General features: G+C 42.5%; 3 protein-coding genes and 1 long non-coding RNA gene across 10 annotated transcripts in view; 3 read left to right on the top strand and 1 right to left on the bottom strand.

The window, feature by feature from the left end:
* jak1 (Janus kinase 1) overlaps nt 1–3,564 on the bottom strand; it is a 51,285-nt gene extending 47,721 nt beyond the window's left edge. Inside the window, exon 1 of the mRNA XM_056604113.1 lies at nt 3,490–3,564. Coding sequence (XP_056460088.1) covers nt 3,490–3,564 — 75 coding nt within the window. The remainder of the gene's footprint in view (nt 1–3,489) is intronic.
* A 25,057-nt stretch (nt 3,565–28,621) lies between these two features.
* LOC130393729 (uncharacterized) lies at nt 28,622–36,077 on the top strand. The gene is made up of 3 exons (XR_008897137.1): nt 28,622–32,045; nt 32,657–32,891; nt 34,447–36,077. It is a non-coding gene; the product is annotated as an uncharacterized LOC130393729 (long non-coding RNA).
* Nucleotides 36,078–42,318: 6,241 nt separating this feature from the next.
* ak4 (adenylate kinase 4) lies at nt 42,319–49,343 on the top strand. 7 transcript variants are annotated; one of them, XM_056604440.1, is made up of 7 exons: nt 42,324–42,571; nt 42,662–42,826; nt 43,648–43,767; nt 45,192–45,292; nt 46,982–47,100; nt 47,261–47,327; nt 47,523–49,342. In XM_056604440.1, exons 2-7 carry the CDS (start codon nt 42,685–42,687, stop codon nt 47,601–47,603), a joined length of 630 nt encoding a protein of 209 aa, XP_056460415.1. In that variant the 5' UTR covers nt 42,324–42,571; nt 42,662–42,684; the 3' UTR covers nt 47,604–49,342. The 7 variants fall into 7 exon arrangements, with proteins under 7 accessions (XP_056460417.1, XP_056460415.1, XP_056460416.1 ...); XM_056604438.1 differs by having other exon boundaries at nt 42,328–42,571; nt 45,192–45,364; nt 47,270–47,327; XM_056604437.1 differs by having other exon boundaries at nt 42,328–42,571; nt 45,192–45,364.
* Nucleotides 49,344–52,731: 3,388 nt separating this feature from the next.
* dnajc6 (DnaJ (Hsp40) homolog, subfamily C, member 6) lies at nt 52,732–110,314 on the top strand. Its single transcript, XM_056604358.1, has 20 exons — nt 52,732–52,933; nt 63,153–63,288; nt 75,634–75,683; nt 92,579–92,727; nt 93,650–93,772; nt 94,934–95,067; nt 99,587–99,781; nt 100,148–100,265; nt 100,858–100,937; nt 101,352–101,545; nt 102,864–103,262; nt 103,770–103,838; nt 104,277–104,372; nt 104,920–105,046; nt 105,172–105,179; nt 105,837–106,007; nt 106,080–106,247; nt 106,401–106,549; nt 108,641–108,817; nt 110,213–110,314. The coding sequence occupies exons 1-20, from the start codon at nt 52,732–52,734 to the stop codon at nt 110,312–110,314; spliced, it is 2,847 nt and encodes a 948-aa protein (XP_056460333.1).
* Nucleotides 110,315–114,666: the final 4,352 nt, after the last annotated feature.

The raw sequence follows: 114,666 nt of genomic DNA, 5'->3' as shown, positions 1-114,666 counted from the left end.
GCGCTAAAAAAAATTAAAACTGGTTTACGTTAACGCCGTTAATAACGCGTTAACTGACAGCACTAATATAAATTAGGGATGCACGATATATCGGCAGTGATATCGTTATCGGCCGATGTTAGTGATTTTTTACAGGCCTGAAAACGGGTCAGGGGTGAAAAAGGTGAGAAGGATATTATCCCTCTAGGGGGGTCCAATAGGGTCTAAATATCTTGCAAAACATGAATCTTATAGTGTGGCCAGTCTTCCGACAGTGTGACATGTTACATCGTGGTGGAATATCTGAGATTCGTGTTGTCTGAACGGTACGCACCGCTGGGTGACGAGTGGAAGACGGACTACGGAGAAGAGTGTCGCTAGCAATTGAAAACATCCGGGGCTGTAGCCCAGAAGAGTCCTTTTAAAACGGGGGTTTGGGGGTTTCTCCCCCGAGGAAATTTGAAAATCGGGCTGATGAACATGCAATTGTCACGTAGTTTGAGAAGTAAAGGAAAGACAAATCGTCATGTCTGACTCACGTCGGGGCAGGCCTACTGAATAGGTTAATGTTTACGTTATGGATAGGAAAGTGCACCACATAGGCCTACAGCAGCCAAAATGAGACATTAGAAAAGCCTGTAGCCAAATAAACACTCATGCGCCTAGATGTCCAGTGGACCGGGTTGAATTCACTGCGGGTCTCCTGAAGCAGTGCAAACTAGAGCAGCACTAAACAGCAATATCGACATGATGGGCTTTGCATAGAGAATCAAATTTGCAACATTTTGCAACTAATGATTCTAAATGTGCCCATTAATGTACAAGTCAGAATTTTGCGATTTTCACTGGCTACAATATTGCATCTGTCAGTTGTCAAATGTGCTGAACAAAATATTAAACTTCAATAATTGTTCCTAGTCAACTTATATAGTGCATTTATTTAAGCTCTCAACAGCATAACCATACAGCTTCGCCACATCGGCGGGAAAACACGGCACACGCAAAGTACATCCATGGAATCAGCCGTTCAAAACCAGTCTGCATGAATCCTATGACAACTGGATGGCAGGGGATGCGGAATAGGAATACACAGCAGGGGAGAACATGAGAGCCCCAGATCGCCGCATAGTAGTCTGGGTGCTTTAAGCGTGGAACAAGCTGGATACCGAGTGGGTGAAAAACTATGTGTGTGTCGTGTGTGTCACTCTGTTCGAGCCTGCATGAGAGTTCAATGTTGTCATTAGCTGTTACGTCTTTCTGACCAATCGCAGTTCAAGGCCGACCTGGGCTGTACCACTTCGGGAGGGGGCGCTCAGTTACTCCCCTCTAGACAAAATCGAATTGGTTGCGAGTCGCGACGTTGACCCGGCGCCCCCCGAAACGTTAACGGGCCACAGGGAATTCTCCCAACTCTCCCGATTACCACTCTGCGTGTGCGTGCGTGCGTGCCTGTGTGTGTGTGCAGGCGTTATTCAACTGCCTGGTAAACATGTAGGCCTACGGTAATATTCATACTGGTTTAAATAATGCATTTGATAGTAGGCTATTTCCCATCGTTGCTGAGCAAGAGTTTTGTTCGAAAGTTCAGTGATAGAAAACAAATAATAGCCCGGGCTATTGACGTTTTACGGTACCACGGCACCTACCCGATGTCAAGTGGACCGGGTTGAATTCACTGCGGGTCTCTCTTATATCCATCTTACCAAAGATATTTTGGTACTGTCCTTCTCAACACTCTCTGATCTCACTAAAAGGCTGGCAGCACGAAACAGCAATATCGACGAGATGCGCTATGCATAGAGAAGAAAGAATACCGACGTTGAAATTGCAACATTTTGCAACAAATTATTCTAAATCTGCCCTTACATGGACACGGCAGAATTTTGCGGTTTTCACTCGCAACATCTCTGGCTGCTGGTAATTCAATCACAAAGAAGTAAACTCTACGGGGCTATTTTCAGCATTATGTTTTTTTTACGGCACAGCGATCCGGGGCTATTCCCAAAAGATCCGGGGCTATAGCCTCGAATGCCCAGGTCTAACGACGCGCCGCATTCAAAGTTCTCCGTTGGGATGTCGGATGCGCATTGCAATTCTCCGCCCGATCGATCTTATATGTTGACAACAAAATATTTGTAAATAGTTTTGTAAATAAACTTCCAAACCTTTTAAAAATCCTATTTGGTATTTTATTGGTACTGTGCAAAGTAAACAACGTACAAAGTAAATAAGGTCCAAAGTCAAACCGAGTAGTGTTTCCGGAAATGATTTTGTTAGAGGACCAATCACAGCCATAGACATCATATAGGTAGACGCCCCCTTCGGCCTTGGACGGCATAAATCGTCGGCGCCATCTTGGTACGGGAGTAATTTCTTCTTCGGAGTGAAGATGCCTACTTCATGCGCCGCTTTGGGCTGCACCACCGTCAGGACGATTCAAACAAGATCGCAAGGAATTACCTTTCACAAGTAAGACTAAACAATTGTTTCTATTTGTAATTGTAAAATTCAGTCATGTCACGTAGATCATGTGTTATGTTGAGAGCTAAGAGCTGTTGAGACAGCTAAGTTGCCGCCAGAATCAGACTATAGCTAGTCTAACGTGAAATGGACATGGTTAGCAAAGCCTTATTCTATCGTTCGTTAACAGGAGATAATATTGTCAAGAAATATAGGATATACAGTATATATATATATATAATCTACCACTACTTGCTTGTGAGTAATTACAATGTATGTATAATGTAATTATATAGCATTTATGGTCGCGACGGAAAGCTGCGTTTCGGCTGAGCGACTGGCCTTAATTTCTCTGTGATGTATTTAAAAAAGAGACTAGATTAAAACAAAAAAATATGTAATGGTTCTACAATATATGAAGGTGTCACGTAATGAATGAAACTACGGAAAAAATGTCACGATACTCTACATGCACCTGTGAGATGCACCTGCAGTCAGTCGCCGGCCGAAATTGACGTTTTAAACGTTATTTCTATTTAAATGTTTTGTTTTTTTAAAGATACATCTGTATTATGAATCTGACTGACTGGCTAGCTAACCTTTCTCGCAATTTTAAGGTTTCCCAAAGAGAAGCAGTTGAGGAGACAGTGGGAAGTGGCTGTGAAAAGGGAATACTTTTCTGCCAATGAGAGGTCAATGCTCTGTAGCCAGCACTTTCAGCCGGAGGTTGATGGTCCGATGTGGTGTCACACCGAGCACTTCAGGGAATGTGGCACCACAGGATGAGACCGTGTCCCTGTCGTCTGTAGAGATGTCCTCTCCCTCTGAAACGGAAGAGCTTGAGGTGCCCTTCGTGAATGTCTCTGCGTTGATTGGGGACCACAGCTACTTGCCAACCCGCTTTGGTGGCCTAGTGGAAATCGCACTGGTCTACATTGCAGGGTTTGTGGTGCGGCAGGTTTTGAGAAAGCTGTCCTGTGGTGCGTGCCGTGCTAGCCTGGTGACAGATGCTTCACGCGCATCTTTCGACGAGAACTACCACCTGCTGACTCTGAAGAACAAAGGAGGGCTGATGATTCCTTCAGAGGGGACAGTGAAGGTGGTCAGGTCAGCAGAGCGGTTCATTCGCCAGCCTGCATCAGGGCAAGCTGGACAGATGATGTGTTTCTCCTCAAGGAGCACATTCAGGACACACAATTTGGCATTGAAAACCACCACTTTGCACTGTTGTCCTTGGTTGTGTCTGTATTTCACAAGATCAGGCTGCACCACATTGCAAAACTGAGCACACTGCAATTACAGTCTGGCAACAGTCGAAAAAAGCTCAGCAAGACAATACTTTTTAAAGGGTTCTAGCCTAGATTCAATTATTTTATTATATCATATATTGTGTGAAATTTTATATTGTGTCAATTGCACTGCATAGATGTGAAAATGTTATGAGCATGATTGTATATTATGTCAAATTGTACAAATGTACAAATATATATATATATATATATATATATATATATATACTTAAAATATATTATATTATATTGTTTCACATATTATATATATCATATATATGTTATTCAATTGCACATTATACTGAGTCATTATATTATATTGTATTATATATATGCTATGTTATTTATATTACAGTTCAACTATTGAGATGTGTATGTATATATTGAGATGTGTATATTTTTACTGCTATAGAAATATATAGCTTTTTTTGGTAATGTTGACTTGTGAAATAAATGTGTATTGCCAATTGCACAGTTCAAGGTTTCTTAATGCACATACTTGAAAAGGAACTATTAAACTATGAAAAACACACTGACTGCCAGTTTCTCACTATTTGATGTATGCTCTTTCTCTTAATGATGGTCAAGACGTAGTAACTAAAGAAGCACTATTTCGATAGTTTATAGATCTTCTCAGTATTTTCAAAGTGCACGGGCTGTGCAAGAAAAGTGAGCGTTTATCATAGACCCATGCACATGTATGACTGGCGATTTAACTAGCGAGATTCAAAGTAACGTAGAGGCAAATCTTTTTCACACACTTCACGTAGAGCATAAACCCTTGAATACTCCATGAAATTGGTTGCGAAATGTAAAAGGTTATCGTGATTTTTATCCAGATAAACCGCAGCTCCTGGCAACTTGCGCTTGTTTGACACGTCTGACAGACCTCTGGCTTCAGAGAGCTCCCGTACCAATATGGCGGCGACGAGTTTCGCCGAGGCAACGGGCTGAAGCAGTGTAGGCGGCGTCTACCTATATGATGTCTATGATCACAGCCCTTACCGTCTCTGTTGCGACGACTGATAGTTAAAAAATATTGGATGCGCACGTAAACTACGGAGAGGTTCTCCGACAGGCTCTCCGTGTCTAAGTACAGCACTTTACGGAGGACTATAAACTGGCCGGCCTCTGAACCTACCCCCCCCCCCCCTAAATATTTTTTCATCGAATCTACACGATTCATGGAGGTCACCTATTTTGGTTTCAAAACGGCGAATTTCGCCGAAAGGTGAGTGATTTTCATGCCTGTTAACATATCAGCATCGGCCCGATAAGTAAAACTGGTCCGATATTAACAGCCGATATTTATTTCCTAGTCTAGTTGCCGTTGTGTGTTTTTTGCCCATGCGCAGCTTGTTTGGTCATGTGACATTAGCTGTGTTCGAAATCGATCCCTTTACACTCGTTCCCTATTCCCTATATAGTGCACATGATATAGTGCACTATATAGGGAATAGGGAACGAGAATTCGGACACTACGCTGAACATTTCTAAACGTCATTTGCGTCGGTAAATGCGCCGGGTATTTGTGAGACGCAGACAGATGCGCCCACATCATGTAAACAAACCAGGCACTCACGAGGAAAGCTGGAGGTTGTATTGATGTTGAATGTTACATTTCCTTGTTCAAGTATTTTTTTTATTAATTTGGAATGTTAAATATTCTATGTTAAATCCCAAATAAATTGTTGACATTTCTAAACGAAAGCCGGAGACTCCATCATTAAATGTAGTTTTCGCGGTTATTCAGCTTCTTCTTTTCCTCCGGAAAAACACGACCGCATTGCATTGTGGTATACGGGAGTAACATGTAGGGAACATCGTATGTACTAGAGCCCGACCGATATAGAATCTTTAAGGCCGATACCGATACGAATATTTTGTGATTTAAAAATCCGATATGCCGATAAATCGGCCGATATATATATATATATTTTTTTTTTAAAAATCCAGAAACGCGCAACAAACAAACACATTTCCCTAACATTGGTTATTTGTAGTTATCCTTTAAATCCTTTTCACTCTCAGCTAACACGTAACAACAGGAAAACTGGACATGGTAGTCATGAATTAAGTCATGCTTATCGACTTTAGAGAATTGAGTCGATAAGCATGACTTATCGACTCAATTCTCAATTCTCGATTCTTTTAATTGTTATTCAAGCAATGTATGTCTCGTGACAGTTGCCAACTTGCCATGAACACACTTGCACACATGAACAACACCGATGATCTCCGTCGATCTCCGTCATTCACTATGCCTAACTGGCTGAATCAGCGGGTTTGGCCGTTAGAGCGCCCTCTGGTGGACAACCTTTTTTTTTTTTTTTTTTTTTCATTTATCGGCCATTATAAATGCCGATACCGAATAGTTTGAAAAATGCCTAATATCGGCCGATAATAACGGCCTGCCGATATATCGGTCGGGCTCTAGTATGTACCCTATTTTAAGTCCACTATATAGTGTCCTATATAGTGGACCACTGAGAATTCGAACACCCTACAAAATGGCGTGCACCCTATTTAGTTTAGTTAATTTATCCATGATAGGGAACGATTTCGAACACAGCTATTGTCAGTGACGCAGCCAGAGATGCACGGAGAGGCAGTACAGGAGTGTTTGTCACCTTAACTGAAAAGAATCAATGTCGGCGGTTTGGATGTTTTTTACGGTCTCAAATGAAGGTACTCGAATTGCAATATGCAGTACTTGCAAAGCCGAAGTAATGTGCGGAGGATGCCGTGTCAAATCATTATATACATTATCGTAGCGAAATACAGTTTCTGTTGCGTTTTATTTGGCGTTCCGTAATCCGGATCAACAGTAGGGCTAGAACCGAGTGAAAAGACTACAACTAACCTCTCTTGATATATTTGATTTAGCCTATTTCACAGATTTGAGTTGAAATTGACTTAAACTTGAAACACTTTTTGTAATTTATTAGACAAGTGTCTGGTTTCCATGAATATTGGCAAATTTGATTTAAGTTATAAAACCTTGTCAAGATATTTTGATTTGTGATCCAAACTTTTTCATAGATGCAAGTTGTAAAGGTAGCCTAAAACTAACACTGTTAGTAACGTGTGTTTGTTATGGATGCCCTGTAACTTGTTGAAGAAACAATGTATTTCGAAGTTTTGGTAAATAAAGAAAGAAATAACTTTTTCATATTTACAGTGTTTACATGTTCTTCAGTATACAAAATCATCATAGAAACTTGTTTTTATACCAATATCGATATCGGTAAATATCGGTTATCGGCCGTAACAGCAATTTTAATATCGGATATCGGTATCGGTCAGAATTTTCATATCGGTGCATCCCTAATATAAATATATATATATATATATATATATATATATATATATTTTTTTTTTTTTTTCAGTGGCGGCTAGTGGTTTTTAAAGTGAGGAAGGAAGGACGGCGCGCTTGGTTGCCTTTGGCCTGCTTGCACTGTTAGTTGTGTATGGTTGCATAACTATGCAAGACTCAAGTTGGTTCAGGGTCAGGGGTTGACACTAGGGCTGTCAACGAATATTCGAAGTTCGAATATTCGTTCGAAATGCATCCAAAAACGCGAATTCGAACGTGAAAATTAATATTCGAATGTGAAAAAACACTCCCGCGGTACAAGCGCCTCTATCTGCTTTGTGATGAGCCTCTGTCTGTTCGCGATGTCCCTCATAATATTCGAATGTGAAAAAACACTCCCGCGGTACAAGTGTAACAGACTAGTATTGTGAAGAGCGAATGTATTTTATCCCCTCGGGGTTTCCGTACTTGGATATAGGTATTCCAGCTCTCACGCTGTGACTGGGTGACTTCTGATAGGTACTAAGTAAACGAGACTATTTTCCCTTCCACGCTTGTGTCATTCTTGTCATATAAATATCTAAGTGCCAACGCTCGGTTACACAAGCGCCTATCTGCTTTGTGAGTGAGCCTCTGTCTGTTCGCGATGTCCCTCATAATATTCGAATGTGAAAAAACACTCCCGCGGTACAAGCGCCTAACTGCTTTGTGAATGAGCCTCCGTCTGTTCGCGATGTCCCTCGTTTTAAAGTAAGGAAATGCCCAGCAGGAAGCCGCCGCCCTATATATAGGATATATATATATCCCACTAATTTGAACCATGGTTTTGTCGCATTATTGACATATTGACGGCAACTGCGTAAAATAGGCAACCAGATATTCGAATAGTTCGAATTCGTGATTTTTTTCCAAACGAATATTCGAATGTCATTTTTGAGCAATTTTGACAGCCCTAGTTGACACTAAGGTTTCAAAAGCACTTGCCCATCGGGCAAGTACAGGTCAGGTTCAACTTGCCCGAATGTAATGTTCACTTGCCCAAATTATAATCAGAATCGTGAACGGGCCTCTTTTTGCCAGGCACCCGGCCTGGTTTTGGGGGGGGCTCAGAAAAATCATCCTAGCTCAGAGACTGAAGCTGAATGTTGGCTTCCACACATGTTGTGTTTAAAAAATAACAAACTTCTCTTTGTTTACTTATTTATCGAGCGGTCACATCGTGCCATGAAGTGATTTCAGTCCACCGTTGCAACCTATTAAAGCTATCGCCAAGTTATATGTAGACCTGCATGATTTGATGCAAATGTACTTAACTAAATGTCAGAGGTAGTAGCAAAGATATGTCTTTTTTAACTTTCAAGTTTCTTGTAGCTCCAACTATCACAATCGCGTTTCTAGTTGGGTTGTCAGTCACGATACTGGATTTTCTAACTTCAACACTATTCCTGGAAAATGATCGATATTCTATACCATTTTCGATATCGGGGGAAAAGTTTTTTTCAGGAAAGAACATACCCAAAGTAAATAGATTATATCTCCACAACTGCAAGGGCCATAATGTCATCTTTGGGCCAAAAGAAAGATTGTTGTGCATGTGAAATATTTAATGGGGATAATACTTGGTTAAAGTGAATAAAGCCATGGAACACAGCATAAGTGGAAGATAACATTTCCACCTGAAATAATTATCAGTATCAGTTGGTCGTTATCAGTTGGGAGCGCTGTCTTACTATGAGACACAAATAAAGGTAGATATCTTACAATTTTGACACTTGACACCTCTATTTAAAGTTCAGGGCAATCGAATGCACCAAGCCAAACACTCGCAAATAAATATATGGCCACTAGATTGCGCTGAAGAATATGTTTTATGATTGAAGGCAATTTACCTATTTCCTAAGAAACCTTCTCTTATTCATTGATTGAAAACACCATGTAAAGTTGCAAAATTTGGCCCAGATACTGGATAATCTGTTTATGGTGGTTTTATTCGATCAGAATCAACTTTGTGGACAACGATCACAAAGGTAATACTTCATTTTTGGTTGTTAAAAGAAAAGGGGACGTTTCTTCTTAAGTTGTTATTTGCGAGTTTTAGTCACAGAATGATATGGTTTGGACTGTTGGAATAAGTGGAGGCTCAGCTTTCATGTAATATATACAGTAGTTTGTGAGGGTCCAATTTCGTGAAAAAGATCGCTATTGCTGTGTGCATGTGCACAGTTATGAAACCCAAAACCGTGTTCTTGACTTTCCTTGATAATTTGCCTCAATCCAAAGTACTTCCAAACTGCACTCCTCCATCACTACTCCATTGAACTTCTACCTAAACCGTTCGCGGAGGTGCTGCACTTGAGATGCTAGCTGTGTTGGCTAACCTTTAGCGAATCACTGCCAGAGACCGCACTGCGAGTGAGTGACAGAAGGCGGGGCTATATTCGCACTGAAGCGATGCGTGTCTGTTAACTCGCTTTCCGAGAGAAGAGAAGACAGCGCGCTGATCAATTGCAAATACTTATATTTTGTGTGGTTTACCGGAACAAAAGGTTGTTCTGCAGTTTCTAAAAACATTTGAATAAATAGCTTTTATATTAACATCCACCTAAAATCCACTTGCCCGTTCGGGCAACCAGAAAAAATCTCAACCTGCCCAAACATTTTTTTTACTTGCCCCGGGCAAGCGGGCAACCGTTAGTGTCAACCCCTGAGGGTGTTTTGGTAAATTACAAAATAGCAAGGTGGGATAATAATGTGAATTGATACAAATCCAACAGTGGCAGCATTGTACTTTTTTTGTCAAATCAGGCCTACTCTTAATTTATAAAACTAAATTTAACTTTTTTTGCCCATCATTGGGCCTATTTTTGCCCTCAATGACTGAAGCTATTGGTGTTAATTTGGCTATGTTTATTATCATTCACTAACACTAACTCACAGTCAGAGTAACAAACAATTAAAAGAACAACAAGAACATGATTTCACAACTATTTACATGGGCTGTAAGCCTAACATTGTTTGAGGCAAATGTGGATGTTAATGGATGTTTCAGAATGTTGGTCAGTGTGTCAAGCCAATTAAGATTGAGGGACTTGATTTATAGATCTTCGCGGGCTTCGCAGCTCGGCCCGGGCAGCCCTGCCCGGCCGCGGGCTCCGCAGCCCGACCACGGGCTACGGAAACGTCAATATAAGCAAACAGAGCCACACTGTACCGCAACGAAAAGTAGCGCACCGTTCGGTGGAAACGAGGCAGACGACTGAGCGGGTTCGTTGATTCTCGTAGCATACACTGCTCCACAGCCAGGACTCCTATGGCAAGCCGTATTGTCATTTATTTTGCCAAGTCAAAACTCAAATTCAAGATACCTATAACCAGTGGTGTAGTCTACGTGATACGCAGGTATACGCCGTATACCCACTAGGAACGCACCAGGATTGTGACAGATCTTTCACTTCTGTGTTTATTTTTCGCAAATACCGGTTGGGTATAACGGCAATAAAATACTTTAAGCAGGGGAAATTATCTCCTACATTCACCATTCATAAAATTCCCCCTGCGCGCTCTGCCCTGTCTCTGTAACGAAGCGCGAAGCTGCCCATGCGTCTCTTCACGTTAGTTGGCGGGCCGAGCCCCTCCTTCTCGCGTGTGTGTGCGTCTGCATGCGCGCGTGTGTGTCTGTGTCTGTGTGTGTCTGTCTGTGTGTGTGTGTGTGTGTGTGAGTGTGTGTGTCCAGTCCTCCCATATTAATGTGTAAACCACATAATAAGTAGTCAACAGAAGACAATGTTTTAATCCCACTTTATATCTCCTTGTTACTTTTAGATGAGAACCCCTGGCCAGCCTTTCAGACTTGGTGTCAGGCTAGGGAATTTAAAAACAGGCATCCTTGGTTAGAGTGGAGGGGAAAAGAGTTAGGTAAATGTCAGCCAACATACAGTTGGTATACACAATTGAAATTCATAATGTTAATCACTATGCAAATGAGAGTATAGCTAATTCATGGTCATTTTTAAGGTGCAGTAATTTCACACTTTTACACAATTCAATTACTGTATGGTATGTTAGATAACAACAGTAAGAGCTCAAATTAGAGCAATTGAAAGAGTGAAACATTAGAGCAATTGAAAGAGTGAAACATTAGTCTCCTGTCATCTCCTTCTCATGCACTGGTTAGCCATGGTTGTAAAGAGTTCATTAAATTATTATTGAGTAGATTTTGTCCTTGTTTAGCATGTGCCACCTATTGCTACTATAGATATACAAAGGACAACTCGTCATTTTTGTGTTGTATTTGTTCATACTGTTATTAAAACGGATAAACCTACTCAGCTTTCCATGATTGCTCAAAATCGTTATACTCTTAAATCAGTGGGTTGTAGACCCCTGCGTTAGTGAGTGTGGTGCGACACCCCATAAGTCCCACGCGTACCGGTGGGACGGGATTGTACGAGGCTGGGAGGGAATCATCACAGTATACCCACTACAATAAAATAGACTACACCACTGTCTATAACGTCATTTACAACAAAAATTCAGGATATCTGTAATTTGATTTTGACTAGGCGGAATGAAAGTGACAGATATCTACAATTTTAGATATCTCTAAATAAAATTCCTTTCAAGATATCTACAACTTGATAATAGATATCTACAATTAAATTATGACTATCCGTAACTCCAGTTAGAGATATCTACAACGTGATTTTGACTAGTCGTAACTCCAGTTAGAGATGTCGTAACTCCAGTTAGAAATATCTACAACGTCATTTTGCCTAGTCAAAACTTAATTTAAGATATCTGAAAAGGGACATGTAGATATCTTGAATTTATGTGAATTAAAGATATCTTGCACTGGAATTATGACTAGTCAGAATCAAATTGTAGATATCTCAAACTGGAATTACAGATATCTACAATTCAGTTGCAGATATCCGTAATTCACAAAGTGGATATCCGCAACTGAATTGTAGATATCTGCAATGAGAAACCCCATAGACATGAATGGCGAAAATGACGTCATTTTTCCTAGGAGGAATGACTTTGTGGATATCTGAAATGACAATTGTGGATAGGAGGAATGTAGTTGCGGATATCCGAAATGTTAGTTTTGACTAGGCGAAACTGAATTGCTGATATCTGCAACACATATCCAGTCTAGCGAATTTATGTCAAATCGGCTTGCCATAGGACTCCTGCTTATTGGTTCATAGCGCAGCCAGTGCTCCAGCCTATTCATGAATAGACGTAGGTGGGATCCAGATCCCTTAGCTAGTCACACCCACTTCTCCTCTCTCCCATTGTACCCCATGTTATTCACCGGCCGCCAACACTTTCGGGGAAATAAATGGGAGTCAATGGAGGCTGAGGGAGGTACGTCCTCCCTGAAATTGTCAATAGGCGATAGGGGGTGTAAAAATGTCCTTTTACCCAGGGAAATGAACATTAGATATACAAAGGCATTAAAGTAGTCATATTTAAGGGCATTCATTCATTACAGTGGTCTGGACAATCTACTTTTTTTTTCTCAACAATGTTAAGGAGGATCTTCCTCCCTCTCCTCACTGGAGATGCCTCCACACAGACAGACAGAGACAGAGAGACTAAATAACCAAATTGTCAATCAAGTAACCTCATCACTACATGTAACTGAGCCGGAGTATACCAGAGAATGTCTCATAAGAAGAGAACTGGCACTCTGGTAACTTCCGGTTTCTGAAATGGTTGCGATAACTAGGGCTGCAACAACGAATCGATAAAATCGATAAAAATCTATTACTAAATGCGTTGGCAACGAATTTGGTCGTCGATTCGTTGTGTCGCGCGATTAATAAGTTACTCATAGGCGCAGCACTGTTTACAGCCAGCCGCCGACAGGTTGGTTCACGGTTCATGCACGCCCACAGCGAGCTTTAGTGTGAGCGACCACAGCTTGTATTTTGGTCATATCTTAAAACTGGACTGTAGGCCTGCATAAAAGTGTTGTACCTTCACTGTCTTTGGGTTAAAAAAACTCCTTCAACTCAGTATCTGTCTAGTCCAACCGAAAACTCTGTCAGCTGCTGCTGCTGCAGACGTTGTGCAGACGGGCTCGGAGTCGGCACCGCGTGCATCAACAGCAGGGGTTAATCTAAACCGGGAAAGAGGGGCGCTGCGCCTCCTTGTTTCAACCCAGCGCCTCCTTGTCGAAAATTTTAAATGACTTAAAATCTCCCGGAATGGAGAGCGAGCGAGCAAGACCGCGCACAGGAGACAGACGTGCTCCTAACCACGTTCGTAACTGTGTAGCGAGCGCGCAGCACAGCAGAGAGGGATCTAGACACTGTGCATGATGCAGTGTGCACGTGAGCCTCAGGCGCCTCCTGATTGGCCTGGATCGGTAAGTCAACCAATCAGTTTACAGTGTAGGCGGGCTTTTATCTCTTCTCCCGAACCAAATTTATCAGTTCAGTGAATCTGAGAGTGTCTGAGAAGAAAGAAAATATAGCGTTTGGTGACTTAGCTTAGTGTTTTTAAAATGTCGTGCCGCGGGGTGAAGAAAAGCAAGGATTGTCTTGCAAATTTTCAAAAGCTCCGCACCGCGGAAGGGGGGGGAACTCCCCCCCCCGTCAACAATCGCTCCATACCCCCCCCCCCCCCCCCGTCAACAATCGCTCCATACCCTCCCCCCCCCCCCGTCAACAATCCTCTGCCTAGGGCCCCCACACTCCCTAGAATCGCCCCTACCCTCGCCATTGATGTTTTCCCCCTTGTGAATTTTTTCTAGAAAAACCCCTGAACAGTCATTCAAAGCAGCGGTAGTAATCACACAACCGGACGGTGTAGAAAGTCCCGTCAGTAAAAAATAGTAATGCAGTTTTTAAATCCATGTTAAAATCGGCAGGATATAGAGCTAGTTAGCTTAAAAAAAACAACTAACCAATGGTCACAAACAGTGTCAAATGTGATGTGTTCAGGTCGGCTCAGTAATATGATTGATGTGTTCAAATGCAGCAGAAAAAAAAAAATAATAATTGAGATTTTGGTGAAAACTTGTTTTCCCAGTAGGGGTGTGACGAGATCTCGTGCCACGAGAACTCGCGAGATTAAACTCGACGATATTACCCGTCACGTTAAAAATCGGTCTTGCGAGATTTGTGATTTATCCAAACTTCTATTTGTCGAATGTGGGGGCAAAAAAAAACTGTTCGAAAATTGTTCCCCATCACGGATATGGTGTACTATTTAGGGTGCTCGCCATTTTGTAGTGGTGTTCGAATTCTCAGTGGTTAATTTCATGCACTATATAGTGCACTTAAAATACCCACAATTTGAGTGTACATACGATGTAGCCTACATTAGGGCTGAACGATTTCAGGAAAAGATTGCATTGCGATTTTTCTGGCAGATATTGCGATTTCGATTTACTTCACGATTTTCTTCAAATCAAGCTTCAGTGCAATATTCATTATGTACAGTAATATTTACAAACATGACATCATACCATTAAAACATTACATGCCATTACTCTAATGTAAGAATGAAAACTAAAGTTAAGAATTTATTTTAAATGTATTTATTAAGAAACATAAATGTAAACTAAAGTCCTTGACCAATTGCAGTTGTTACAAATGAACTAAAAGAGCCATCTTTGACTGTCTTAACTTAGAAAAGTACTACTACTTTTTAAGACAGTCAAAGATGGCTCTTTTAGTTAATTCGTGCATTAGAGTATAACAACAAAGAGAGAGACGTCAGAGAACCCAACGCAGTCTATTCATAATATTGTAATGACCACGGAAGAGGCAGTGAATGAAGTATTGAATAGACAGAGATTTATTAGATAGGCCTACCTAATAAACCGTTGGAACACACAAGACCGGAAATATAGCAACTCCGGTAAACAAACCCCGAGAAGCCCAATCCCTATGAGAGCTCCCCGCGCTACGGCCGTCCGGCGGTGCACAGAGCTTTTGCCCGTGATATTATATATACAAATATTATATTACGATACTATTATATAGAGCTCCGGGAGTCGCAAACGGCAACATTCACTTTCTCCTCCATGCTGCAGTTCACCCCGGACTGAACTGCACTGAGTTTGACGGTTGAACGCTGATTGGCTGTTACGTTACACATGTGACTCAGTGGCCACGCTGTTGAACGCATGTTAACCATTCCAACGCCGGTAAACAAACGCCGGTAAACAAACCCCTCGAAGAGAGCTCCCAGCCCTACAGCCATCCGGAGGCTCACTCAGCTTTTGGCCATGATATTATCTATAAAATTATATTATATTAATTCGCCCGATTCGCGTCTCTACGTTGACGCGTGAACGCACAGTAAAACCGAAAAAAACGTGTCTTTGGCGATCCCGAGATCGCGTTGTCTGAAATCGCAATTTCGATCAGAAAACGATAAATCGTTCAGCCCTAGCCTACATGTTACTCCCGTATACCACAATGCAATAGGGCTGTCAATCCTCCCCTCAAATCATATTCGAATTTCTAATGCTTCTTATGTTGAATATTCGAATAATATTCGAATATTTAAATGTTTTTTTTATTTTATTTTTTTATATCATTATGTACACCGATACCATCTTATTATTAGGCATACGTCCCGCGTCCACTAGAGGGTGCGTCAACCAAATCTGTTATGTAACATTTGCAACAAGTTTTACCAAATCAATACAAAACTTATATAAATAGGTAAGATATAACGCCAGAAATATTCAAGCAATGCTGTTTAATGAAGAAGCTCGGCAACATTCTCGGCAGTGTGGCTTTTTTTTAATTCTGTAGTTTGGAGAACGATATCCTTCATTTCCCAGTCCTTGTTTATGAAATGTGCCGTGACCGTCACATATGAGTCCGTGGCCACTGATGTCCATCCATCTGTGGTTAGGGCGATCGATTGTCCACTAATAATTTCACGGATGTTTTCTTTAGTGGTATCATACAGCTTTACAATTCTGTTGGTAATTGTCCCACGAGAGGGAACGTGTACCGTGGCTCAATCTCGCGGATGAACTCCTTAAACCCGTCCCCCTGCGAGATGTTAACTGGCCTCATATCTTTGCAGATAAACTCAGTCAGCTTTTTCGTTATTGTCTCTTGCCGCCCAGCTGGCAGACAACGAGATGAGGAGGGAGGCAAAAACGATGTTATTCTTGGCTGTTTTGACCGTGGCTCTTCCTCAGCCGCTAACTGTTCTGCGTACTCCGAGTAATGCACTGAATGGAGGTGTGCGCTCATGTTGCTCGTAGTCGAGTGGTACTTTAACGACTTACAGCATAATTTGCAAATGACGGTTTCTCTGGATGAAATCTTCCCGTTTCTCGATGGAAATCCAAAAATTTTAAAAATTGAATTTTTTTTTGGAATAATCAGATTCATCGATTCATCGAAAAAATAATCGACAGATTAATCGATTATTAAGATAATCGTTAGTTGCAGCCCTAGCGATAACACATCTGTCCATGCGAGGGTGCTCGCGGGCGAGTGCAGAATGAATGGGAGTCTATGGGGTTTCACCCTCAAATGTCATTTTTCTAAGGGTGTAATTTTTTTATCAAGTAATTTGTAAATTGGATTCAAAAGTTGGGGCCAAGATAATACTTAAGTTCACTATCTGTTCTAAAAATCTCTTTAAAAAGATAATGGCGTCACATATTTGCAAACTGCCAGAGGTCCTGCTTTACGGCAAGTTCTGAGTCACTTTGGTACTTCCGCACATATAATACATACATACTAGGGCTGGGTATTGCCAGGTACCTCACAATTCAATTTGATTCTTTAGGTCTTGATTCATTCGATATCGATTCGATTTGATATTGATCCAATTGCTTCGATATCGATTCAATAATACGTGCAGATGACCAAAATACCGAAATATCATTTAGAATAATGAACCGTTTCATTGTGCTTTAACTAGTAAAAAGGGAATACACCATTGTATAGTATTGTTCCTGAGCTAAACTTTTAGCATAAAAGTAATAATCATAACATGGACAAATGTAAAGGGGAATGTACATTTAAGGCAGATTTATGCTCAGTTACGTAAGCGTAAGCGCAAGAGGCCCTTGCGCACCCCTTGCGCGACTTCTCACGTCTTGCGTGCGTCGGGCGATTTTTCTAGACTTGCGTCATTTTTTACGTAAGCTTTTACGCGAACCGCCCAGCCTGCAAGGCTGTGATTGGTCTGCTGGTCTGGTTACTACTTCCTGTCTGGAGTATCACCCGGCAGGCTCATATACAAAAGCATTAACGTGAAGTGAAGTTAACTTTGCTGCCAACACATTATGTCGTTTTAAAATGTAGAGAGATATGCACATTTATACAACCCCAATGATCAACAACTTCATCACCCCTGTTCCTCTGTCTGTTGCCATCATTCACTGTGTATGGGGAGAACACGATCTGGCACATAAACAAACCAACGACTCCCACAGACAAAGACGTCATTCTCGAGGTCGTCTTCAACGAAAAACTTTCCTCCACATATTACTCCACCTACTGTTCTGGCGGTAAATTGCTTGGCAACACGCGCAACCTGAAAGGGAGCATGAATTGCTTTGAGTAAATTTTGCGCAACAACGCAACACCAACGCTGAAGCATGCAGCCGCCTTTAGGCATACTCGCTTCTAGATTAGAATGACTGAGTATGCTTCTTTTTTCTTTAATGGAAATAATCGATTTAAAAAAAATTCAGAATCGAAATTGAATGGTGAACAAATAAATTGCAGTGCATTGATGAATCGATATTTTTACCCAGCCCTAACACACACACACACACACACACACACACACACACACACACACACACACACACACACACACACACACACACACACACACACACACACACACACACACACACACACACACACACACACACACACACACACACACACACACACACACACACACACGAGATGGAAATTAACTTTTTTGCCCACCAGCCACTCATCTTTTTTAACAGCCACTTTTTATACGCTATATATTTTTTAATATATGCGTACATTTTAAACAATATAATAGTAACAATAGATAAGAAAAGTGTTTTTCATACACATCAGTTGGTGTTACGATGACAAGTTTGGGGATAATTCATCTATACAAAGTATTTTCATTAAAAAACGAATTGACATATTGATAATAAAACAACATGCATGGCTACACCATCATAAGTCAATAGGAACATTTGTTTTTTTGTATTTACATGTGACTGCATACAAATGTGTCCACACAGACATGGTAACTAACGTATGATAGTAAGCATTATATGCCCTTAACACTAATATTCAGAAGAAAATATGTGTGGCATTCAGTCCAATGCTGAAAATATATCTGTGGCATTCAGTAGGCCAATGCTGTGGTAAAGTGTGTAAAGTATGACCAAGTGTTTCTTTCTGTTCAATAGATAGAACTTTATCAATCCCCTGTAGGAGAAATTTGTTAATGTTTGTCCCTAAAGTCATAAAACAATAATGGTAAAATAATAAATACAAAACACGACGGTAACTGAGTAGGTCAAACCGTCCAATCTGAAGGCTCTACTTAACCACTCCCCCTACTCACTTCCACCAATGCGAAGCAAACAGAACTGAGTAGGGGAGGGCGTAGCCTAACTAGTTTGTGAACGACCCAGAGAAACGCAACTCAAATTCAATGTGAACATATATGAGGCTTAAATAAAATCCCGGACGATTTTGAAATTCCGACTAGAGGTCGACCGATATATCGGTCGGCCGATGTATCGGGCCGATATTTGTCATTTTTTAATCTATCGGCATCGGCCGATATCTGTGTTTAGTAGCGCCGATTTATAGTCAGGCATGTCCGCGGGCAGCCCCGTGTTATTGGTACCGGCAGAACGCATGTGAAGGACCCCAACCCAAAACTTGTAATCCTGGGAGATAAGGTAAGGCTTAAATTCTGCTATTTCAAAGTTGTATGGTGGTAACATATTTACTAGGTTATATATGTTACAAGTAAACTATGAAGTGCTGCTTCACTTAGTGAAAGGAAAAAAAAAAAAAAAAAAACGAAAAGCATTGAACCATCGAGAGCTGTAACCTAAGGCTACAGCTGATTGAGTTCACAGTTAACTTGTCCTTGCTGTTAGCTTGAAGGACTTTACTCGAAATCTAGTAGCAGCTTGCTTGCTTACAGTAATATGTTGGCCCAAATGTTATGAGTTCTGCTTAAATGTTCCTGTATTGGAGTCGAAAAATGTCCCTCTGTTCGTGGGGTGGAGGAGGCGGCATTATGTTGCGCTACGTTATGCTGCTCCGCCCCTCTCACAGACAGCTCCGTGCTTGGAGACACAGAGCAGCCATGGAGCAGCTCAGAACGGTGTATGACATTTGTTCAGAAGCGTGGTTTAGGTGACGCAGACAATAGCCGAGTTTCCAACTTATTTACTTCAAAGAAAATTCCCCTCAAGAACATGCGCAGCTGCGTGTGTTTCTATCAACGTGTTTGCGAATAAAAATGGATCGTTAGCCTGATGAAGTGACGTGTTCAGACCAATGTCTGTATTTAGCCTACGTCCACAGTAAAGTAGTATAACGTTAATAGTCAAGAATGTGAGAAATCACAAAGGCTTTAGCATTGCCCTTGCTAGTGTGTTTGCAGTACTACCGTTTATTTTTTATGTAACATATTATTTTATTTTTATATTTTCCAAGTTAATTTATTTTATTTATAAAATATTTAATTTTTCTTTAAATGAATATTTCAGTTAACACTTGCGCCCAAACAAAACTGGTATGTATAACTCAAGGTTCAAGTCAGAGTTCAATAAATGTTAAAAAATGTTAAAACAAATTGTGTGCATCTACTTATTATTAGTGTGACGCTTTAGCATGCAAACTAATGGGAAAACTTTTAGATATCGGCCCTAAAAATCGGCCCAAAAAAATCGGCAGCCCATATCGGCTATCGGTTAACCCTGACCTCTAAGTATCGGCATCGGTTATAGAAAAACCCATATCGGTCGACCTCTAATTCCGACACACATTTTTTAAAAGTGTGTCAAAAAGAGGGCATGTCCGGGCAAAAGAGGACGTCTGGTTACCCTACCGTGTGGCGTGTGAGCGCGTGCATGGGTTGAATTGTGTGTGTCTCACGCCGAACGCGTGAGACTTGAGAGCCCTGTTACCGATATTATCCCGGATATTGACAGTCGCAGTTCAGCAAAAGAGGCGTAGAGGAAGAAGGGGCCCGGATGTTGACAGTAATGGTTGTGGAACTGTGCAGCGCCGTATAACGAATGTATTAGATATGCAAATTTGATCGGACCTGACTGGAAAGTATTACCCGCCACAGTGGCGGGTGAAGTGACCCAATTCAATTTCAATTTCCATCCCTGACACACACACACACACACACACACACACACACACACACACACACACACACACACACTCGTAAAGTCCTCCTTAAGATAATGTTTTGGATTCTGCTTTTGCTTCAGATGCCATCAAGTGGGGTATTTGGTCGTAATCATTCGCAAGTCCGTCCCTGACCAATCAGCCATCATTAGCAGAATGCTAGCGTGTACGGCCAACCACGGCCCAACCTGTAAGTAATCGAAAGGACATAAGACCTCGGTCATTCGACTTTTGAATTATATTTTATATTGAACTTGCGGAATCTACAATAAAATCTGCGATATTTCAACGACAAGCAGGTGAAAGAGATACATTTAGCCTTCTAGCTTTAGTGGAATTCTAATGGAACTGCAACCAAGTTCGATACAATGGTGCTAAATAGAGAGTGCCAAGACTCTCCGTAGACGGGTTCTAGCTATACTGAAACTTCACTACTGAGCTGAGCAGTGGCGTCACTAGGCTGTTTTATTCGGGGCTAAAGCCCCGGGTCTAATTTGATTAGCCCCGAATCTTTTTTGTTAAAAAAAAAAATACATATATATACAATATATATATTTTTTTATATATATTTTGCTGCATGCAGAGCCTGTGCATTATCCGCACGTCGCACATGCTCCCATTAGGCCTAAAAAAAAAAATTGTTTGGTTCCGGTTTCCGACCGACCCTGTCAATTTTTTTTTTTAGGCCTTAGTTGGGAATCTTGCGTAGCTTACTGCTAGGAATTTCTGTACTACTGCTCAAGATTTTAAGCCATGAATTGATGAACTTCCATTGAAGAAAATATGTCCGTTTTCTGTGGGCTGTAAATAGGCCAATCCATGAGGCTAAATAGCATGCCAATATTGATGACCGATTGTGTCAAGTGTCTAAGGATGAATGCTTACATGATTTGTTTCCAACTTTTGCCTTAAGTTACAATTTAGCTAACTAGCTAGCTGCCGACCCTTTTCAATTCCAATGGTGGCTGTCATTTCATTACCAATGTTAAGTGTCATAAATAGTTAACACTGGTGCCGAGTCATGATTCCTAAAAAAGAAATACCGTATTTTCCGCACTATAAAGGCGCACCGGAGTATAAGCCGCAGCAGCTAAATTGAATGATGTGTACATATATAAGCCGCACTGGACTATAAACCGCAGGTGTTTTAATGTTTAATTACCATTAGGGCTGGCCCGAATGCCATTTTTCAGGCTGCGAATACTCGTTGGTTTTTCCGAGCGACTATTCGAATATTCGTTCCAAAAAAAAACACCATCAAAAACCACATTAATAATCCCTATATACTCCCTGGAACCGATTTTGACAGTATCTGCATATTTCGTTGAAGATTTAATAGCTTTTGAACGTTAATTAGTAGACCTAAGTAGGTTGAAGTTAGTTTTTCCCTGTGAAAGCGAACAGCTGTTGTTCCGTTCCAAATCAGCTGTCCTCTGCCATCTCAGCGCTTACGGTAGCTTTTCAACTCATCCTGGAACGAGCATCTTTTCAGGGAATTTGTACAATAAATCCATAAAAAATACCGAATATTGATTGCCCTATGTGTCCATATTATATCCATTATATTGACCGGGTATTCCCAAGACGCTCACGCTCTGCAACAAGCCAGTCACAGTTGATTGGCGCGGCACTGTACAGCGAACGTAAACAAACAACTAAGCTATAAAAATAAAAATCCACCAGAATGCAGGAAATTAAGTGTTTGACGCTCAAAATTTTCTGGGGGAGCACCCCCATACCCCCCACCTATAATTTGTCCCCCAAAATGTTGAAATGAAACCTAGCCTATAAGACCCTGTACGCAGGTTGTATACAATATATTCATAGATATGTTGTTTCTACTATTTGGATTAAAAAGAAGGCATGTCAGTAAACTTCATGTCGGCCCTTAGTGTGATTATCATTTCATCATAGAGTGGCCCTTTGTGAAAATGAGTTTGACACCCCTGATATAGGTAATGTAAGGTCTGTCTCACTTCATCTCACTTCATTATACTCTGAAATAACTTGAATGGAACTTTAAAAGTCTGGGGATAAGCAGCAGTCAGGTAGCTATTCAAAGTAGGGATGGGCATTCGATTAAGTTGTCTTAGTCGATCGTCGGGAGAATTAACGATCAATTAATCGTTAATATTTTACATTAACATTTAAAAAAAATATTATATTCAAAATGAAATGAAAATACAAATGCAGCGTGTTTTCCTCATTGGGATCTTTATTATTAGATGAACAACTCAGTTAAACCAGATCCGTTCAATAGTTATGCGCTAATCTGCTCTAAGCAACGGAGCATGCAGCTCGAAGCCGGTGCTCATAAACATAACTAAAAATAAACACAACCCTAGTTTCTTCCCCAAATAATAACAATGATAATATCAAAAAAACAATCATGTTACAACTTAACCAACCAGTCTACGGATTTTTGTTCAGAAAGATGAGCTGTTGACATGCTCTGGGGTCAGACGCGACCGCAGCCTGGTGACCGTCAGTCCAGCCGCCAAAAACACCCGCTCTGAGGGGACCGACGTTGCCGTGATGTAGGGCTGGGCGATAAACCGATTTTATCGATTAACTCGAGTGTGTAGCTCACGTCGACTTGTTTAAATGAAAATCGGCTTTCTCTTCAACATCCGCCAACGCTTCCCTCTCAGCTCCCGTAGTTCGGAATGGGCTCAGACCTCCCCCCGCACAGAGCACACATTTACCAAAGTGATGCACAAACATGGCAGCGAGTATGACAAGTTGTGTACAACAATTTATTCATACATGTATAATCTATTTTGAGGTAAACATAATTCATTTGAAATATATCTGTGTGGTTTAATAATTCTTCGATCTGTTGGTAATTCGTCGATCTGTAGGTAATGCCTCGGGGCTCCAGTAGGGGGATCGCGCTCCTCTTCCTCATTCAATACAGACGAGTGAAGGAAAGAGCTGCGTGTGTGTTTTTCTCATTCTTCTCCTGTTACTATTCCTTTTTTTAAGGTAATGACCGTTTGCAAAACACTGTATATTTATGAACACATGTTGAAAGTTTGAACGTTATGTTGGCACTTTATCAGAACTACCTCTTATCCTTAGTAATATTTTATGTTTACAGAAATATTTTACATTTTATATATTTTACATTTTATGTTATGTTACTGGTTACACTGATTACAATGGCAGGGCCTGCCATAATGCCTTATTATGTAAATCGATCTAAATCGGAAATTTTGTGAAAAAAATCTGGGATTTTTTTTTTGCCCATATCGCCCAGCCCTACCGTGATGCAGAAATACCTCCGTGCTAACTTGGCAAGGCGGGGGAACAACTTTCCACAATCCAGGGGCTCAGAAAGTTCTTTATTTCTGCTTCGATGCTAACCTCGCCTTGAGTGGTAGGCCTATAGTGCTCCCCAAGAAGTCATTTTTTAAATCATAATGGTCCCACACCAGACTTCGCCGTGGCCTCGTCCGCTTCATGATTACATCGCCGTGTTCCAATATCCATACTAGGGATGTCCCGATCCGATATTTGGATCGGATCGGCCGCCGATATTAGCAAAAAAATGCATATCAATATCGGATCGGCCTGCAGGGGAAAATCCCGATCCGGACTCCCGAACCAGTTTGTTTTCAAAACTCCGGTCCATGTTTTCGAGCGCACCAATGTAGGTAATCCATTCCAGTTTTTTTCAGCTTTTCCCCCCAAATCCGGTCCGCGTTGTTCAGCACACCTATAGCGCACACTGTGTGTGTGGTAATTTGACTATTTTCTACTCAGGTTTTGTGTGTGTTGCTTTTATATATAATGTTATATTGTTTACAATATTGTTTACACTCTTGTTGTTCAAGAACAGAGCACTGATGCCAATTCAGTGTGTGTGTGGTAATTTGACTATTTATAATTTTGTCTATTTTGTGTTTATCTAACCCTGAATAAACAGGTCAGCTTCTCATTACCAACTATTGTGGATTATTCAAACTAACCTAATTAAGTTGGCTAGTTGTTCTTAAGAGTAAAACCCTTTTCAACATGAGTAGCTACAATATCGGTATCGGATCGGAAGTGCAAAAAGCTGGATCGGGACATCCCTAATCCATACTATCCGTACTTACTAGACTAAGTTTGAGTACGTAGGGCGTTCCGATTCAGATCGGGCGAAAATAAGTGTAGCCTACTGAAAACGGTCAAATCGCGAAGGGCTGGCCCGAATTATTCGAATATTCGAATACTCGTTCGGAAAATTAGTATTCGAAGCGTAAATCAGTATTCGGAGCTTCGTTGTTTCACGTACGTGACGTTACCAGAGCGAGGGAGGCAAACTATAAGCGACACCAAGCAGAGAAGCGAGAGAGGTGGAGGAAGAATAGGTATCTTGTTTCCCTTTACTTTATAACAACATTAGCGGGATCTGGGGAGGATAAAGAAATGCTTAGTTAAATGCTAACCTTAGCTTAGTTGTTTGTTTAAGTTCGCTGTACAGCGCCGCGCCAATCAACTGTGACTGGCTTGCTGCAGAGCGTGAGCGTCTTGGGAATACCTGGTCAATATAATGGATATAATATGGACACATAAGACAATCAATATTCGGTATTTGTTATGGATTTATTGTACAAATTCCCTGAAAAGATGCACGTTCCAGAATGAATTGAAAAGCTCCCGCAAGGGCTGGGATGGCAGAGGACAGCTGATTTGGTGCGGAACAACAGCTGTTCGCTTCCACGGGGAAAAACTAAGAAACTCCAACTTACTTAGGGGCCTACTAATTAACGTTCAAAAGCTATTAAATCTTCAACAAAATATGCAAATACTGTCAAAATCGGTTCCAGGGAGTATATAGGGATTATTAGGGATAATGTTGTTTTTGATGGTGTATTTTTCTGGAACGAGTATTCGAATATTCGCTCGGAAAAACCAACGAGTATTCGAAGCCTGAAAAATGGCATTCGGGCCAGCCCTAGTGGCGATGTACACTTTTCATACTCAACGGCAGCCATCTTAGCTACGTAGCGGAAGAGGGCGGAGCCAGGCTGAGCCAAAGTCGGCGCATTTTCCACATAGCCTGTATTAATAGTCATTTTGTAGTTTTTATAGCTTTTTATAGCTGCTAGGCGTAAAGAGTTCACCGTTCAAAGCGGGATGTTTATTGCGGGGGAGGAGCCGCAAATTTAAATATTGCCCCTGTGTGGTAAAATGTTTTTTTGCACACTACATTAGTTTAATCGATGAAAAATTTACGTAATCGACGAAATTCTTAACAATCAATTAGTCGATCGTCGATTAATCATGCCCATCCCTAATTCAAAGCTATAATTACCTGCTTATTTTGTTTATTTAGGTAAAGCATCATGAAAAAAAATTTGCATGCGCAATAAAGTATACAACAAAATTTGCTATTCCCTCTTGGGCTAAGCCCCGGATGTTTCAGAAACCTAGAAACGCCCCTGGAGCCGAGTTGTGCTGGGCAGAACCGTACCCACCAGTGGAAATGCGCCTTAATGTCCATGCGTCGGCCCAGCACGCCTCAAATCAGTAGTGAAGGTCTAGGGCTGTACGGTACGGACTAAAATGTCTATGAGGAGGGTATGATTTGAGGAATAGACGGTAAGGGTATTATATCGCGGTATATTAATTACATCTTCTAATTTTTTTATATAAATCCTTCTGAAGGGGTAAAATACTAGTTAGGCAGAAAATCTTACTTCCATCTCTGAAAAACACTGATGATTAATAGTATGGATTTCTTTCTCAACTTGCGCGCGGACCTTGCCTTATGGCGCGTTTCCACTGCAGGGTGTGGAACAGATCGGATCGCAAAGGTGCGGGTCGGGTCGCGTTTCCACCGCCAAAAGTGGGCGTGACCCGGACTTTGCCGTACCCGTTCCGGCCCCTTTCTCGGGACTTCTCCGTTGGGGTACCGAAAACGAGACGAGACGCCTGAAAGGGTCCCGGGAAATTCTAGCTACACACCCCCATCGTTGATTGGTCGACAGAATCATCACTTCCGGGTGGTGCGGGGATAAAAACAAACAAACGGTAGCCTCGGGGTATTATTCTTTACAATTAACATGTCGCGTAAAACGCTTGCTTTGGCGAACAAGGAGGTGGAGACGTTCGTCTGCATTCTTGGGGAGGAAGACGTTGTTTACGATGTTTACCTAGCTGCTGCGGCGATCGACATCCGGCCTACCACAAAGGGTACTGTCGGCAGTGGAAACGCGACCTCGGAACTGAGCTGGGCTATACCGCCCCCTCCCTACCGCACCTTTGCGATCCGATCCGTTCCGCACCCTGCAGTGGAAACGCGGCATTATAGTTTTGGTATCTCAATTTGGCTGAAGTGTGTGCGCGGGGAGGTAACTCGTAACACTAGGATCGAGTGTTTTTGCCATCTCTTTAAAGTCCTATCAACATTTTGAAAGGGAACCATGTCCTTACACAGGTCAACAGTGACAGCGTTTGTTATCTCGTTCCCTCGCTGGCTTTATTGTCGTAAGGACTAGCTTTGGAAAATGCCTGCGGAAGCGTCTGAGATTCAGAGAGATTCACAGCGTCGGTCTCGTCCAGTGTGTGTGACAGCTTGTGAAGGGACAGTCACTGGGAAAAGCAACGTTGCGCCGAATTGAAAAAAGGAACTACATTTCGTCTTTACTTTTTACATGAAAAAGTAGTTACGTTACTGTATTAACCAGTTCATTTCTTTGTAACGTGTTACACACAACACTGTCTGCCGGTCAAACTGTAATGTCAAAATCCATACCATACGCCGGATTGTGATAGCCGCGGCAGTTACGTAAGCATCGTGACCTCATAGCAGCCAGACACAATGTAGCCTGCTATTAAATCCAAGGCAAAAGAAGAATGTGACACAATAAACAAAGAGCAACAATGTAGGGCTTCGAAGATGGTCGTCAAACCTTTCATAAATCCTGAAGTGTGACACGAAAAAAAAATCGACCAAACTCGATTGTTAATTTTGTGATCGTTTGACGCTAAAATCGAAATCGTGATCAAAATTCGATTAATCGCCCAGCCCTAATTTGGGTAGTATAAAAGCAAAGGAATATAATGTTAAATGAATAGGCCTACGTAACTGGAATTCAAGACTGAATTCGCATGTATTAAAAACGACGTGATGACCGCACACAGCAAAGGGACGTACGGGACGTTTGCTGTGGTCTACTATGGTCTATAATCCCAAGTAGACCATATTGAGGGACAGAGAAAGATGAAGACAGTCACACGTCGCCCCCCCACCCCAGCCCGGCTAATATGGTTTAACTTACAATGCTACTAAAATGGTCGTTAGTTTCGATTCAAGTTGTTTTTTTATCGTCTCAACCTCCTCCCCTCCGCTCGTTAAACGGGGGTTAATATGACTGGCTTACCGTGACATTTCAGCCTTTCAGGCCATTTACAGGTCTCACGCTTAATTTCCTGTTAAAAACTAGCCTCATTCCACTGCGTCCAACACATTCTGTTTAATTACATATTATGAGCAGTTCATGTAAAATAATAGGCTACACCTGATGAAACAAATGAACCTTGACTAACGTTACGTTACCATTATATGAAAGTTCATGCCGAAAATAATGCAAGAAAATCATGAAAGTCTCTAATGGCTATTGGCTTAGTTATAACAGACCGTTAATTGGCCGCTACACATCTAATGCCTTCGAGTGTCCCATCTTTGCCAGTGTTGTTTGGGTTGTAGGATAATTACAGCTCTATAGTCGGCGGGTGTAGTACACTGAATCTAACCTGATCGGATATTGAACACAGAGGACAACAGGACACCGTGTCAACCATCGAAAACTCTTCTCGGCCATAGCTCACAAAAGTGGCCACCATCACACTGCTTTATTCAAGTTTTTACCAGCATTGAGAAGCGTGAGCTGTAGGTTCGGGATACTCACCTAGCAGGCTAGCCACCAGACGGCAACTTATATGTCCGTTTCCTTTAAACATCTGCCATTGATGTCAGGCTTGCGGATGTTTTTAGCGCTTAACTCCTTTTGGATTGACTAGCTGTCGTGTAGTTGTCAATATTAACGCGTGCTAAGGAAATTCAAACGGAAACTAGTAGCTTTTCCCACAAACAATTGCTTTTCGTTGTAGTACTTCGGGGAGGACGCAGTCATCTGCCCTTCCTGGCAATGAACACCCCCCTCTTCCCGAAAGCAGCGCGTTTGCCTTCCTTGCAACAAGGCCGCTGATTGGTCTGATCGGCCGCCTGTCACTTGCCCGGGGTTAACCCTTTGGTTGCCTAGTCTAGAGCGCAGTGCTGTCAGGCATATTGCAGGTGCTTCCTATCTAGGCTGTAGTTCGATTTTTCTTGTGAGACGTGAATCATGAGATCACGATCAGGCCCACACTATCTTTCCAGGCTTCCAGTTATGTGCTCGTGACCCAACCGCCAGTGCTCCGGACCAATCAGCATCAGAAACTACGTGATCCACATGATAGACATATCGACCAATTATTTGGCAAGATTTTTGTGTTCCTACCATTTTCCAGAACGTTTCAACATCCACTGTCAAGTTATGACCGAGGTATGAGTTACAAAATTGCTTGCAAGCTTACAATAATTCAAATTATCATATCTCTTTGACACAGGAAGATCTACTGAAACTTGATACAAATAAGCGCCATACACATTTCAGTTTTGTTTCATTAGGTTTAGTCAATACAATTTCTATATTTTACAGATGTGCGCATCTATAATAATTCTAGTAAATAATTTAAACAGTAAAACGAAAAAAATGAAAACAAAATCATGATATTTACAACAATACAACTGGAGAAAGATGTTCGAAGATTTAATAGGACCTAACCCTAACTCTGACCCAGTAGCCTCCAAATTGATTCGTTCACCACTACAACAATCTCACAGGTGTATGTGTTTTGTCTCACTTTACTTACGTGCCAAGGTTATTGTAGCCCTTTTAGCAGTTTAGATATAATCTATTAACTCTTGGAATGTTATTTTCAGCAAAAACCTGAGCCAGAGACCAAGTGAGAGAGGTACATTTCTTCATTGATTATCCCCTTCAGGAATGTAACAGGGGAAAACGTATCTAATATACAATTATAATATAGGTAACGCCACCTAACAATCCAAAGAAAGAAATATATATATACACATATATATATACATATACATGTTATACATCTCATTATTAACTAGGCTTAGTTTAACCTCAGCTGTTTCAAATTGATATTGACTTCCTCATTCTAACTCATTAATAATATGCAAATCAGTCTAATTATATTAAATTTGTATTTCATAGCTTTCAAATTGACATCCTCACAAGATTTGATTTGTCCTATCCGAACCAGGATGGTACGTTTCTCCAGACTTCCGGTGTTCCCCAGCAGTCTGAGCTATACCTCCCCCCATAGACCAAATTGTGCAATATTCTTGGAGTCATGAGGGTGGCTGGAATGAAGGCTAGGAAATGTTATTTACAATGCTAAGAGTGTCTATGACTTATCTTAATATACATATGAAGATACATAGATACAGAGACAGACAAGTGTTGGATTCATTTATTGAAAACCTATGCAGAAAACCTATGCAATATGAAATCTGATACTTTCATGTGGCCATGATTTTATTTGTACATCAGCATGCATAACATCTCTCCATGAGACAGAATACGGTAGCAAGATAAATCTTTTTTTTTACCTCAACTGATTTCTTAACCATATGCTACGTTTTATGGTAAACAATACATTGCAATATGCTAAGGCCTTTCATCAAGACATCATCCTTACTAAATTGGAGTCTGGATGTCCTTTGCTTCCAATGATCCAGTGTCAAGGTGGCCACCATCATTCAGTTATCACAGTACTGTACCTTCCATGGGCACAGCATCAGCACTGTGATAACTGAACCAGGGCAGCCTGGCAAATCTGGCCGTCCACCGACTCTCCACCACACTCCACACTGTCAATCACCGGCAGAACTGTGTCACCCTATTCTGCGTCCAATATCTTTCCATCTTTCCTTTCCCCCTAATGAGTCACAATTGAAGTAGGCTTACATGACTATTTGGTATCTGCTACCAAAAATACCAGACTGATATGTTAATGTGAAATGACATCAAATATTAACAGGGTTCTATGTTTATAAATAATTCCCATATTTAGATATATAAACTTCCACCATGGCTGCGGAACAGACTGCACTATGAACAATGCTGGAATTGTAAATGTTAAGAAGTTATTGTTAGCTAATAATAAATAATATAAAAATAAATAAATAATAAACATTTTACTAATGGAAATTACTTCACCCTCAAGTATGCAGTTATTGGGAAAGCAGGGTGTGTCATAGAAGATAATCCCAATAATTGATCATGGGTTACATCATATCGGATCATGAGCTCATTCCATATACTAAATCTGCACACATTGTGCAATTGTACAATCAGAGATACTATGTTTAATGTTGAATAATATTGTCAAGTTATGTCGCAGCCATTTTTGTTTACTCAAGTTGTATCTGATGTAATGTGGGAGTAGCTCATTATAGCTTATTTTCCTTGTTTGTAGAAGGCAGATTATTCATACTAACCACAAGGACGAGTGACGTCAGACTTGTTGTGATACTTTTCAGGACTCCGCCCAACCAAGCAGTCCAGTCTCATCGCGCGTCGACTCCTCCCCGCCTTTTCATGTAAACAACTCCATTAGCTGTCTCAGACAAAACAGACGAGTCACTTGCAAAAAACGTTAAATGTAACCTATTATTACGAGCAAGACATATATGGTTAGATTCAAAATAACATAGCCTAATCTTCGCGGTCATTCCCGTAACAAAAATCCTACATTGCACGATTGCCAGTTTTTTAATTACCGAGAATGCCCTGTAGTGATAGCGAGACAAGACATTACCCTACAGCCCAATCGAGGGAGCATAATCATATAGTCTACATGCACAAAAGACTCATAAGAAAGAACCATATAATAAGCATGCGTGTCACTGCTAGTTACCTATTATTATCAACCAAAAGTTGGGAAAACAAAAACGTTGAATCCAAATTGTCGCTGCAATAGACGCTGAGGTTTTAAAGGACGTAGGCCTACGTTAAAACCAATTTAAACGCCTCATCCAATGCAATCTTATCGTATCAAATGTTATTGTGCAGCCATACGTTAACGCCCCGAGTTATACACACCCCCTTCTAGGTAAAAACAAACAAATGTCACGTTGTGCAATGGTCCCAAAAAATATCAATGCGTAGGCCTATTCAATTCCTTTGCGTAGCTAACAAGTGGGGAATAAAGATCGACTCTTCTTACCTCTAAATATCCTTCTTAATTCCCTTGTTTACATTAATATTTTTAATGACGCAGCAAGAACATACGGAGCAACGTGATTGTCGCCATTTTTTGTTGTTATTGAAATATCTTCAGCCATGTGACAAACCACATCTATTTTTTTTTCTCCAAGCTTCCGGGTCTGGATGCGATTATTATTATAATATATATAATTAGTTATCTAAAATGGTTTAATCCTCCAAGTTGTTCGGGTCGCTGGTGGACGCTGGTAGGTTTTGCCTGACCGGAGACAGCAGGCTGTGCGCAGTATTTGACAGCTTTGGGACACTGCCGACGCTGTACGGCTTTCAACAAGTAGGCTATGCATGGTCCGCAAATGTTACGTAGAGAACAAGGACTTGCTCTTGTGTTTTGCGAAATTTGGCCACTGTTTGCGATTTGGCGCCGCACATTATAAAAAAAACACGCAAAATCAATCACTGAGGTCCGTGTTTCCTACATATATTATATTAAACATTATTCATATAGGCTATTATTTGTCACGCTATTAAGAGCCACATACCCTTTAGGCAGCGCTCAATGGAGTTATGAAATTAAGTCTCTCTCGCTCTTTCTCTCGCTCTCTCTCTTTCTTCCCCTTTATCTCCATTCCTCTTTCCTTCTGTCTCTGCAGAGACTATATGTTGTTTGTTTGTTGTTGTGTTGACAGTAATGAAGTCAGTTAGATTTTGTCAGGTGTACCTATCCATCTTTGCTCATTACATCAGTTTTTTCTTAAATGCTGTTGTCCAGCATCCAGTATTTACCATTGTTGGATGTATCTATTTGCATCCACATTTCCATTTTTTGGAGTATCTGGTAATGTTCACACATGGATAGTGAAAGTGTTGGCAGCAGTCTGTGCACTTGATCATTTTGCCAAAGCTTGGCTTTTTGCAGTACAGACATTTGATCTCTTCTGCCAGGTCAGGGTCTTTGCAGCGGCCGACAAGTTCTGGGAGGAGGTGGTCCATGAAGAAAGATTCAGCCTTGGGAAGAGTTTCTTGTAGAAAGGGCTCATCTCTCCGTAGCCGGCAAATGATGCTGCTTGTCTTCGTCCACACCATGAAGTCACACATGTCCATTTGAGAAACATACATTTGTAACTGGATCTGTGAGTAATATGGGTGGGTGGGTCGCAGGTCATACCGTCAAAACCTGGTAAGTTGAGAGTGAAATTCATGGACATTTCAGTAAGTGTTTTTATGGTTTGTGATGCAATGAAAAACAAAGCGATTTTTCAGTAAAATGACATTTTATTGCAACTGTGTCAGGGAGAACTTAAAAGCAATACGGCATCTACATTGATATCAGTTCACTCCGAAGCAGGCTTTTGCCCCCTGGCTGCGCGCGCACCTAGTATTGTTTGTACACAAGAAACCCGTCTCCCAGGCTATATCTGTCTCTCAAGCTATCGATGTATAGGCCTATCTGTAGAAGGCCTATCCTAACCTATGCATGTCTACCTGGATGTCGGTCTGGCACTATTTTATAATCTTCTTAGCATTGTCTTCCTTCATATATTAATATTGTCTGGCGTCATATTCTCTTCTCTGACTTCCTGATCCGCCGACTTTCTTAAAGGCCTCCACACACCGGCGCCGCAGCGTCGCGTCAAAAAGTCTGCCCCCATTATTCCGGGTGTACCAGCACACACCAGCGCCGACTAGCCGCGCGGCAGCATTCCGCGCCGCGCCGCCCAACTACTCTTCGAGACAATGTTCTATTCCCGAGCGTCGCCGCCCCTGAAAAAGCGCTTTGTAAAAGCTGGTTTGTACATCCCGGGTCCCGTAGGCACCTCCATATCTACCCCTCACCACTGGATGTCGCCCTCTTTCGTTTGTGATAAACAATTACGAGAATGGACGATGAGAGACTGGTCGTCGAGGTGGAAAAATATGTCGAATTGTATGACCAAAGTTCCCGTCATTACAAAGACAACTCCAAAAAGGTCATTGCCTGGCGAGCCATAGCTCTGGAGATTGGATCTTCAGGTGAGAAATCAACAATGGTGGACTAAGTACCCAAACCATTAACCATAAAGGCCTCCACACACCGGCGCCGCAGCGCAGCGTCGCGTATTTTACGCGCGTCAAAAGCACGCCCCTAGCACCAACAGGAGGCGGCGCGACGGCCGCGCTGCAGTATAAAATCAGGAAGTCACCTGTCAATCAACCGCAGCAAAGACACGAAACGCAATGGTTGAGTAGCCTATTGTAGCCTAGTTTATTTATTTTCCATCTTTTTGGCTGAATAATTGGAAAAATGTAGGCTAATCTGCGCAGTGAAAGTATGTTTTCAAGCATCAGATCAACTTAGTTTGTTGGGCACTTTATCGTTTTATTTACTGTCATTTCTTATTTATTTTATATTTTGCAATTATTCATCTACTGCATCAACAATCTCAATAACTGCAGGACCTTCTATTAAGCCTTTTTAGTATATAGTGCAGTCACCTTTTAAGGCCAATTGTTATTGTGTGTATTTATTGTATTGAGCTCCTGGATGGCTTTATTGATCCCCATTGGGACCAATACAGTATCTATCTATCTATCTATCTATCTATCTATCTATCTATCTATCTATCTATCTATCTATCTATCCATCTATCTATCCTTAACATAGCCACACATTTATAAATGTATGCGGCCAGTAGTTATCCATTTTAATTGAGCAAGCTCTTTTACATTTTATTGAGTTTTTTTTATTTCAACAGAACAAATAACTGTTGCCAGACAGAGGGGGGCTGCCCTTCTTCTCCTGCAAGGAGCAAGGAGAAGACGAAGGGTTTGGGTGCACCCCATCAATGAACGGAGACAAGAACAGGGGGTATGCCACAATCTGGTCCAGGAGCTCCGTGCAGATCCTGAGAGGCACGCCAATATTTCAATTCGCTACTAAGTGTGCAATGGCAGAACCATATGGTGCAGCCTATATGATGACCTATAATCTAGTTATTATCCCTCTCTGGTATACTCTTTTGCATATATATACTTTTTTTTTATCCCTCGGGATTAATACAGTGATGTTATTGCTGTGCTGGATTCAGTAGCCAGTGTATTTTATTTGAGTGCTCGAGACACTTAATGTTATTTTTCCCTAAATCCAGAGAGACAGTTAATACATGATCTGATACCAGAGAGACAGTTAATACATGACAATGCATTTTTGAGCTTTGCCTGTGTTTCCTTTTACTTATCTATTTTATTGTATGAGAATGTTTCTATGTGAAGCACTTTGAGTCTGCTTCATGTATTAAAAGTGCTACATGAATGAAGTTGCCTTGCCTTAAATAAAAATATATATATTAGGCCTACAAGTAATCTGGTTTCTACCTACATGGTGTGATTATATGTGACTTGATTTCGTCTATTTCCCATTATGGTTAATGGTTTGGGTACTTACACACACCGGCGCCGCAGCGCAGCGTCGCGTATTTTACGCGCGTCAAAAGCACGCCTCTAGCACCAACAGGAGGCGGCGCGGCGACTTTCCGTCTCGTAAACGGTCGTTGCCATTTGAAACGGTCGATTTGAAACGGTCGATGCCATTTCCGAACATTTCCGATTGCGTCCGCTCTCCGATCTTGAATTGATTAGCCGCGTTGCCCAATCAGCGTTGAGCTTGACCCGACGTCACTGGCAGAGAGTAGTGAGCTTGGACAGAAGCATACGGCCGACATCTTTCTTTATTCTGTGTGGAAATAGTAACATAGTTACGCCATTAAATGCTTTTATGGAAACATTTGACAATATGAGAATGTTTCTATGTGAAGCACTTTGAGTCTGCTTCATGTATTAAAAGTGCTATATGAATGAAGTTGCCTTGCCTTAAATAAAAAAAAAAATATTACAAGTAATCTGGTTTCTACCTACATGGTGTGATTATATGTGACTTGATTTCGTCTATTTCCCATTATGGTTAATGGTTTGGGTACTTAGTCCACCATTGTTGATTTCTCACCTGAAGATCCAATCTCCAGAGCTATGGCTCGCCAGGCAATGACCTTTTTGGAGTTGTCTTTGTAATGACGGGAACTTTGGTCATACAATTCGACGTATTTTTCCACCTCGACGACCAGTCTCTCATCGTCCATTCTCGTAATTGTTTATCACAAACGAAAGAGGGCGACATCCAGTGGTGAGGGGTAGATATGGAGGTGCCTACGGGACCCGGGATGTACAAACCAGCTTTTACAAAGCGCTTTTTCAGGGCGGCGACGCTCGGGAATAGAACATCGTCTCGAAGAGTAGTTGGGCGGCGCGGCGCGGAACGCTGCCGCGCGGCTAGTCGGCGCCGGTGTGTGCTAGTACACCCGGAATAATGGGGGCAGACTTTTTGACGCGACGCTGCGGCGCCGGTGTGTGGAGGCCTTTAGCCGTTTCTCAATTCGCGTACTTGTGCGTGCTCGTGTGCTCGTGGACTCGTGAAACGTCATCAGTCGTTGCCCGAGCACTGTTCCAATTCGAAGCACGCATCAAGCGAGTACTGTCGTAAAACCCGGAAGTGTTCTGGATGCGTGCTCGATATCGCCGTTTCACCGAGCATGCATCGGAGGTGGCTCGTGTGTGCTTGCTCCCGCTATACATCCCAGGATGCATTTCGCACTCGCAGCAGTACGAGGGCGGACAATATGGAGAAGACGCACAAGTTACAACTGTAGCTTAAGTTACTCTTAACTTATATATATATTTATATAATATATAATATATAGGCCTAATATAATAATAATAATATATAAATATATATATGTAAGGTCGTGTGTGTGTATAGCTTATACACATGACAGGACACTCATATCTTTTCAATTGTTATTCATTCAGAATATTTACATACTATTTGAAAATGAAAGAGGCTGGGATTTTGTTTTATATCATTTGTTTATATTGTTCAGTAGTATATGCCTAAATGAGGCCGTAGCACAGTTAGCGGACGAGCAGAGGTGGTGACGTCATCGAGTCCGCTGCTGTTCCAATTGCAGGTACGTACTCGCGTGCTCGCAAGTATGTGCTTGAAGTACAGACTTGCCAAGTACGTGCTAGCAAGTCATCGAGTCCGTAGTACGCGTGCTACGAATTGAGAAACGGCCATTGTCTCGAAGAGTAGTTGGGCGGCGCGGAACGCTGCCGCGCGGCTAGTCGGCGCCGGTGTGTGCTAGTAGCCTACACCCGGAATAATGGGGGCAGACTTTTTGACGCGACGCTGCGGCGCCGGTGTGTGGAGGCCTTTATTTTCTTTGTATCTGTACCACATTGGTCATTTTAATGTCGAATAACGTTTAAATGCTCTTACACACTTGATTACATGGCTCATTTACTCCGGTCACCAATCTATGCATTGTACGGTCTTGCTGTGCGTGCAATGCCATGTAAAAGTTGTGTTGTTTGTTTTGGAAATAGCCAATTTCATGACACAATGGCCGTTTCTCAATTCGCGTACTTGTGCGTGCTCGTGTGCTCGTGGACTCGTGAAACGTCATCAGTCGTTGCCCGAGCACTGTTCCAATTCGAAGCACGCATCAAGCGAGTACTGTCGTAAAACCCGGAAGTGTTCTTGATGCGTGCTCGATCTCGCCGTTTCACCGAGCATGCATCGGAGGTGGCTCGTGGCTGTTTCCCAAAGTGAAGGCTGCAGCCTTGCTAGGACGCGTCCTTGCTAGTCGCGTCCTATGGAGATGAGACTAGAGTGCTAGCTCGAGTGCTTCCTAGCGTTTGTAACGTCTGACTTTGGGAACGACTTGGTAGTGTGGAAGCGCTTCCGCTTCCGCTTTTTAATACTGCGTGTCCGCTTGTAAACTCATGTGCGCTTATGAATAAAACATGGCAGCAATCAAGCTGATCGATATTTATTTGACTTTTGTCTGTTATGAATGCGGTCATGTCTCCTTCGCATGGAGCCTCTTTGGGGAAGTCACAAAAGCTTTGTGGTTGATCGAATTGTCTTTATTAAAAGGAAAATCCATTCAATTTTTATAAAACTAAGTGAAATTGTCTGAGAACTTATTTCATGCATCACATTTACAGTACGGTTGATTACTATTATGCAGGGGGAAAAAGACAAAGAAAGAGATGATAAACGTGTATTTATTTGGATATATGATCTGATTCATTCATTCATATATGCCTACAATCTACCAGTGCTTTGAACACATAAGTATATCATATAAAATACAATTATATACGTTCATTAAAAATTACAAACATTGCAAATGATCGGTTGTGCATTAATTTTACAACATTGGATAGTGGCACTATCCCTTCCACCGGCAAACAAATGGGCCTCCGTTTGCTGGGCTGACCCTAAAAAAAACGTAAAACATAAATAGGTATACATAAATAATGTAATCTTGTGAGCGAGTAAATTGACATTGGTGACAGTGGTGTTTAACACCAGCTACGTCCATGCAAAATATAGCAACGTATCATTAAGTTGCAAAAACGTTTGAAAAGTGGCACAGGTCTTTAGGCTTGATTATTTGCATTAACATGATGAATCTATAAAAAGCAATACGGCACAAAATATTTCTGAAAACTAATATAACTTAACACTTCGTTTGAACGTGTACTTCTCTGCCATTTTCAAGAACCCGCCCAGTGAACGCAGAGGATTGTGGGCAGTTTTGGCTCGTCTAAGATGCAGCGATGCATCCTTGAAAAATCTCGGAATTCTCAAAAACGAAGGACCCGAAAAGGGGGCGTATTTCGAGTGTCCTCAACATTGGAACAGTGCTTGTCGGCGTTCGATGACGTAGCGTCCTTAAAAGGGCGGCCGTTGAGCATGCTTCCTTGACATTGGGAAACAGCCCGTGTGTGCTTGCAGTCGCTATAAATCCCAGGATGCATTTCGCACTCGCAGCAGTACGATGGCGGACAATATGGAGAAGATGCACAACTGTAGCTTAAGTTACTCTTAACTTATATATATATTTATATAATATGATAATAATAATAATAATAATACAAGATAATATATAAATATATATATATAAAGTCGTGTGTGTATAGCCTCATACACAAGGGCGTAACCACGCATTCTTTGGGGGGGTCGTGTCCCCCCCAATGTTGAGAAAATACTAACCTGTCCCCCCCAATATACAGCAGGATAAAATGTAAAATATATGTTCTCTTTTTATGAACCCTGTCAATGGATCGATCTCTTGTTATGCAGTGATGTTGCTAGGTACGCGTCCTGCGTCCCTGAAGCATTAAAATCTGAAAGGACGCACTAAACTCACTATCCATGCGTCCCGGGGACGCATCTCATTTTCCCCATGAAAAACGATACATTGTGAACATTAAACAACTCGTGTTTAATCACAGTAACTGGCCAAAGAAACCTTCTTGTGAGCAGATCGGACAAGCGCTGTTTCAACCCTCTGCGCATCTACTCGGCGCAGACGTGATCCCCTGTACAAGGTATCGCGACATGCTAATTTAGCCGCTACCAAAACAACTAGCTCGTCACCGCTGATTTCATTTCAACAATTAAAAATACGAACTTCATAGTAAAAAAAAAACACGTTTCTACTGCTCGATGCTGTGCTCATTCGTGTCGAATGAGCAAATCAAACAGGATTTTTTTGCAATCCTTCTGATTATTTGCATTAACATGATGAATCTATAAAAAGCAATACGGCACAAAATATTTCTGAAAACTAATATAACTTAACACTTCGTTTGAACGTGTACTTCTCTGCCATTTTCAAGAACCCGCCCAGTGAACGCAGAGGATTGTGGGCAGTTTTGGCTCGTCTAAGATGCAGCGATGCATCCTTGAAAAATCTCGGAATTCTCAAAAACGAAGGACCCGAAAAGGGGGCGTATTTCGAGTGTCCTCAACATTGGAACAGTGCTTGTCGGCGTTCGATGACGTAGCGTCCTTAAAAGGGCGGCCGTTGAGCATGCTTCCTTGACATTGGGAAACAGCCCGTGTGTGCTTGCAGTCGCTATAAATCCCAGGATGCATTTCGCACTCGCAGCAGTACGATGGCGGACAATATGGAGAAGATGCACAACTGTAGCTTAAGTTACTCTTAACTTATATATATATTTATATAATATGATAATAATAATAATAATACAAGATAATATATAAATATATATATATAAAGTCGTGTGTGTATAGCCTCATACACAAGGGCGTAACCACGCATTCTTTGGGGGGGTCGTGTCCCCCCCAATGTTGAGAAAATACTAACCTGTCCCCCCCAATATACAGCAGGATAAAATGTAAAATATATGTTCTCTTTTTATGAACCCTGTCAATGGATCGATCTCTTGTTATGCAGTGATGTTGCTAGGTACGCGTCCTGCGTCCCTGAAGCATTAAAATCTGAAAGGACGCACTAAACTCACTATCCATGCGTCCCGGGGACGCATCTCATTTTCCCCATGAAAAACGATACATTGTGAACATTAAACAACTCGTGTTTAATCACAGTAACTGGCCAAAGAAACCTTCTTGTGAGCAGATCGGACAAGCGCTGTTTCAACCCTCTGCGCATCTACTCGGCGCAGACGTGATCCCCTGTACAAGGTATCGCGACATGCTAATTTAGCCGCTACCAAAACAACTAGCTCGTCACCGCTGATTTCATTTCAACAATTAAAAATACGAACTTCATAGTAAAAAAACCCCACGTTTCTACTGCTCGATGCTGTGCTCATTCGTGTCGAATGAGCAAATCAAACAGGATTTTTTTGCAATCCTTCTGATTGAATGTATGTACATTTATGACAAAATCGTGAGGACTAGGCTTGTGACACACACACACACACACACACACACACACACACACACACACACACACACACACACACACACACACACACACACACACACACACACACACACACACACACACACACACACAAATGTGGCGCTCGCGCGGTAATAGCTCTTGGCTTCACCTAGTGATCATTATGTGCAAATGCACAGCCTCTCATTAAAATGACTTAGGGGTCATTTGACCCCTCTTGCGGCGCTAGGAGTAAGTAAAAATGGCCCGGCGTTTCTAGTGTTAAACATGAACGGTTGAGTACTCCAGCTCTAACCATATCATACCACCATCAAGGAGTTTAACACTATTAATTTAATTTAAGAAATAGAATAATAATAAAAAAGAAACACATTTTTTAAACTGGGGAGTCGGGACCCATTGAATTTCTCAGGGACCCACCCAACTCGCCACCTGTGGGTCCCGGGGACTCACTACATTGAAAACCTATCAACATCACTGATGATCACTGAATAAATGTCTCATTTATTTTCAATTTATTTCCGTTTGTTGAGTGTGTGAATCCCCCCTCCTAATTGTACACTTGTGCGATTTAGTTTGAAACCACCTCGCGACTTTCTGCGTTGTCATGGTTACCCCACACTCTTTCTTCAGTGAGAGCCAAGAAAGTAAAGTTGAGTAATGGAGGATTTGAGGTTACCTAAAAAGCAGAAGAAACTGGACCAACAGCCAAGCATACGCAGTTTTTTTCAGACAGTAAGTAACTTGACAGGCATGTTGAAAGCAGTGGCCAGACAGGGACATGCTCTGGACATGCAGGTGATAAGGTGAGAATTTTGAATATGAGACTAGACAGCCTTACAACATTGTTTATAACCTGGGCCTACATGTCAGCAATACATAAAAGTAGCCTACTTCTAATACAAGCAGAATATATAGACCAAAATGATCACGAAGGTCAGCCACTGTTCTTCTGATAACATAATGACATGTGGTCATGGGTATGTGGTATTTTTCCATTGGAAGCTATCCTTTTTGCTACAGTACTACTGGAGGAGCATAATTGTAATTGGTAGGTGTGTTTAAGGTCAGTAAGCAGCTAACCAAAACAAAGTGTGTGTGTATGTGTGTGTGTGTGTGTGGGGGGGGGGGGGGGGGGGGGGGGCGGGGCAGACATTACATTATTACACTATTCCTTTAGTTGTGAATTCAAATGGTCAATGTAGTCCTCGAAACTATGTTCTAAATGTCCACATTTTCATATATAAATATAGAATTGTAGGCAATGCACTTAACAAATAATAATAAAAAATTGGACCCCCCCAATGTCTAAACCATGGTTACGCCCTTGCTCATACGCATGACAGGACACGCATATCTTTTCAATTTTTATTCATTCAGAATGTTTACATACTATTTGAAAATGAAAGAGGCTGGGATTTTGTTTTATATCATTTGTTTATATTGTTCAGTAGTATATGCCTAAATGAGGCCGTAGCACAGTTAACGGTCGAGCAGAGGTGGTGACGTCATCAAGTCCGCTGCTGTTCCAATTGCAGGTACGTACTCGCGTGCTCGCAAGTCTGTGCCCGAAGTACGGACTTGCCAAGTACGTGCTTGCAAGTCATCGAGTCCGTAGTACGCGTGCTAGGAATTGAGAAACGGCCAATCACGAAGTCGAACGGGAACTTATAAGTGCTCCGAGACCGGAAACGACGCCACAACTTGACGTTGCAACTCGGAAGGCTGGTGTCCGAGGCATCTGGATCACACATTACACTGGAGAACATTTGTTTACGTAAATGTGAGTCCAGTGGTAGAAAACTACAACAACCACATTACATTGCGCAGTTCTGCTCACAAGTCATTCGCAGTTTTTCAGAGATGTGTCGTATTGGGGCAGAGAAGTAGGGCGTTGTAGAAGCTCCCTCATGCATTCGCAGAGAAAGACGTAGACGATCTGGTTTTCTTTTGAGTGCGGAAAAACGACCAACAGAAGTTTTAGGCTTCATTTTATTCATAGAAACGTGGGATAGCCCACAATAAAAGCCTGTGAAAAAAAGAACTCAGAAAACTCCGATGTGATAGATCTCGATTTGAAAAGGCAATTTGTTTTGGTCCTCTTGTATGCTCTTTAAAGTTTAATGTCTTGTGGCTTAAACAAATCCAAGAATGATATGCTTTGTTCTCTTAGGAAACATCGGCTTTCGAGGGACCATGGCAAAATTATTTCGAACAGCTATCATGGGTCCTCCAGGATCTGGAAAAGGAACTATATCAAAAAGGATTGCGCAAAATTTTGGGCTCCAATACCTATCTAGTGGGCACTTTCTGCGCGAGGGAATAGCAGCTAACACAGGTAGGGAAAGGAGTCGCTGCTGTAATTGTATTGAATTTGCAAAGTGTTCGTCGTCATATCTAGCTTAACACATTTGCACATTTTGGCATTGACGTATTGAGGAAAACGTAGCCTACTTAGTATTAGGCGTTGACAAATAGGCCTACCTAAGTTCTGTTTTAATAGTTGTCTAGAAACCAAACTAGAAACGGTAGCCTATTTTAACTTGCGTGTGGCAAGCTATTTTCACCATGACTTGTTCATTCAAGTGCGTGTTTTCTTTAAGTAAAAACACATGTTACTCATTTCAGCTCCTTGTTGTAGGATAGGACAATTTGAAGAACTACAATAACCTTTACGGCTTTGTAGATAATAACATGGATGGAAAAATGTAGTGTTACATAAGTGTTAATGAAATACCTTGACAAGATGAATGATCCCCATGTTCATGATTGGCCAGATTTGGTGCAGAAAGAAAATCTCATGACTAACCATCTGAGAGGATAATTAACTTTCTAAAATGAGTTAACTTTCAGGGGAAATTCCTGCCAAATATTTAGACAGTTGGCTGGATTTTAATTATGGGATGCATTTTGGATTTGAAATCTGTTTCCATTCATAATATATTCCTAAATTCAGTAGCTTATAATAATGATCCCCCTATAGCTATTACAATTATTCTAATTGCTAAAATAATTTGTCAAACAGTGAAACAATTTATTAAAATGAATCATACAAAATCTCAGATACCACATTGCGAGGTCCTTTTGCAACAAATTATACAATGTAGTCATGAACAAGACAAGGAAACTTACGTGTGTGTGCGCGTGTGTGTCTCCCAGATGCCGGTGTGCTAGTGAAGGGCTATGTTGAGAGAAGCATGCTGGTGCCTGATCATCTCATGTCCAGGCTGATGCTCCCCAGACTGGAGCAGTTGACGGGTCACAGCTGGCTGCTCGACGGTATGAGCTACATGATAGGCTTTCCGCTGTCACATGGCTACATTACACAACAACGACTACAACAACATTGTATGCATTAAGTTGCACTTGTTGACCCCACATGAAATAGTGTGGGGGTGGAGTAGTGGATGAGGGGTGATACCCTGCCAGCACACACACACTGAAGTACTTTTAGTGCCTGGTAAAAAATGCTATCTAAATGCAATTCATAATACTAATTATTAATATCAAATGAATAACAATTTAATAAAAATATTATATTATATTCTACTGCTATTGGTACTTCTAGGAATAGTCGTAGTTCTTGTACCATTCTTCCAATGAAAATAGATACTTATAGTGGTCATGTAGATTGAGTGTGTACATAAACATGTATGACCTGAGGTGACCTGTTAGTACATAGCTTCGTACACTGGAGAACTCAGCATAGCTCTGTAAGCGCCCAGGCAGGCAGAACTAGTATGATGATACACCACCTCCATTTGGAGTCCCAGCTCCGTCCGGGGAGCAGTAAGCTGCGTTATTATTGCTCATTTTAACACTCATGCTCAATGAAAAGTCCAAGCTTGAAAAATAAGTATTACAAAGTTGGGTGGGTTGTTACAATGGGGATAACATCTCCATCCTCCTTCCTAGACCCCTTAGCCCAAAACATATATTTTTTTAATCTCAAAGTGTTCAAATTCAAGATGAAACAAAGTGTTCCCTTGAAGAATCTCAACGGCCAGGGCTCAACGCAAGGCTCTAATATTGCTTGAGACCAAGTTCAAGGTCAAGAGATCAAACCAGATAGAGAAACTGTAGTTACTGTATGGTTCCATTTTTGATTTAAGATTCAATGTTTTTACCATGGGCCAGGTGGGCTGGGCAATCAGACCCAGCTGTACATTAATTAGGCCATATCTGCATTGTTTCACCAAGTCTTCTCTTTAATGGCATCACTGGCTATTTACCCCAAATCTCTGAAAATTTGAAAAGATTGACACTCACCTATGTATGTAGAAATTGATTACTAACTTGTAACCTCTGAAAGTATTTCAAGTTACCTAGTGAAGGAGTCATTCTCGCTGCCAAATTGCAACCATGAAAATGAGAAAAATCAACCCTCACCATGTTAAAGTTAAATTACATGTTCCAAATCAAAGCAGTGACTGGCATAATCTTTCAAATCCTGTGAGTGGACAAGTGATTCAGCGTGTATTTTTGTTGTATGTCCCATGCGGCATAAGGATAATTTTTAATTGTCCATGTTTTTATTAGCCGGTCGTTTGAAACACTGTTTAGGGCCTGGTTGAATGTGTAATGCTACCGTAACACTTTAATTCTTAATGACATAGTCCAGAGATACCTATGTAATTCTTTTTTTGCTGAGCAATAATTGTGCCAACTAGTTTGCTGTCTCCTCTGCCCGGTTCCTTCTGCAGGGTTCCCCAGGACCATCGCCCAGGCCAAGGCTTTGAATGACATCTGCCAGATGGACCTGGTCATCAGCCTCAACATCCCCTTTGAGACGCTACGGGAGAGGGTGAGCGACCGATGGATCCATCCAGCCAGCGGCAGGGTATACAACATGGGCTTCAACCCTCCTCAAGTCCAGGTCTGAAGACAAGTGAACGATTTGACCATAATGAGGTTCCTTTTTGGATAGAGGGAAAGAGTTGATTAAGAATGTTGTGCAACTTTCCAGGAAGTCTGTGTAATTATATTTTGGTTATGATAGATGTTTTTGGTGGGCGGAAGGAGGAGTAGCTAATAAGACAAAATTTGCAAGCACCATTTACCAGGAGAAAAACATGGCAAATGCACCATGGACCCCCATGGATGTATTGGGAGACTCTTCTCTGGTTCAAACCTCGCCCTGTTGCTTCATTGGTTGAGGGTCTATGCAATGTGTTACATTCCTGGACTTCCCCTTTAAGGAGTAAATCCTTCTAATTACGAGTCTATATTGAAATCCAAGGCAAGTCATAGGGCTATGAGTCATGGAAGTTGGAAAATATGATTTTGTCCTCTGTTTTGACAGTTAAACTCTATTTTATTTCTCAAATCATCTGTAAATAACCTGCCAGTAAACCAGCAAATAACCCTCATAATAATATGATGCACTTGGTTAATTCTCATTCCCACAGCAACTGACCTGTAGTAATGCATTGTGCCAGAACGCCATTACAATATAAAAGGTCTAATGTGAACAAAACAGCCACTAGTAAGGTTTTCAGATCAAGTTTCAAGGCATCAAAGGCCACGTTCAAAGGGCTACTACACGGTTGTTTAAGATTCTTTCAAACTATCTAATACCTATGCACAAATATGTGTGACGTACGAGTTCAACAAAATGCCCAGTCTTACTGACATGTTCATGGCACATTATCATTAACATGGTCAGCATTCGAAGCTGGCTATTTAAATTAGGTTAGACTCAAATAATTTCATAATAAAAATAATGTATATCATTTTAAGTGTGTCAGAACAACCTAAATTGTGAGCTGAGCACTTGTTTTGTTCTGACATTGTCCTTGTACGGACTGATAACCCTGATAACAGGGTTATATAGACACCAACCAAGAGTTTAATGTTTTCATTCATTAGGTTCCACATACATTTGCCTGTTAAAGGTGCTGTTGGTAAGATTTAAGAGCTATTATGGATGTAATTAGTTAGAAAATAGCAATCAAGGAAATCTCTTCCCTGAGTGGTTCAGGAAATCGTTCTGGCCTCTCGATGAAATGTGCATGAAGGCAATACTTCTCTATTGTAGAACATAATGAGGGTGGCAGACGATGGAGATTCTTTTTTTTCTGTTTGGTTTCAAGGTCTTTTTGTTTACTCTTTTATAACCCTAAAATCGTATATAATGCTGCGTTAACCATTTGATTTTTGGGGTTTCTTAAACTTTTCTATTTTCAAAATCATGTTGTGCCGTGTCCAAATTCATTGTTTTGTGTTGTGTGATACTGTGTTGTGTTGTCTTGACTTGGATGTACTGTGTCATGGTGTGTGTTGTACTATTTTGTATTGGGTTGTGGTGTGTTGCACAATTTTTTTGTCAGATAGTGTTGTATTATACTGTGCTGTGTTGGATTGTAGTATTTTGTGTGGTTGGGTTGTATCATATTGTGTTGTGTGACGTTGTTCCATGTTCTGATGTGCCATTTTGTACTATGTTACGCTGTGTTACGTTGTGTGGCTCTGATGACTCCTCCACACTGCACAGGGCAGGGATGACGTCACTGGGGAGCCTTTGATCCAGCATGCGGACGACCGGCCTGAGGCCCTGCAGGCTCGTCTCAGGCACTACAAGGATGTGGCCAAGCCTGTCATGAACTTATATAAGTGAGTCAAGGTTGCAACCTCTCCCAGTAGCTACCCAATGATCACAGCTCTCTTGCATCAGTCACTATACAGGACTTCAGTGTCAGATTGTGCCGCCTACACCTATAATAAAAACCCTATTCAACCTGTAATGATGTCTGATATTCCCCAAAATGGTGAGGTGCTTAAGGCAGGAAAAGCGTATTACTCAGCAACGCAGAAGCAGCAAGCAAACCGCTTGGTTCCCTGTAAGTACAATTACAAATTAGCTGTTTGTACATGTTTAATACCATGCACTATCATCGCGCTTCACAGATATACATTAGACACATCACACGTAGGAAGAACCCCCCCTCCACAGTACATTTAATCACCTAAGTCGAGGGAAAATGTTATGCATTTGTTTTATGTGTTGGACTTCTGCTGTGTTTTTTGTCACAAAGGTCCCAAGGCATCCTGTACCAGTTCTCGGGTACAGACACAGACCGCATCTGGCCCTACATCAGCTCTCTTCTCAGCACTAAGATCCCCACCCAGCCCCTGGACACCTGCCAGCCTTCCGCTCAAGCCTGACGAAAAAGTGACGAGGAAGGAAGGGTTACAAAAAGTCCTGGGGTTGGTGCTAGAGGGCAGATAGTTAAGTTTTGCTTTTGCTTTATACTTTTGTTTTCTAAAATGCAGTATCTGAGTTCTCTTCAATCCAGTTCTTACAACAAGGCAGGGGCCATGTGTAAGCATTGCAGGCACCTACTGCGTTTTATGTCGTAATTTGATGCAAGTCATTTTTGTGGAAAAGGGAAAAGGGAAGCCTCTTGCTAATCCACAGACATGATGATGGCTTCTGATGATCAAGTAAAGGGATCAAAAGAATAGATGATCTCTGTTATCCAACGTGTGTTTCAACCGCATGTATTTTACACCAGAATGGAAAAACACGCGAGTTGAAATCCTAATTGAACAAACCAAGATTTATTTATAATTTTCTTTCTCAAAAAGCATGTCATTTATAAATAATGCTCCTTGTGCACAAATATTGAGTTTTCTTCAGTTGAATTGAATCAGAAAACTGATTTACATTACTTTTGATCATGACCAAAGAGAGGCATTACCAAAACTGTTTAATTGTTTATATATTATAGGATTTATCTTTCAATATGAGTAAAATTACTATTTCATTATAGTTAGATAAATAGAATAAAGTAAGTATCATACTGAATACAAACTGGATGTTAAATACAGAATATAGACAATAGCATAACAATATAGTATAGTGCTTTCGCTCTTTTGTTTTACCAAGTTAACTTCAACATTGCTGAGAATAACAATTCATCATGGTGTCATAGAATTACTGATTTTCTGTAACGTATCTTGACCCAAATACGTTTTTAAAGGACTTTAAGTCTTAAAAGGAAATGGCAGTTCTTGGATCGACATGTGATCAGCACATGTACATTTCAGTGATGGAATATTTCCAAATATTTTGCATTAGTCATTGCAGGTTTGCTTCAGTGATTTCTTAACGTACACATATGTGTATTTTAAAGTCTGCACAATGGTATTAGTTGCTAATTTGGATTATGAGGTTCTGAAACTTCTGTATCGCAGCTGTTTGCGAACGTCTCCTGTGTGGGCTGTTTGAATATGAATTTCAATACATTTGTCAAATAATACTAATATTGGTTACTACTACAGATGAGAAATTGTTCCATCATATTTTGAAAAATATGTGTGTTGCAATATAGCATTGCTACAATCATATGTTGACAGTTATCCAAACAAATTATTGGCTTGATTTCCCAGACACAAAATAGGCTATGTTATATAATCTGTCCTTTTTTCAAAGTCTTTCTGCACACTAATCCTTTCTATAATTTCTATATTTTTTTTTAGAAACATTGATATATATGTAGGCCTAATCATAAAATGGTTCGGAATAATGTTGCACTATTTAGTGACATTCAAGATTGATGTCTTTTTTTTACGCACTTTGAAATTGAACGGTTGCATTTCATCTTAATGCTTAAAATGAATGATATGTCTATTAAAGTGTTGCCTTTTTATGGATACAGGGTAAGGACTTTACTTTTCAGTGCTTACAACAGTCAGAGCCGTTGATTGATCTCCCGAGTGAATTGTATAAAGCCGATCAACAAAATTGTTTAATACTTTTGTCTTTCGCCTAGCTCTATCTCTATCTAAACATTTCCAATAAAAGCAAGTGTATGCTGACTCAGTTGGGTTGTGTGTTACCTTAACATTTAAGCTAACATGAAAACACGCACACGCTAACAGACACACACAGTCATACGTAAACAAGCCAAATCAATACACACCAAACAATAAATAAACGGCAGAACTGGTATTTAAGCCAATACATGGATATGGTAAGGAGTATGAAGGCTGGCACCCAAAGGCATAAAGAAGATACTACGCATGCACCTTCCGGATGAAAACTAGTTTCTCATCTGTGTCTGTGTTTGTGTGCATGTGTGTGTGCGTTCTCCTTAATCCTCTGACCCCCCGTGCTCTGCAAATAAACCCTTTGGGTCTTTTGCAATTGAGCCCCCGGGAATCACTCAGGGATTAAACGCAGTTTCCGCTGCTCTGAGTCATAATTACAATGGTGTTAAATCAGGTAAATTCCATTCCCTTCAATCACAATTACACAATTTCTCCCCCTATGATCTGAAACAAGAGCAAGGAAAAACTCAACGAAAAAACCTTTCAGAAAAAAAGGACACCTTGTGGACGTCGGTTGATGACCGGTGTGTGTGTTATAGGCCTATATATTGATGACAAATATAATATTAATTAAGAGTTTAATGATGTTTTGATATTGCAAGGAATTGACACACAACCTCGCTAACAGGTCAGAATATTTTTGTAAGACAAAGCATATTTGTAAAGATATTAAGACTAAATTCATGTAATGTATTCTTATCAGAAAGTTACTAATGCTAATCCCATGTTTCCCTTCCATTCAGTCGGCTCTTATTGAAGAATAAGAGCCTACAAATCCATCCTGTAGGACTCATTTACGAGCGCCTGGGGGCGCCGTTTCCCCTGAGCTTCCAGCAGCACCTAGACAGGTCCATGCACAGCCTCTCTGGCTCTCAGGACCGTCGCCTGACACGGAAGCCTCTGTCAAAATGTCATGAAGGAACGCCGCTGTAGCCCTGGCTTATTTTATTCCACTTTTCCAACATTTTGGAAATTTGCATTCAGTCAACACATCAGGCCAGGGGATCGGTGTACATTTTGACTGACTGCTGCGAATGACAACTCAAAGGTCGGTGTTTTTAAACGCAGCTGTGGTCCAGATAGCATCTCTACCGCGGAAGGAAGCTGGGCTTCGGGGATCATGGTAGAAAGCGCCGGTGAAGGTACGATCGGCGGAATTATGTTATCCCCGCTGTGGAGATCAGGACTTGGTGTTTTTTGTTGAATTCCGCGTTTTACTAAAGAAAAATTTAGTGAAAGCAGCAGTTAGATGATATTAAAACGTCGTAGACCAAAGGTTTGTTACATAATTATCCCCCCCCCCACCCCCCCCAGCGAAATCTGTGTGTGTCAGAGATGCTGAACGAATGAGATGGGTTTCAAACCGAGGTACAAGTCATTTCACCACGCAGGGACACATATTAGCCTACTTGGCGGCTGGCCCAACTTTACGCGAGCTGCGAAATGATTGAATGAAACAGAACGCCGGAGCATCATCCGAGACATCATTCTGTTTCGGTGGGTTCTGTTTATGTTTCTATGTGAGAGGCTGTGATGGGTCTTGGCCATGCGTCTCAAATCTCTATATCGGTCAACACAGCATATATGCGGCTCTATATCTGTTAGAGATTTTGCTGGATTAGGTCTATAGGCCTACTATATTTCTAGTAATTCCTGTTGATGGGTCAAGCGTATCCTACCCATGACCTGGGAAACTCGAATCAATGCTTCGTATTCAGGCCTATTGTAATGAAACACTGCCTCTGTTTAAATTATAACAAAACGATTATTGCCACGCGTTTAGATTTCTGTCTTCCGACAATAGGGATTTCTGTTAAAAGCTGTAACATCTGCCACAAATCTCCCTTGCCTGAGGAGATCTCCCTCATTCCGCTGCCTATCAGCTGGTGGCGATGTCGTGTCTCCTTTGGTCCAATACTGCGCGGCATAGATCCAAGGGTCCGAGGCAGTGCCTGTAGTTTGCAGCAGGCAGTTACCTCGAATTGTTGTGCGACGGAGGAAGGCTCCACCCACTGTACGTTGTTCTGGACAGTGATTGGCGGTAACGGCGAGAGACAACGCCCACCGTGCGTCTTGACCCCCACTTCTATAATATGTCCAATCTGGACTCATAGGCCGAGAGCAACTTGTCCGCACTGTCAACGTCATCACCGCAAGCGTAACGTCACATGATCCAACTAAAACAACACTTGACTTTTGGATCAATGTATTAGATCTTTTTGCACCCGTCTATCTTATTCGATACATTATACAACGGCGAATTTGACTGTTGTTAGTCGAAGAAAACACTGGATTATATCGTCCAGTGCACCCCAACGAAGCTAGTTAAGGTTTAACTATATAGGCCTGCAGTGCTAACGTCTTCTTATATTAACCCCTCGGTGACCAGGAGTTCCTCCTCATACGGGCAGTTAACGGTGATTGATCATTACCAACATCACGCGGCCATTGGACACATTGTCTTGTTGGTGGACAAGCTTCATGAGCTTTCCTTTGAAGTAACCTGGACATATTGACACAACACAGTATGATTATTTTTCTCATACACCAAAAAGGTTGACAGGGCTTTTTTTGGTCCCACGTTCCCGCAACGCAATGACCACGCAGACGCTTCGACGCAGTCGTGAACGTTTATGGTTCTGCGTCTGGTTTTAGTCAGCGGACTAATCTCACAGCCCTTGCTGCTAAGTCGCCTCGACGGAAGGTTAAGGGCTTTTTATGGTTACACGTTCCCCCAACGCAAGGGGGTTACGGACCCCTTACGTCCTTGCGTACCCTCATTGCATCCACCGCAAGGACCGGTCGTGCGCCTCCCAAAATATTGCCCTTAACTTTCCGTCGAGGCGAAGCAGCAGCAAGGGCTGTGAATGGTCTGCTTACTAAAACCCGACGCAGAACCATAAACATTCACGACTGCGTCGAAGCGTCTGCGTGGTCATTGCGTTGAGGGAACGTGGAACCATAAAAAGCGCATTACGATTTTTTGGGGGCGCTTCAGCCGTCAGGCCCTTGCGGTGAACGAAAGGAGGGTCCGCCAGGACAAGGGGTCCGTAACCCCCTTGCGTTGCGTGAACGTGGAACCATAAAGAGCCCTTTTACGCCTTTGCTAGAGTAAACGAGAGAGAGAGAGAGAGAGAGAGAGAGAGAGAGAGAGAGAGAGAGAGAGAGAGAGAGAGAGAGAGAGAGAGAGAGAGAGAGAGAGAGAGAGAGAGAGAGAGAGAGAGAGAGAGAGAGAGAGAGAGAGAGAGAGAGAGAGAGAGCGAGCGAGCGAGAGACTACGCCAGGACAGACACCCGGTAGAATTGTTCTCCCTTTAGAAAGAAGAGGGGGGTTTCTTTGGGATATGTGGTGCCTCCAGTCAATGCATTAACAGTCAGTCGATTTGTTTTTGTCTTCATTTCATCTTCGGTAATGAGCTTGTTGAGCGGCTATAAGAAAAAGACCAGTTATGATGGCTATGAATCTTTGCAGTTGGTCGATAGCGGCGGGGATAGCTTCAATTTCGGAGGGCGAGGTAGCAGCAGCCACACAATCGGCAGCTCGTTAGCAGCTAGCCTCGGACCGAAGGGGAGCCCGCTCCGGGAGCACGACTGCAGCACCATGGACAGCTCAGGTAAGACAAAACGACTGCTAGCGCATAACCTCGTAGCGTTCTCCTCTCACGAAGGAACGCCTGGAACGGGATGCTGCAAATTAGCGTTATTGAGGGGATAGAGGGCGGGACTTTCATTTGCATGGATTTAGATGCGAGACGCGAGGGAGAGGGAGGGACTTCTGATAGTGGGATAAGCTTTTCCGTTAGATGCGTCGGACATCGCTTCGTTAAATCTTCGTCCATAATCCGTATTTATCCTCCTTGTAATTGTTGTTGCTATGCTTGTCGTATTCTGTTCTTGCTCCGGGGACTGTTAACTGGCGCACACAGCGCTAAGAAAGTAAGAGAGCGGAAGTTGTCCTGCGGTAGACTGGAACAACGCTATTATTCCGGATCATCTCTCAGCCTAGCTAGCACGGCGCCACACGAAGCCGCTCACTGCGTCGTCATTGACTATGTATTTCGAATAAATGTGAAATGTCTGTTGCATTTGTTGCATAAGAAAATATCCACATTTCGGTCATCTTATAGATGAACTACAAGTGTATGGTCTTTCGTGTAGGCTATGCATGTGAATTCCGTTGGCCCATTCATGTCAACTTCAAAACATAGGTAGCTGACAGTCCAGACGTGAAACGTGATAGCGCCTTTATAAGACCCAACCATAGGCTACATAATATAATATATGCATTTGATGATTTTTGCAAGTTTGTACAGGCCTATCGAGTATAATTGCATCACAATTGGTTACCAACAGTTGAAATAGAGTCGGCATATCTATCTCCAAGGATTTCACGAAGTTGGTTCTGTTTAAGATGTCATTAAAACAAAGGCTCGTATAACTTGTTTAATAGCCTAAATCCTTTCCTCATTATTTATCCTAAAACACACTATAAATACGTAGCCTACCCTTACTTTCTTGTAAACTGCCCACTGATGATTCCGTTCTATGTTTTTACTAGAACAACAAAAAATATTAAATAAAATAACGTTACATGTTATTATGTACAGTAAAAATGTTTTTTGTAAAGATATTAAGACTCATGAATCGCACGTTTCTTTTCAGTGCGATATATACAGGGCACATACAAACTGGACATTGATTACCCAATACCCAGTTTGTTATGACCTCTACAGTGTTTCTGTGATTGACTACAGCTAGCTTATGGAGTGTTTGTGTAGTGTGTGTATCCGTGGCGCTCATTCACATTGAGACGGATGTCGCGGCACAAAGAGTGGGACTCTGAAGGGTAGAAGGCACACTCAAACACAAACCATTGATCTCTTTGGCAGAGGCTAGGGGTGTCCCTGTTGATGAGGTCATCCTGCCCCCACTTCTCTTTATCATCTTTCTCTCTCATCATCTGTCTCTCTCATCTCTCCCTCTCTTACTCATCACGCTCTCATCTCTCTTTCTCTTATCTACTTCTCTATATATTTTTTTACTTTCCTCCCCTTACGTTTGGTCTTTCTCTCTCTCATTTCTCTGTCTCAGGCTGTGTTGAATCTTACAGGCGTTATACTAGCAGGGCCTGCTTTCTGTAGCCGCCTTTCTTACTATTGTGCTAAATTCCACATCCAACTGGCCGCACACAGGCTATTTGCATCTAGAAAGCACACGCAAAGGCGGGTAGAGAAGAAATTGGATAAGGGGTCCTTATCATTTGAAACGCTCAGCAGGAGTTTTTCGTCAGGGCTATGCAGATAAATCAACAGAATATCTTCAGTAGTTATTTTATGCATGCAAGATATTCTTCAGCTGGGCTCACTGACCAGTCTCTATCACACTAGGCCTGGGGACCACTCAGTAAATTATGACATCATCATTCACTGCCCTCTCATCAATAGAATCAAATAACATCTACTACCAACCAATCATAATTCGCTCTTCTCTCATCAATACTCAATACTGGTGTCCATCAGGGCTTTTCCATCCTTCAATGATCTCTGTACTACATTGTGTTAGCCTTTTTTGATAAAGGGTGTATGTGTAGGGTAGACGGGAAGATCAGGGGGATGTGTGTGTCGTTGGAGGCTTTAGTATCGATAGCTTTTATAGCACCTGATACCTGTTCGCTGGTGTCAGACTGGCTGATTACGTTTTTCGCAACTCTCAATCTAAACACGTTTTTTTCCAGCATTCTACACCAAAGCAGGCCATGTGTACCGTAGTCATCAGAAACGTTAAAGTCCTAATGTTGGACTGAAGATCAGATGGAATTCATTGCTGCAACTTTGCAAACATTGATAACTTGGGTATAAGGATATATACAATTTATGGAGAGAGTTGTGACTGCTGCATGCATTGCCCATGAGGGGTGGCAGATATTGCTGTCTCAGATGTTAGATATGGTCCTTCTCAAGGGCACCTACGCACACACACATGCACACAAACCAGTGGCGGTGTCACGTTAAAATTGTACCGGGGGCGAAAATTGTACCGGCCTACGTCACCGTTTGTTTACATCCTGACAACCTGACAACCTGCCCGGCAACAGACGACGCGATGCAGAAAACATGTTTCCAAACGACGAAATAACATAATACAGATAGCGGATCGCTATCTGTATTATGATAGATAGCGATAACACTTGTTTTTACTTTATATTTGTATTGTATTTAATTGTTTAATCGAAACAATAAAAAAATTTGCCCGCAGAACGGGCGATCGCGTCAAATGACGCGTCAAATGACGCGTCAAATGACGCGTCAAATCACGTAGGAAGGTTCTTGAACATTCTAGACTATGAAACCTGCTTAAAACACTCAGTTTACTAGCTAAATTCGATTAAACAATTCAATACAATACAAATATTAAGTAAAAACAAGTGTTATCTAGCAATCCGTTATCTGTATTATGTTTCAAGAACTCTCCTACGTCATTTGACGCGATCGCCCGTTTCGCGGGCAAAACATTTGTCATTTGACGCGATCGCCCGTTTTGCGGGCAAATTTTTTTATTGTTACGATTAAACAATTCAATACAAGACAAATATAAAGTAAAAACAAGTGTTATCGCTATCTATCATAATACAGATAGCGATCCGCTGTCTGTATTATGTTATTTCGTCGTTTGGAAACATGTTTTCTGCATCGCGTCGTCTGTTGCCGGGCAGGTTGTCAGGATGTAAACAAACGATGACGTAGGCCGGTACAATTTTTGCCCCCGGTACAATTTTAACGTGACAGCGGCTGGTGGTCAAAATTATTGGTGAAGCAAACCGACGCACCGAAACGAGATCTGATTCCCAAAACAAGAGAACTGATTTTTTTTTTTAAACATCTAACAAAAATATGGTTACGTAAATAAAATATGCAAACGAACAGAGCTTCGTCTCCCCGCGACCTTATATTGATTGAGTCTAAAACGTTCTCATCTATTCAGCCAATGGGAGTGCAATCGTGTTGCAATGGCACATGGGTAAACAAATGATAAGGCACAACGATCGCTGTGGGCTTCAATATCATGCAAGCACTTTGTTTTCTTTTTATTTTGTTCTACGCCACAATTGCATGCTTTAAACATGACACGGGGCCAACAGTAAAGGCGTTTTTTCAGCAAACTCCCTGTTAGCCAGTTTACCTTGTCATACATGGAGCAATTTAAAATGCTCCTTACCGTAGCACCAACGAGCTGTGTTGTTTTCACAGGAGGTTTTGGTCTGCCCTCTGCTTTCACTCGTAATTTGTCCTCATATGAAAATGACTGAAAAGAATCCTGTAAAATGCAGTCATCGGTGTTCATCCCCCCATCATCACCGTTAGTCCAATCCATCTTGCACGTGAGCTAGCGACTACTAGCAAAAAAAACCTACCCCTAAACAACACTAACCCAACAAAATCCTCACCTACACAGAATTTTTTTTTGTATCTTATTAAATTAATGTTCAACAAATTACGTAGGCCTATGTGTTCGTCAGTCGTCACTTTCAAAGTCAGTTCACGATAGCTGCCCAATCAAGGCGGTGACTGGCCAGAGTGTTGTGTCAATCATGTTCAAGTGACGGAAGTGAAAAATTCTACCCTATCGTCACTGCTTTACGGGTGGGACTTATCTGCCATAAGGATCAATTGAAACGGAAAAAAAACACGAGCCGCCTGGGGTTCACTCGATTTACATTGAAGTCAATGGGAATAGTTAGCCTGGTTCTACCAGACTCTCGTACTTCACTTCATTTCATTTCATTTGTACAGAGAGTCTGGACCTAATCAATTGACAAACGTTAACTCACTTGAAGGCGGGTGTCTGTTGAAGTTTAACATGATTGGATCTGCCCAGTGCCACTCTGGATCTGCCATAACCAATCGCTAACGTTTGGTTGTGACGTATGTCATGCGCCGGGAATCACGCGCAGGTTGTACACAAACCAAACACCTTGCGCGTCTGCACGAAAATGTCCGTCAACGACAGCTGCAGGTTTTGTTCGTCGAATTTAATTTATCAGGGAAAAATTGCACATTGTAAATCAACTACCGACCTACAACAACAACTCAAACTGGCGTACGACTTCATCGTCATTGTTCTCAGACACGCCCTGTGTTCGCTGATTGGTGGCCGCTGTGGCGGCACCAGAAAACCAAATTATGTGTCCCAATTCCTAGGACGCATCCTTCGAAGGCTGCATTCGAAGGATGCGTCGACGCAGATTGCGACACAGCGACGCGCCAAGTGCTGTCCCAATTCCAAGGGTCCTTCAAATGCGGCCTACGAATGCAGCCTTCTTTTCCCGGATTTGAAGGATGCATCGGCTGTATCCTTCACGGCCCAACGTATCCCAAGATCCTTAACGGCCCAACGTATCCCTCCCAAGATTCATTGCGCACTCAATCAATGGAGATGGCGGAGAATGGCGATTTAAGTTCTGCATTTAAATGTAAGTATTTGGTTTCTAGTCACTCGAGTATTTAACGATACAAATGTTAATAAAAACAAGTGCCCTTAAAACTTTTTTCATTAAAGTAATAGGCAATATAAGTAAGGTAACGTTACAGTTAGTGACGCTGTAACGTTAACTAAGAACGACCGTTAAGCCCTATAGTTTCAAATTTAAGAGGTTAAAATGGTTATATTTACCGAAATTGTGTCGATTATATAGATAATTTGCTATTCTGTAACGTTAGATAAATGGACCAACGCGAACACAGGTTGTGGACCCTGGTTTTCAGACCGTAACGTTACAGACGTTGGGATTGATTACACAGTTAACTTGGTTATTTTGCTATTTAAGCTGCTTTTGTTTGGTAGTGTAAAGCAAAACTAATTCTAACATTTGGTTTTGGTTTAGGGAGCCAGCAGCATACTGCTCGATTTATTCTATTGAGGGGGGAGAAGGATGAGCTGTTCACCGGGGTGAAATACTCAGCAAGTGTGGCTTGGGGGTAAAGAAACAATCGTTTATTTATATCGTAAGTTAGTTTATAAAAATTATTATAGGCCATTTATATATCTTAATTTGACCATCTTTTAAAGGTTAGTTAAATTAGCCCTCATTAAACAGCAGGACGGATACAACATCCCCAGAAATCGTTTACTACGATGTCCTATTTTGGGTTATTAAAGAAAGAAAGACAAAAAAAGTCACAGCTCGCATCAGTACTAGACAGCACTAGAAAAACCCACAAAGAAAAAGGGTGTTTTGACTTCTACTGGTTGTCTTATTATTATTATTATGGGCTTCATATAGGATGAGGGCTAATTTAAATGTAACCTTTGCAAGATGGTCAAATATATATATTATAAATGGCCTATTGTTAACATGGGCTATTAACATGATTGATAAATGTGTCTCTTGTTTTCTCTGATTAACAATGTCTCTGTGTTTAGGACAATTCTGGAGGAAATAGGCCTGCAGGGGAAGGTGACTCCCCCGCAGGCAAAGAAAAACTTTTGCTGAAATTTGTCTTGATACTGCTCTTGTTAACTGCCATGATTGATTTCCTCTGCCTTAGGATTGCAAGTATCCTGGGTCAGGAGAGGGGGTAGGTGGGAAACCCACTGCTGCCACTTGGCCCTGGTTTGTCCCCATGGATAAGGTATTGGATTGGGACAGAGGCATTCCACCAACCCCCCTGTCCTAATTGCATCCATCCCTGAAAACACACCAGGGCCAAGTACAGCAAGTACAACAGTGGTGGATCAGGAGGTGGAGGACAAGGATCAGGAGGAGGAAAGACAGCGAGGGCCAAGGTCCAGAAAGAGGGACAGAGAAGAAGACATGTTCCAGAGTCGCTCACTATCTTCCGAAAAGGACTCAAGATTCACCTGTTCAGAGTCCACCTCGACTGCATAGCCACCCTCCCCCTTCTGGCCACCATTGTACACTGTGTTGTATTGTATTATAGTACTTAACTGTGTAGCAACTGCAGTAGCTGCTATCATGGCTGTAACACGGGGAATGGGTTAGCCTAGCGATTGTGGTACTTGGTTCTATGAACATCCTTTCTGTACCGACAGCGATATATTGATGCACTTCTTATGACAAATGTACTTATTGTAAGTCGCTTTGGATAAAAGCATCTGCTAAATGCCCTAAATGTAAATGTAAAATGTAAATGTTCCAGTTAATAAAAGAGGACATGAGGCTACAAAGGGAGGCAGAGGAGAGGAAAGCCCAGGAAAGCAGGGAAAGAATGGATAGGTTTTTCTCAATTTTGGAGCGTTTGGTGGACAAATAACTTATGTTCTGTTATATTTATCACATTGTTTATTATTATTTACATATTTATTGAAACTAACTTATTTAATTAACTATTTAACTAACTTCTTTGATTAACTATTTATTAAAACCCTATCTAACTTTTTTGTATTGAACTTGTAAAACATATATACAACAATAAAACTATTTACAACAAACATTCATGTGACTATTTGCAACAATTATTATAAAACTACTATATACAAAAACATAATGATCAATAATTGTTGTTGGTTTCTATTTTTCGCGCTGTCCGGTTTAACTTCTGTTTACTAACAGGTCAGTTCAGCTGTCAGGGTTGCTAGGTGACAGGAGCAGCGTGGTCACGCAAGTGAAAGGGCGGTAACGGTTTGTTACGTAAACCAGAAATGCTCCGTAGGCTGCTAGACCGTCCCATTTCTTAGGCCTTCGGAGTGTCCTTCGCGGTCTACGAAGGCCGCATCCTTCGAAGGACGCGGCCTACGAAGGATGCGTCCTATGAATTGGGACACAGGTCCAGACCTAGTACTGAAGGGAAATTCAAATTGAGCGGAAGTACTTAGGCGGGCGGAGCCAGGCTAGGGAATAGTGGTGAAGCAAAGGAAAGTCTGCTTCACTGAAATTATCTTTTCCACCGCGGGTGGCGCTGTTGTGACTCACAGAATTGATTTCAGGAAAACAGCTTCTCTTGTGACTGTATTTCTGTTTCAAAACACTGAAAATGGGATTGTTGTAAGATTTTTGGTTTATTTATTTTTTAACATCTTTTTGGTGAAGCACTGCTTCACCTGTAGTCGTATAGAAGCCTCCACTAACACAGACACAGGTACAAACACACACACACACACACACGCACACACACACACACACACACACACACACACACACACACACACACACACACACACACACACACACACACACACACACACACACACACACACACAGCCACACAATTTGCATTTTAGCATGGAGCTCATGAGTCCGGATGATACATTTACATATATCAGATGCATTTTTGTGGTAGAACATTTTGTGTTCTACCTAGCAATAGCATCATCATATATCAATGTGAACAACAACAACAACAACTTATACAACAGCAAAAACAACAACAATGTTTACTCGGAACTGTGTGTTGTGACACATAGAGCCGCTACTGGATTAATGGATTAATATGACGATATCCTGACTTTTTTTTGCATGCACTTTTATGATTTATACTTTGCATGTACTTTTATGATTTATAATGTATGTCTGGTTCAGATGAGCAAGTGAACAACAGAGTATTATTTTCATAGTTTCAAAGTTTTGTTAAGAATCAATGCTAAATGTAATGGTATTTTTTTTACATGCACAGCTTATCCGATTAAAGCCAGAGTATTCATGGCGTTGAGACAATCAAATCATTGGCTGAAGCATGTCATACCCCGGTACGATAGGTGGCGCTGTACCCATTTAAACTAGTGGTAGAGCCACCGGCTGACTACTTTACGTAACCAGCAACAACAAACTCAGGCGGCATTCAAGAAAGATGTTTTCAGTAAACAGCTGTCAGTTCGGGTCCAGGTCATTTCTCGGACGCTCCATTGTTCCGACCTCTCAATATCCCGAAAAAATGCCATTGGTCCTGAAGCCCACTAGTCCGACGTCCATTTATTTAGAAAAAATACACCCTCTGCTCCGACATCCCATTGTTCCAACCATATGGGCTTTTGTAGATTACCTCCAATAATTTAATTATCTTGTTATCAACAATAACAAGCGAAATTACTTTTCTCTAGCCTATTAAAACATTTCAATGTTGTCTGCCAAGCGTCTGCCTGACGGGGAGTCTGGCGGCGGAGCTCCTCTGGCGGCGGTGCCACACACGGCAACAATCCCTTCCTCCTCCATGTCGCAGTTCAATCTGGACTTCAGAAACTCAATCCAAAGTTCCTTTCCCCCCATTCCTTCTCAACCACGGCCAAGATATCCCCCACTACAAGTCTTTACTTGTTGTGGAAATACCAGAGAGTCTGAGAACCCGACGCAGTCTTTAAGATTCATAATATCAGAATAACAGTTCGGCCACGGCGCAATGAATGAATAAAGATCCTAAACACATCGGAAGAAAACAACATTTATTTTGACAGATGTGCCCGAAGTTACTACAACCTCGTTGATTAGCAACATTTAGAAAAACATGTACTTTTATTTCAGCCTTGGGTGAAATCGAAGCGTATTGTGTATTTAAACCTGCACTGAATGCATGCACGCTCCTGCGGGCATGGATACAATTATCATACGGGGTAACTACATTGGCACATCGCCGGCATTCTCCATCTTCGCCACCTTTTTAAATTAATCGCCGTTTCTCGTTTTCCGACGGCGACAACAACCCACTAGTCCTCGTCTTAATCCGACTGTGAGAAACCGGATTTTACACGATTTTAGTAAGACTAAGGTGTATAAATGCATCTTAATAATCCAATCATAGTCGGATTTACCCAATAATTTGAATTTCTTGAATGTCATGTAAACGAGTGAGTGCTGTCTTTCATTTGCATGTTATTGTTTCCATCTTCAGTGTTTGTTCTTTTGTATCTGTGTGTGTGTGTTTGCTAGGGACTGGCAAAATGATTCTTTTCCGGAAACTAGTTCTTTCAGTTCAGTTCACTATAACGATTTGTTTGTTCGTTTTGATTTGTTCGTTACGTCAGATTACGTCATTTGACAGGGAATCTCACAGGTGTCTGCCCCCCCCCCCCGCGAGACGGCCCTGAGCATAATTTAAGCGACTTCTAGTCTCTACCCCCAGTGAAAAACGACAAGATATACTATTTAGTACAACCAAATGTCCCACCAATATTTATACCACTTGCTTACTCTCTTTATGTCATTCATGGTTTTATATTTGTAATTTTAAACATTTTATTCTTCATTATTCAGGAATTACAGAACTTTCATGGTCATAAATAAAAAATAAGAACTGCAGTTTAATTTCTTTGTTTGTTCTTGAATTGACGTAGAATCGAGCAAAGACTCCTGGGATTGGGAAATGCGTTTATCCAATAAACAGATGGAGGTCAAGTCTATTTCAGAAATGTAGGGGGATATATGAGTGGCCCCACGTTGAATGGTATGACCCAAGATAAAATCAAATTCGACGGTACCGCCTTGTCATTCGTTTACCCAGGTGCCATGGCAACACCATTGCTACCTCTCATTGGCTGAATCTCTGAGAACGTTGTAGACTCAATCATTATAAGTCGTGGACAGACGAAGCTCTGTTCGTTTGTATATTTTATTTACGTGTCCATATTTTTGTTTTATGTTAAAAAAAAAGAATCAAAGAACCAGTTCTTCTTGTTTTGCGGAACCAGTTCTTGTCGTTTACGTTCGGGATTCGTTAGTTGTGAACGAATCGTCGCGACCGACTCATCCCTAGTGTTTGCATATGTTTGTGTATTTGTGTGTGTGTGATTGTCTGTGTGTGTGTGTGTGTGTGTTTGTGTCTGCATGTGTGTGTGTGTGCGTGTGTTTCCGCTCTGGACCCACTATAACAGGCCCTCCATCCCCAGATATGGAGGCCAACTATGGTGGCGGCCTGCTGGACATGGTGAAGGGCGGCGCCGGGAAGTTCTTTAGCAACTTCAAGGACAACCTGAAGGACACACTTAAGGACACCTCCACCAAGGTCATGCACCAGGTTGCCACGTGAGTCTAGCCGGTCATCTCCCACAGGGCACCAGAGAGGCATGATCAGGCTGCATTATACTTCTGCGTCGCAGAGCCGCCGTAGGTGTGGCCTGTTGAACCCCACACCGGTTCTCGAATGGTTCCACGTTACGATATGTAGCTACGTTTTTGGAGAGGTGCATGTGATGGTGGTCGCTTCTGGTGACCTGGAGACCCACGGCGTACCCTTGGTGGCTATTCTACAGAGAGGCATAACTTAAGGTGAACGGATACTCCATCAATGATACAGAGAACATGAAGGAAGCTTCATAGTGCTTTTCCCTCCCCTGGAAGTGGATTTCAAACTACATAAAGTCATTGCCCTTCATAATAATATGTGAGTCGCCCAGGTAGTCTATTTGGCCCTTGAGTTTTGTGATGATTATTATTAGAGCCCTAACGATAAAGGTTTTGTAAGGCCGATTTAAAAATCCGATATTCCGATATATCGGAATATATTTATATTTTTAATCAATAAATATTTTATTTATCACAATTATACATTATTTGAGACCCGCCCCCACCCGCACCCACAAAGTTCAGCACCAGATCCGTCCCGTCATCCGTGACAATATCGACATGAAATCTGCACCTGCCCGGACCCGCTAATATTTGGCCTGTTACCCGACCTGTGCCCGCGATAAATCACACACAAGCTAAAATCATACAAATGTATGTGCTTTATTTTTAACTCGCACTATTGGAGCCCACTCTTCATTTTGGCCGGCATAACCGATGGCCGCTGATGTAGTGGCCATCTATTCTTGACGGGTTGGGTACTTTATTCTTCTTTTCTTCTATTACCACACCCGGACTCGTTCATTACTTCACCCAACTGACACGCACAGTACCGCTCGCTCTCCTCGCTCGTCTACTCACTCGCTGACGTCACTCACACACACGCACACACACACACACACACACACACACACACACACACACACACACACACACACACACACACACACACACACACACACACACACACACACACACACACACACACTCACACACAAGTTCTGATAAATCAATTGTATAAAAATACAAACTTAAAATCCTTTGAACAAAAACACAATAACCCCCCCCCCCAAAAAAGAAAAAAGAAACATTAATCTGCCATTATAAATGCCGATAACGATAGTTTGGAAAATGCCTAATATCGGCCGATAATAACGGCCCGCCGATAAATCAGTCGGGCTCTATTTATTATCAGGTAATCAGGAGGAAAGAATGTTCTTGCTGAGGTTTAATCCCACGGCAACTTTTAATGCTATATCAGTTCAGTGTGAATCCATAAGGGCTTCGTCGTAGAAAATATTTTTTTTCAGGTCACCTTGGACCACAGATTTAGTTGTACCACATCCCTCTAAACCTCTCTTATTGGTTATTCACACGTCTCATTTTAAAAGTAGAATTTACATTGTATGAACTACTTTGATGAATTTGCAAATTCATCAAAAATATTGTAAAATGCAAATGTAAGTGTTGAGGGAGTTCACCGAGTCTGGCAGGGACAGTCTGATTTGTGCGCAGGCGTCTGCATGGGGTAGCATAAAGAGGTCCACTGTATTGTAAGAAACAAATAAACACAGACACAAACACACACATGCATGCTAGCCAACAAATATGCACAAACACACACACACACACACACACACACACACACACACACACACACACACACACACACACACACACACACACACACACACACACACACACACACGCACACACATACACACAAACACACACTTTGTCTCTCAGTGAGTCTGAAAATGATTATTCAGACATTCTGCCCACATTAGATGTTTACCCCAGTCAGCTTTCTGGTATCTGGCCTCTTGTGTTGTACTCTCCTCTCTTATTTTTGTTTCCCTATATCTCGTCTGCTCTCTCACCCTCTTTTCTGTCTTTCTTTCCTTTTCCTTGCTGAATTATTTAAGGGTGCTCATTGTGCCAAATAACCTGTGTGCTGGTGTGTATACAGGCGATTGATTTCACTGTGGCTGGTGGCCTTGGTACTGCTGTCTTTACATATGCATTCATGCCTGTGTTTCTATTCTATATCCATCCACGGCAGAGAAAGTGTGTGTGTTTGTGTGTGTGTGTGTGTGTTTGCACTTGTTTATATAACATATATAATAAATGATTATGCTGCTGAATAACGTTGGTCCTTCGTTTGGGTTTGAGTTTATATTGCTTCAGACTATTATAGTACATCACTATAGGGATAGCTTTAATGCACGTTAAGTTTGCATCATGGACACAGTTCTTTGTTTCAAATGTTCACATTTGCCATAAAGACGGACATAGAATTAGCTTTTGAGGTCCTACCATTAATAATGCTGAAATGATTTACCTTATGGTCACTTTCAGGCAAATCTTTTTGATTAACTCATTTACTCTAGAGGACCTATTCATGAGTGTTGTACCATGTCTCCACAGGCCTCTCTAGCTCTACTTAAGCTTAATTAAATTGGGCTGCAGGTTGGTATTGGGCCGATTCAGTCTCTGTTGTCAAAGAAAAGACTGCCACTAAATAATTGAGAGACAGGCCCACTAGTTTGTTTACCTGCCGATAAGGAGCGTTCTCAGAGAAAGCAGAGCTGGCATGGTAGTGTGTGGGGGACTGACACAAGGCCTGAGTCGGTGGGAGTCTGGGTGGATGGGGGACAGACAATCTGGGTGGCTGGGGGACAGACAGACTGGTTGGCTGGGGGACAGACAGACTGGGGGGTTGGGGGACATAGAGTTTGGGTGGCTGGGGGACAGACAGCCTGGGTGGCTTGGGACAGACTGGGGGGCTGGGGGAAAGACAGACTGGTTGGCTGGGGGGCCGACAGACAGGGTTGCTGGGAGCAGACAGACCGGGTGGCTTTGGGACGGACAGAATTTGTGACTGGGGGACAGACAGACTAGGGGGCTCCATCGTGTGAAAGGCTTAGTTTGCCTGCTCTCAGTGGCAAAAATTCGCCGTGCTAGCCACCCCTCCGCCCGCTTCCTTTCTCAATATGGCATACCCTCTCTCCCTCTGATTCTCTCTCTCTCTCTCTCTCTCTCTCTCTCTCTCTCTCTCTCTCTCTAAAGACAGAATGTGAAACTGACTGTGATTCTTAACGCTGTAGTACATATTCAAAGCGCTGATTCTCCACAAAGAAAGTGGAGCGCATCGAGCCTGCACGCATCCAGCCTGCGCGCTGTATACAAACATTCAGTCGAGGAGGAGATAGAAGTTGTTAAACCTTTGATTGAGCAGAAATACTTTGAATGTACAGTTAGTAATTCAATTTACCAAGGGGCTGTATTTAAAGCTACAAAAATAAAAAAAATGTAATAATAATTAAGGCTGGGCAAGTAAACGCGTTAATTACGCGTTAATGCAATCTTATTTTAACGCGATTAATACAAATTGAACGCACGATTTTGAAAGATTTTGCCCACAGAATGACAACATTCATATCAGAAATGATTTTTGTTTTAGTTCCACTTACTTTACATTAAATTACACTTGCAGTAAGGGACTGCCTGATTACAATTGCAGTTAGTGACAGCCTGTTTACAATTCCCAAATCTGTGGCGCTACTTATTTGAATTTATCTAGTAACTGTAACAATTGTACTAATTAACTGCCTTTTTACAATTTCCAAATATGTGGTGTTCCGTAAGTTTCATATTCAACCCACACTGAGTAAATCAATAAAACTCCAAGATCACTTGGTCTAGTTTTTGCTTATTATGTACATTTGCTATGAATGATAAAGTATCATTCCATTTGATAATCTCATTTAACTTCAATTGGAGTGGATTTAAAATATATTTTTAAAAGTGTGATTAATCACGAGTTAACTCACCAATACTAGGCAATTAATCGCGATTAAAACTTTTAGGGCCCTATCGTTGCTAGTTTGCACCCGGCGCAAAGCTGATTTCCCCCGCAGCAAACTCACGCCACTACACTTGCGCCCTGAGAGTCGTGTCAGCGAAAAGCAAAGGCGTGTTCAAGGCAGTATGTTTGTATGTTCATCGTTTAATTGCACTATAGGCTTTTTTTTTGTATCGTCCTGTTTTGATCAGTATATGCCAATGTTGTTATGAATAAAAAAACATTTGCACAAGACAAGCCGATGCACTTCACCGTGTTGATAAGAGCATTAAAATGAGAAAAATTAATGGGACAAAGAAATCAAGGGATATTTAGCATAGAAAGAAATCTGCGATTAATCGAGATTACTCACGATTAACGTGAGTTAACTATGACATTAATGCGATTAATCACGATTGAATATTTTAACCGCTTGGCAGCACTAAACGAAATAAATAAATATTTATAAATATGTATGTGAATTTATATATATATATATAGCCTACACATACATATTTACATAGGCCTATATATTTATTTATTTTGTTGCTTAATTGTACTAATTAAGAGGGGTTGAGGGGTTGCTGCTATATTTAAAAATGTATTTCAGGGGAAACAGATGTTATTTGGTGATTTTCCATCGTTCGAATACCTTGCTGTATTGAAATGCTCCCCCAGAGTTCTCCTATTAATTATTTACAGGCCACCCACATATTCTGCAAATTTTTCGATGACTTCACAGAATTATTGTCTAGCATCTCCACAGAATTTGACTGTCTAGTTATAACTGGTGACTTCAGTTTTCATACTGATGATTTGAATGACAAGTGTGCAAAAAACCTTTTTGCCATTTTGGACACATTTGAACTGTCTCAACATGTGAAAGAGGCTACTCATTGTAAGGGGCACACTCTAGACCTGGTTATCACAAAGGGCCTCAATGTTTCTGATCTCTCTGTGACTGATCCTTCCTTGTCTGACCACTTTTGTGTTTTCTTTATCATATCTTTTATTCCCGACATACAGACAAAATCAAACACTGTGAAAAAACGGTATATCAATGAAGATTCTAATGTACTTTTTAAAAAGGCCATCTCCTTGCTACCACCTCTAAACCCATGTTCTCCTGATGATCTTGTAGAGAAAACTTTAATTTGAAAATTTTGAAAGTCATAGATGTCATTGCACCTTATAAGGTTAAAACGATTTCTGGAAAGCAAAAGGCACCCTGGAGAAAAGCTGCTTCTGTAACAGCACAGAAAAAGGAATGCAGGAAGGTTGAACGCATCTGGCGTAAAACAAAACTTCATATTCACCATGATATCTATAAAGAGAGCCTCCGTGCCTACAATTTAGACTTAAAAATGCTAGAGAAACATTTTTCCTCCAATATCATTAAACCAACACTAATAATGCAAAAACCCTATTTGCAACTGTTGACAGACTGACCAACCCCCCAACAGAAATTCCACCTGATCTCCATTCCACGCTGAAAGGCAATGAGTTTGCAGCTTTTTTAGCTTTTTTCCAAAATTACGTGGCAAGGATGGCATGCTTTAATGTTATAGACTCTCAAAATCTTGTGGAAACTGTGACACAACTAAAGCCATCCACCTGTTGCCTTGATACTATACCTACCAACCTCTTTAAGAATGTTTTCGACTGCCTAGCAGTAGACATATTGCAGATAGTTAACAACTCTCTCCAGTCAGGCAATTTCTCAAAAGCTTTGAAAACTGCAGTTATTAAACCCCTTTTAAAAAAGCGGAGCCTAGATGCCTCTATTATTAACAACTACAGACCAATATCGAATCTACCCTTCATAAGTAAAATCATTGAGAAAGTTGTCCTCCAGCAACTAAATCACTTCCTGGCATCAACTGGTTGCTATGACACCTTCCAATCAGGATTTCGACCCCTGCACAGCACTGAGACCGCCCTTATTAAAGTTGTAAACGACATCCGTCTTAACACAGACTCTGGCAAAACCTCAATACTAATGCTACTTGACCTCAGTGCTGCATTCGACACTGTAGACCATAAATTACTTCTGGAAAGGTTAGAAAACTGGGTGGGGCTTTCAGGCACTGTCTTAAATTGGTTCAGGTCTTACCTACAAATAGGAACTACTTTGTTTCCATTGGCGACTTTGTATCAGAATCAACCAACGTGACATGTGGAGTCCCACAAGGTTCGATCTTAGGACCCTCTTTATTCAACATCTACATGCTCCCACTAGGGCCAATCATGCAATATAACAATATTGACAATCATTGCTATGCTGATGACATGCAAATCTATGTATCGCTATCACCAAATGACTATCGGCCCATAGATCTGCTGTGCCAGTGCATTGAGCAAGTGAAGGAATGGATGTGCCGAAATTTCCTTCAACTAAATGAGGACAAAACAGAGGTAATTGTATTTGGTTCTAAAACGGAAAGGCTTAAAGTAACCCAACACCTTCACTCTCTGTCCCTGAAAACCTCAATCAAAGCCAGAAATCTAGGGGTTATCATGGATTCAGATTTACATTTTGACAGTCACATCAAATCAGTTACAAAATCTGCATATTATCACCTTAAAAATGTAGCAAGACTTAGAGGGCTCATGTCCACCGAAGACTTACAAAAACTTGTACATGCCTTTATCACTAGTAAGCTTAATTACTGCAATGGTCTCCTTACAGGTCTCCCCAACTCTGAGGAAGCTTCAGCTTGTTCAGAATGCTGCTGCTAGAGTTCTAACTAAGACCAAAAAAATTGATCATATTACACCAATTCTGAAATCGTTACATTGGCCTTCCTGTAAGTCAGAGAATTGATTTTAAAATCATGTTGCCTTACCTATAATCCCTACATGGTTTAGGCCCAAAATATTTAACTGATATGCTTCCACTACATCAGCCTTTTAGACCACTAAGAAGCTCTGAGACCAATCTGTTAATTATCCCCAGAGTAAACACAAAACATGGGAAAGCAGGATTTAGTTACTACGCAACAAATAGCTGGAATAAACTCCCAGAGGATTTAAGACTTGCCCCAACTCTGAGCACCTTTAAAACAAGACTGAAGACTTTTATGTTTGCTATAGCTTTCTGCTAAATAACTTTGCCTTTATTTTCTATTTTAATTAATTATTATTATTGTTATTTTTAATTATCATTATTATTTTTATTATTTTTTATCTTATTGTACAGCACTTTGGTCAGTGTATGCTGTGTGTAAATGTGCTCTATAAATAAAACTTACTTACTTACTTACTAATACTAAAATGCCTTTTTAACTCTCTATTTGTTTTTTGCATATGTTTTTCTTTTACTTACCTATTATTTTTATAAGTTAATTATATATTTATATATTTTTATAAGTTAATTATATTTAAATAATTATAACCATGTAGGCCTAGCCTTTGTTTTCTTGGCGTTATCATTACATCCTTTCTCGTTACATCGATATCAATTATTGTTATAACGAGATCTGTATCTGACCATTGACCATCCTCTCGGAGATGAATGAAATTCATATTGACGGTATGGCACTATATCCCTTTTCTCGACGGCCCTTCGTGAATTTAATAGACCACTTTCGTTGCTTCGAGGAGATCTGGTGGTCTCCGTATATAATAAATAAATATCTATAAATAGGTATGAAGTCCTATGTAAATAGGTATATAGGCTACATGTAAGGAATAATCACCGAGAGGCCGGGCAATAAACAGTTTGATATGCCCAGCTCGTGGACGGCTTACCGCCCGAGACGAAGTCGAATATTTATTGATACCTTCAATAAATATTGAAGGTATCAATATTTATTGATACCTTCCACGAGCCGGGCATATCAAACTGTTTATTGCCCTGCCTTGAGGTGATTATTCAGTTTATTCTACTTCGCGCCGGCCAACATAATAAAACAATTCAAATACTTCAATAATTAGCCTTTTTATTCGTATTGCATGCTTATTGAATGTATACTCTGTTTAAGTTCATCTCCCTCGAAAAGTAGTTCCCTTTAGAACTACGGTGAATAATGTTAGCTCAGCTGTAGGTAACTCGTTTCTATAGCAACCACACAACGCTGGATCTGATCACTAGTTTAATAACGTAGTTTCTACATTCGTATCAAGTCAGCTTTAATGACTATCGATCAAACATGCACTCCTTGGTTTATTTTTACTATGGACCTAATGTTGGAAATGTATGTGATAGAAAATGATACAAGCGGCGTATTGATCTACTGTGCTCAGTCAGCAGCAAGTAGAACTGACAAGTCAGCGGGCAATATGCCGGATTAATGCACCCCTCCCAGTCAATCAGAATCGAGCATTCTTAAATGAAGTAGAATAAACCTATTTATTTATATTTATTCATTTATTTATATACGGAGACCACCAGACCTCCTCGAAGCAACAAAATAAATAAATATATAGGCCTATTTATAAATATGTATGTGTATGTATATATATATATATTTATGTATGTATATATATATAGCCTATATATATATATATATATATACATAAATACACATACATATTTATAGATATTTATTTATTTTGTTATATATAGATGTTTATTTATTTATTATATAGGGAGACCACCAGACCTCCTCGAAGCAACGAAAATTGTCTATTAAATTCAAGATGGGTGCATTGGCGAGAACAGGGATATAGTGCCATACCGTCAATATCAATTTCTTTCATATATAGGCTATGGTCATTTCATGGATCCCTGTGAGACCAGGTTGGCTCGGTCGTTGAGACGGGGATCTGTGTGTGTGTGTGTGCCACGGAATATGAGTGTCATTAACTTTTATTGGAGCAAATTACGTTGGCATATCACAGACAATTTAAGTGATTCCGTGAGGCCACCACGGATTATGAGTTAAGCGCCCGTGGTCGACTCGTTCATTGAACCGGGGATCTGTGTGTGTGCCACGGAATATGAGTCTCATCAACTTGCATTGGAGCAAAATATGTGGCCATATCACGGAAATTGGCGTGTTTCCGTGAGGATTCCACAGATTTTGAGCTAAGCGTCCATGGTCATTTCACGGATTCCTGTGAGACCAGGTTGCAACCAATCCTGGTTTAAGTGCCATAGCGGATAGCGCAGTTGGTGTTGCTATTTTGATGTGCCTAGGCAGGTCGGAACTGTAACATAAGCTTACGCACACCTAGGCTATACACAGCAAACAATCAACCTAATTTAAATATTATAATGTCAAAGATTGTTCATGTGTGTGAAACCGCATAGAAATAACATGGATTAAAAAAAAAAAAAAAGGCTATGCCATGCGTTAAAATAATAATAACTAGAACTGCAAGCAGTTATCCAGGGGTCCAAGCGATGTGCATTTCGCCGGCACAACGCAAAGCATGGATTCAAACGCTACCGGAACCTGTGGATAATAAAGGTTTTGACTGTGAGAGGTTCGGTGTGGGGAGTTTCGGCCCCAAACGCATTTCCACTACCGTTTAGTCGTCGACGGTTGGATCAAAATAGTTTTTACTGATTTGCAACGCGAAACATATATTCAAAACGCTACCGTTTCGCCAACGATGGTCGGATCAAAATAATAGCTGATTTCTTGTCGTGTGCGTCTGAAGATGTCGTGCGCAAAGTTTGGTGTTGATTGGGCAAGAAATGTGGGAGGAGAAGGGAAAAGGCAGTTTAGTAGTTTTCGCGATTTTGCGAAAAAAAAACTATAGACGCAAATGGGCGTGGCCTATGCCAAAAGATGCAGCAGACTCCAGTGAATCTGTGCGTATAACGTTTTGGACTGTGGGAGGTTCGGTGTGGGAGTTATAGCCCCAAACGCGTTTTCCCTGGTATAGCGCCACCTAGTGGCGCTATACCAGGCAGGTCTGGATTTTGTCGTCTGCGTAGTCCTCACGGATCTGGATCTAGTCATGCAATTGGCGTGTGTGCACCATTTACGGTATGGGCTGTGTTCCCACTTCTATGGTAGGAAGTATAATAATAAAAAACACTACAAAAACAATAGGGATCCAACCTGTTGGCTTGGACCCCTAATAACAATAATAAACTCGAGCAAAGTATATCCCATCCTTCCAAAACAAAATCTCGTTTTAGGGTAAATGATAAAGTTGGTTAAATTATTTGGGAAAGAACAGCTGATACAGCGGTAATAAGTTTAACTTTTAAATCAATACATCTGCAAACACCATACAGCAAGCACATATTTTCTTGACACAGACATCGTGTACAAGCCCATAACTTTTAGGATTGATGAGTATTTGATCGTGAGGAAACAGAGTTTTACCGCCAAGTGTTTAAAGAATGAAGGAATGCTTGTGATGCTTGGCGCGTGTGTCTGTTTAAACACACGCAAACTAAACACGTAACGCATAATACAGTCCATGGCAATGTATATTAACGGGGGGACACATGCATATTATGAACACAAGTTGATAACGATAATGTATACAATACTGGTAAGTAACGATGTTTGTTAATGTTTTGCCGCATATCATTAAATAGACCCACAGTTGCGTTTCAGCCCTAATAATAATGGGGGGGGGCGATGACATCTAGTTTGCGTTTCAGGCGTCCACACGAATCCTAGTTTTTAACTTATCCACCCCAGGACCTGGTTTAAGAAAATTTAAAAATCATTTTCTGGATCCGTCTGATTCCAGACACCGGGTCGGCTTAACTCAGGAGGTAGAGCAGTTGTCTTGTAACGAAAAGGTTGCTAGTTCGATCCCCAGCTCCTCCTCCGAGTGTTGATGTGTCCCTGAGCAAGACACTTAATCCTATCTGCTCCTGACGAGATGGCTCCTGACTAGATGTCGCCTTGCATGGTTGACTCTGCCGTCGGTTTGTCAATGTGTATTAACCGATGTAAGGTGCTTTGGATAAAAGTGTCTGCTAAATGCCCTAATTGTAATTGTCTGGATGGTCAGCCCAAACACACAAGACTTATGCGTTTTTGCCAAAAAATCGGTTCCGTGTGGACGGGGCCTCTGTGATGGGTATTGAAGCTCAACAACATTGGATGAATGAGACAGACTGTAGGCGGTCTTCAGTGTAGAATGATTACCTTTAATTAAAGCGCTTTTTTATAGAGAGAAGAAGATAAGATCACAGAAGATTAAGCTGAAGTCGCAGGTTTGCTTTAAGGACACGTGTGTGTGTGTGTGTGTGTGTGTGTGTGTGGTGTGTGTGTGTGTGTGTGTGTGTGTGTGTGTGTGTGTGTGTGTGTGTGTGTGTGTGTGTGTGGGTGTGTGTGTGTGTGTACATACATAGAAATGATAACTCCCTAGAAAGTGTTCTTAGAGACTCTCCAAATACTCTTTTAAAAACCATTGTGATTCTGGAAGTGGGTTGTTGCTTTGACATGTATATGGACCTGTGTTTCTCTGGATTCTGTTTTTAAATACCAGCCAATAATACATGCTTTGAAAGTAGGTGGTTATAGCACAAAACTAATTGGACTCATTTATGGTAGCCTTGGGCATATTCATAGACTCTGTGTTAGATGATTGCAAATTGCTGGACTCAATAAGAACTCTAAGCAAATAGTTTGTGTGTGTGTGTGCGCGCGCGCGCGCGCGCGTGGTGTGTGTGTGTGTGTGTGTGTGTGTGTGTGTGCTTGTTTTTGTGAGTTTGTGTAGAATAAGTGGTTCCTCTTATCAGTATAGGGGAAGCGTCTAAACATTTCTTAAATCAGCTTTAGTACAAGCTATTGATATACTTAAGGAGCAGCCTTCTATTCCAGGCTCAGTATTAAATATATATATTTTTTATGCTGGCAATGCGACATGTTTGGAATTTATTGCAATTATCAAGCAAACCTATTTACTATTGCAGGTTCAGAGATCAGGGCACATGGTTAGAATGAATCATAATTGCTTAAAAACTGTTACCTCTAGCGCATTTCCATCCTGTCGATTGTTGGTTACACACAAGTGGCTTCAGGCCATTCGTCACCGTTTTTTGAAGCTGACTGATGAACCCAGGTCTTTCCAGAAATAGCTCTAGCAGGACATCTACCAGGTATATAGGTTGATCATTGACTGCCTTCTGCGTTATCCATCAGTAAGATGTGAATGGGGCCATTTCCCAAATACCTCCTACACAAGACAGGGTTACCCACACATTTCCAATTACATGCAGGTGTTCAAAAGCCTTGTTATGTTCTTGTGTGTAACCCTGAGTCGTCGGCACCTCGCACACAGTAATGTAATGCAGCAACAGGGGATTTAAAAAGATCCCAGCCCCGCCCCCCTTTCAATTACTTAATTACCAGGGGTTTACCGCCCACTACTACTACTGTAGCTCTGCCATCTTCCTGTGATCCCCACACCTACTGTCCCGTAACGCGTGGCTCTCAGGGATTCCATTCACCATAAACTGCAAGGAAAACAAAGAAAGCCGTGCACCAAGTTACTATTTATCTGATGTCAATAATCTCAATCATTCTTCATGTGCTTCACAGGTACACAAAAGGGGAGCTGGATATTGCTTACATCACGTCACGAATTATAGGTAAATACATGTTCAGGAAACAAGCAATTACTTCTGTCTTGTTGTGGTGTGAGGTGTTAAGTTAAATTGATTGGCGCCTCTATTATATTATTTATGGTAGTCATTTACGTGTTATGGCCATTTCACACGCTAGGCGACATTCCGCTCGCGTTGTTGCGCTCCCCGTGTGATGTGGCGATGCTAGATTGTCATGCTGTGGAGAGCCTGAAATAAATATACTAAATAAGTTGACTAAAAACAATTATTACAGTTGAACATGGTAGCAGAATATGTCTTCTTCTAAAAAACTACATATGCCTCTGGGTTTCAACAAAGGGAAGTCCTACGAGAATTGGAAAAATTAAGTGGAAATGTGGAAACGTGTGACGGGATTGGACGAGATAAAACAACAGTTAGCAGTAGCTCTATCACTGAAAGGTAGAGCTGGGGATATCGCACATTGATTCAGGAACTCGACAAAGAGGAAGGGACCGGGCTTATGAGGTGTACTCTGAGTTTGATCGGATATCACGGAGAGACCACTTCCAGATGGGGGAATATGTTGTTGACTTTGAACAGAAATACAAGTAGCCAAGCTCGAGGACCACTAACATGCACATACCCACTTGATAAATTCGGAAGATGGACAAAGGAGTGGTATTTGTCAGAGCACATAGCCTTGGGTAATAGATTGTCTACACAAGAAAGAGTGTAAAGATGAAGTGAAAATCGGTTATATTCATGGTTGAAGCTCTAGGTTTGGCTTTAATTGACACAGCTTGCACAAGGACAGTCTGTTGTGAAAAGTGTCTGGATAACTTTGTGCAGGGACTGGATGAGAGCGAAATACAGAAAATGATAAACATGGAGAGCGGAAAGCTTTTCAAGTTTGGCGATTGAAAAGTTGTACACTTCACAAAAAAGGTCATGATTCCAGCCAAGGTAGGTATAACAAAATGCTGTATTGAAACAGAAGTAGTGCCATGTAAAATCCCTTTACTACTAGGTAAAGCTACGCTAAAGAGAGCCGGAGCTATTTCAGACTTTGAGAATGATACAGCAACCATTTTGAACAACTCTAGAGGTTACATCCTCAGGAAATAACTGTATAAACATATCAGATAAGGACTCCCCAAGTGATACATGTTAGAAAATACTGCTAGCTATTACAGAAAATATGACTGAGAAACAAAAGCACAAAGCTTTACTGAAACTTCACAAGCAATTTCGCCATGCGTCAGACTGAAGAAACTTCTGATGAATGCTGGAAATGCTGATGATGAGAACACTATTATCCTGGAAGCGATGGTTAGCAAATGTGAGGTATGTCTCAAGCACAGCAAGCCTAAGCCTATGGCTGGTGTTGGTCTGCCCATGGCTTCCCGATACAACGAGACTGTAGCAGTGGATTTACATGAACCAGGACCAAATGTGTGAGACCTTCACATTATTGATCATTTCACTCGCTTCAGCGCTGGTAGCATCGTCACCTCCAAGAAGCCAAGCGTGATAGTGAAACACTTCATTCATTCCTGGATTAGTGTCCACTGTCCACCGGAGCGTGATAATGGTGGGGAGTTTAATGGGGAGCTTAATAATGCAGTTTCCCACCAGCATAGGCCGCCCCAGGGTGCGTCGGAGGAGGTGTGACAGAAAACAGAAGCGCGGCTGTCGCGTTGGACTAGCAGCGAAGCTAAAGGCTAAACGGTTCAGATCGTCACTTCCATCCATCCTGCTCGCCAATGTACGCTCTCTAAAGAACAAGCTGGACTACCTGAAGCTGGATTTATCCACCAAACGGGAAAATAGAGACTGCTATGTTCTCATTTTCACCGAGACATGGCTAAACTCATCGGTCCCGGACTTCGCCAATAGCCTGGAGGGGCTTACTAAACTCAGAGCAGACAGAAGCTGCAATCTCACCGGTGAATCCCGAGGAGGGGCGTGTATATGTCTACATGAAAAACAGCTTGTATACCAACGCTGCTATGATTGTAAGTCACTGCTCCACGGACATTGAGTTTATGATTATTATATGCAGACTATTCTACCTCCCCCGGGGATTCTCAACATTAATCATCACAGCAGTGTACATCCCTCCCAGTGCAAATACCAAGGAAGCCCTGTGTATTCTCTACAATTCCATCAGCAACCTGCACACCAAACATCCAGAGGGCGTTTTCATTGTGACAGCGGACTTTAATCAGGCCAACATGGAGACCTTCCTCCCAAATTTTTACCAGTGTGTGGACTTTGATACCAGGGGGGAGAACACATTGGACCTGGTATACAGCAACATCAAAAATACATTCAGAGCAGCCCCCCGCCCCTACCTTGGCTCCTCAGACCACCTCTCTTATTGATTCCAATGCACAAGCCCCTGATCATCAGAGGTAAGCCCACACTGAAACAAGTGAAAGTGTGGCCTGAAGGAGCTATGTCGGCACTCCAGGATTGCTTTGAGAGTACCGACTAGGGATGGGGCTCGTTAATATTTATTGATATCGATACCATTTTCGATACTCCGTAACGATCCGAGTCTTTATCGATACCACTATCAATACTTTCATATTATTTGGTGGAAATACAACGCGTTTTAAGTGATTAGAAAAATATTTAGGAAATGAATAATTGGATTTTAAATTAAATATGTAATTCTTAATAAATGTTGGAATCAGTAGTTTTAATTATATATTCTAAAATAATTTGAGCACCAAACAACTTTATTAGTAATACAGAAACACAAGTAATACAGTATTACTCATGTATCTCGCCAAAAACTTGATTTCCCGTTTCTCTATGTTACATTTGAACGCATCATGATAACCTAGTCGTTTTACTGAGCCAAACTGAACACACAACGCAGCACGTCGGAAACTCTATTTACTTTATAAGATAACTAGCTTGTATGCTGCGGATTACAATATTGATTTCACAATTGGATTACTATTTTTAACGGACTAGCGTCAAAGTCTGTGGATGCGTTTACCGCTCGTACTTTAAGTGGATGATGAAGACGGGTCCATCTGTGGTGTGGCAGGAGGAGGCAATATCATCCCACTGCACAAATGGATGTTCCCACTACACAAATGGGTGTTCTCGTGTGGTGGGGTTTCTCGTTTACGCAGACTGGAACGCCCCCTTCTTCTTCGTCTTGCTGAACTGTATTAAAATGTCAAAGTATAGGCTACTACTCCGACTCCTTAATCCGTAATCTGACTCCGTAACTACGGGCACCCCTTGAGCATTCATAGTTCTCCTTCGGAATGTCGGATACGCAATGCATTCGCCGCCCGATCGATCTTATATGTTGACTACAAACCAGGCCTGCATGATCAATCGTTATAAAATCATGATCTCGATTCACCTCTGTGTGGATTTAAGTTTTAAATTACTTTGATACATGTATATTTTTTAAGCCTTCATTTACAGGTGTGTGGAGTTGGTTCAGTAGTTATAAAAGGCCAGCAATTAAAGACAATGTGCTGCTATATGTACAAAGTAAATCATTCCGTTTTTGATACTGCACTTTAATCAGTTATAAAGGAGCATATGAAATGCAACATGCTAGAGGTGCCAAAAAACTATGTTTGGTACTGCCGTTTTCTTTTTTGTCATTGTTCATGGTTGCAATAAAAATTACATTTTGTGAGAAAAAAATCGTGGCGGAGAACCGTGATATCAATTCTAAGCTAAAAAATCGTGATTCCTGTTTTTCCCCATACGTGCAGGCCTACTACAAACCATGTAAATAGTGTTGTTAATAAACGTCCAAATCTTATTTGGTACAAAGTAAATAAGGAGGACCATCCACAGCGCTTATCATCTCCGTTGCGTCAACGGATAGTTCAAAAATATTGGATGCGCACGTAAGCTACGGAGAGGGTCTCCGACAGGCTCTCCGGCAACGGAGAGGGCTATCTGTGTCTACGTACAGCACTTTACGGAGGACTATAAACCGGCCTAACTTTCACCATCAGCATTATGCCTTGCGAAACCCAGTATGCCTTTCGAAACACCTCGTGATTGGTAGATGAAACGTTACCAGGAAAGCCTAATGGGCGTTCTTGTGTCATGACGGAAACGCCCAAGCCTGCAGCTGGACCCTTCTCAGAGGAGGAGGAGTCTTTCCAACTCTGAGACAGTCGAAGGTATTGCATTTGGGTTTTATTTGATGCACAACACTACTGTGCTTGGCCATTGACGTTGTGTTCCCCCCTTTACAAGAAATTATTTTTGCCCTTTTGCCCGTTAAGCCATGGGCGTCAGTTTGGTTTGAAATGTGCTGGGGACAGAGACGCATTCGAAAGTGCATTTTCAGAAGTGCTGGGTACAATGAGGATGCACTCTTTTTTCTCTCTTTAGTGCCGGTAATGAAAGGTTCTGAAAGACGGCATACCCATGTAGCTAATTACTAAGGAATAAAATGTATACAAAATCTATCTGGCACGTTTTATGAAGAAAACGTTTCTAAATAGCATCTGACAAATTACACACTATGATCTGCTCAATGTAACCAATGTTGACAACGTGACATGTTATGGCTAAGCTAACAACATAAACAAGAGGTGCTAGGAAAGGAAATCAACTGCGTGTTTAAATAGGCTGGGACAACGCGTCGACATAATTGATGACGTTGACGCATAAATTACGTCGACGCGAAATATGCGTGTCGATTCGAAAAACCCAAAACAAAGATGGCGGCGCCGGAGTGTAGTATCAACACGAGTGGCTCCTCAGACTTTCATAAGTGCAAGACGCAACGCACTCGTTCCTCTAAAGTATGGGAATTCTTTAATGTAAAAGGAAACGATTCCGTGATATGTCGTCTTTGCAAAATGGAGATGGCTTTCCATTCTAGCACCACGGCAATGCACCAGCACCTGAAGAGGCGCCACCCGGGAGCAGCTGCAGATGACTGAGCACCGTAGAATTCTAAGAATTACTTTGCACTTTTACTTTGAAATTTAAAGGCAATAAACATGTATTGCAATGTTAAGGAATTCATTCTTTTTCATTCCGATATGTAAATCAACATGTATAAATTGCTATTAGTCAATTAATGGGGAGATAATCGATAATCGAATCGAATCAGACTGAAAAAATGAATCGTTAGTGTAACGGGTTCCAAGGAATGAGCGCAGTCAGAGTTGTCATCCCTCAGCGGGAGATTGTTTTATTGTCTTTAAATCACAACTTAAACTATAACAAACGTTATTTTCAGAGTAATCCCTTTGGTCCGTTCTGGATCACTCTGGTCCGTTCTCTCCTGGATTACCTTCCTCCTCACTACAACACAAAGCAGGCACATAAGTACAAACACTCCCTGATTGGCCTGAGTGCTGACACCTGCTCGCACTCAGGTCCAATCCCCCCAGCCAATCCGGTGCGCTCCCAACCTGCCCATACTCCCCCTGCAGGCCAGACGTCGCACGTCCCCCCACACACCCCCACCGCCCGACACAGGCCGGGGTCACATCCGGCCGCCAACTCACTCCCCCCCCCCAGAGCGGGAGAGGAAGTCCGCCACGGCCATCTGCGCCCCAGGCCTGTGCACGACCCGAAAATTAAAGGGTTGCAACGCGAGGTACCACCGGGTGATCCTCGCGTTGACGTCCTTCATGAGGTGGAGCCACTAGAGGGGGGCGTGGTCGGAGTAGAGGGTGAACGCGCGCCCCAGCAGGTAGTAGCGGAGGGCGCCGACCGCCCACCGGATTGCGAGACACTCCTTTTCCACCGTGCTGTACCGACCCTCCCGGTCTGATAATTTCCGGCTCAGGTACAGCACCGGGCGGTCGACCCCCTCCACCTGCTGGGTCAGGACCGCGCCCAACCCCCTATCCGACGCGTCCGTCTGCAGGGAGAAAGGGAGATCAAAGTTAGGAGCACACAGGACCGACTTTCCACAGAGGGCTGTTTTAATAGCCTAAAAACGACACCTGACATGGCTCCGACCACTGGACTGTATCTGGGGCTCTCTTACGGGTGAGGTCGGTCAAGGGGCTGGCCAGGTCAGGTCGGAGAAGTTCGGCACGAACTGCCGATAGTAGCCCGCCAGCCCCAGGAACCGCCTCACCTCCTTTTTGGTCCTGGGCCGAGGGCAGGCGGCGACCGCCGCAGTCTTACCGACCTGCGGCCGGACCTTCCCCCGCCCCAGGTGGAACCCCAGATATTGAATCTCCCTCCGCACGATCACGCACTTCTTCGGGTTGGCCGTGAGCCCCGCCCGTCTCAGCGACTGAAGGACAGCCGCCACCTGCCGCATATGCTGTTCCCACGTTCCGCTATAGATAACGACGTCATCAATGTAGGCAGCAGCATACGCGGCGTGGGGCCATAACACCCGGTCCATCAGCCGCTGAAACGTGGCCGGGGCCCCGAACAACCCGAACGGAAGCACCTTAAACTGGTAGAGACCGAGCGGAGTGGAGAAGGCTGTTTTTTCCCGGGCTGCTGGAGACAGCGAAATCTGCCAGTAGCCCTTTGTGCAGTCCAGAGTCGTGTAATAGGTGGCCATGCCAAGCCGATCCACGAGCTTGTCGATCCGAGGCATTGGGTAGGCGTCGAACTTCGACACCGCATTCACCCTATGATAGTCTACACAGAACCGGACAGACCCGTCCGGCTTCCCCACCAGCACGACGGGACTGCACCAGTCACTGTGAGACTCCTCGACCACGCCCAACTCCAACATGGTTGCCAATTCGCACCGCACCACATCTTGTTTGTGGACGGGCAGCCTGTAGGGGCGTGTCCGCACCGTTAAACCGGGCTGCGTCTCGATGTTGTGAGTAATTAGCGGGGTGCGACCGGGCAGGGGCGAAAACACGTCGGCGAACCGGAGTTGCAGACCGGCAACGTCCCGTGCCTGACTCTCTGAGAGACCCTCGCCCTGACCGACCGGGGGGGTGGGGCCTAGGCTAGGGACGTCCGGCCCGAGCTCTTCCTTCTCCGGTAACGTCGACGCAAACGCGACAGGGGCCGCATCGTTCCACCTCTTTAGGAGGTTGATGTGGTAGACCTGCTTGTTTTCGCCCCTGTCCGAACGCGCTACCTCGTAATCCACGTCCCCAACCCGCCGTGTGACCACAAGGGCCCTTGCCACTTCGCAAGTAATTTGGTGCTAGAGGTGGGCAATAGTACAAGGACCTTATCCCCCGGAGTGAGATCCCGTAATCTAGTCCCTCTGTCGTACAGGAGTCTCTGACTCTCCTGGGCTCGAAACTACCGGGGTGGCAAGGGGTGGCAGCTGCCACCCCCCAAAGAACGCTTGCCACCCCACTTGCCACCCAGGTTGTTAGAAGTGTCTCCAATATACATTTATTGAATGGTATTATATTTTTTGCTACTGAAGCTGTTGATTTCATTGGTAACTTGTTTAAGTTTAAGAACTAAAATCTTTATGTCCCCCCTCCCCTGTAAAATTGTTGAGTCCATGAATCCTATTTGCTCTCTTCTCACCGTGCGCATCTGCCGCTTCATTCAAATGAAGACAGAAACGGTTTGAAAGCCAAAGAACTGGAGACAAGCCAACTGTACGCTTGCGTTGATGAAAAAAGTTACAGTACAGCTGAAACTTGAATCAAGAAAATGTGATGGGTGGTCATGTGTGATGGACAGTTCCGTTGTAATTTCAATCGTTTATTTAATTGCTAGCTTGCAAAAGTCGATAGGACTAGTAGCTAGCTCGCTATACAGCTGCATTAAATGCATTAAAATGTGAGAGGACGACTCGGTTATATGCTATAGACCCTATTGTGTATGTGGTATAAAGGCTGGGACGAATTTCGAATTATAAATATGTTAAAATTAATGTTGAAATTACGGAGAGTCTCGATTCCCATTGAAACGGATGGCGCCGCGGTTAGCATTCACAACGAGTGCTGGTAAATCTTGAAAAATGCATTAAAATGTGAGAGGACGACTCGGTTATATGCTATAGACCCTATTGTGTATGTGGTATAAAGGCTGGGACGAATTTCGAATTATAAATATGTTAAAATTTATGTTGAAATTACGGAGTGTCGCGATTCCCATTGAAACGGATGTTGCGGCGGTTAGCATTCACAACGAGTGCTGGTAAATCGTGAAAAATGCATTAAAATGTGAGAGGATGACTCGGTTATATGCTATAGACCCTATTGTGTGTGTGGTGTAAAGGCTGGGACGAAATTCGAATTATAAATATGTTGAAAGTACGGAGCATCGCGCTTAATATAGGTTAATATAGGCTACATTAATTGTTTGTGAAATTAAATAAAACTGAATTGTTTTGCTGCTGGATATGTAAATATGTTAACTGTTTTCATTAGCGATTGGTATAAATAAATACATATAGACGCCAGGCATGTGTGTTTCCCACAATAAAAAGACTTGACTTGACTTGACTTGACTTGACTTTGTGTGTGTGATTTGCCACCCTTGAATTTAACTTGCCACCCTTCTGCCACCCCATGTAAAATTTTCTAGAATCGCCACTGTGGGTATCGGGTTGCGTAGTCGATCAGGACCAACACAAATCGATACCCTTGTGCGGAACGTTCTAATGGCCCGATAATGTCCATGCCAACGCGGTCGAAGGGGGCTTCCACCAGGGGAAGGGGCCGTAAAGGAGCCCTGGGGACGGCCGGGGGATTCACCAGCTGGCATTCGGGGCAGGATGCGCATCACCTGCGCACCTCCGCCCGAATCCCCGGCCAATAGAACCGGGCCATTATCCGGTTAAGTGTTTTATCGTACCCCAAATGGCCCGCCATTGGGTTAAAATGCGCCGCCTGGAAAACCATTTCCCAGCAGCTCCTGGGTACCAGCAACTGGGTAACAACCTCCTCACTCTGGGTGTCACGACTCACCCGATAAAGCCTATCCCTAACCACTATAAAGTGTGGGTAAGTCAGTGCTGGCGTCTGGCCGGACCTTACTCCCATCAATAACCATCACCTGGTCGTAGGCTGAGCTCAGTGTGGCGTCACGAGACTGCTCGAGGGGGAAATCCTCCACCGGTGGGAACCTCGGCGCTGGGACCTCGGGTTCGGGATCCCCCGCCTCCCCCGATCCCTGAGCAGCGTCGTCCACCCCCGCCTCGGCGCAGAACACAGCACATGACTCACATGTCTCTACCGTTCATGCCCGCACCCCCATAGTCCCCCTAACAGCCTGTGGAAACCCAATCCAACCCAAGAATCAAGGGATGCGTGAGGCTCGAACTAACCGCCGCCTTAACACTATGCTTTTTCCCCCCCGAACGAATTTCGATAGGGACCAAAGGATACTCGTGTACATCCCCGTGTATACAGCGCACCGAAACGCTCGACGCCTCCACCAATGCCTCGGACCGCACCAGGCGCTGGTGGATCATGGTCTGCATGCAGCCCGAGTCAAACAGCGCCTGGTGCGTACCCCTCTGTATCCTCACTGGGATACGGTACGCCTCACCGGGACCGTGGGGAGGAGACGGGGCACCGGTGACGCGGATGACCTGACCCACCTCCATCATAGGGCACTCCCGCCGGAAGTGGCCAGGCCGCCCGCACCGCCAACACCCCTCCCCTGCCGCCTGAGCGCCTGTCTGTGGAGTGGGGGGGGGAGACGACTCATGTGCCCGCTCTGGAACGCCCCCCCATCTCGCCCTCGGCGCCGGGGTTGGTCTATCCCGCCGTGGGGCAGCCGAACCGGTACGTGGGCTCGGTGTCGGTGGTCGCTGGCTCGCTGGTGGTGGCTGCAGGTGGCTCTCCGCCAGGACGACCGCGGCGGAGAGACTCTCGGGTCGGTGGTATCGGACCCAGGCGGAGGTCCTAGCCGGCAGCCTCTCCACGAACCTCTCCAGGGCCACCTGCTCCACCACGTTCTCCGCCGTGTTCCGGTCTGGGACCAGCCACCTCCTTGCCTGGTCCATCAGCTGCTGGGCGAAGGCGAAGGGTCGGTCGCCCTAACGGAAGGCCAGCACCCGAAACCGCCGGCGATGTTCCTCCGGGTAGAGGCCCAGCCGGTCTCGGATGGCCCTGGTGATGGCGTCGTAGTCTCGCTGGGCCCCAGCCGGCAGACTGTGGGCCGCAAGCTGCGCCTCTCCTGTTAGGAGCGGCAGGAGACGGTGCGCCCACTCCGGGCGGGGCCACCCTGAGACCTCGGCCACCCCCTGGAAGGTCTCGATGAAGGCTTCCGCGTCGTCTCCCTCCCCTATCTTCGGGACGTGTATGTGTGTGGCGGGTCCCGCCCCTCGGGGTCCTTCGCCGCGTCCGCCGGAGGCGAGGAGCTCCCGGAGCATGGCCCGATCGGCGGCCAAGGATTGGGCCAGGTCCGTGAGCACCTCGTTCTGCGCCTGGTGGAGCTGGCCTTGTCTCTCCGCCATCTGGGCTAGGTGCCCGAGCACGTTTCCCAATGGGGACTGGTCCATTCTTCCTGCACTCGAGCCCCACATTGGGCTCCACTGTAACGGGTTCCAAGGAATGAGCGCAGTCAGAGTTGTCATCCCTCAGCGGGAGATTGTTTTATTGTCTTTAAATCACAACTTAAACTATAACAAAGGTTATTTTCAGAGTAATCCCTTTGGTCCGTTCTGGATCACTCTGGTCCGTTCTCTCCTGGATTACCTTCCTCCTCACTACAACACAAAGCAGGCACATAAGTACAAACACTCCCTGATTGGCCTGAGTGCTGACACCTGCTCGCACTCAGGTCCAATCCCCCCAGCCAATCCGGTGCGCTCCCAACCTGCCCATACTCCCCCTGCAGGCATTCTGACCAAAACTCATGCACTCCCCCCCACAATTATTCCAGAATTCAAGCAAATCAAGAATGGCCAAAAGTCACTTTGTGTCAACAAGAGACTTACTCCACCGACTATCAATTGCAAGTTAAAACAGCCGACTGTAATTTCGATAATGACCGGCGACGTTCTATACATTATCCCGCTTAATACACGGCTATGTGCCAAAAAAAAAAAAAGGACTTCACATGGTGTGTCTTCAGAGCCGGCGCTGGCCGTTTCGGTGCCCTAGGCCAGGGGTTTTCAAAGTGTGAGAGAGTGAGCCCCCCCTCAGAGAACAAAATTCAGCTGAGCCCCCCCCCCCCCCCAAGAAGAAATGTTCTAAAGACCTGTGTTTTGAAAGCTATCTTAATTATTTTACACATTTTAAACATCTCTGATCATAATTTTAAAACATTTGAAACATATTTTTTAAACATTTGAAACATATTTTTTAAACATATTTTTAAAACATTTTAAACATATTTCTGAAACATAACATCTTTGTGCGTTTTTAAACACATTTAACACAATTTAACAACTTTATCTAAGCATGTTTTAGCTTAACCTTTTTTAAATACATTTGAACATCTTAATCTGTGTATACTGCCAGTTTACACAGATTCATTCAGGGTCCCCGACTCTGAATTTTCAGAGTCGAATCAGATCTGCTTTTTCAGTCCAGAGATTCGACTATTCGGCGGGGTTTGTTTACCGGCGTTGCTATGGTGACCTACATTATATAAGCAACTGAAAACGATGCCGGTTTGAAACTAAAACTGTGATTCTGAAAAAAGTATAAATGCTATCAAAATTCCGTTTGGATAGTATTGAAAATACAAGTGTGTAGATTTGTTCAATGGTTTGAACGATGGTAAACGGTTGAAAAATGAATGAGTTACGATGTCTAGAAGTAGGTGTATCAGAATGGGCTGACGTCTTCAATGAAAACAGCTGAAAACTAAGCGTAATGAAACTAAAACTGTGATTCTGAAGACATTTTAAATTATATCGAAATTCTGTTGAGATATTATTGAAGATACAAGTGTGTAGATTTGTTAAATGGTTTGCACGAAGATAAACGGTTGAAAATTGATTTAGTTAGGTTACTTCTACAGTTGAAGTACGATTGATGATTTGAATCATCGACTTTCAGGTTTTTTCGGGTTTATATTTTTCTCACGTCGCGCTGAAGAACCCTGGCGCCCCCCAGGGGGGGCGCGCCCCATAGTTTGAAAACCACTGCCCTAGGCGACTCGACATGGGGAGAGGTTTGTTGCATTGTCCTGCGTACTACGGTGACGGTTTCGGGCGCCCTGGCGATTGCTCCCGCGCCCCCTCCTTTCTCCGTTTGTTTCGTATATTTTAATTGACTAATTAAGGGCGCCACCAGAGGGCGTCCCCAACGCATTTGCCGCCCTAGGCAGTCGCCTAGGTTGCCTATGCCGAACGCCGGCCCTGTGTGTCTTTTTACAATTTATTTGTTACCAGCATTCGTAGTGTTGATCAGCAGAGAAATAGTCCGCCAAAGACCTTGACGTCGCTTAGCAACCGAAGACGCTGGGGTTGAAAATGTACCGGACTACTTGAGGAGTGATACCAACGACGTCATTATAGGCAAAAAGTCCTTTGTTTTCCTTGACAGCGGCCAATTATACTTAGCAACGGTGAATTATCAAATATAACTCACCGCCGGAAGTTGTGAAGAGCCCATGCAAGTGAACGGAGCATTCCACGGCATTGAGAAGACCCGTGTAATAATCCATAATAATTCAACTCGATTTTTTTATTTTTTGTGGTGGGTACAAAATGAATCTTGATGAAATCTGGCGGAGACGCGTCCTCAGCGTCTCCAGCATAATCGACGCCTATGCGTTCAGTCATCCTCGTGAGCAAAGTTAACTGCCAGACTTTGCTTAAAATTTCATTCAGAAACATTGATGGACACGCTGCAGTAATTGGATTGATTGACTTGAGGGACACAACATTACGTTGGACCTAAAAAACATTATTAAAAAAAAGAACGACGGGACTCGATAATGGAACCGGGTCCTTGATAGAACTGGGTTTCGATCCCCATCCCTTGTACTGAATGGGACATGTTTAAAGAGACAACTGACAGTGAACACATAGACGTAGAGGAGGATGCTTCAACCGTCCTGAAGTGCACAGAGGATGTCGCTGCTACCAAGACTAGGGCCAATTACATAACTAGGGCAAATGACAAACCATGGATGGGGAGGTACGAATAGCGCTGAGGGACCGTGATGTCGCCTTTAGATCTGGCAACGTTGGGGCTCTCAGAGAAGCAAGAGCCAACCTGAACCGCACCGTCAAGGCAGCAAAGTGCACCCAAGGTTAGCAGATCCATGTTTTTTTCCAGGAACCGGGTAACACCAGATGTTTATGGCAGGGCATCCAGTCTATCATGGTAACAAGACTGCCCCCTCCCCCTGTCAGGACAACATCAGCTTCCTCAATGAACTGAACCAGTTCTTCGGACGGCTTGAGGAATTAAACACCACCCCCGCAAGGAAAGCTATCCCTCACCCCGACGAGCAGGCACCCAGACTTGAAGCAGTGGATGTGCGGAGGACCCTAAGAGAAGTCAACGCACAGAAGGCAGCTGGCCCCGATAACATTCCAAGAGGGGAATGTTATCAGGGAATGTGCAGACCAGCTGGCCTTCATACTCACCAACATCTTCAACATCTCGTTGAATCAGGCTGTTGTCCTATCATGCTTCAAGGCTGCCAGCATCATATCAGTGCCATAGAAATCCAACATCAATAATCCGACTGACCTCTGTCCCGTAGCACTGACTTCCATCATAATGAAGTGCTTCGAGAGGGTGGTGAAGAACCATATCACCTCCAAACTCCCACCATCACTAGACCCATTCCAGTTAGCGTACCAGCCGAACCGCTCCACAGAGGATGCCATCTCCTCGTCCTTCCACCTGAGCCTGGAACGCCTGTAGGATGAAAACACCCACGTGCGGATGCTGTTTCTGGACTTGAGCTCAGCGTTCAACATGATCATCCCTCAGCATCTGGTGTGAAAACTGGGTCACTTGGGCCTCGGCACCCCCCTATGCAACTGGCTACTGGACCTGTACAAAACCCAGTCTGTACAGGTGAACAATAACAGCTCAAGCGTCATCTCCCTGAATACCGGTTCCCCCCAGGGCTGTGTTCTCATCCCCCTGCTGTTCACCCTGATGACCAACGACTGTCACCCCAAATTCGGCACCAACCACATTTTGAAGTTTGCGGATAACACAACTGTCGTGGGCCTCATCTAGGACTACAACAATCTAGCCTACAGGGACAAGGTGAAACACATGGTGGACTAGTGTATAAGTGTAAGTGTGTAAGTCAATAACCTGATCCTCAATGTTGACAAGACAAAGGAGATCATTGTTGACTTCAGGAAATCTCGGCCCAGTCATACTCCTAATCAATGACACTGCAGTGGAGGTCGTCAGTAGCACCAAGTTCCTGGGGGTGCAAATCACAGACAATACAATAAATAATGCTTCATCTATGGACTGTAACAGCCCCCCGCGCACCCCCAAACCTCCATGGGATCCACACTGGACTATAAAATGCTGCTACCTCTGAGTGCAATATCACTATGTCACTATATGTTGATAATATATTTCTTATTTACTGCAATTTGATTTCTTATGTTTTTCCTCAGAAAGTTATCGTTTGATTTTGCTTATTACACTATGATTCTTTTATCATTGCACTTTTTTTTTTTTTTTAGTAATTGTAACCTTTTCAAATCGTACCAACACTTTATATTCTGTGAATTCTGAATACATTATACATTTAAGTGTCCACTCCACCGTGAGCCAAGGTAACGAAATTTTGTTTAATGTGTGCACTGATGGTGTGTTTATTGAATTACAATAAAGAAAGTCTTAGTCAAACTGCATTGGAAGGCCCTACTATCAGTGCATAGGTGGGACAACGTATAACAGCATTACACAATGCAAGTAAAGCATTCACTGAGCTAGAGAGAGTTCTCAGAGAGAATAAGGAGAGATCTGAGAAAGCAACTCCGTTCAGACGATGAGAAATATGAAACCAGGGACAAAGTCTATTACAAGAGGACAGACTGTGTTGAATGGAAAGGCCCTGGAGTCGTGATAGGACATGATGGAGTTGTGATATTTGTACGTCATGGTGGGACCTATGTCAGGGTTTACCACTCAAGGCTAAGGAAGGCTAATGCTGACTCCAGTGAAGTAGCTGTGGCTGAAAATCCACAGCAACTTGCAAAAAATGTCCTAGGTGGAAATACTGATGCACCTGCTATTGATAGTGATATGGACATTGACAATGTTGCTTACATTGTGGGTGACCATCATCAGGATGATCAAAAGCCACTTGACATAAGAGTATGAGGCTCCATAGTACAAAAAACAGGAAAAATAATAAAAGAGAAACTGGTGTTTCTCATACAGCTAAAGTGACGGGGCAAGCTGGAAAGGCTAAAGCAATCTCACAATCTCAATTTATAATACTCAGATCCGTTGAGATTGCAGGTAACATGAGGTCAGCTGATCTTACTCAGGTGGAGGATCTTCAGGTTGAGCCTCTGGACAATGTTGAAGTATGCTCTGACATGCTAAAATGATGTGCCACAGAAGATGTCTCATTTTGGCCACATATCACAACTGGATCCTGCTGTTTTCTACTGGCTTGATGAACACTGTAGTGTAACTGGTATCCTTGCTTGTCATTTGGATGACTTCTTGGGAGGCTAACCTTTTTGCCACTACAGACATTCCCCACATCAAATAGACTTTTCAAGTGGGACGCATGACGTGCCTCTGTTGAAGGAGTGGAGATGCAACAAGGCATAAACATAAATAATCTTCAGCCCGTTCTCAAGGACTCGAGAGCTTTTGAGCGTGATTCTCCTTTCACAGACTGCGAGACTGACAAGCTGAGATCAAAGATAGGTCAGCTGCTATGGGTGGATATCATGTTTGATACTTGCATTCTTGCATCCACCCTAAAACATGGTACTGTGCTAACTATGGATGAAGCAAATAAAGTAGTAAAGAAACTAAAGACAGAACATGTCACCCAGAAATTTGGGAACACAAGGAGGACATATCATTGTATTGATGGGCAAGGAAGTGATATTCTCACCTGTCTGCTGGCAATCGAAGAGGATCAGGAGAGTGGTTCGGAGTACACTGACAGGAGGAACACTGCTCTTGCTGATGGGAATGACCATGCCATATTTCTGTATTCCCTCTACTCTGAACTCACCACAGGAAATGTCACACAGGGCATCATGCAGGTGATATGTTTCACAGACAACTACTCTCTTGTGGATGCCAACTAGTCCACCAAGTCTGTGACAGAGAAAGTACTAGGGCTGAAACTAAGAATTATTTTAATAGTCAATTTATCGAACAATATATTTTTTTCGATGAATCTATTAATATTTATTCTAGAAAATGTCATCTATAATAGCAAATACCTTCACAGGTTACAAGAGTCCAAAGTGATGTGCTATATATGCTTGCTTTATCCAACAAGCAGCCAAGAAAACTAAAGATTGTTGAATCAACTCCTTCTGAGGCAATAAGCAGCAAATGTTATCATGCTTTATGAAAACTTAATGTAAATCATTCATTAATTTCACATATGTTTCTCACAGCTAGATTACAGAATTGATGTGGGAACTGTTATATATATATAATCAATAAGTACAATACAAGAGCGACATGTTGGATGATAACGGCTCCAATTATATTCTGAGGAATGGTACGCATACATTTAAGCATGTTAGGTAAACCCCTCTTTAAGCAGGGACACTGAGCAGTCGAAACAGCTGCCGCGATTCAAGGAAAAACAAAGAGCAAGAGCTAGGGTTGTGGTAATCAATGTTAAAACCCACATGTATTTTACAAAGATTTTTACAGCGTTTAACAACTTTAAAAATCATAGTAAAAAATTATCAAAATGTTCACTAACACATCGTTCGACCCAAATAGTAACATTTAAAGATGTTGGTGTTTTCTTGCGCTTTGAAAATAAACACAAATGATCAAATGCTTTTGTCTATGTTTTAAGGGGTGTGATGTAATTCATGATTCAACTATTTCCGATAATACATTTCTACATATCTTGTTTTCCTGCTTTAGTGATGACCTACCCAGCCGAGTCGGCACAAATTGGCTATCAGAACCACGTGGAAGACATCCGCTCCTTCTTAGACAGTCGCCATGCCGACCACTACACAGTCTTCAACCTATCACAGCGTAACTACCGTGGAGCCAAGTTCTCCAACCGGGTGAGTGAGATGGGACCGGGCCGAGGTACGGAGCTATACTTTCTTGACGCAGCCGTGCAGCAGATTCTTCTGAATAGTCGGAACGTTGAAATGGATAGTGGGACTATTTCCGATATTCCGATTTTTTGTATCCGATATGCTGTATATATACCGTGTAATGTGTGTAAAAACAACAAAGGTTAATCTGAAACAATGGATCAGTGTTGAACAACAATGCCACATGTATGCGTCACCGTGTTTCCTTCATGAACCACACAATGCACGATGCAGCATCATTTGACCTCCTCTGCCCGCTCATCAAACCACTGCTGCCTCACAAGGCTGGACAGCAGCTGTCACTCTGACGGTCGGTCATGAGGGTGTGAGGAGCGCAGTAGAAAATCTGTCGCCCTTTGGGGTGTCAAGAGTTCCTATCAACCATCGCGTTGAAGCTTCATGATGAAGTACAGCATTAGGGTCAGGACCACAGGTACTTATCTAAGATCCATGATCTGCGTATCTCCGAACATGTGGCTGTGGGAAGGACCTACAGGCCAAGGCGGCAGCAGATATAGGCCAGATGGCGTGTTCTGGTGTTCAGTGAGGTCCACACCGCCCCCCCCTGTCTGAGTTAGTGTTATGAGCTAGCGCATGAGTCATCCTGCTAACAACAGCCAACCCTCCAACCTCACCCATCCACTCCTCCCTTTCCTTCTTTTATTCCCTTCCTCTGTTTGGATCTTTCTACTTTCCTTTCTTCCTCGCTTCCTTCCTTGGCGTTGTGCTCTTGCCCTCTCATTTGTTCCGTTGACTTCTCCCCTTCCCCCTCCCCTCTCTGTAACCTTTGTGTTTTGTCTAACTCCTTCTCTCTTTTCTCCATTCCTTCCGCCCTCCTCCTTGCTTTTTTATTACGTTCCTCTCTCCCTCCTCTCTCCCTCCCCAGGTTTCAGAGTGCAACTGGCCTTCCAGGCAGGCACCAAGCCTACACAACCTGTTTGCTGTGTGTAAAAACATGCACAACTGGCTCAAGCAGAACCCCAAGAACGTGTGTGTCATCACCTGCTCGGTAAGACGTGAACGCCTCCCAGCAACACTCCCTTCCCCTCCCCGCCCAACACAGTACTTACACTAATGATAATTTAAGATTCACAAATTAAAAGTCCAGCTTGCCATCTACTTTCGACCATGTGCTTTTTGCAGCAGATTCACAAGGTTGACTTAAAGACAAACTACAAAAGACGTTAATTTTAACTGAAATTTTTAACCTAATTTTAACCTGAAATTTGAAAGTTTGTGGGTTTGTTCCCAAAATGGAAACACATGTTGGAGTTCTCCAGCTGTTACCGTTCCCTCTGATTCAGCCTAATGCTCCTTTGTGGCTGCTTGTCTCTGGATCTACTGGGTCAACAGCCAGGCAGAAACTGAAGCAACTTGTGTGTTGGGGAAAGATAAAACGTACATGTTTATGTAAAAATACTGAGAAAAAAAATAATATATATATATTAATATTTAATCTTTAATATATACAGTATGTATAGTAGTAGGTAGAATAGCAGAATCTGTAAAGTATTTTAATTAAGGCCTGTTATTTTTCTGTATGCCTCTTGTATATCTACCCTCGACTGTTTTTCTAACCATGCAGGAGTGTACTCTTTCAAGGGACGGTGTGTTTTTGCCAAACGGTTGTGGTTTACCACAAAAAAATGTCCTGATGGAAGTTGTTGCAGACATTTTTCTCTCTCCCAGGAACTCTGGATACACCTTTAATCCAGTTTATTTATATGGGTGGATTTGGAGGAAAAAAAAGAACAAACATATGCACCATTCTGTTTAGTTGCAGCAGGATAAAAGTCGTTAACAGAGATCTTTACGGACTTTGTACCCGCTTTAAACCATGAGCATAGGATTGAGGGCCTTAAAGGCCAAATCATGCTTGTGTTGGGGAGGCGCATAATAATATTTGGGAATTTTTTATCCCGAAATAGGTCAGAATCCTACACGAACGAAGCGAGCGAAAGATACAGCCCTGTTTCATTGGAGCTCAATGTACCAATATGAATGTATTTATTTTTGGGTTTCTCTACAAACATGAAGTGAAATTCGTGCTCTTGTGTGTTTTGAGCTGTATTATTATTAGATCTGTGACACATATATTTGTATATTTGTAGTGTTATGGATGAGGTGAACTCCAGGCGCTCCAACTATCTCTCTCTCTCCTGGTTTGTAGGACGGTCACGCCCCCTCCGGCGTGCTGGTGGGTGCCATGTTCTGCTTCTGTCACCTCTTCGCTAACCCGGTGCCCGCCATGCAGCTCCTCAGCGCCAAGAGGCCAGGCTCTGGACTCTGGCCATCCCACCGCAGGTCAGAACCATCCCGTAACCCCCTTGCCGTCTCAGTGTGTGTGTGTGTGTGTGTGTGTGTGTGTGTGTGTGTGTGTGTGTGTGTGTGTGTGTGTGTGTGTGTGTGTGTGTGTGTGTGTGTGTGTGTGTGTGTGTTTATGTGTGGAGGGGGTAGGGTTGTATGCATGGCTGGTGAGAGAGAGACATACAAGACAAGAACACATAAGAGAGAGTTATCATGATAGTTATCTTTCCATACTTTCTGATAGACTTGGATAATCAATCCTTATTTTGTCTTTGTTCACATATTAAACACCATTCTATATAAAGATACAGTTCAGAGGTAATGACACAGATTCAAGTAATATTATATATCTCTTTCTCTCTCGCTATATGTATACATAGATCTATAGATCTATCAATAGATCTATTTATACAGTTGTAGGCATATGTTTAGGCACCCATGCTAAAGTTGACTAAAAATAGGAATAAAAATGAATCTTTTAGAAATTGATCTTAATGACCTTAATTAAACAAATGAGGAAAAATCAAAACTTTAAGGACACCAATTTGCTTTGTGAATGAATAATGTATCGTAAATAAATAAATAAATGTTCTCCATTAAAATACAGGGTGCATAAGAATAGACACCCCTATGTTCAATTCCTATAGAGGCAGACAGATTTTTATTTTTAAAGGCCAGTTATTTCATGGGTCCAGGATACTATGCATCCTGATTAAGTTCCCTTAGCCTTTGGAATTAAAATAGGCCATCATCATCATCACACACCCTTCACCATACATAGAGATTGGCATGGTTTTATTTCAGTTAGCCTATTAGCTGGTTTGATTTGCTTTGAAAAATCATTAGGCTAACTAAGAGCTATTAGGCTAGGTGACTTCATCTGGGTTGCATAGTATCCTGGATCCATGAAATAATTAGCTTTTAAACGTATGGCTACCACTGTATTTAGATCTATAGATATGTGTTCTTGGGCCAATGCCAACACAGACATTGAAGCTATGTTCCCTTTCAAAGAAAATTGTTCATTGCAATCATGTTTTTTGTTTTTACCATTCTCTCCTCCCAATAACAATAACACACAGGGAGGGAGTTATAGTGTGTAGTGTCAGTTGTGGGTAGTAACGCGTTATAAGTAACGCAAATTAGTAAAGACATTTTTTTTTCGGGTCCTTTTCAAGGTCCTTTTTAATTCTGTAATTCTACTCTTACTCAAGTAAATATTTGATTACGAATTCTACTCTTTACTCAATTACATTTTCCATTTAGATAAACACATTATCTTCATTGTTGCGATTCCATTGCCGAGGAGACGAGTCGACTGTTAGGTTGGGCTGAAGACTAGAAACACCATGGATGCAGACACGCAGGAAGATATTTTCGGCGGTGGGGAGTGCGGGGGGGGTATTACGGTCCACGTAGAGTTTATAGAATTCTAAATATACGATGTTACACATGCAATTCTGCAGACTTGTTCATCGTTGTTGTGTCTGGTTGTGTGCGTGCATGCTATACGTTGGCTGAATCGCGATTATTTCAAGAAAATCGAATTGGCAAATACACATTGAAGATAAATGAACGACACAAGCAATCTGGCAGTCTCTCTCTCTCTCTCTCTCTCTCTCTCTCTCTCTCTCTCTCTCTCTCTTTCTCTCTCTCTCTCTCTCTCTCTCTCTCTCTCTCTCTCTCTCTCTCTCTCTCTCTCTCTCTCTCTCTCTCTCTCTCTCAGCCAGCCAGCCAGCCAGCCAGCCAGCCAGCCTGGTTAGTGTTTCATTGGCAATTTTCCTACAAAGCTCTTACCTTTTTCATCTGCACAGAGTTGAAATTAATTTACATTTTTTTTACATTTTGAATGAACAATACACACAATGAAGCAACTTGTGAACAATTGTTTTAAGAGTGCATCTCTTTCTCACTCACACACGTTTTGTATTTTTCACTGATCCAAGCACTCCAATACAAAAATGTAAAGTAACTTGTAATTTGAGTCACTTTATAATGAAGTACATTTTTACTCTACTGAAGTAGGTTTTCGTATTGGAATATTTACTTTTACTCAAATAGATTTTGAAGGAAGTAATTGTACTTTTATTTGATTTTCAGTACTCTACCCACCACTGTGTAGTGCAGGGGTACTCAAGTAGAAATGATGAGGGGCCACAAAAAATTTTTTCAGTGACTCAAGGGGCCGGTCGGTATACGTGTGACTGAGGCCGATATATGCTCTGTTTTAGACGTAACGCGTAAGCACGTAAGATACATAACCCCCCCTTGCGCGGTAAAATATCCCCCCTTACGTGCTTAAGTGCGTCGGCCAAAATTCCTGACTATGCGACTAAAACACTACGGCCCTACGCAGCTCGCAAAGACTGTGATTGGCCAGCTAACCACATCCTTTCAGGAGTCTCACATTTCCGGTTTTACAGCATAATAGCGCCATTTTTAAAAGGCTGTGACAGAAGCGAATGAAGAATTTTGAAGAAGGAGAAGAAGAAAACACAAGAACGAATTATGATAATTATAAATATAAACAAGCCAGCGATTTCCACTTCCACGCCCACAGATTCGTTTGTTGCTCCCCCTACTGTTCTGGCGGAGAATCCCCTTGCAACACGCGCAATCCTTAAGGAACCTTAAAGGAACCGTAAATCAAAACTTGTCTAAAACAAGTCCCTTGTGTAAATTACGTGCTTACGTCTCTGCGTCTAAAACGACCCTAAATCGGCCTTGACTGCTGCTGAGATGGACTGTCTGCCTCGAGTTTGGGAGGGCTGGAGCGGTCTGTGGGCTGGAGTGCTATCTGTTTATCGTTGCAACCCCCAGCCTCGTATTGAGATCGCGGCGCGCGGTTTCAAAATAAGAGCGCCCAGCACGATTTTTTTTTTTTTTTTTTTTTTTTTTTTTTTTTAATAATTAAAAAAACTTTTCAAAACAGCTCGAGGGCCATTAATAGACACCCCGCGGGCCACAAAAGGCCCGCGGGCCGCTACTTGAGTATGACTGGTGTAGTGTGTAGTGAACAGCTGTGTGTAAGTCCTTCCGATCAACCACTCAGCCACCATTTTACGCTCAAGCCCTGTGCAATGAGTAAGGGTTCGCTGTCACTGTCATACCTCCAGTCCATGAGCTGATAGATCAGATTAACATCATGTTTTGCTGTTGCTAATCAGTCCATGTGGCTGGCTACCAGCAAGCTAAGCCCTCTACAATATCTTCTGTCTGTATTGTGCTGTTGTTATTATGGGGCACAACAAAATACTTATTGGCATGCTATATAGTATTCACAAGGGATCGAACCCAGAACCTTTCGATGGGGAGCGGAACACACTAAACATCATCCTGACAAAGGTCACATTGGAACCACAGACAATGTTGTATTTGTCCTCCGCCCGAGTGAATAAAGTTAGAGTGTAAGGATTTGGAGGACAGACCCAGAGGGCCAACATCCAAATGAGTAAACTTGGCAGTAATGAAGCAGCACAGCTTTTGGCACCATATCAAAATAAAAGCTTCATCATGAAGACTTTCTGGACAGGACAGGGAGGAGACACAGGAAGTGGTTTGGAAGAGAAAGGAAATGACATTTAGTATGGCTGCACAAATTGTTGCATTGCCCATGATTTGATTAATAATAATAAGCTAATTGTGACAGGTTGTAACCTGTCTCAAAAAAAAGAGAAAGATATAGAAATATAAATACATTTGGTCTTGTACACACAGCGCATTAAAATCAAATTACAAATCCTATATCAATATCAATTTAATCAATAACCTGTTAATCGCGATGAAAAATCGCAATCATGTTATCGGTCGAAATAATCACAATGATATTTTTTTGTGCTGCCCTCATAATGATAGCATACTAGCTGGAAAGTCACCATTTCATACCGTCATGAAGCCATCTGGTCTGGTGATTCATTGAAGTAGCCGAATAATGTTGGCATTGAACCCTGACCTGTAAGGCCTAAGCAACACACCATTCATTTTTTTTTTTTTTTTTTATAATTCACATATTTATTACATTTTCACAGATGGTACTTACATGGTTACTAGGTCATAGGATACAAAAACACATATCACAAAATTCATAAAATTCATAGCTTCAATTTCATGGATTTCATGGCGGCATACACTAAATTAATTTCCAGCCCTCAAAAAAAGAAAGCAAAACAATAATAATAATAAAAATAAGAAGAAATACTCACACGCAATGAGCCAAATCTAGAATAAACGTACTCTCAGGAGGCAGACATCTCTGAACCGCTAGAAATGTAAACATTGAAATAAATAATAAATAAATAAATAAATTCATCAACCATTCAAAAAGTACCGGTAGTTAGTGACAAATAAACTTTTTTTAAATTTAAAATAAGATGCATTGTCAACCATTCAAACAAACAAATAGTTAATCAGAATAAGTAAATGTCCCCCCTCCCCTCAATTGTCATTTAATCTGTTCAACACACCATCAATTCTGAACTAACTTAACCATCCCGCCCTGGTCCGCCCCTGGGTGCAGGTACATCGGCTACGTGTGTAGCATGGTGTCGGAGAGGCCCAGTCTGCCGCACTCCAAGCCCCTGGTGATCAAGACCCTGACAATGAGCCCCGTGCCCTGCTTCAACAAGCAGCGCAGCGGCTGCAGGCCCTTCTGTGACGTCCTTATCGGAGAGACCAGGATCTTCAGCACAGCGCAGGACTATGAGAGGATGAGGTACACACACGCAAACACACACACACACACACATACACAAACACACAGAATAACAAATATGCACACATATACGTACAAATGCACAAACATATGTACACACAGAAGCATTCACACACATACACAAGCACAAGGATGCACACGCACAAACACACACACACACACACACACAGATGCACACGCACCCTTATTCACACACACGAATTAGAAACAAACAAACAGAAACAAATATTTATAGGGATAACATGTATATTCAGACAAAATAAACAGCACGTCGCCACAATTTGCATATTTACCCACTCCTGTATTTTCCTGTTTGACTTTCTGTCTGTCCCTCCCCCTCCCCCCGTACCTCCCCCTATGTTCCAGGGAATACCGTGTGCAGGACGGGAAGGTGATGTTCCCCCTGGGCGTGAGTGCCCAGGGGGACGTGGTGATCTCCCTCTACCATATGAGGTCCACCATCGGGGGCCGCCTGCAGGCCAAGGTACCAAGGCCAGCTGGGTACCGATTTGGTTCCATCACAGCTGTAGAAGCTTTGGGGGCCTATTGTGTGTTAAATGATCAACACAATGTTTTAGCATTGAAGTTCAACCTAGCGCTCGGATACCCCGATTTGGGTGCTCCGCGAAACTAATTAAATCCGATAATTTTTGTTTGACTTTCTATAACCAGTCTAATCCAAACCGAAGCAGCTTTGAAATGCCATCAGTTGGCGGGCTACATTCTCAACGCCAAACCTAGGTGTTGAGCAGGGGGAAAAAAGGCAGCAATGCCATCGCTGACTGAATGTCAGCACTATTCTCCTGCAATCTTCATTCATATACTACCTCATGTGTACCACATATAATATGTACCATACAGTATTAAAAGACAGAGATAAACTCTTTGAGAAAGAACAGTAGAGAGTGAAGATAAAGAAATAATTCTGTTGGATTTGCGAATATGATGCATTTTAAGATGCTGTGACACTCAATGTAATACGATACCACCTACAGATCAATCGTACGACAACTCACAACTAATGAGTGAGATACGAGTGTAATGTTAAGTGTGTAATAAGTCTCCTCTGTTCTCAGGTGTCCAACACCCAGATATTCCAGATGCAGTTCCACACTGGCTTCATAGAACCCGGCAGCACCATGTTGAAGTTCAACAAGTAATTACAATATCAATACCACATGACATAATAACATAATATAGTTACCAATAATATAGTTACCTATTTGATGCAACAGTATTTATTTACGTTTACTAACGTGAGTAAGCATTTCAATATCGAATCAAATGCCTTGGAAACCAATCAAGAACATTAGCCTAGTTAGTGGTGTGTGAGCTGCCGTTTTCTCTCTCTCTCACTCTCGCTCTCTCCCTGATGCGCGTTCCTCTCTCTCCTCACACTCACACTCCTAATCTCTCTCTCTAAATCTCTCTCTCTCTCTCTCTCTCTCTCTCTCTCTCTCTCTCTCTCTCTCTCTCTCTCTCTCTCTCTCTCTCTCTCTCTCTCTCTCTCTCTCTCTCTGCGCCCACATCCACTCACACCTTTCTCTCTTGCGTTCACTCTTCCATGCAGACCAGAGCTGGATGCGTGCGATGCTCCTGAAAAGTACCCAGAGTTGTTCAGCATCATGGTGGAGGTGGAGGTGGAGGCCACAGACAAGCAGAAGGACCTCACCCCGCCCTGGGAGCAGTTCCCCTGTAAAGACCTTGGCCCAAACGTCCTCTTCACCTGTCACCAGGAGCACCAGGACGCCCTTGCTATAGCTGGTAAACGAACGCACACACACACACACACACACATACATATAAACACACACACACACCTGCATCGAAACATATGCGGTTGCAGATACAATACTGCATCCCAGTATGTAGACACACAAACACATGCACACGCACGTACACGTACAGATACACACATGCATATACACTAGATACACACACACATGCGCACACACACACACACACACACACACACACACACACACACACACACACACACACACACACACACACAGACACAGACACACACACACACACACACACACACACACACACACACACACACACACACACACACACACACACACACACACTCAGAGAAACCTTCAAACACGCAGAGACAATAAAGTCAAGACATTAACACACACACACACACACACACACACAAATAAAAAACAGAGACAGGATATGCTCATGCCTGATAAAGGCCTGAAGGTACAGATCAACACAGATGTGTAGAACAACATGTATTTGTATGAAGCCTAATCTTATTCACAATTCTGTCCCTACAAGATGAGATGGAAGGGTTGGATCTAGAGGGTAAGACAGTAGAACACAGCCAAGAGCTAGAATACATCTCTAGTATGCAGTGGAAATTTCAATTTCAATTCAAACCAGAATTCGGAGACCGTAAAAACATCAGTGAGGAAGGCATTGTGAGTGATTGCTATAGATATCTGTAATTTGATTACATTGAAATTGAATCAGCCCTGTTATATATAGTTATTTTGTTTTGGTTGAACATTTTTACCTCCCTTGTACAAACAGTCAAAATGCCCTTCTAAATAAGTTTAGTTGTTATTCGATATTCTCAAAGGTACGTTATGTGTGACCGGGCAAATAATGTGTTACAAAGTAAAAGGGATTTATAAAAACGGTTCTACCAAAGTAAACTATTCCCTTAAGGTAAAAACAGCCAATAGCCAATCAACAGTTTCCTCTTAACCCCCCCAAAGCAGCCATTACAACAGAGACCGATCCTTGTAGCAGGTGTGTGTGTGTGTGTGTGTGTGTGTGTGTGTGTGTGTGTGTGTGTGTGTGTGTGTGTGTGTGTGTGTGTGTGTGTGTGTGTGTGTGTGTGTGTGTGTGTGTGTGTGTGTGTGTGTGTGTGTGTGACAGCCTAGCAACCTAGTTCTCTCTCCACCGTGCGTTCTTTTTTTTCCTCTTATCTTAAAGCTTCGTCTATATCCTTCTCTCCTCTCTGCATTTACTCCAATCTCACCTGTTCTGCCTCATTCACCATCACTCCTTCTCTCCCCTCGTTTCTCCAATACTAATTCCTCCGGACGCCACCCTCATACAGAGCCTAGCCGGCCCCCCGGCGGTCCGGAGGGCCGGGGCCACGGGGAGGAGAGCGAACCCTCGGACGATGAGATCCTCTCTCTCTCCAGCCATCAGAGCATCACCAGCACCACCGCCGCAGCAAAACCCTCCTCCACCACCTCCGCTGCCACCTCGGTGGAGGCCGACCTCCTGGGTCTCGGCGGGGCGGCCATGGACCCGGCCGGGCAGCCGTCTCACGCCGCCTCCGTTGCTAACAACAACACCAACACCACTACTGGTGCCGCCGCTACCACAGACCTGCTGGGGGACCTGTTTGGGACCCAGTCCTCGCCGGCCAGTGCAGCCTCCTCTGCCAAGTCCACGCCGCACAAAGTGGCAGCAAGCGGGGCCTCTCCCTGCCCCTCGCCCGCACCAGCAGGTGATCAGCAGGCTGCGGGACGTTTCTGGGGCCGTTATCTGTGAAGCCCGGTCGTTTTGACTCTACCGTGCTGCGCTTGTCTGCGTCACGTTACACTTTATAAAAACGTTAATTATACAGGCTTCTGTACGGCTGGCGGACATTACAATCAACACTTTAATAGAGGGAATTGAGCAAAATGTATTGACTGTGCCAAATGGAAATATTGTAAATAGTTGCCAGTGGTTCACCGGGTAGAGCGCGTACCAAAAAGGCCCAGTCCTTTCCACGGCGACCAGGGTTCGATTCCTGCCCGTGGTCCTTTGCTGCATGTCTTCCCATCTCTCTCCCATACATTCCTGTCTTACTCAACAATAAAAAGACTAAAATCGTAAAAAAAAAAAAAACGCCTCGCTCCAACCTGTAGTCTGTTTGCTATGTTTTTCCCTCTCTTTTTTTAAGAGAGCAATGGAAGAGTTGTCCTTGTTTCTAAACGTATTCATGTAAACTCTTTTCTTCCCCCCATAGCGTTCAACCCGTTCGGAGCCGCCCCCACACCAAAGCCCCTGGAGCTGATGGGCTCCATCATGGGACCAGGTAACGTGGGGCAGCCCGACCCCTTCCTGCATGGCACTTGCTCTTTCCATGCACTCAAGGACCCTTCTGCATTCTCCATGCACTCACCATCCTCCTGTTTAGCCATTTCACCACAGAGGTAGGGTTGGTGTTACTGCGTTTGCTCAGAAGAATCCTGCTGTGGATCCCACACACACATTCATCTAGTGCATTATGGCTGGAACTGTCCGAGCGTGGCATGTGGGATAACGAGATACAGACCCAGATAGGAGCTGTGAAAGACACTTAAGAGAGATTTATTTAAAACTGATGGTTTAATCATCACTGGCTTCGTCACACCTGACTGTGAGCAAACTCCACAAGAACCATTTACAGGCATTTATTCACCTATAGATTTTGCCTGTGAGGCCTATACAAAAATAGCATACCCTGGCAGTTATTCCTCCTTTTCTTTGATAGGCCGAGGTTCCCCAGTTCCACCCACCACCCCTACTGTCAACGTCCAGCAGCAGAACGCCATGGGAGGTTGGGACTGGAACAGACCGGCAGGCGCAGGTACAAACAACATCCCTAGATGCTCGTTCTGAACGCGTCTCTTCCTTCGCAGGGAACATAGTGAATAAAAAGAAGTCAACGCTGGGTTCTGCACACGTGGACTGTCTTGTGTTTTGGGCCACTGTGATAATGCCGAACCATTTAAGTCAGTTTTACCTTTTTTCTTTTTTATAGCACTTAATGGTAAATGATCCCTCAGGGTAAAACTTTATTGTTGTCACATTGCACTGCAGGTCCCCAATGATTTGATTGGGGCATTGAATATCTGTTCAACTGAGAATACGTGCCTCCTGGAGTGAGATCAAATTAATGATTAATCCTAGTAAACACAAACACACACACACTGAACATCGACCCAACAGTGCCCTATAGTGAAATTGAGTAGAGGAACATATTGGAAAAATGATAGAACAACCTGCTTGAACACACAGATAGGTCAATGGGTTAATAATAACACCTTGCCGGTAAACCGCAGCGTTAAACTGACCTGTGGTCGTTAAATCTGACTCTGGGTCTGTTTTAACCATTTTGTTACCTTTTCCTACAGCAGGCTTTGGCGTGGGCAGTCGCTCGGCAACAAGCAGTCCCACAGGCTCCGTCCACAGCACCCCGACCCACCAGTCCAAGCCAAACACGCTGGACCCTTTTGCTGACCTCGGCAGCCTCGGAGGCGAGTTGACAACAAGACGGAGACCTATACAGTCACAGCAGAACACAGAGAAGGCCCATAAGACGTTAAACAGCCAGTGAACCCAAGGTTTCAGATGGAAGTTGAACACTGAGATTAAAAAAGGATAAGTTTTGGGAGTTTTAGGAAAGAGGGAGGAGTGTTATTCTGATGATTACGACCCACTCCAACTTTATGATACTTTTTTAGTACCGTCGTTGTGTATGAGTGTCATATTAATGTTGCATATGAAAAGTACCACACACCGTAGCTTTATACTATAGGTGTCCGGGAAGCCTAATACTCTGACCCAGGTATTAAAAGAATAGCTGCTCAGACGGAGGTTCACCATCCACACACTCAATGGCATTACACTATAAGTGTTCGAAAAGCTCAGCTTTCTCTCAGACGCCGCAGTCAACCGCTGCCCAGACAGAACTCCACATGGCCACACAAACCACGCCTCTGGTGCCCTTTGGTCATGATGTCTGAGTGCCTCGGAAGTGCCTCAGATATCACGAAAGAACCCAACCTAGTGAACGGAACCAATGTTCAAATAGTGTTGTTTTTTTGCCCTTTTTTCTTTAAATTATGCTAAATTGGGTTAAATTATTTGACTGATAAAATGGCATAGATTAACGTTTTGAGGACAAATAACACCCTTGGGTTTTGTTTAGGGTTCACATTTCATATATTTTTCTGTTTCAGTTTGCTCTTTATTCATTTATTTCAAACTTTCTCTCACCATCCCCCTTCGTCCCATTTCTGCCCCTGACTATTCCTCTTCCCATCAGGAGGCTCCGGCTTTTCCAGTAAGCCCACCACCCCAACGGGCACCACCCCGGTCTTCCCACCCATGGGCTCCCCCTCCAGGCCCCCCCCCTCCCCGCAGCATGTTGGGGGCTGGCCGACACACGCCGGGGTTGTGGGCTTCCCCTCTTGGCAGCCTGGTAGTGCTGGTGCTGGTAGTGTTGGGCCGGCAGTGGCTGGATGTGCTCCTGGTGGTGGAGGTGTCGCTGGTGGGATTGGGTGTGGTGGAGCTGGTGGGTGGCCGCACCCGGGTCCAAGCCCACAGTCCAAGCCCAGCCCCAGCCACACCCCCATAGCCCACGGCTCTCCCCAGAACAGACCCAACTACAACGTCCACTTCAATCCGATGGGCGGAGGCTCCCCAGGTGCTGTGGGGCAGAAGGCCTCGGCTGGGATGCGTGAGTCATGTTTCTAAGGGCAGGGGTGGTTCTCATGCATCAGCGTTGTCGTGGCGATACCTGGAGCTTCGATACCCCTGCAAAATATGGTTTAAAAATATATAAGTAATTGAGATAACTAACGGCATCTCTCTCTCTCTCCGTTCCTAGCAGCTCCTAGACCAAAGGTGTCAAATGCCAACTTTGATGACCTGCTGTCTGGTCAGGGCTTCTGCGGGACCAAGGAGAAGAAGGGACCCAGGACAATAGCTGAGATGAGGAAGGAGGAGATGGCCAAAGAGATGGACCCTGAGAAGCTCAAGGTAGAGAAATGCACGATAGATCAGTGGCTCGGAAACTATTTTTGTAGATTTTGTAGAAGATATTGCAGCCAGGTATTCCTCAACATTTTGGGTAGGGAAATAAATTATAAAAGATATAGAAGAAATATAACCGCAAGCGGTGATTAACAGGGTCCGAGCAAAATTTAAAGTCAAGAACACAGGAGATATATAAATATGACAAATAATTATGAAGGAAAGATGTTGATGAAGATGTTCCACTTAATGCAATACTGTGCCTCGGCTTTCAGGTGAGCTGCAAAGCAATGGCCAAATGTCATGCTCAGCATGCTATAATCGGGATTCGAACTCTCAACCCAAGGATCACCTGTACACGGCATTATCCTATTGAGCCACTGATAAACCTGAACTGCAGCCTCATTCACATGGTCAAAATGTCTATTGATAAGCATACAACATCCAGTAACCTCCAAGCACACATTTCTCAAGTGAATTAAGGGCTTTTTTAAAAGCATATACCTAAAGAAATCTTTGAAATTCTGGGGAAATTAAACCTTTGTAGTCAAGAACACTAACAGAAGAAATATAAATATGACAGATTTAATTATGAAGGAAAATTGGTTAACGAAGAAGTTCCCCTAATGCCATACTGTGTCTTGGCAGTCAGATTCTTGGACATTCTTGACAGAATGTCATGTTCAGCATGTTCTAATCAGGATTCGAACTCTCAACCTAAGGATCACCAGTATAAGGCATTATCCTGTTGAGCCACTGACATTCCTGAACTTCATGCAGCTTCATTCACATAGTGAAAATGTCTATTGATAAGCAAACATAAAAAAAAAACAGATCTGAAAATTTGCACTGTTAATTGTATCCACCTAATACTAGACGTATGGTAGTTATACAATAACAAAATGGTCATATAGGCAAAATGGGTTGAGACTGTGGACGTTTGGCTTTTCTATGAAATTGTGGGAAAAGTAAACACTTTTTTGAGCAGAAGACAAAAAAAAAAAAGATGCATCTGATTTTAGAGATGAATATGATGAAAGAATTTTGAGTCGAGGTCAATCTGGTAAGGAGAAATAAGGCTAGTACATATTTTTTTTTAAATAGCACCACCTTTGTGGGTGCAGTAGCACAATTTGGGTTTATGGGTAGTGGGGGGTATTGGTATCCACCTAATAATAGTCGTATGTTTTTTTATACAATAACAAAATGGTCATATAAGTAAAATGGGCTAACTGCTCCAACTTTATTGGCCAATATTTCTCAAATAGAACTAAATAAAACAAATTCTGTTCAATGTTTTTTGTGAGGCTTGGTCTAAAGATTTTACGTGGCGATTTTAGTGAATTTTTGATTATTTTTGTAGCCTGTGAATCTTTTTATCATGTTTAGCTTTAATATGAAATTGTGGGAAAAGTAAAACATTTTAGGGCTAGAGACCCGGGTTTTAGAAATGCATCTGATTCTAGAGATTAATATTCTGAAGGAATCCTAGTCCAGGTCAATCTGGTGAGGAGAAATAAGACTAATTCATGATTTTTTACAATAGAGCCACCTTTGGGTGCGGTACCACAAATTTGGGTTTATGGGTAGTTCCGTAGTGGGGGTTAATGGTAACCATATCTGAAAATGTCAAGAGTTTTCGACTTACGGTATAGGCTGCAGTATGACTTTTACAGATCAAGCAGCTTCGCTGCTCGGACCCCTAATAAATAAGATTAGTACCCCCTGCAATCCCTTCAAAGTACCCCTAGGGGTCTGCCAACACCCATCTGAGAAACACTGCTGTAGATGATTCACGTAACACTACTTAATGGACTGTTTTAATTAGCGCGCTTACCATGCCAGTACTCCTCCTAGTGAGCCAGGTTCCATTCCAACCTGCGATCCTATGATTATATATCCTTCTTTCTTTCAAACTGCTGTCATCTCAATACAGCCACTTACAAAATGATTCTGTGGCCACTTGCCTGGGGCATCTTTCCATGTCGACCTGTGTATTTGCCTGTGTGGACCTGTTGTTCACATAGACTTCCACTGGGCTACTCCAGCCCTGCTTCTCCACCTTACCCCTCCTCCTCCCCTTTGTGTGTGTCCCAGATCCTTGACTGGATCGAGGGTAAGGAACGCAACATCCGCGCGCTGCTGTCCACCATGCACACGGTGCTGTGGGAGGGGGAGACGCGCTGGAGGCCCGTTGGCATGGCTGACTTGGTGACCCCCGAGCAGGTGAAGAAGGTGTACCGCAAGGCCGTTCTCGTGGTCCATCCGGATAAGGTGCGTGGAAGAACTGTCTCTGCCTGCTTAGTCTGAATCTAAATAGGGATGGACCGTTCTAGTACAGTGAAAGGAACTGTAGAGTTGTAATTCTTACACCACAGCATAGTTGAGTACTTGATTCGGATTGGACAATGACGTTCCATGGATATGCATTATTGTTTAACAACGGGACACCTTTGCTTTAGCTGTTCCGAATCAATGTGCTACATATCCAACTTTAACAACTACTTTCAAACTGAATTATAGGCCCTATGTTTCCTTCACGTAAAACAAAGCAAAGATATTTTAATTTCAACTGAATAAGTCGATAAAAAAACATAATGTTATTGATGAAAGTAACTAGCATCTAATATAATCTGAATAAACCATATTACTTGCATAGATAATAGGGATGGATCAGAATATCTGATTTTTGGATTATTCGTTCGTGAGGATCAAAGTCGATTTTTAACATTTTAACATTTTTTCCCATTCAAATAAACAAGAATTAACGGACGGCACTAATGTTGGACAGGTGTCCCAGGGCATTACCCGCTTATACCATGGTCACTTGCCATAGAAAATAAATGAAGACCATCATTTAGGCTATATTTTCATGCGTTTTACAATCAAAATATAAAGTTTTCACAAACCATAACTTTGTTTCCCTGGTCACGTCTGAGGGTTTGACTAATACATGGAACAATCCCCTCTCGTGAGGTTCTTATGCAACGGAAACGAGAGCTAAAGACATTATGCATTGTACATATTTAGAATTCGAAATTCGTCCCATCCTTAATATCACAGATACTCTAGGGTCTATAGCATATAACCGCGTTGTCTGATTACAGTTTAATTCATTTTTCAAAATTTACCAGCTCTCGTTTTGAAGACCGAATCACTACGCCATTCATTTCAATGGGAATAGCGACGGTCTATACTTGCAACATAAAGTGTACATATTTATCATTTGAAATTCGTCCCAGCCTTTATACCACAGATACTATAGTGTCTATAGCACATAACAACGTTTTCGGATTACAGTTAAATGCATTTTTCACAATTTACCAGCTCTCGTTTTGAAGGCTGAACAGACAATTTCACTGGAACTACTTAGCAGGTAGTTGTTTTTTTGCGTTTAAGATACTAAGTGATTTCTTGCCGACGATCCATGGATGCCTTTGTGAATGTCGGCACACATCGAATAATCGATTATTCGTTCATGCCACCGTCCGATCATTCAACCATGGAAAATTTGAGTTACAGTATTCACATCCCTAATAGATAACAATAGGGCATCCCATGGATTCATTCAGTGCAATTATTGTTATTGTATGATAAATAATACACCTCTGGCAGATGTGAGAGGAAGTAAAGACGTACAAACTAGTGACTTCTTCCTTCTCCCCACAGGCCACTGACCAGCCCTACGAACAATATGCCAAGATGATTTTCATGGAGCTCAATGACGCCTGGTCAGAATTTGATAGCCAAGGACAAAAGCCTCTCTACTGAGCAACCCAGTGAGACGACATGTGGAGCAGAGAGAGAGAGAGAGAGAGAGAGAGAGAGAGAGAGAGAGAGAGAGAGAGAGAGAGAGAGAGAGAGAGAGGATCCCATTTACTTTCCTCCTGCCACCACTGATCTTAATGCTATCGCTGCTCCGCTCACATCTGCCTTCATATCAGTTGTTTGGACCCCCAGCTTGTCTTCATTCCCAGCTCCACCACCATCCTCTCTACCATGACAAAGACTTGATAATGACAATAATGATAGATAATGACAAGTACTGTGTCCAGACTAATAGAGTGACAGAATCACGAAGAACCAACCCTAGCCCCTCCAACAGCTACCCCGTCCTAATATAGTGTAGTGTCCGGGGCAACAATGTCTGTCCATTTGCATGGTCCCTCATACCACAGCCCTGAAGCAATGCACCCTGCAGAGCAACAGCCCTCAACGACAAGACAAACTCCAGCAGACAGAGATTCCAACCAAGTGAATGGAAGAGGCCTTGACCCAATGAAGAGCATTAGGAGTAGCATGGTGTATCACATGCTGGTTCTGAGAATGGATTACCGGTTATAGGGTTGTGGTTGTTGTTGTTGTTGTTGTTGTTGTTGTTGTTGTTGTTGTTGTTGTTGTTGTGGGCATATGCCCATAGTGGAAGATTGAACACAGCAGGGCCCCGTTTCCCGAAAGTGGATCGTGAAGTGCGTCGTACGAGCATCGTACAGATTTCCCACCGTTTACCGAAAGCATTGTTGGTAACGAACGTCGTGAAAATGCTCGTAGCTAACGAGGACTCCAGGGGTACTCGTAGGATGCTAAGAGCATCGTTAGCCTACTATAGCCTCAGTGGTGTTGTCACACCAAATTTGTACCGGGTGCCAAATTTGTACCGGGTACGTCATCCTTACGTAATCCATTCCAAACCTGCCTGGCAACAGACGACCACGTCGAATGACGTAGGAAGGTTCAAGAACATTCGCAAACTCGTTCATTGAGCGCGACAAGACAGATACACTTATTTTACAAATTTGATTAAACAATTAAATGCAATATAAATATAAAGTAAAAACAAGTGTTATTTAGCGATCGGTTATCTGTGTAATGTTATTTAGTCTTTGGCAACATGAGCACAAATGTTTTTAGAAACCTGCTTTATACACTCAGTTTACTAGCTAAATTCGATTAAACAATTAAGTACAATACAAATATAAAGTAAAAACAAGTGTTATCTAGCGATCCGTTATCTGTATTATGTTATTTCGTCTTTGGCAACATGAGCGGGAATGTTTTCTGATACCTGCCTGGCAACGGACAACCCCTTACGCAATCTGTTTTTCGTTGCCTGGCAACGGACAACTGATTACGTACCCGGTACAAATTTGGCAGCTGGTACAAATTTGGTGTGATAGCGTCACCAGCGGACATTCCGTGTATTGGATGCGTTTTATTGAAACACATCCAATACCACGGAATGCCCAGTTGGGCGCAATTTCGCAACCAAAAAACAGTAGTTACCGCCGATATATTACCCATAGACTACAAAGATAGAGACATGTTAGAAGTCAACAACAACATAATTTGTTGCAGCAATTTAAAATTCCAAAAATACATGCGCAGCCGAAATGTACCGATCAAACGCCACGTCACAAGGCATATAATAATTCCATTGCTCTTGTGTGGGAGGTCGCTTTCGAGCTGCACTTGCTGTCTCCCTCTGATTTTAATTCAACTATCATGGTTAAAATGTCCTCATATTGATCAATGACAGAAGACATAGGCTACTGTAGACATGCATCATGCTGAGACCAGCGGGTGTCGGAGAATTTCTGCAGCCGTTTTTTGTTGCGATTGTTTGCATTAAGCACTGTAGGCACTTCGGTGAGGCTGTGATGAAGTTCACTATTTATTGGACCCTGTCTAGACAGTAACGAACATCCCTGACCACAGTTAATCCCGTTTGTAGTCTACACTCAGACGTGAACTCTTATTATTGCATGCGGGTGTCTTCATTCATAAAAAAAATAAAAAATGTATGCAGTGCGTTCAGGATTAGGACTGATATAGCATATGTTGGCCTAGGCCTAATCAATTGTGTTTTAATATCTTTAGCATTCATATTATTGCAGTCTATTCTTTTCGTAGGCTACTCTGCTGTTGGCCTTGATGGGGAGATATAGGCTAAACTTCCTCAAAATATTCTACTTCTATTGATGAGAATCATATGCATTTTTAGGTCTGAAAATAATTATCGACTATCGATCCTGGGGAATTCCTAGATCGCAGAAAACACGTTCCAACCATTTTCTAATTAATTTGACCAATTTCGGAGACCAAACGTCTTGTTGGTCTTCAGGTTAGATAGCCCCAGAATCCAAGTTAGCTGTAAACAAGAATTTATACACTTGGCATTGCAGTGTTCAAAAGTAATACAGATTTAGAAATAGCAAATGTACAGTACCATTCATACAGTACCAATACTTTACAATTGTTCACACAAGGTACGTTACATCATGGGGCATTTTTTTAGATGTGTGTTGCTCTATTGGCAGCAGAGGGGCTGTGTTAGAAGCACAACTACAGATGGGTGCAGGTTTAACCAGAAATGTAATTGATAATTGTCGTTATATTTGTACCATAGCCTATTCAGCATATTTTTTATGTTCTCTGGAAAGGTGCTGGCTATACGTGCTAAACACTTCATACATATCTGTAATATATAGTTAGATTTACAAAGCGAAAAGTTACATGAGATGAGTGTCATTTACGTCACGCTGCTTTTTGGTGACAACTTCCTCCTATGGTTTGCGATTTGAATTTGCTAGCATCCCAGAGGCAGACATGAGGCGCACACTAGCAAAACCCTCACAGATCATAGTGTTCTAGGCTGCTGTCAGATAGTGTCATTGCTTAGGAAGGTTCCTAACTAACTTAAATGACCCGGAAGTATCTAGATGGCAGCCATGATAGGAGCTATTAGAATTCTCTAAAATCAAAGGAAAAGTGCTTCAATGCTGCCTTTCTTATCTGTGTTAGCATAGGGTACACCGGACCATAAATTACTAAAGTAAGGAGATAATGCCGTCCCACATTTAAAACGACGATGTGGCAGACACAAATGATCAACAATGATCAACATGATCTACCGACAATTATAAGTCCTTATGCATTCTCCTTCACATCTTTCCTTGACCTCATGACGCATTCCGTCAAGGTCAAGGAGAATAGGTTAGCAAAGGAGTAGCATAGGACCTATTTCTCTTTACTATCCAACCGCAACCCTAGTGTCCTAAGAGGGGTAGCGTGTGATAAGGGACCTGACAGAAGTGTCCTGTTAAAACATCTGGTTGTTACCACTGTGGTATCTGACTGAATGTAGGGCACGATTTTGACAAGTATGGCTCTTGATTTTAGTCGAAAGGACAAACTGTGTGGTAGCCTATTTTGTGGATGACTGTATTATATTATGTATCTCTGCCTCACTTCTTTAATGTCAGATTCTACTGAGAGCTAAATCTTGGAGGCTGCCAAGGGGATATGAGACAAATGGGCCTTGTTAGTGGCCCATTTAGTTCACTTAGTTCAACGTGATGCTTGTGTCAATCTATTGCCTGCCCCCTGAGAGCAACATTATCCTGTAACATCACTGACAGTTATTTATTTTCTATTTAATCATTATGCAACATTATGTCTGACTAAATAAAAAAAAATAAACCATATCAAATATGCAGAATGGAAAACATTGTATAAACCACTGCTCATGCCCTTGTGCCGGTGCTGTTTAAAAATCCTGAAATGTACCTTCAGAGATCTCATGTTTTAGGACTGCGGCCAAGAGCTTCTAAAGGAACAGAGTGGAAGGAGGAAGAGTGTTGGACACTGATTCTCTGGTGACGAGAAGAACTGTGGGTTGTACACAGGAAACTGTGCACCGTGCTTCTGTACGGCAGGGCAACACCACGCTGACCTGGAACAGGTCATGTCTACATTCATGGTCTATTTGCCATTGGAAGACCTTGTTTCGAAATATTAAGCCTCTCTATAGCCTACTGGATGTGTGTGTGTGTGTGTGTGTGCGTGTGAGACGTTGCAACCTGTGATGAGAGTATGTGAGCCGACATGGTTGTAGACTACTTTATGTGTTTGCTCATCTGATGTTTCAACTATTATACAAAAACGTGTAGACATCCATTTGTTTGTTTCCCTCAGTTCTGCTTACCCTCAGGGGATGTATGTGCATAGAGATAAACAAATATATATATATATATATATATATATATATATATATAGGCCGATATATATATATGTAGTGAAAGGGATATTAGACAATGTGCACAGAAGAAACTCGGCTGAAGTTA

The sequence above is a fragment of the Gadus chalcogrammus genome, chromosome 12 (genome assembly GCF_026213295.1).
Source record: "Gadus chalcogrammus isolate NIFS_2021 chromosome 12, NIFS_Gcha_1.0, whole genome shotgun sequence".
Lineage (NCBI taxonomy): Eukaryota > Metazoa > Chordata > Actinopteri > Gadiformes > Gadidae > Gadus > Gadus chalcogrammus.
This window is presented reverse-complemented; position numbering and strand designations above follow the sequence as displayed.

Excerpts from the sequence above, each read along its gene's own strand:
- dnajc6 (XM_056604358.1), top strand. The coding sequence starts at position 52,732 with ATGAGCTTGTTGAGCGGCTATAAGAAAAAGACCAGTTATGATGGCTAT. Across the intron at positions 63,289-75,633 it reads GTCATGCACCAGGTTGCCAC|GTACACAAAAGGGGAGCTGG; the intron begins GTGAGTCTAGCC and ends TGTGCTTCACAG. Across the intron at positions 100,266-100,857 it reads GGGGCCGCCTGCAGGCCAAG|GTGTCCAACACCCAGATATT; the intron begins GTACCAAGGCCA and ends CTCTGTTCTCAG.
- ak4 (XM_056604437.1), top strand. The coding sequence starts at position 42,685 with ATGGCAAAATTATTTCGAACAGCTATCATGGGTCCTCCAGGATCTGGA. Across the intron at positions 43,768-45,191 it reads TCACAGCTGGCTGCTCGACG|GGTTCCCCAGGACCATCGCC; the intron begins GTATGAGCTACA and ends TTCCTTCTGCAG. Across the intron at positions 47,328-47,522 it reads AGCAAACCGCTTGGTTCCCT|GTCCCAAGGCATCCTGTACC; the intron begins GTAAGTACAATT and ends TTTGTCACAAAG.